We start from the raw sequence: 144,179 nt of genomic DNA on the forward strand, positions 1-144,179 counted from the left end.
TTTATTCACTAAATCTTTGCCAACTTCAACTTTTGAGAAGATGGTATACAAGATTGGAATGCGGAGACTCAAATATTTGAAACAAGGTTTTCATCAGGGGGAGTAAAATACGCGATGCACTCTTTTTCCCTTACTAAGGTTTTTTCCCATGGGGTTTTCCTTATAAGGTTTTTAATGAGGCACCTAGCAATGCGTCTTACTAAATATGTGTACTCTTTTTCCTTCACTGGGATTTTTTCCCACGTGGTTTTTCCTAGTAAGGTTTTAATGAGGCACATTATCTTTTAATGAACATCCAAGGGGGAGTGTTATAAATATATTATATTATGGATGTTCATTTAGTACTCCGTTGTAAATAAGCTTCCTGAAGAAGCTTATCCATATGGGACTCCACCGTAAATATGTTTATCTATTTAGTACTCTATTGGAAATAAGCTTCCTGAAGAAGCTTATCACTTCGGTACCCGGTTATGGATAAACATTACCCTAGGTAGAAGATTATCCATACCGGGTATAATAAGCTTATCCATTCAGTACTCCGTTATGGATAAACATTGCTCTCAGTAGAAGATTATCCATATCTGGTATAGTAGCAGCTTACACAGCAGCTTGCAGTAGCATTACTCTTAGTAGAAGATTATCCATATCTGGTATAATAGTAGCTTACACAACAACTTTTTTTCTTCTATAAATAGAAGAGATTTCACTTACTTATGTACATCATTTTGAATTCGAATAATATAACATTTTTCTCTATCCTTGTCTTTACTTTACGGTTTTATTTTATAACATAAGTCACCAAAATAAAAAGCGGAAGTTAATCCTCTTTCTTCCATCCTCTAAATTCTGGCGCCCAACCCATTTTACCACTACTATGGCGTCTATGCTCTCTCACTCTTCTTCTTCTTCCTTTCTGAACCGTAACTTTACCACTGATTTATCGCTCTCCTTTTCTGCTACCTTCTCCCCTCCTTTGCCACAATTCCAAAAAAGGTACCACTTTTAGCTTTATCTTCGAATATTCCACATTTGATAATTTTGATTTTAAAAAAAAGTGTAATATAAATGTTGCTTATTTAAAAGACTAAGACTTGGGCAGTGTAATCTTTTTCTTTCGTTTGTACTAAGTTAACAATTTATGCTTCAATTCTGTTAACATATGAGAATAATTTTACAGCTTTTATCTTTTGTAAAATTTAAGGATTTGCAGCTTTTGTATTCTTGGTGTAAGCGTGTAACTTCAAGCTGAATCATGATGTAAATAATACCTTTGAGAATTTTTAGAATTCCCTCCATATTTAAAAGGAAGCTTTAGTTCTTTTTTTACTGTACATATTAGCACCTTCTTTGTGCAACTGAATGAAATACTTGTCAAAAAAATAAAATTATGCTGAGATATGAATATTCTGTTTGACTATTGGCGATTATGGATTGACCATTTCATTGATTTGGTTGTTTCTGTCATTTGTTTTGGTTAGCTTGTGTTCTGATACTTTATTGTACATTTTTTTTGTGTTCTTGTTGGCTGTTGCTATAATGTATAATGGTCCTTTTTCTACAGTGCTTCTCGAAAATGGAACAGTAATGAAAATTATAGAAGCTATACTGTAAAGTGTGCACTTGCAAAAGCCAGAACACCTCCTTCGCCCACTTCTGATGCATTCATAAGAGAACCCCACAAATATTTCGATGAGGTGGTTATCACAGTTCGTGCTGGAGATGGAGGGCATGGTGCCGTTCTTAGTATGCCCAACATTAAGGCTCCATCTAAGTCACAAGGAAAATTTGACAGAGAAAAGACTAAGAGGAAACCCTCTTATAAAAGGGACTTTGATGGCTCATTAATCCTTCCAATGGGGGGACATGGTGGCGACGTTGTCATTTATGCAGATGAGGGCAAAGATACACTGTTAGAGTTTCATAACAAGAGCAAGCACAAGGCGAAGCGTGGGGGAAATGTTGATGCCATGGGTGTGTTAACATCTTACTTGCAAAACGGACTTGCTGCCCCAACATTGCGAATTCCTGTTCCACTAGGTTTGTTCTCTCTCTGGTTCTCTAGTGTAATGGCTCTAGCTTGCATGGGAAACTCCAGCGACAATTAAACTTATGGATGGTTACCCTGAGATTATGCGCCGGGATCTTCTGTTTTCTCTACTTAGACACAACATTTGAAGCTGTTTAAGAATGGTGATTTTTGTATTTTGAAAGGCATATAGCAGTGTGATGCCAACTGTTTTCATCTCATGCTTTTCCATATCTGCCAGGTACTGTTGTCAAACATAAAAGAGGAAAGTTTTTGGCAGATCTAGCTAATCCAGGTGATGAAGTTCTTGTTGCAAGGGGAGGACAAGGAGGGGTGAGAAATCATTGGGTCTTAAATATAATTACCATGCTTGGAATTTCATGCTTCTACCTATCTTTTTAAGTAGTCAGTATCTTACTTCTACACTGTCCGCAACCAAATATAGGAAAAAGAAAAAAAAAAGAAAAGAAAAAAGGAGCGAATTATTTCACTTTTTCTCGGATGTGCTCTTTGGTGCTTCAAGTATTTCATTGCGAGTAATAGATACTGTATCACTTATTTGGAACCGCATGCCTGATCTTTAATTCTGTACTACGTGATTGTGGCAGATTAGCTTGTTGGAAGTTCCAGAGCACAAAAAGAAACAAATGACGACTTTAACCACAAATATGATGAGAGATGACAGCGATAAGGTTTGTATAAGCCTAATCTTTAAGAGACATCTGAATTTGATATAATCCTTTCTTCGTGTCTGAACCTTATGATGCATGATGAGGAGCTTAGGGAAAATTAATTTGATGAACTCAGCTGATACTAGCTTTCTAGTGTTAGTTTCATGTAATCCGCTAGGGGAATCCTGTAGACTGTCATGCTATATGCTATGCTGCTGCTACTGGCAGCTTACTGCACTTAGTGTCAGTTTTGCTCGCAAAAGGTCTCCTTTCAAGTGACTGTATCTGGATGAGCTAACATGTTAAACTTGCTTGGTGAACAGAAAGAAGTGGGCTGAGAACCCAGTATGGATCTTGGTAGTAGTTTTTGTACTTAATACGCTTTAGCTTTCTTAAGCAAATAGCAGCCTTCCTGCATGTTCGCAGTTGGCATGTATTGATTTGTCTCACTTTCTCGCAGGTTTTAGCTATTGGCCAGCCTGGAGAGGAAGTTAGCCTGCAGTTGATACTGAGAGTTGTTGCTGATGTGGGTCTTGTTGTGAGTATCATTATTAAAATTGAAACTTTTTGTGATTTGCAGATATGTGCATAAGCTTTATTAGCATTCTGATATCCTTGATTCACTTGACATGTACTAATATATGCTGATATACTCTGATGCAGATTCAAATTGATATTTCATTTCAACCATTTGCACATTTAGCTAGGTCGTTTAGTCAATTAGTCTGCAAAATCGTTCTTCACATTGTAAAATGAAATTATGTACCTTCTGAATGTTGTATGGCAGAATTTGAACTGTTGTCAATCAAATTTGGCTTCTTTGTTGTAAGGAAGGGATTTTATGTTTGTGGCATATCTTTTAGAAACTTTTAAATACTTATTGAGAGCACCTAAGGTTGTAGCCCAGCTATCGATGAAGTGGAATGAAAACTATAAAAGGCCATGGTTCAAATCCCAGCACAGGTAGAAAATGCTAAATGATATCCGGTACCTATTCTGGTGGGAGGTAGCAGGTACCCAACGGCATAGTCGAGGTCCCGCAAGTTAGCTCGGACACCCATCACTATCGAAAAGAAATCTTGAGTAAAAAAGAGAGTAATTCTAGAACCTTTATCCCCTTTAATCAATTTAAGCATCGTTATTGCTATTTGTGAACCTATATTCATGGATAGTGAAATGATTTCTGAAACGGAGGCTATAAGAAAAACACCCATTTTGCGTTTTAGCTCTTACCCGTTTGACCTTCTTCATTTCTTCAATACACGTGTCTGTTTTACTTAAGTGCGAGGATGGCATGATGCTAGTTTTTTCGGCGTCTTTTTAGCTTTTAGATCCCCAACAACATGTAATATGTGGATTATGAAAGAAAGCCTTGGCGCAATGGTAAAAGTTGCCGCCGTATGACCGGGAGATCATGGGTTCAAGCGGTAGAAACAGCCTCTTGCAGAAATGCAAAGCAAGGCTGCATTCACAAGACCCAATGTGGTCTGGCTCTTTCCTAGATTAGTGCATAGCGGGAGCTTAGTGTACCGAGCTACCCTTTTATGTAATATGTGGATTATAATGATCGATCGTAGAATTTGTCTGTAGTGATAGATCTAGATGCTATAACCTGATTAGTTCATCACATTAAATGATCACGTACAGATGCAATTCTGTTTATTATTCTTCAGTTATCTTTAGGCTCTTTTAGTTTTATTTTGAGAATGGTAAAATTTTATAACATAAGCACACAGTTTGTTCCAAAATACACGCAAATCAGTTCCTTTAAATCATTGTAGGAAGCTGAGAAAGTCTAACATCCTATTAACATCATCTAGTCTACACCAAAAAGCCAAAAAGATATACATCTATATTTCAATGTATGTATACTTTCATATTTGCTTTCATAACATCGTTGATTCCTTTCCTTCCAAATCTCCCACCATGTGCAAGAAGGAATGGTCTCCCAGATTCTTCTTTCTCCTTCCGATGCCCTTCTTTGACTTTGCTCTTTCAATTTTCCTCAGGGACTTCCAAATGCTGGAAAATCGACCCTATTGGCTGCCATTACACATGCAAAGCCCGATATTGCTGATTATCCATTCACAACGTTGATGCCAAACCTTGGACGTCTTGATGGCGACCCAAGTTTAGGGGCAGACAAATATTCATCTGAAGCAACTCTAGCGGACCTGCCTGGTCTCATAGAAGGTGCACATTTGGGGAAGGTACTTGTACCATATTCAGTAGTCACTTTAATAATTTGAGGTCTCAAACCTTGTGGTTTTCTCTTTTACTTATTTTGCTCTCAAAAATGAAATTTAGCTATGCATGTTGTCCTAATTATCTTTCAGGGTCTAGGGCGTAATTTCTTGAGGCACTTGAGGAGAACAAGATTATTGGTCCATGTTGTTGATGCAGCTTCAGAGGACCCAGTCAGCGATTACAGAACTGTGAAGGAAGTAAGTCTAACTCCGATCACTGAACATATTTTTTTGCTCGAGATAGTTATATTATAACACCTTAATTGCTTCTTAACAGAAGAAATGAGTCTGGAATCACACAGTTGTAAGGTTCATCTTCATTGACCCGGTTTGGTCTGACAAGAAAATAATAACTTTTAAGGATCTCTTAATTTGACGGCTAAAGCAACTCTTGATTACTATTGTAGTATCATGGCTTATGAAGATCATAGGTGGGACGATTGAAAGATCAACTTACCTAATGCACAACTTTTTCGTACTTATTTCCTTAGAATTATTTCACCATGCAAGTTCCTTCATCTTCATTTTTGGATTGCAACATGATTTTTGTTAATCATTTTGGATTGGTTATGCGCTAAGGTGGACAAGGAATAAAGTCTGTGGAAATTACGTGTTACATGAATTCATATGTCCATCTTGGTATTGGTTACCGAGCTGCTATTTTATCTGTTTTTCCAACTAAGAAACATTTTACATTGCACGTGTAATAACCTTTTTCTTTGTTAAATTCCCTTTTTTACAGACAGATGCATATTAGCCTTACAAACGAGAAACATGATCCATGTGATGTGTTTGTTTTACTGGGTAATATTTAATGCCTCATCATAGAGAGATCCAATTTTTATGTTCTCTAACTCATGTCATTTCATTAATGTCTTGCCTAATTGCTTTGGGCTTAGCACTTGAGTAGTTTTAACCTTGGTCTGTTTACAACACCATAAGTTGCTTGTATCACGTGATCATTTTGTACTTTGCCTAGTTGTTATACTATAATTTTGCTGGAGAAATAGTTGTTTCAAAGCTACTTCTGCTGTAGCAAACATTGCTTACTATGCTAATCCAGTCTCTCTGTTTTATGGTTAACACTCCAAATGCCGGAGGTTTTTTTTTTGGAGGGGGGTGGTTCACCTTTCTGAATTAGTCGTCTGACCTATCTATACCCTGGTGTCTTCTTTCTTTAACATTCTGCTGAGGAAAATGACCTCTGATTTTGCAGGAACTGCGCATGTACAATCCTGAGTACCTTGACAGACCGTACCTTGTGGTGCTAAACAAGATTGACAAACCTGAGGTATGCGGCTCTTATCATCTCTGTTCTGCTAATCTGCTGTCAGGTTCCTTCTGAACAACTTGCTTTTTCACCTGCAAAAATGTTGTATCTTAATATGCATCTAGTTGAGGATCATCAAGTTGGTTACATATGAAGGATATGATTATGCTTTGACAGGCAGTAGACAGGCTTCCTACCTTGACTGAAGAAATATGGAGAATTGGGTGTGAAAGAATATCTTCCGAGCCCGACGCAAGCTCTGGAACTGTGGCTGAATCCTTTTCTGTTGACGGGAGCCAAAACAGTGAGATTTCTTCTGGGTTATCTGCTAAGGATCAGAAGGTTAAAGAACTTGAAGAGTATCCACGCCCTCTTGCTGTTGTGGGTGTTAGTGTACTGTAAGTTACTCTATTATCTCTCCTCTTCCAGGTTTACCGTACTCGATGACCTCAATGTTACAGTATTTCTATACAGCAGGCTTTCCTTGAGTAACAAATTATTTCAGTCAACTTCTATGCTGCATCTGTGAATTGCAATAGGTGGTATTGTTTCTCGTGATGTATGTTAAGCTGTTTTTAAGCGCCTTTTAGTCAGTAGGGGTTTTCAGAAATTCAAGCCTCAAAGATCATACATGCTCAGTATGATTTTTAGGCGGTGTGACTGGTGTCTTTTCTACTTGAGTTTTAACTTTAAAGGAAAGTTCGTAGAGAACTCACCTAAACCCGTCCACCAAATTTTGAGGTTTTCCTGTTTAAATGTATGAAGTAGTCTTTACAAACATATCCTAGTAAGAATTGTCTTTTCTGTTGATAAAGATCCTTGTAAAGAGTCCATATGATAACTTTAGTTTTCCTGTTTATTTTTACGAAGTAGTTTTTCTTACTAAGAGTTAAAATCTAGCATAGCAACCCGTTTGGAAACTGTTAAAGCTATTCTCAAAGTCCCTCATGTTTTTCCTTGAAATTTTATGAGAAAATACGTATTAGGAATATTACATCTAGAAACACAGATTTGTGCTGCTTATTTCTGGTGTTTCTTCTTAACACAGAGAAATATGTTTTTGATATGCCCTGTGGCTTTTCTCAATCCTGGTTGAGACGTGAATAAATGGTCTTCATGTTGCTAATTGAAAGATATTCTTTTTAGTTTTTACATTTGCAAAGGAAGAAAAAGAATTTCTGCAGTTCCTTAAAAGAGCTTGGTAGCTCAGTTGTCAAAGCTAGTAACACATAAAGAATTCATGGAGTAATGGTAAAGCTTTCGCTTCTTTCCTATTACTTATAAACCCCTTGCATAATATATAACTAGGAAGTGTATGAATCTTATATGCCTTACTATTAAACCCCTGGAATAAGGCGTAACTAGAAATTTAGACATGCGTGTGTGACTTTTGGCCGGTAAAATAAGTTTCTTCCTCCAAATTATTTGTCAGGCACTTAATTCCAAGATGTATCTGATGTTGCTGTCATAGGATATGTATTTAGGAAGACACTAATATGTCCCTCCAGTTTGAAACTTTAAATATCCCTACATACCTTTCTATGTTTAAGAGAAGTCTTGATTGTCCAAATATTATGTCAGGTTCATTATTTCCATTTATATGGTTGATGCTGTTATATATGTAATTATGTCATGTCACAACCAAGATTTCAGGAATTAAGCTACTCCATAACACAGAAGAAAAAGAAGGAAAAAGGAAAAAAAGACACTTCATTGTTACTTATATTTTATTTTGTGCTCATCACATGTACTTTGCATATTTTATGGATCCCATATTTGATAAATAAATTATGTTATTCTCCAAGATATAAGAACGGCGCTGGTTTCAGCCAAACCTCTTCAGCCTATATATAGTTATATGTTACTTTGGGTGGCAAATGGTGAAAGTTCTCTTATGTCGTTGCTTGTAGAAAAGGGATTAAAGTCAATGAGATGTTGAAGGAGATACGGACGGCGCTTCGCAAATCCCTATGATGCAGCCTTTGCTACTGTCAAAATATTTTGTCAGCATTGATGAAGTTTTAAACCGTTAAAATGATTGGCTGCCTTGACATATCATATGCTGTTGTTGCCTGGGATTTGGATGCATTAAGGACTATAGAGGCAAAGTTTGTCAGCCTACTCTTCAAGTTATCAAAGATTATATTACTTTACGTCCATACTGCAGTCTTTGGGATCTGTACCTCGGCCATCTCATGCTGGAAATTAGCGGTTCTGTGTGTGTGAATATTCTTGAGATCCACCTTGATCCTTGCCGCTCATTTGTTCAGTTTAATATTCAAACACCTCCAGCTCCTTAGGCAAGAAGTTGTCTGCTATGATATTTTTTCTCTAGTGTATTAAACAAAAGAAGGTACGTAAAATAAACGCATAGTTTGTGTTTTATATTCTCTCGCTACTAATGAAAGTGTATGTATGCATCTTTCATATTGTAAAATTAGGCGTATGAAAAGCCTCAAATTCAGGGAAAATTTTTGCATGATGTCACCTATTTTATATGCAAGAACATAACACATTACGTCTCAACTATTTAGTTTGGTCTCAGTTAATTGATGCCAAACTTTGTTTGGGATTGAAGCGTAAATGATCAGGACATGATGTGGTAAATTTCATTTTCTTTTCTCAAAAAGGAGAAAAGAAACTTATTTTATAGCTTGTGCTGTCGTGGGCATGACGCGTTAAACTTTTTATTATATTTAAATGACGCGTTACACAAGTCACATTTTTGTTTTTCCCTCTTTGGATGATCTTTATAGCCATTTAAGGCCCCCTTTTGTGAATAGTGTTTACATGCATTCTCTTACACGACGTGAATCCAAATTAGTTGTTCTAACTATTTTATATGCAAGAGCATAACACATTTATGTCTCAAAAATATAATTTGATGAAAGTTTGGTCTCAGTTAATTTATGCCAACTTTGTTAGGGATTGAAACGTAACTGATCAGAACATGATGCGTAGCTGTCGTAGGCATGACGCCTAAAACTTTTTTTTAAATGACACGCTACGCGAGCCATTTTTTTTGTCTTTTCTCTCTTCGGATGATCTTTATAGCCATTTAAGGCTCCTTTCTTGAATAGTGTTCACATCCATTGTTCTTACACGATGCGAATCCGAATTAATCGGTGAATATGAATACTTTATCAGATAGTATAAAGAGGGTTTTCCTAGTATGACTAGTGGCCAATCTCATACTACTCCATTTTCCACGATTCACACAGTGCTGTTATTTTGCTTATGGGGGGTTCTCTTTTATATTGGGAAGAGGAGCCTACCCCCCCCCCCCCCAAAACTTGCTAGTCCCTAGGGGTGGGGGGTGGACAGTAGTACGAGATTTTGTACTTAGCGACAGGAAGGTTCCGACAGGAGGACATATTTTCCTCGGACTCATAAGACTCGTGTGAATGAAAAGAAACTCTTTGGAAAACTGCATTTACTATACCCACAGACGTGAGTTTGTTAATTGTTCAAATCTATCTAATCTTCTCTATTTGGCTTATTCATTAGTTTTCCTCTTATGAATACCACAAATGAATCTAGACTAACTTCCAATTCTACACAACTGTTATCCATCACACTTTAAACAGCCACGTATATTAAAGCTACATCTTCTTAATTGTCTATATCTCCTCTGCTATGTTTTTGGAGTGATTCCGTACTTATCCACACTCAATTTTTTCCCGGGACTGACGTAAGGATTTACTTCATCCTATTTTTTAATTTGGTTTTCTACATGCCAGTTTCAAAACAAGGAAAAAAACTCACTTTTTCCAAAAAAACATGACAGTACATTTTTATAAACTCGCGCTCTATGCAGGGTCCGGGAAAGGACCGGACTACAAGGGTCTATTGTACGAAACAGTGGCGAAGCTAGGAATTTCGTTGATGGTGTTTAAACTTGAAATAAGTAAAAAAAATCCCCGATAAAGTGTGTTCAATATATGTTTTATACACCATTAAAATCTAATATTTCGCCTATATATAATGTAATTTTTCGACGAAGTGTGGTCAATTAATTCCACCCTTAGGGCTATGTACCTTCGCCCATAGTACACAACCTTATCCTGCCTTTCTGCAAGAGCTGTTTCCCTGAACTTCTTATTTTTACAACTACAAAAATGTCATGGCATGTCTAATACCATAAATTCTAATAGTAGTAATATTTTTGGTATGCAGCAAATTTTTTTTTTTTCCCTTTCTTATACTCTGTGTTCACTTAAACACAGTCTACTCATACACTCTTAATATGAAACGCAGGTTGAAATGGGAAAACTTTAAAAGGAAAAAGAATAATAAGAAGAAAACCTAAAACAGCATTCTGAGGTGTAACACTCTTGTCTTCGACACCTTTGCTTCAGAACAAAAAAACGCACAAGCATTTGTATTAACTAGAGACACAAAACATGATCTTCTTAAAAAAAAAAATATACAAACATGATCAAAAGTTTCACTTGACAAGTATCAACAAGCTAACCATGTAAACAGACACGTATCTTATACCAGTTTCCTCCATTAAAGCACAACCCATTTTCACCTTTCCTCAACTATAAATACTCTCATCTAAAACCAATCTCCATCTACACAAAAACTCATTTCTCTTCTGAAAAACTCAGTCCTCATTTTACCCAACAATGTCATCAACTTATTCTGTTGAAAGAAAAACCAAAAAAATAACTCAAGCTACTTCAAGAAAAGGCTGTATGAGAGGTAAAGGTGGCCCTGAAAATGCTAGCTGCACTTATAAAGGTGTGCGCCAGCGTACTTGGGGTAAATGGGTCGCGGAAATCCGCGAGCCCAATCGCGGAGCCCGCTTGTGGCTCGGCACTTTTGAGAATTCTTATGACGCGGCCGTGGCATACGATGCCGCGGCCCGTAAACTCTACGGAGCCGATGCGAAACTCAACTTACCTCATCTCTACAACAAACAGGCCCAGGCCCAATCCCAGGCCCAGAATTCTAGGCCCAATACCATGGGCCTAGACAATGCTGGAGGCCCAGTTTCAGCTCCTCCCACATGCAATCCAGCTGCTGTTTACAATGTGGCATCACCCTCAACTTGGAGTATGGGAAATGATCACACATCTTTCTATTTCAACAATGACTTTGGTAACAACAGTTTTTCTACTGCGGATCAAACTTCATTTCAGTTTCTGGACATTAATCAAACAGCTGAAGAGTTTGATGAAAACAATATTAATCAGAATGAAGGAATTGGTGGAGAAATGTGGAGAGATTTGAATATGAATTTGCCAGAAATTGATGATTCTTCAATATGGGAGGAAGCAAAAGCATCAACTTCATTTCAAGAAGCAGTGAGTGATCCAGGAATATATGCATGCAACTTGGATGATGGGATTAATTATCCTCCATGGTGTGGTTAATTAATTACTTAATTATTATTTTGTTGTTGTTTAATTAGCTCTTTTTATATGGTAAAGAAAGAAAAAACATGCATGCATGTAAACTTGTAAAGGTATAATTAGCATGTATAGAGCTAATGTGTACTCTGGTGTGTTGATAGAGTATATGGACTGCAAAATGTTCAGTTATTGTATTAAACAAAATTAACAAAAAAATAAATAAAAAATATAGCTCTATAAGAGTCTATAAACTTAGTAGTTTGCCATTATATCTTTTTCTTCATCCTTTTGCTCAAGTATGTGCTAATTAAGCACATTTTTTCATAAAATATTAATCTTAAAAAAACCTTTATGAAAGTATTAACATCCACAAAGCTAATATGTGGAATGTTATTACCAAATATATATATGTGTGTTACGTCTATGTTGAAAAACAAATTGATATGTGCTTAGTTACTTGATATTTTTTTTAAGTCTAACTTTTGGTTGAGATTAAAAGTCTAGAATATTGACATGCATGCACTAGCTAGCTGTGTTTTATAAAAGCCTCCATGTCAGAATGACACTATTTAAGGTTTTGACTGTTTCTTTTTCTCTTTCTCTTTTCCTTTTTTCTTCTTCTTATGGGGTGGGTTCGGGAACATATGAATAATCACATTGATTATTTACGTACTATGCAGTAAAGGTACTACTTAGTTACGTAAAAATGGTATAAATATCGAGACTAATGCAAATCGCTTCTTATTTGTTATGTAATTTATACAATTTGTTTCCTATTTTAGATTCAGCCACAACAACCATCACCGCCATTTCCTTCTCCAAAGTCGCCTATTACTAGCACCTCCTCCTCATTTTTATTCTTCAGATTCGTCCGTCACCACATCATCTTTATTCTTCTTGATATCCGACCGCCAACATTAGTACATCCTCCTCATTCACTACTAAAAACAAGACAAAAATCGACCGATGTTGGTCGATAATTAGTAAAAATCGATAAAAACCGATCGATTTCGGTCGGTCAATTAAATTCCATAATCGATCAAAAAATAATCGATCAAAAAAATATAACCGACCGACTTTGGCCGATCAATTAAATTCCATAATCGACCAAAAAAATATAACCGACCGACTTGGCCGATTTTTTAAAATTATATAATTAAAAATGCACCATTTGAAAATTAAACCGGGATTTATATCGTGGCAAGTACTATTATACCACTAGACTATTAGTGTCTTTTGGTTTAAGACTTTATATATTTTTTTATATTATTTAATTATATTTTTGCGCGAAATAACTGACTCATTTCGGTCTTTTTTTTTTTTTTAAATATCGACCGAAATCGGTAGGTTTTTTAAAATGACCGACCAAAATAAATGGACGATTTTGGTCGATATTTTGAATATTAATTTTAATCTATTTTAAATAAAAAATAACCAACGTTGATCGGTTTCTTAAAAAATATATTTCACGTGACACAAAAATAATTTTTTGCATTTGGCGCCCAAGAAACCCGACCGAATTCCCCGGGTTTCGTAAAATAGCCTATAAAAGAAAATATATTTAAAACCGACCGACGTATGTCAGTTTTTCGGTCGAGTGACTATGGTCAGTTTTAGCCGAATTTCTAGTCGTGCTTCTTCTTTTGACACAGACACCACCACCAACTTTCTCCTTCATTAATTTAGGTTTGATCGATACAAATCATACTTTTGCTCCTTTTTTCATTCATCAACCGTTTACTCATTTAGTACGTCATTTATACCATTTGTTTTTCTTGCTTCTAATATAAGTGTTTCCTATAATTTTTAATTTTCTACACTTTTCACTCTTTATTCAGGATTCAAGGGATGCTAATAAGGAAAACTAGTCAATATAAACTCATAATGACTTCTTTATTTATTTATATATTTTTATTATTTTTAATATGAACTTGATAACGACCGACCAGAATGTAATATACGTGCAACTTACGTGTTCAATGAGTCGAAGATAAATTTAGAAACTAATTTGCTTCCTTTTCCTTTATTACATATCATCAATTTACTTTCCAAAAAGGGTTAAAAAATACATTTTACATGCATTAATCTTTGGTTCGTAAAATTTATTGTATAACATTACACTGTTTAATGTACGTGCAACATACGTGCGATATACGTGTCAACCATTATAACATAATTTAGGGCATCATTTGTGTTGGCATCTTTTTTATTGCTTGCTGATGATAGACTATAATTACGTATTTTAGTCGATTATTACACTCTAATTTACTGCACTTTAGTTGAGTTTGCGCTTTAATCGCTATTGTTTTGCACTAATTGTGTGTTTTATGCCTTGTAGGTATGATTCCGAGCTATATAGATGTTATGGAATAAATATAAGTGGTTTGGAGCTTTGAAGTCTGAGTAAGAGCTCAAGGAATTAAGCCGGGATCGCGTTCAGGGATCAACGGATGATAAAACAACAAAACGAAAACTCCAAGAGGCATATTGCGCACTGTCTAGTAAAATAGACATAACTCTTTTCTCAGAACTCCATTTTGGATCCATAATATATGGTTGAAAATATAACTCAAAGGGCTACAACTTTAATGTTTTACGTTTTTTCAAATTCCAAACGGTAAATGGTGAAAAACTGCGGTTACGGTAGGACCGCGGCAGAAGGCAGTCGCGGACAAATGAAGAACCTGAGAGGGTGTTCGGCCGCGGTTACGGCGTAACCGCAGCAGGATGCATAAATTTCAGGGACCAAAGTGCAAAACACGGGATTTTAAGCTTTAAACTTTATATTAAACCAAGGAAGCCGACCAAGAAAAGGATTGGACATATTTTTGACATAGATTTGACCTAAGGAGGCAGAGACACAATAGGAGCAAGGCTTGGGAATTCTTCTACAAGTTTTTTCTTTCCTCTTCCTATTTTTCATTGTTGGTTATGACTTTTAGTATTGTAGTTTTACATACTATTATGAATAGCTAAATTGTTATCTAGAGTTTTGATAGAACCTTTTGTAGGATAAATTCTTGTTATGTTTTTATATAATTGAGCCATAGTATAATCTCTATTTATTCAACTACGTTCTTATTGTATTTAATTGAAGAGCTCTCAATTAGCTGTGCCTATTTAGTATGCATAACTCGGGAGAGAGTGCATATTTAGGTAATTGTTGAACAACACCACTCTCAGAGTATATGAGGGATCAATAACCGAGGGTTTAAAGGCGGGATTAGGGATAACGAAGCCTTGGGTGCGATCTGAAGTGAGCTGTATCAAAAGCCAGCTAGCGTAGCTCGGGAGAGTGCGTCTAGTAAATTGTCGTGATTACTCGGGAGAGATTTACGGTAATAAGAGTGCTCATGATCGGTAGAGAATACTTAGGCGAAATTATAGAAGACATAGCGGGAAGGATTCCGACAATTGGGGAAATCATAACTCTAGACCTCCTTAATCTTGTCTCTAACTCTTAGTATCTTTAGTTGTTAATTTATTATTTTAATTTGTTAATCAATTAGTTAAACACAAGAATCTAAATATCTATAAGTTAGGAACTGTTCAAGTTTGTCTTCTTGGTGATAGTGAACAGCTGTAGCTAAGCCTTAGTTCTATGTGATATTCGACTCCGGACTTGTAAACCGGATTATATTTGCTACGACCGCATTGTCCTTTTTATAAGGCATAGTTGGGCGTGATCAAATTTTGGCGCCGTTGCCGGGGAACGAACAGTGTAGCTGTGGGTGTACATATTGCTAGGTTTCAAGTTTGAACTTTTATTTTTATTTTTTGTATTTGATTTTTTTTCTTTTATTTTTTGTTTTACTTGTTGATTTAAAAAAAACATGGCATCATGGAATTATGAAAGTTTTGATGTTGGTAATTCTACTTTTAATCCTCCTTATGCATATTGTGATGAAAACCACCCTTGACAAAATTATCAAAATATTTCCGAGAGCGAATTTTGTGCACCAACTCAATCTTATGTGTGGAATGTGTGTGATATGTGTGGTGGTCAAGATGGTCACTTTCACGGTTGTGCATATATTTCTTACCTTCCCCCAACCCCTTACTTTTATGGTTCTTCTTTTTCTGGTGAAGTTAATAGGAACAAAGAACCCAGGTATGAGGACCTGAAAGAGATCGAGGATATGCTAAAGTGCCTTACGAAACAATATGATGAGATACAACTGCGGGTACAAAGGCAAGGGGCAACTATTCACAACTTGGAGGTTCAAGCGAATAAATTAATTGAATTTGGTAAAGCGCAACAAGTTGACATTGTGGATAGTAGCCAATATGAGCAAGAATGGGCTGTAGAAATTACCATATTATTGGAGGATTTAAAAAAATACGAGGATGAGCTAGAGGAGGAGGCTAGAGTAGAACACCAACAATCAATCGAACTAGATTTTGAGGATGCCGATGTCGTAGAGGAGATACTAGAGTCAACCAAGGATATTGAGGATACATATTTAGTTGACTCTATTGTCATTAGTGTTGAGAATGTAGACTGTCCCAATGTTCATGTAGTTGAGCGCATTGGTCCTCACTCCAAGCATTTTTCCACATTGTGTTTAGATGATGATATGAAAATAGAGTCTTCCGAGCCACTTGAGGAGTCATGGAATGAGGAACAAAAATGCTTACATTCTGAAATTCTTCTTTCCAAAAAGTCGGGATTACGCACCCCATCTAAAGGCCAAGAAGTGCAGAATACTACATTATTTTATTAGGCCAGTCAGATTTGTTCCACCGCCCCATGACCATAATCATAAGCTTGAATCAAAACTTGGGGTTCAATTCATAAGCTCGAGGTGGAGGCAAAAAGTGATCCGCGTCGTGCCGCGACGTTAAATCAAGCGCTTGTTGGGAGACAACCTAACTTTATTGCTTTCTTTTATTTATTTTTTATTTTTTTAATTGTATTCTTTTTGTAGTGTCAATTTTTTATTTTCTAGGAGCATGGAAAGCAAAGGTATTAGAAGGATGCAATAATAAACCAAATGGATGGAACTAAGTGTGAGGTACCCGCACAAGGGACCAAGCTTGGGAGAAGTCTGAGTACCCCATGAGTTGTTAATGCTTCGGCCTTTGGCCTACCAGGGAGTTTCTTTTACCCTCTTATTAGTATGGTGTGCATTGGGGACAATGCACAATTTTAAGTGTGGGGTGAGGAGATTGTCTGGGTGATTTTCTATGCTATTTTAGTTGTGTTAGTTTAATTGAATAATTTTTTTTAAATAGAAAAGATTGGACTTTTCCCGACGATGGATCTATTAGACAATTTTCTTGAGGGATTTAAGTCTAAAGAAAAAGTACAAAAAGATTTTCTTTTGTTAGGTAGTGTAATAATTACCCCTTGGTTTTTCTTTAAACCACGGTTCTTTTCCAAGGGTTTTATTTGAACTGGGTGTAGTTAGTTTTTTTTTGGGAGTAGGAGCCATTGTGTTGTGTTTTGAATTGAAGCAATATCTCTTGGCTTTGTTATGCCTTGAGAATAGTGAGTACTTTGGTTGTGACGCTTAAGCTCAGTTTTTGACTCTTGTAGAAGTAACTTAAATTGTATGATCTTAACTTTGCTTAACTGCTTTGAATAGAGTGTCTTGATGATCCAATCTTGAGTGAGTCATGTGCCATATGTGTGTAAGAATTTGTTATATTCTGTGCATTGCATTTGATGCCTAGAACTTGTCCCGTGTGTTTGCAAAGTGAAATAGTAGTTTTATTCAGTTTAGGAAGTGATATAGGTATTTCTTTGTTGATCCAAATATGTATATTTTACCCGCCTAATTGTTATGTATCGTAGTTAACCCCTTTGAGCCTGTAATCATGTTTTTTTGGTAACCACATTACAAGCATTACCCATTTGTTTGAATTAACTATCTATTTGAACCATTGTAACCTCTTATGAGCACTTGAATTGTTATGAACTTTGTAAAAGTTAAAGTGAGGGGTGGTTGGTTGGGCTTTTGAGTGGAACCAATGAAATAAGGAGAAAGATGCACTGATTTGAAAGAGCAAGAGCCACTCGAATTGACAAAGAAAAAAAAATAGTTGCATTGCTGTGAAAAAAAATATATTCTTTGATAGTGGTGACTCTTGATATAATTGGGCTTAAATAATGTGGGAGTTGATGTATATTGATGTTAAGGTGGAGTTTGGCTTGACATAAGTATGGGGTTTGAATGTTAAAGTATATGTATTAAAGTGCTTAGGGAGGTGTAGTTACTCTTATATCTAAATGTATCATACCAGTCCCGTAGCCTACATTACAACCAAATAAAGTCCTAATTGATCCTAGATTGAATGAGCTCCATTAGTAGAGTAGTACACTACGAGCAAGCTTATGGTGCATCTTTTGTGGCATATGAATATTATTTATGAGAGTGAGTGAATTCTTTCTATCTTGAGTTCCTAAGTGTTCTTAAATTTTATTGTGTGGAACTACTCTCTTCTGTTGTGTGAGGGCACTTGATTCATGAAGGAAAGGTAATGTCAGTGACCTCTATGTTAGAGTAAGTAGGTGAATTGTGAATAATGCGTGGCACTTATGAGTCAAATCTTGAGGTGAAGATGTTACGCTTTTGTGCTTAGTCTATTTTAAATACTCTTGGTGTGATGAGTTAGGAGAATTATTTAAAAAGGTCGTGTCTATAAAAAAAGTGTAGTTTGATTGCTCGAGGACGAGCAATGGTTTAAGTGTGGGGTGTTGATGATAGGCTATAATTACGTATTTTAGTCGATTATTACACTCTAATTTACTGCACTTTAGTTGAGTTTGCGCTTTAATCGCTAGTGTTTTGCACTAATTGTGTGTTTTATGCCTTGTCGGTGTGATTCTGAGCTATATAGATGTTATGGAATGAATTTAAGTGGTTTGGAGCTTTGAAGTCTGAGTAAGAGCTCAAGGAATTAAGCCAGGATCGCGTTCGGGGATCAACAGATGGTAAAACAACAAAACGAAAACTCGAAGAAGCATATTGCACACTTGCTAGTAAAATAGATATAACACTTTTCTCATAACTCCATTTGGGCTTCATACTATATGGTTGGAAAGATAACTCAAAGGGCTACAACTTTCATGTTTTAGGTTTTTTCAAATTCAAACAGAACAGGGTTAAAAACTGCGGTTACGGTAGGACCGCGGCAGAAGGCAGTCGCGGACAAATGAAGAACCTGAGAGGGTGTTTGGCCGCGGTTACGGCGCAACCACGGCGGAACCGCGGCAAGATGCGTAAATTTCAGGGACCAAAGTGCAAAACACAGGATTTTAAGCCCTAAACCCTATATTAAACCAAGGAAGCCGGCCAAGAAAAGGATTGGACATATTTTTGACATAGATTTGACCTAAGGAGGCAGAGACACAATAGGAGCAAGGCTTGTGAATTCTTCTACAAGTTTTTTCTTTCCTCTTCCTATTTTTCATTATTGGTTATGACTTTTAGTATTGTAGTTTTACATACTATTATGAATAACTAAATTGTTATCTAGAGTTTTGATAGAACCTTTTGTAGGATAAATTCTTGTTATGTTTTTATATAATTGAGCCGTAGTATAATCTCTATTTGTTCAACTACGTTCTTATTGTAGTTAATTGAAGAGCTCTCAATTAGCTGTGCCTATTTAGTATGCATAACTCGGGAGAGAGTGCATATTTAGGTAATTGTTGAACAACACCACTCCCAGAGTATATGAGGGATCAATAACCGAGGGTTTAAAGGCGGGATTAGGGATAACGAAGCCTTGGGTGCGATCTGAAGTGAGCTGTATCAAAAGCCAGCTAGCGTAGCTCGGGAGTTTCTTTTACCCTTTTATTAGTATGGTGTGCATTGGGGACAATGCACAATTTTAAGTGTGGGGTGAAGAGATTGTCTGGGTGACTTTCTATGCTATTTTAGTTATGTTAGTTTAATTGAATTTTTTTTTAAATAGATAAGATTGGACTTTTCCCGATAATGGATCTATTAGACAATTTTCTTGAGGGATTTAAGTCTAAAGAAAAAGTACAAAAAGATTTTCTTTTGTTAGGTAGTGTAATAATTCCCCCTTGGTTTTTCTTTAAACCACGGTTCTTTTCCAAGGGTTTTATTTGAACCGGGTGTAGTTAGTTTTTTTGGGAGTAGGAGCCATTGTGTTGTATTTTGAATTGAAGCAATATCTCTTGACTTTTGTATGCCTTGAGAATAGTGAGTACTTTGGTTGTGACGCTTAAGCTCAATTTTTGACTCTTGTAGAAGTACCTTAAATTGTATAATCTTAAAATTGCTTAACTGCTTTGACTAGAGTGTCCATGAATCCAATCCTGAGTGAGTTATGTGCCATGTGTGTGTGAGGTTTGTTGTATTCTGTGCATTACATTTAATGCCTTGAACTTGCCCCGTATGTTTGCAAAGCGAAATAGTAGCTTTATTCAGTCTAGGAAGTGATATAGGCATTTCTTTGTTGAGCCAGATATGTATACTTTACCCGCCTAATTGTTATGTATCGTAGTTAACCCCTTTGAGCCTGTAATCCTATTTTTTTGGTAACCATATTACAAGCCTTACCCATTTATTTGAATTAACCATCTATTTGAACCATTGTAACCTCTCATGAGCACTTGAATTGTTATGAACTTTGTAAAAGTTAAAGTGAGGGGTGGTTGGTTGGGCTTTTGAGTGAAATCAATGAAATAAAGAGAAAGATGCACTGATTTGAAAGAGCAAGAGCCACTCGAATTGACAAAGAAAAGCAAAAAAAATAGTTGCATTGCTTTGAAAAAAATATATTCTTTGATAGTGGTGACTCTTGATATAATTGGGCTTAAATAATTTGGGAGTTGATGTATATTGATGTGAAGGTGGAGTTTGTCTTGACATAAGTATGAGGTTTGAATGTTAAAGTATATGTATTAAAGTACTTAGGGAGGTATAGTTACTCTTATATCTAAATGTATCATACCCGTCCCGTACCCTACATTACAACCAAATAAAGTCCTAATTGATCCTAGATTGAATGAGCTCCATTAGTAGAGTAGTACACTACGGGCAAGCTTATGGTGCATCTTTTGTGGCATATGAATGTTATTTCTGAGAGTGAGTGAATTCTTTCTATCTTGAGTTCCTAAGTGTTCTTAAATTTTATTGTGTGGAACTACTCTCTTTTGTTGTGTGAGGGCACTTGATTCATGAAGGTAATGTCAGTAACCTCTATGTTAGAGTAAATAGGTGAGTTGTGAATAATGCGTGGTACTTGTAAGTCAAATCTTGAGGTGAAGATGTTACGCTTTTGTGCTTAGTCTATTTTAAATACTCTTGGTGTGATGAGTTAGGAGAATTGTTTAAAAAGGTCGTGTCTATAAAAAAAAGTGTAGTTTGATTGCTCGAGGACGAGCAATGGTTTAAGTGTGGGGTGTTGATGATAGACTATAATTACGTATTTTAGTCGATTATTACACTCTAATTTACTGCACTTTAGTTGAGTTTACGCTTTAATCGCTAGTGTTTTGCACTAACGGTGTGTTTTATGCCTTGTAGGAGTGATTTTGAGCTATGTAGATATTATGGAATGAATTTAAGTGATTTGGAGCTTTGAAGTCTGAGTAAGAGCTCAAAGAATTAAGCCGGGATCGCGTTCGAGGATCAACGGATGATAAAACAACAAAACAAAAACTCGAAGAGGCACATTGCGCACTGTCTAGTAAAATAGACATAACTCTTTTCTCAGAACTCCATTTGGGTTCCATAATATATGGTTGGAAAGATAACTGAAAGGACCACAACTTTTTGGTATTATGTGTTTCCAAATATCAAAAGTAACAGGGTGAAAAACCGCTGTTACTGTTACGGTAGGACTGCGGCAGAATCGTGGCATAAGACAGTCGCGGACAAATGAAGAACCTGAGAGGGTGTTTGGCCGCGGTTCCGGCGTAACCACGGTGGAACCGCGGTAGGATGCTTAATATTCAGGGACCAAAGTGCAAAACACGGGATTTTAAGCCTTAAACCCTATATTAAACCAAGGAAGCCGGCCAAGAAAAGGAATTGGACATATTTTTGACATAGATTTGACCTAAGGAGGCAGAGACACAATAGGAGCAAGGCTTGGGAATTCTTCTACAAATTTTTTCTTTCCTCTTCCTATTTTTCATTGTTGGTTATGACTTTTAGTATTGTAGTTTTACATACTATTATGAATAGCTAGTTTGTTATCTAGAGTTTTGATAGAACCTTTTGTAGGATAAATTCTTATAATGTTTTTATATAATTGAGCCGTAGTATAATCTCTATTTGTTCAACTACATTCTTATTATAGTTAATTGAAGAGCTCTCAATTAGCTGTGCCTATTTAGTATGCATAACTCGGGAGAGAGAGTGTATATTTAGGTAAGTGTTGAACAACATCACTCCCAAAGTATAAGAGGGATCTATAACTGCGGGTTTAAAGGAGGGATTAGGGATAACGAAGCCTTGGGTGCGATCTGAAGTGAGCTGTATCAAAAGCCAGCTAGCATAGCTCGGGAGAGTACGTATAGTAAATTGTCGTGATTACTCGGGAGAGATTTACGGTAATAAGAGTGTTCATGATCGGTAGAGAATACTTAGGCGAAATTATAGAAGACATAGCGGGAAGAATTCCTACAATTGGGAAAATCATAACTCTAGACCTCCTTAATCTTGTCTCTAACTCTTAGTATCTTTAGTTGTTAATTTATTATTTTAATTTGTTAATCAATTAGTTAAACAACAAGAATCTAAATATCTATAAGTTAGGAACTGTTCAAGCTTGTCTTCTTGGTGATAGTGAACAGCTGTAGCTAAGCCTTAGTTCTCTGTGGGATTCGACTTCGGACTTGTAAACCAGATTATATTTGCAACGACCGCATTGTCCTTTTTATAAGGCATAGTTGGGCGTGATCACTAGCTCTAGTGTTTATTGTATAATTATTTCTTCTGACAAACATATTTTCTTGCTCAATAGCAGTTGGAATGCGTTCTCGATACAAAATATTCTCGATCTTTATAACGTCATTCAGAATAGATATTCAATTTTCTCCTATTAAATATAAATGCTAACTTACGACTTAGGTAAATTTAGAAGCTCTATTAATCTCGTATTCTTGAAATACAGTAAGTTTTCAAAATGACAAGTTCATTATCAATGATAGCTTATATGAGTCCACCAAACTATAGAGTACATAATTCTTTATGCGTTTCTACTGAGAAGACTTATGAAGCAGTAAGTAAAAGAGACAAGGGATATTTACGTGGAAAAATCGCACACAAAGGGACAAAAATCACGACCTATACTTGTAGGCTTTCAACTTCACTAACTTGTAATCTCACTATTACAAGCCACTTTGTAATACCTCTATTACAAAGACTTCAACTAAACTAACTTGTGATACTCTTACCACAAGCCACTTTGTGACTCTCTAGTTACAAAGACTTTAAACTTATGACAAAACTTAGTCACAACATAAACTCAGAAAGTTTACGGATTTTGGGTTTTCTAAAACATAGCTTATAAGAAAGCAATATAGGAGTTACAATGAAGAACAAATAACAAGATTACAACTCAATTATGGATACACGTAGACTCATTGTGAAACTGATCCTTTAGTGGAGTTATCTTTTTGTTCTTGACACACCAGTGACTTTAATGACGGATGAACACTTTAATGCTTGAGAGAATATTTCTGAATGCACAAGTGAATATCTTGTGCCTTGCACCAGGTTGTTATACTACAAAAGACATCACAATGATGGTGTCAATTCTTGGTACACACTTCTTCCCAATGAGAAGTGACTGCTGCACTGTCGCGTGTACAGTTGTCAGTGGCGGATCCAGTATTTTAAAGTTATGGGTGCTCGCCGATAAAAACTTCAAAAGAAGAGGAAAAATAAATTTACTTGTGGGTGCTCACTCAATATTTATCTAAATATTTGTATTGTTGCCTATATAAATTAATTAATATGGTCAAAGTTAATGGGTGCTTAAGCACCCACAACTCTCTATGTGCATCCGCCAATGACAGTTGCGGACAGTCACTTTCTGCTGTTGCGTTCTAGCTGTATGGTGGACTTGTACTTCTGTCAGAGAACCCTAAGGGACCAGGTCCCTGTTGTGTTCCTCTTTATAACAGTTGCGGGCAGTCACTTTCTGCTGTTACGTTCCAGCTGTACAGTTGACTTGTACTTCTGTCGGGGAACCTTAAGGGACCAGGTCCCTGTTGTGTTCTTCCTTTGTGGTTGTTCACTTATTTGTTGGAGATCAGACTGGACATTGTTTATTTGAAATGTATACCAGGTGGGTCAGGTTCTCTATCTGGTTCTTGAAAATAAGTTTGTTAGATCATTAAAACATAAGAAGCATAAGGCAAAGACATTGAAAAACCCATCAATTTTCCCCTTTTGATGATGACAAACTTAGATTGATAGTACTTGTTTAGAGCAGAAATAACCAGATAAGGTACTAGAAACTGCACAAGTTCCACCTGACCTTTTGCTTTTGATTCCTCCTTAAACAGATCCCCTATATTTGCATCAAGTTTCTACACAAGTTCCCTTCCATCAAGTTTCTACACAAGTTTCCCCTGATCCCCTGACCTTTTCCCCCTTTTGGCATCATTAAAAAAGATACACAAGAAGACAATCAGCATAAAGAAGTCTAACACAGCCAACTCATGCCACATATGTGCACACAACATAATAAAAAAGAGAAGCTAGAGGAAAACAATATTGTACATGCACAAATAGGAGCTGTTTCATTTATATTAATAATGGACTGAGCAAAACAGGAGCAGTAATGGTGAAATCCAGCATGTCATCACAAAAAGACAAACAAAAAGAAAACAACAGCCACAAACCATTAGAGCAAAAGATAGCTGGCCACTAAAGGGATCCTAGGGGCACTAGGAGAGAGAGGCTTGGAAGAGGAGGCAACAATGGTTTTGAGAACCAGGTCCAGTCGGGCATTTGCAGGCAGTTGTTTTTCAAGCAGTTTTGTGCGAAACTTATCATTTTCCTTTATCAGGCGGGCAACTTCTGCATTAATGGAATCGGGTCCTTTAACTGCTTGACTAAGCTGAGTTTCTAGTATGGAATTTCGTGCCCTCAACCGTTTGATCTCTTCAGAAGCTGCATTTTGAGTATTGATCAGATGTGAAATGGTCGAGATGTTTCCACCAACTCTTTCTACGCACTCACATTCTTCTAGAGTGGTTTTAAGAAGGTTTGCTTGCGTGTGCCCACTCTGGGATTACCCAAGGGGATCGTGTAAAATCTGAACACTTGAGTGAGGAGAAAGCCATATGGCAGCCCATGATTCCCACCTTTAAAGTTTACCACCTTTTGCATATGATCTATCATGATTGGGACAAACTCATCAAGCACCTTCATTAAGACCATATCCGATTTTGTAGCGATAGACCACCTCTCAGAACGAGGTAAGAGTACCTTATTGACCAGTTCAAAAAGAAGTTGATACTCAAGAAGTAATACCTTCTTATGCACCTGTTCCCCCTGTTGAATAGCTTGCTCTTTCATGATAGCTCTCCTAAAGTTGACACTACAGATACCTTTAACTGAGGACATTCCTTCACATGGAATTTTGAGAACCTTTCCCAATGCTGAAGTGTCAAGTACAATGTCTACTCCATTTACTAGAGAACAAATGTGATCCCCATCAACAATGAAGAGAGATGCGTAGAAATTTTGTACCGCATCTTCATACACCAGAGGCATGCTCCCTTGAAACAAGTGCTCTTATTGCTGAAATTCCACTATCTCCATAATTTGTCTCATACCGACCATCTCTGAAATTGCTGGGTCAAACGTACGACCCCACAAGACTTTCTGAGTTCTTAATCTTTCCTGCCAAAGACCACTGGCACTAGGCATGGTCCTAAAAGGAGGTTACCTTATAGTTTCCCGTTTTCGTTTTCTAGATCCTTCAGCTGACTTTCCTTTCCAACTTACTAGCCCCAGAGTATCATCTTCAGATATGGCTTGCTCAACTGGACTCCTCTTAGACTTGTTGCTGCCCTTTACGGATGCACCATTTCATTTCTCAATAGCTTCATCGGAAGCTTTATCCACAGACTTTTGAGCTTTTAAAGATTGTTTCACTAACGAACCAGGTTCCTTTAGAACATTTTTGTCAACCCCACCTACTGGAACGCTCTTGTCAGTAACACATTCCCTTGATTCATCAACCTCTTTTTCCTTGTCTTGACACTCCTCCTACTTTTTTGCAATATAGGCTCAAAGCCCTCTTTCTGCTGCGACCTGATAGTTGGTGACTTGGAGGAGGATTCTAAGAGCTTAGGATGATCATGAGGTGCATGAGTGGGTTTGCCAGGAAGAGAATCAGGTTCTTCAGTAGGTTTTTCTGGGAACGTCTCATGAGCTAAAGACTCGAGGAGTACTATGGTTCTTACATCGCCTAGGAATGGAGTTTCTTCCCCCTGATACTCAGACAAGAGATATGATCCTTCATTCATCAGACTCTCTGCAGTGATAGCCATGATGTTATGCGTTGCTTCCTTTTCTGGTGACTCTGTGAGAGTTACTAAGTCCAAAATAGAGGAGTTCAGATACTGATCAGGATCATCCTCAGATACCTCTAACACTTGAGAGGTGAAACCTCCTGAGTATTCTTTGATGAGATTAGAGGGATGACGAGACATAGGGTTTTCAATACATGGAAGGGAAACAAAGTTTGTTAGAAAAGGAAAAACTATAGAAAAAGAGGAAGGACCAGGTGTGGATACAGTAGTATTGGAAGGAGTGTAATAGTGAATTCCTGGGGATGATTTTAAGGATGATAGGGAAGTGGGAGTGGTGTTAATGGTGGGAGAAGGAAGTGATCGTTCGATTGCCATTATAGGAGTATTTGGTAGGTAAGTAGAGTGAGAAAGAGAGAGAGAGATGAAGAGAGGAACACAGATACAAAAGAGATGAAGGTTCATGACTTGCTGTGAGGGAGAAGGAAAGTCTTATTGGAAGAAGGGCTAATGATGAGAGGAGAGAGAAACGAGTTCTGAATAGTTCTGAAAATAACGGTAGGTTTGTAGGGAAGCGTTATCATGTAGAGGGGATGAAAGGATTTGAAAGACAAGACATGACATGCAGGTTTTGAAAAGTCAGATGATGTGGTAGTTGAGTTAATTTTGTTAATATTTTTTTGAGAAGGCATGCAGAACAAACACATTACTACTAACCTGTGGTACATGAACCTGATGCCCGAATAAATTTTGAAAAGATTTTAGTAGCTCTTCTTTCGCAGTTCATAACTGTACCTTTAGCTTCTATGATTGTCATGCGTGTTTACCTATAACGGTATCGATGTGAGTTAGGCTTGACCAGAAAACACTTTAGCTAATTTTACCTGAAGGTGTTTTACATAGCCAACTAATGGAGAATCAGGTTCTCCATTAGATTTTAATAACCCCAACTTCACCTTATTTCTTCCAAAATGTTCCCTACTCAAGGCTTTGGTGAAGATATCTGGAATTTGGTCTTCTATGCTGCAGGACTTTCCACATATCAACCCTTTCTCCATATTGACCCTCAAAAAATAATGCTACACCTCAATATGCTTGGTCCTCTTATTTTGAACTGGATAGAGAAGGTATACCATCAGAGAATACCCCAAAATCTTCCAGTTGCTTAATTCATAGGGTTTGAGCACAACAAAATGTTGCAGCTACATATTCTGCTTCAGTTGTTGACAAAGCCATTGAGTTTTTCTTCCTTGTGCTCCAAGAGATGAGACATGATCATGGCAAGTAAACCATTCTAGAAGTGCTTCTCCTGTCCATAAGATAACCTGCATAGTTAATATCAGGATACCCAATAAGGTTAAAACTGTCACCTGAGGGGTAATACATGACCATGTCCTGTGTTCCCTTAAGGTGTCTCACACTTTTTCTGGTGGCCTTCAAGCAGGGTTCCTTGGGACTTGATTTTGGATTCTATTCTGCAGTGGAAATACAAAAGAGACAAAAAAAATTTGATTTTTTTATTCTTGTCTAAATCCAGAATGAAAGGGGAGTGATTATGTTATCAGGTAGATGGGAGCTTTTGTGTTTCCAGTTTGGAACTGAGGTTTGATTGGTAGAGGAACTTGGTAGGTTAATTAGATTTCCCTGCGCTTCTTGTTCTGTTACTTGTGGAGTGCCTTGCACTGCATCTACACCCTTTCTTCAACTTCAGAGGTAGTAATTGAAGTACCAGGTTCCTTGTGAGAAGTGGAAGAGGATGTTGCATTGTTTTTCACCTGTCTCCTTCATCTTACTTATCATATCAACCTTCCTATTTGAAACCTTAGATATTTCCCAGGGACCAAAGATGGTTCATTAAATTGATCATCAATGTTTCCTCCTTTGTTAGAAGAAGGTGTCTTGTTGAATAGCACATGAACACTTCCTTCCACCCAGTGTGCCCTTTTGTTGTAGGATTTGTGGCCTTTGCTTTGTAGGGAGTATCCCAGAAGGATTCCTTCATCGCATTTTGCATTAAACTTCCCAAGTTGGCCATTCCCGTTGTTGAGAACATGACATTTCATTTAAAAGGTTCTCAGATGAGTTGTCTTTGGTTTTCTTCCATTTGGCAGCTCATAGTGGGTTTTGTTTAGGAGGGACCTGATCATACACATGTTCACCAAGTAGCAAGCAGAGTTTATTGCTTTTGCCCAAAATGTTTTTTGGCGATTCCATTGTCGATGAGCATTGTCCATTCCATATCTTCCAGAGTTCTGTTCTTTCCTTTAGCAACAATATTTTGTTGTGGAGTCCTTGGTGTTGAGAAGTTGTGTATGATTCCATTTTTGTTACAAGCTCGTCAAATTTGGCGTTGTCAAATTCTGTCCCGTGGTCAGATCTGAGGCATACTACCTTCAATTTTATCTTCACTTGGATCTTCTTGACAAAGGCCAGAAATACCTCGAAAGCCTCATCCTTTTTACTAAGAACCAGTGTCCAGGTGAATCTTGAATGTGGCAGACCACAAACCAGGTACTTCTGAATTGATTTATTCAGAAGTGAGAAGCTTGCATGCCCCAATCTTCCATGCCAAAGTTCTGCATCATCATCAACTGACTTCAAGCATCTCATATCACCAGCTTGTAGAAATTCAAAGTCAGCACATAGATGTTATTGTTTTTTTTGGCCTCTAAGACCACTTTGCCCGTTACCAGATTGGTGACAACACACACTTTTGATAAGAACTCTACTTTGTTCCCTTTATCATACATTTTGGGAAACACTCAGGAGACTGCACTTCAGGCTATCCACATAGTACACGTTCTAAATTGAGTGATAAAGAGATTTTCCAACCTTTCCAGTACTGAGAATGTACCCATACATTCCCTTCATGCAGGGCTTTCAGTGAGAAAAAATCCATGGTGCTTCCAGTCACGTGCTTTGAGCATCCATTGTCCATGGTCCATTGCAGTCCACTTTCTCTCACTGTTCCCTGCACATGCAAATTATGGGTTAGATTTAGGAACCCTAACTAGTTTGGGTCCCTTGTTATGATAAAAGGGATGGATAAGAGTTTTTCTAGTCCATCAGGCAACATTCGTTTCTTGTGAGCGGTACCTGGTCTCTTGTTAGTAGTCACTTTGCCAGTGAACACTTTGTTTTTCTGAAAAGATTGAACCCTGGCCTGGCAATTTTCTTTAAAGTGCCCATTGTTCCCGTAGTGGGTACACAGTCGGATATCAGGAACAATGACGTACTTGCTGTGAGGGTTGTAAGGAGTTTTCTCCCTTTGGAACCCGATTCCCTGCCTGTTTACACTATTGTTGAGATACTTGACAATGACAACATCTGTGGACCAGGTCCACTTTAGAGATTTCTCAAGATCAATTTTTACTTTCTCCAATTCAGCTTGAAGTTGCCGATTTTTCTCAAGTTCACCACATAGACTAGTTTTCACATAAGTTAATTCCTTTTCAAGCTTGATGTGTATCTCACTAGCTACTTCCTTCCCTTTCCCAAGACTCGCAGTCCTATGTTCTCTATTAAGTCCCTCAATGGTTTCCTCTAGGTTAGTGATTATCACTAAAAATCATCCCTCTCTTGCTCAGTAGCTACAATTGTTTCTTCTAGAGTGTGTTTCTCATTACCAAGACCTTCTATTGTTTCTTTCAAGTCAACAACCACTACCATCAGGTCATCTCTCTCATTTTCTACACTAGTTATTTTTTCATTCAGAACTTCTTTTTCTTTTTCAAGATTTGTTATGGTCTCATTTAGGTCCGCTACACAGACCACCAGATCATCTCTAGATTGTTCAGCTTCTCCTAGTTCTGTGGTCAGGATCTCCTTATCATTATCAAGGCTATAATAAGCATCAATTAGAACATTTGCTAATGACCTTAACTTCTTAGAAGAGTAGGATTTTAGATTTCTCTGAACATCCCTGAAATTTACCTCATCATCTTCATCTTCTTCATCATCATCAGACTGAGCCATCAACGCGAACAGTGAGTCATACTTCATTGCTTCAGTTTCCCCTACCATCATGGATCTATTTTCTGCATCTGGTTCCCTTTCTGATTCACTGGAGGAGTCTTCCTAAGCAGCAAGAGCTCCTTGTGACTGGTATAATACTGTGTGGGCTCTCTTTTAACTAAAGGAAGAATCTCAAACGGGATAGTTTGGACTTTTATTAGGATGAGTCGTACTTGTTCAAGATTTGCATGGATGGGTGATCTGAAGGTGTATCCCGGAGGAGGAGCAATTAAGTATCTTAGAGTCTTGTCATTCCTCCCCCTTATGGTGGTCATCATGGTGGGGTGAGGACTGCTTCGAAGATTCTCAGTTGTGGGTTTTACTGGCCAACTTTGTACAAGGATGCGGGTGATCTTGTGAAGAGATGCGATGAATGTGAAAGAGCGGGTGGAATTTCGAAGAAAGATGAGATGCCTATTAAGACTATTCTCGAAGTTGATATTTTTGATGTGTGAGGCATTGATTTCATGAGCCCGTTTGTTAGTTTGTGTGGGAACACATATATTCTCATGGCGGTTGACTATGTTTCAAAGTGGGTTGAAGCCATGGCTTTACCCAACAATGAGGCACGGAGTGTTGTTGCATTTCTCAAAAAGAGCATTTTTACTAGGTTTGGCACTCCTCGAGCAATCATAAGTGATGGGGGGTCTCATTTTTGTAATCGAGCTTTTGACACTTTGCTTGCAAAGTATGGTGTCAATCACAAAGTTTCTACTCCTTATCATTCTCAAGCGAGTGGCCAAGTTGAAGTCTCAAACAGGGAAATCAAGAGTATATTGTAAAAGACGGTCAATGCAAATTAAACCGATTGGTCAAAGAAATTGGATGATGCTCTATGGGCTTATAGGACTACTTACAAGACTCCGATTGGTATGTCTTCGTACCGGTTGGTTTTTGGGAAAGCTTGCAAATCTACTGGTCGAGTTAGAGCACAAGTCTATTTGGGCTTTGAGGAAGCTGAATCTTGAATGCGATGTGGCAGCAAATCTTCGTGTGGAGCAGCTTAATGAACTTGATGAATTCAAATTTCATGCCTACTCCAGTTTGTCCTTGTATAAGTATAAGATGAAGTACCTTCATGATAAATATGCTCGTGGCAAGGAGTTCAAAGTGGGTGATTTGGTTCTCTTGTTCAATTCCCGGTTACGTCTGTTTCTGGGAAAGCTTAAGTCGAAATGGAGTGGACCTTTTGAAGTGGTGCTTATGACTCCTTTTGGTGCACTTGATTTGAAAAACAAAAATGGAGAGGTCTTCAGAGTTAATGGGCACCAAGTCAAGCACTATCTCGGAAGATTGATGACAGCCACGTGGTGGCATTGATCCATCTAAAGTGATTTGATGGTAAGCTGCGCCGTGCCGCGACGTTAAATCAGGCACTTCTTGGGAGTCAACCCATGTGTCTTTCTTTTTGTTTTTATTTGATTTTCTTTTTAGTGTAGGATTTGCTTTTGGACTAACTGGTTGTGAGATATATGTAGGTTTGTTTTGATGCAGTGCAGGACCAAAGTGGAAAAATATGCACTCTCTGAAGTTTACACTACTGCCGCAATGTATTTTTCGCGGTCGCAATGGCCTTGTTGCGGGGGCAAAATTTTATTGTGGTCCGCAGTGTTGATTGGTAAAAAGTGGAGGGTCTCTAAAGATTGTTACCGCGGCGGCAATGCATTTTTTGCAGTCCGAGGTGCCCTACCGTGGCCGGTATGCATTTCTTGCAGTCCGTAGTGGCTACCTACCCAGTGCTCCTTGTGTCTAAGTACCGCGGACCGCGGTGCATTTTGTGCGGTCTGCGGTGGGTAGGTATAGTGGGTCCCAGGTTCTTTTTCTATAAATAGGACCTCAGGCCCCCATTTACCCTTTTCGCATTTTTGCTTCCTAAAGAGTAAAAAAATTATTGTTCATCGCGTCTAGCTGCACGAATTCAATTGCTGAGTCTCATTCATCTATATTGCATCTCATTACTGGTATTTTTAATCTTTCCCTAATCTTTAATTGTGTTTTATATTCTTTTAATTTGTTAGTTCTACGTCCTCTTCTTCCCTTTTTCTTTAAATTTTTAGCTTAGGGTTTCATAAGTTGTTTAGATTAGGACTAATTAGTGAAAAATAGTAATTGAACACCTAGGGGATCAAAAATATGTGAAGGTTAGACTAAAAATGTGGAGAAAATTGAAACCCTAGGTTGGTGTTGCTGGGTTAAGCTTACCGCGACCGCAATGGATTTTTTGCGATCCGCGGTGCCTCTTTACGGTCCACGATGCTATTTTATGCGGACAGCAGTGGTAAAACTTCAGAGAGGTAAGGTTTGGGGACCGTGACTGCGGTGGATTTTCTGCAGTCCGCGGTGCCTTACTACAGCCGCACTAGAAATCTTGCGGTCCGCGGTGCCCTTTATCAGAGAGTGGGTATTCTGACACCCACCTCGATGCGGACCACTGTGCCATTTTGTGCGGTCCTCGGTGCTCCCTTTGCGGCCGCATTGCATTTTTTGTGGACCACGATCTGCAGTTCTGCTTTACATTGTCAATTGTCTGCAATTATAATTTTCACTGCTTCTCTTAGTACTGTGATATTAACAAGTTTTAATTGAATTCCCCTTGAAGAAAATAGTTCAATCACGAGGCGGTGGTAGAAAACAATAGGAAAAAGGAGAGTCCTCCCGGGGTAGGGGAAAAGGAATGATCAAATTGACCCCCCAAGTCCGGCAGGCAATCAAGGACACCAAAAAGTCAATCAAGGCTGCGAATAGAGCTGCTTCCCATTCAGAGGGAAGTGAGTATGTACCCTCCCGAGAGGCATCTGATTTTGGTTCAGTACCATAGTATGTTCCTGACTACCCGGAGAGGCACAGATTGAGAGATACACATCGGGCACTCCTATTGCTCAAGCTTTAGTACACATTTCTTCTAAGTCTTCTAAGGGCTCAACTGAGGGTAGTGACAGTGAAACATCTACCTCACCTACTGGTTCATCACCTGGAGAGGATCCCGTCAACGATGAGGTTCAGGATAAAGAGGGAGGGGGTGTGCCACAACCCGGGGGTGTGAAGAGAACAAGAAACCCCGAGGTGTGGAAAAGAAGATTTGTCAGTGAGATTGCTTACCACAAATTCCGAGAGTGGTGGCCCGAGAGGAAGTTGATACTTGAACGAAGATTTATTGACAAGGATCTTCTGCCTCACAATCCTAATATGCAGAGGCAATTCAGAGAGAGGCCGAGATGGGAGTATTTTACAGGAAATGTTGAGGATGCAAATGAGAACCTAGTCAAGGAGTTCTATGCTAATGTTTCTCATATCAAAAAGGGCACGAAAGTGACTAAGGTGCAAAATTTGACAGAAAAAAAAATCAATGACTACCTGGACTTTCCGGATGAAGATGAAACATTATACCTAGAAAAAGTAGCTTTGGGTAAGGATGCTCGTCCATGATTAGCAGAGTACTTGGCAATCCCAGGTACCACCCCAGCATAGTTGACTGCAGGAGTCCAAATTTTGAGGAGGACCCTGAACTTCGAGGCAAAAGGGTAGGAGACCTTTGTATGCAACAAGATAGACCCCACCACTCATGATAACTCTCTTCCTATCTCCCGGGCTATACGAGTGGCTTCTATTATGGCGGGGTATACATCGGGAATGTTATGTCCAAGGTGATTACAAGGGTAGTGAATGAAGGCGATAGATCCTACCCTTTCCCACATTTCCTGACAATGTACTTTGAGGATCAGGATGTGGAGAAAAGGAAGTTCGATATGAAGGTAAAACCAAAGGCCCCCTTTTCATGGTACAACCTCAAGGGTGATGACAACCCCAAAGACCCTAAAGGCAAAGCCGTCGCTTCTACTAGCCAGTCTGAAGAGCCAGTAGTAGTGATAATCCCTCCTTCTCAGCCACCCACAACCATACTAGATACTGCCCCAAGACCCTCTACTTCCACAGTTCCAGATATTCCCTTATCCACAATGTACGCTTTGACTGCCCACCGTTTGAGCCAAACCCTTACCAGTATTAACAACTAGATGCAGGCAGCTACTTCTAAGCTGTATGTGCTTTCGAGCTCGGTGGAGGCCCAGTCCGTACCCCCACAGCCACAGGTCCCAGCCTCAGTGGAGGAGACTCTCAAGGAGCTTCTGGACAACCAGAAGAACTCCTAGAGAACTAGAAGTTGATCTTGGATGCTGTTGGTACTCATAGAAAGGCATTGAAGGAGATTACAAAGGAGATAAAGAAGCTGACAAAGACTCGAGCTTCCAAGGAGTCGACGAAGGAGTTAAGGGTAGAAGTGGAGAAGATGAAGGTCGCTGACCATCTACCATTGAACCTTTTATTGCATGACCCGATTCCAACATCTCAGCCTGAGTCGGAGCAGGAGATGGAGAGGCCAACAAAGAGGAAGAGGGTGATTCCCCGAGTTGATGATGCAGTGATAGAGTTGGAGGACCCCCATGGAGGTCCCTATAGACAGCCTCAGTCCCTAGGGTAGCCTCAGGTCCCAGTGCAGACACATGATACCGGGAGCCAGTCATAGGTTCCCGAGCAATCACAGGACCCAAGGACCCAGGCCATGATACCATGCAGACGGAGGGCTAATAGGGAGTTTTCTTTACCCTCTATATATCTTATTTTGAGCTATTTTTGGTTAGTTAGCATTGAGGACAATGCTAGCTTTCATTTCATGGGGTAGCCCTATTTTGATGGCATTGGGTTGTAAATATGATACTACTTTCTTTTTATTATGCTTTCTTTTTACTTTTGGTATGTATATAATTTTACTGATTTATTGCACTTTTTGTATTTTTCAACTTTGGTCTGTATATAAAGTTACTTTCTGATGTATATATGCATCCCTTCTTACGTATATTCATTTAAACCCCCCTTATTGTACATGTTCATTTTACTTTCCGCATTTTCTTTTATAACTTCTTACTTTATTTTCGTAGCTTCTTATTTTGATTTTGAGTTTTGCGTTCAATAAGCCTTTGGTTTTCTTAATGTCATGGTTCTTTCCAAAGGTGGAATTTGTGTGAACCGGATGGCTCTTCTCGATGATGGATTGACAACCTTCTTAAAGGTTTGAGTCTGTTTTCTTTTTGTTTTTGTGTAGTTAGTAGCTAATGAGTAATAGTGCCTCAAGCAAAGCTTCACTTGGGCCTAACACATTTGTCTTTGATCTTATGGTCAAAAACAAATTGTTGTGTATAGGATGGCGAAAATTGTGGCCTTGATACTCTTGTGTTGGCCGATAATCATCAAATGGTTTTTTGGGACCATTCATGTTGCTCAAATCTTAGTTAAGGTTGTTGTGGGCCCCCGACTCTGTCTCTTTAGCAATCCTATAGCTTGTGTGGTGAGAATTTAAATTGCAAGTCCAATTCCCGTGCCATTAGTCTAGAACATGCCCCGAATGTTTGTCCAGGTGAAATCCTAAATGTAGTTTGACTTGAGAAGTGATTATAGTCTCTCTTTGATCTGAATGATATCTTGAAAACTTCCATAGCCTACTAATGATAATATCCCTATTCAACCCTTTTGAGCCAAAGCCTTTTTCTTTCAAAGACCATGCTACAAGTCTTTACCTGTTCTAAAAAGACCCTCTCTTGGCACCCGATCTTTCCTTAGCACAAGACAAAAGCATAAGTTTGGGGGGAGAGACGAGGAATCCAACAAATTAGTAAAAGGTACAAAATGAAGAAAAACGAAAGGCAATGAAAAAGAAAGAAAATCAAAAAGTCAAAAAGAATAAACAATGTTGAAGAAATGAAGGTATTCAATAATAGTAAAGAGATGAAAGGTATGGAAAGTTTAGAAAGAAGAAAAGGGTTTGAAAACAAGAAAGAGTAATAGTATGTCTCTCTAACCTCTAATAAAGAAGTATATGACTCAAATAGTCAAGAGAATGCGTGCCAAAATGAAGAAAGGAAGTGCTTAAGGGAAGATGAGACCTACTTAGACCAAATATTTCCTACCCTGAACCAAAAGCCTTCACTACATCTCCACAAAAGCCTTATATGACCTTGAGTTGAATGAAGCTTACATTAGTGGTGACTCACATAAGGGGCAAGCTTATGGTATTTAGAGCCGGACTTGTGACCGTTCTTTGAGAGAGATGAGTGTATTTCCGCAATCCTCGTTTTAAGTGCTACAATATAAAAGTGAGGTTTTCTTGTGGAGAGTTGAGGAGTATGAGTTTGGATTCCACAATGGCCAAAGTAGTAGAAAGAGTTTCCTTGATGTGTTGAGTCAATTCTTGATGCTCTTGTGTTGCACTAAAACCATGGTGCTTAAAAGGTTTAAAGTTGTTAATGATTCATTTGATTTGAGGGCAATTGTTAGTCCCAATTGATGCTAGATGAGGTCACTTTAGGTCAGCTGAATTTTCTTGGTTTTACTCTTAAGGATGTAGGATTTATTTTAGTTGTTTGAGGACAAACAAAAGCTTAATTTTGGAGGAGTTGATAACTGGGGATTCTAGTTCATTTTACACTCCTCTTTGCTTGAGTTTTGGATTAAAAATATATACAAATAGTCTCAAAGGCTTACATGTTGTACTTGTTTGCAGGGTTTGGTCAAAAAAGTGACAAGTAGTCAATACCAGCTCAAATAGGAGTGAAACATGAAGAAGTATCAAGAACCAGTCAAGGCATTGCTGCAGCATAAAAGCCACTGCAACCGCAACAGACCCGCCGTAGCCGCAAATCATTTAGTGCGGTCCACGATGTAAAAGTTTAGAGATTTTGGGGGCTTCAAGCAGTGCGGTCCTCGGAGGATTTCTCACGACCGCAATAGCCTCTTCACGGCTGCAAACCATTTTATGCGGTCCACGGAGAGGGGATTCAAAGAGTTGAGAGTTTGGACAAATCAAGCCAACGCGGTCCGTGGTCTCATTTTGTGTGGACCGCAGTGAAACCACCATGGTCGTGGTGCATTTTATGCGGTCCGCGGTGGCCAGATTCAGAGACTGAGCAATTGAAGCTAAAAGCTCCACTGCGGCCGCAACCATTTCTTGCGGACCGTAGTACCTCCGTCGGGGGTATTTTTGTCCAAAAAATTTGGCCTAGTATAAATACTTTATTTTCACATTTTTAGGTCATCTTTTGTAATCTGTTAAAGACCAGAGCACGTGAACGGTGTTTTAGTTCCATTTTGAGTAATCTGTAGCTAGATTAACACTGAATCTTCATTATCTTAGTTCGTAATCAAATCATATGGGTTATTCTTCATTTATTTTTCTGTTTTCTTCCACTATTATGAGTAGCTAGACCCATTAGCTAGGGTTGTGGCTCAACCCTAGTATGGGTATTTGATGGATCTTTTGTTTTAAGGCTTAGATGTTTATGGGTGGTTAATATTTGGACTGATTTGTGTTTTCCATGTTGAATTAGTTGTTGCAAACACTAATTTGTGCCTATTTGACTTGGGTTCTTCTTGAGAAAGAGAGTTTGAGTCTAGGAAAATCAGTCCAACAAGGAATTGGGGCGTAATCAAGAGATTGATAGCCTCAATTAAAGGGTTAAACCTAGAGATAGTAATACCCAACTTGAGTCTATATTGCTTGCACAATTTTGACACCCAATTGGTCTTGAGAAAGTCAATTAGGGCAAAGTCACTCAAACTACCGAGATGTATAGATTGAGTAATTCCATGCATTGGCTATATCGCAATCCCCGGCATAACATTTTTGCCTTAGGCTTGAGATCCCGTCAAATATTCACCTAGGAGAAAGTTACTTCCCTAGTGCCTCTTTAACCATTTAGAAAACCTTACAAGTATTCATACTTAGTTTAATTTAGCATATCATTAGCATAAATATTAGAAATAACAAACAACCAAAAGATGATTGGAAGTGTAATTAAGAGCACTGCGCATCTCTAGTTTAGATAGGAATCCAATTCCCAATTCTAGCTCCCTGTGGATTCGATCCCGACCATCTCAAGTAAAAGCTACTTCGACCTCTCTTGCCACTTTGTAGTGATGTAGGGTTGGCATCGATCAGCCACCACGTCCTCTGTCTCCTCTTTCTTCAAATCTGGCCAAAATCACCATCACTACTACCTTCTTAGAGGCTGAGCTAGGATTTAGAGTGTATGTGTTCTAAAATTTAAAATAGGGCTATGACCTAAAACTAATATACAATATCAAACTGACTAAAGAATACAACAACAACAACAACAACAAGGACCCAGTAAAATCCCACAAGTGGGGTCTGGGGAGGGTAATATGTACGCAGACCTTACCTCTACCCCGAAGGGTAGAGAGGCTGTTTCCAGGAGACCCTCGGCTCAAAAAAGCAATAGGAGATGATATATTAGTACCATAAAAATGCGTAATAAAAATAACAACAATATATAAGAGATATGAAATATGAAATACAGAATACGAAATACGAAATACGAAATAGATGGCTGGTATAGTACAACTAGAAGGTAAAGCCCTGCATCAATAGACGACCAATGACATTCCTAGTCTAACTCCTAACTGGATAGTCTCACTCTATTGTGCTGTAGAAATATTCACACTCTCCCCTAACCTACAACCTTAATGCTCGACCTCCATAATTCCCTATCAAGGGCCATGTCCTCAGTAATCCTAAGTCGCGCCATGTCCTGTCTGATCACCTCTCCCCAATACTTCTTAGGTCTTCCTCTACCTCTCCGCGTGCCCACTACAGCCAGTCGCTCACACCTCCTCACCGGTGCATCAGTGCTCCTCCTCTGAATGTGCCCGAACCATCTGAGTGAGTATCGATATTTAATATATATTTAAAAAGCAACGAAAGACAAACACAATATATGGCCCCGAAAAGGAATTCCTCTTATAGTAGAAGTTACACTCTCATCATGGCCCCGAAAAAGAATTCCTTCTTTCAAAAGATACCTTATCACTTCATTGAAGCATTCAAACGAACTCGATGTTCCCTTTTAATTTTCTCAGATTGCTTGTCCAAAAAAGTTAGAATGGATTATGCTTGGTTCATTAAATTAAATCTAGCATCATCTTGAAACATCGATTATGAACACTACTCATGTCACCCACATGTGATTTAATCCTTTCTAAACCTTTATTCCAACCTCTAAAACCATTCGTTGTGAAAGCATCACCTGCTTTTTTTCCATATCCTCCAACCTCATTTTTAAACAAGTATCAACATAAACAAAATGTTGCATCTTGTTTAATACTATATTCTAACCAATGAGAATATGAAGTTTTAAACCATTTAGGACTAAAGTAACGCATTATTCCTCCAAAATCTCTTTTTGGGAAGACAAAACTACGAGGTTGACAAGGTCCATTTTGTATATAATTTCTCCTTATGCAGTCACGTAAAGTAGGAGGATATTATGAACTTATTTTTCTTTTAGCAGGATCGGACTCATAATCCCACACTTTAGGAGGATATCACAACGATTTTTGCTAGAAAACCCTAAAAATCAGGAAAACAAACTCACTTGAAGTTTTATGTTTCAAATGCTATAACAAACTATTCTTTATCTCCTTTGACATAATTCAATTTGTAAACTATAATATAATTTGTTCCCAAAATTTAAAAACTTTGTGTAGCCAGTTAGTTCTCATAAATTGACAAAGAGAATAGAGGTCAAATTATGGGACAACCCTAGAATCAAATAGTAAAAATTAAATTTTGCATAAATTATCAAATATAAAATATAAGATAAAAACATGAAGCAAAAAATCAGAAAATAAGAATTGAAGAAGGAAGAACTAAGAAGGGTCTAACTTCTAATGGATAAAGAGCATACACTGATGCACAATGGAAAGTTGGAGGGTGTCCGACAGATTGTGGTATCAGTGATTGTCAATCAATCTGAGACAGAGGCGCAAAACAGCTAAACAGAACCCTAGCTTTTTTTTTTATTTGGGAATTAGAGGAAAACGTTTGTGTTTAAATTTGGGAGATGAAAGTCAGAAAAAACGTTAAAGTTGAAAAGCTTATGATTTTTGTTTATTAAGAAGAAAACAAGTTGTTATATTTTATTTATTAAATAATGTTACTTTAGTGTTTGTTGAGTGGGAAAGTAGTTATTAAATAATGTTAGTTTAGAGGAAAGTAAAAGAAACGTCGTCGCTCACATTTTGATTTGTTAAAAAACGTAAAAAACAACAACAAAATAAAGCAGTGCTTTATATGGGAATCGAACCCACATCTTTTCCAAAGAACCCACAACCCTTAACATTGAACCCAAACCTTTTTTGTTACGGGGTTCATCATGATATATTTATATAGATGTGATAAGTTTTTTAATACAAATACAGGGTTTCGGAAAAAGTCACTGGATTCCGCCGAACCCGCACCCACTACTGTACCTCCGCCCCTGTTCTGCTTCTCTAGATCCGACCATTAAGGGTGTCAATGGATATTCGAAAACTGACCGAACTTACCTGCCGCTTACTCATTTATTACGCTATTTATATCATTAAGTTTTTTTGTTTCTAATGTAAGTGTTTCATATATATACGCCTCCTATAATTACCGCCTCTTCTATATTTTTAACTCTTAATTCAAAATTCACAGGATGCTAATAAGCCAATAAGAACTTCATAATGACTTTATTGTTTATTCATATACTCATTATTATTTTAAATATGAATTTCATAACGACTGACCTGAATGTAATATTCGTACAACTTATCGTGTCCAATGTTCTCGACTCAGACAAATAGAGAGACTAATTAGTTAGATTTTTTATTCTTATTGGCAAATCTTAAAGTGATAAGTTGATAATTGTGTCCCTATCTCAAGAGTCACTTTAATTTTTTATAGTTTGCTCTTTTTTTATCATCGATTTACTTTCCATTAAAAGGGTTAATAAAATATTTTCTATGCATTAATCTTTGGTTCGTAGTTTATTATGTAGAATTTACAATGTTAACCATTTTATGCGCAAGACCGTAACAGATTAAGTTGCAGAAAATTTAATTTGATGGAAGTTTGGTCTCAGTTAATTGATGCTAACTTGATTTGGAATTGAAACATAAATGGTCATGATTAATGATATGAAGCGGTAACTTTCATTTTCTTTTCTAAAAAAGAAACTCATTTATAGCTTGTGACACCATCTCTTGTAAGAATGACGCGTTACTTCCTTTTTTACAAGACGCGTTACACAAGTCACGTTTTTTGGTTTCTTTCTTTTCAAATTATCTCTAAAGTGTTATAAATATATTATATTATGGATGTTTATTTAGTACTCCGTTGTAAATAAGCTTCCTGAAGAAGATTATCCATATGGGACTCCACCGTAAATATGTTTATCTATTTAGTACTTTATTGGAAATAAGCTTCCTGAAGAAGCTTATCACTTCGATACCCGGTTATGGATAAACATTACCCTATGTAGAAGATTATCCATATCTGGTATAGTAACAACTTACACAGCAGCTTGCAGTAGCAGCTTACACAACAACTTGCAGTAGCAGCTTACACAACAACTTGCAGTAGCATCTTACACAGCAGCTTGCGTAGCAGCTTACACAACAGCTTGTAATAGTAGCTTACACAACAGCTTGTAGTAGCAGCTTACACAACAACTTGTAGTAGCAGCTTACATAGCAGCTTACACAGCAGCTTCCTTTCTTATATAAATAGAAGAGATTTCAGTTCATTATGTACATGAGTTTGAATTCGAATAATATATCAGTTTCTCTCTATACTTGTCTTTATTTTATAGTCTTTATTTTATAACACGTTATCAGCACGAGACTCTGCCATCTCGAGCAAATACTTTGAAAGTATCAAAGGTACGAACTTTCTTTTTGTAAGTAATGTCAAATCTTTCTAAACGTGAATTTGTAGTATTGGATATATCGGGCAAAAGCTACGTGTCTTGGGTGCTTGATGCTGGAATTCATCTTGATATGATGGGTCTAGCAGACACCATCAAAGATAAGTTATGCGTTTTACTTGCTATGTGTGCTACTGCCATTAAAATAAAATAAAAAAGGTACTTAGGAACCTAGAAAGTGAGCCATAATCATTGGACGAGATTCTGGAGCATTTTATAAATTTTAAAACACTATAATTTGTATATCTTTATGTTTCGTTTTTCACTTACTCGTTTTCGAATTAAGATTTTAATTTTACTCCAAAAGAGTAATATTGCATAGGAAACTATAAAGTGGATGACATTGTTAGATCCACTTATACTCCAGCAGAGTTTGCAAGAAATATACAACCACCAGAAGTGGTTATATTTCGTATATCTCATTGTAATTATATTTTGTTAACTACCAGAAGTGGTATATGCTTATGATCACCAGAAGTGATAATTTAGGCTTTCTATGGTTACAATTGAATATAAACTAGAGAAATATTCTCTATAGTACATGCATGCCTCGATTTGCTCCTGAAGTAGCATTATCGTAAAAGAGCTTCTAAGACATCACACGATTTGGTGTAATTAATGCACGTTCAAATAATTATGTTCTGTTCCCTGAAGGATGAGAACTTTTGATAAATATTAGCCCATTCCTGAAGTAAATGTGACAATATTAATAAAGAACGTAAATAGGAACACGTTTTTGATGTGAATATATTACAATTCACCTCCAGAAGAGGTAATATGATTGAAGGAATATATACTCAATATTTCGTATTTTAAATTTGCTCCTAAAGAAGTAACACAATTGAAATTTTCTCCTGAAGCAGAAAAATATTATGAAACTGTGTCTTTCTGTGCTTAAACAAAATAATAAGCTATTCAAAGTTATTTTTGAAGCACATTTTCATTCCCTGGAGTGAATGAAGAAATACCACAACTCACCTCCTGAAGAGGTAGAATAACAAAGGATATAAATTTTGTTTTTGTGGCATAAAGATCATTACCGCACGTACCCGTTGTACGTAAAATATCTTGAATAATTTTATTAAATATCATTCTAAGGCAAAAAGCATTCTTGTAGAATGCTTTGTACTACAACCACATTAATATTTTATGGTTAGTTATCGAGTTCCCCGAAGGAAATAACAACTCATGTATCTTTCCCTGAAGGATGTAATGATTATGTGGTTGCCGCTTTGATATAAAATATTCAGATGTTAATGGCGTTTCTCCCTGAAGGAGATATTTGTCACAAAGTTGGTGGTAAAAATACTGAAATTTTTAATTTCTTACATTTATAAATTTATAATGTCTTTATAATGTTCATTTTATTAAGAATTTCTCTCATGATACCAGAAGTGTCTGAGCAATATTTGATAGTACAAAATATATCAACAACTCCTGAAGAGCTAACTGTTTGTCTAGAAGACATATGACACCAGTAGTATCTGATAAATATTAAATTGTGGATAATAAATGAAGGCTCTCGAAGAGTTTATATACAAATATCTCATTCATATTATATGATTATGGTCAAAACATATGTTGTAGTAAACCTGAAGTTTACTAATACAAATGGCTATCATATTGAGACTACAAATGATTGGAAGATTGATAATCTTCATGTTTCCACAATCATAGGGGGTAAAATAATATGTATGTGAGAAGTTACCCGCCTTATTCTTTAATTTGTACTATATCATGTATCACAGTAAACCAGAAGTTTACTAAAGCAAAAGTTTATGCCATAGTAAACCAGAAGTTTACTAAGAGATAGCACATGACATGATAAACTTGAAGTTTTCATTTGCCATTTTTAAATGAGCTATTTGAGAATTCAGATAAGCATATACTAAAGAACTAGAAGATTCTTCAGGAATTCTCATGTGTTGCTTGTTCTCATAATGAATTGATTATACCAGCTAAAGTTGGGACTAAGACCCCTGATTCTGAAATATATAAAAGGTGAATATGGGCCCGTTCACCTATCATGTGAACCACTTATAGGTGCATATATGAGATGGTTACATGTGTAATTATTGTCAACCTGCAGTTTGGCATTTGGAATTGCTTTTCTCGATTAAGAGCATAATTTTCAGATTATGAAATCAAGACAGTTCATCTTGATAATGCTGGTTTATATCCAAGCTGGTTTAGCATTGAATACCTCCTATTAATGGCTAAACCATTGCTTATGAGAACAAAGCTTCATGTGTTGGTCTAAGATTTTCTAAATTGCATATAGCAGCACTTGTATGCATCAGATCAACAATATATGATAAGTCCTCCCTTCACAATTGGTTTAGGATCAGAAACCAAATATTTTTACTATCTTTTGTTGCGTGGTATATGATTAATTTCTCTACCATAATACACAAAGATATGTTTCCCAAAGATGATTGGGGATATATGTTAGTTTTTCTAACATTTGGGGGATGGAATAAACAGTTGAAAAATATGCTATATGAATCGAATTATCATGATCCTCACTTAGAAGATAATTCAAGTCGAATGCCAGAAGCATTTGCTGATCCAAAATTAAATATCATATTTCAGCTGCAAATGCTCCTATTAAAATTAAAGTCCCTGAAGGATAGAGTTTACTGTACGCATGAAGCGTGGTAGACCAATCGGTTCCAAAGGTAACAATCCTTGAAAAATAGTAGGAGCTAATGATCAAAATGTGGAGGAAATAAGCTCTAGAAGAGCCCACGACATAACATTTCATGAAACTCCTGAAAAAGTTCAGGTACCTGAAAATAAAGAAAGTTACGAGATCTCCACAAGTTATGTCGCTTCGGAACTGACACAAAATGATCGTCGACGATATATTTAATACAATATAGTGCACAATATTGTAAACGATTGTGAGGATCGGACTAGTAGTCCAGACACTTGAAGATGTCATACTATTTAGATACAAGTCTTAACCTATATGACTTATTTGGCTAAATCTATATGAAGATCCTTGAAGGATTGAAAATGCCCGAAGCATATAATTCAAAGTCTTGAAAAATGTACTCGATCAAATTATAAAGATCTTTGTACGGTTTAAAGCAATCTGTGCGCGTGTGGTATAATCGCCTCAGTAAATATTTGCTGAAAGAAAGTTACATAAATTATGTTATTTGTCCATGTATTTTTATAAAGAAAATGTCATCAAAATTTGTTACACTTGCTATTTATGTTGGTGACATAAATCTTATTGGAACTCCGGAAGAGCTCCAAGAGGGTCTTAAAAATACTTTTACATGGACAAAGTGTACCCATTAAGTACACCAATGAATATTCAATCACTTGAAGTGAATAAGGATCCGTTCCAACCTCTAGAAGAGGATGAGGAGCTCCTTGGTCCTGAAATACTCTATCTCGGTGTAGATGGTGCACTTATTTATCTTGCTAATGCTAACAAAAGTGGTGCAGATCGTATTGGTAATGCAGATGCAGGTTATTTATCTGATCCCCATAAAGCTCGATCTCAAACTGGCTACATATTTACATATGGAGGTACTATCATATCATGGCGCTCCACAAAGCAATCTATTGTTGCTACTTCTTCAAATCACGCTGAGATAATAGCTATTCATGAAGCAAGTAGGGAATGCGTATGGTTGAGATCAATAATTCATTTTATTCGAGAAAAATGTGGTTTGGAATGTGAGAAAAGACCCACAATTTTATACGAAGACAATGCTGCATGCATAGCCCAATTGAAGGGAGGATTTATAAAAGGAGATAGAACGAAGCACATTTCACCAAAATTATTCTACACACACGATCTTCAGAAAAGTGGTGACATTGATGTGCAACAAATCCGTTCAAGTGATAATCCAGCAGATTTATTCACTAAATCTTTGCCAACTTCAACTTTTGAGAAGATGGTATACAAGATTGGAATGCGGAGACTCAAATATTTGAAACAAGGTTTTCATCAGGGGGAGTAAAATACGCGATGCACTCTTTTTCCCTTACTAAGGTTTTTTCCCATGGGGTTTTCCTTATAAGGTTTTTAATGAGGCACCTAACAATGCGTATTACTAAATATGTGTACTCTTTTTCCTTTACTAGGATTTTTTTCCCACGTGATTTTTCCTAGTAAGGTTTTAATGAGACACATTATCTTTTAATGAACATCCAAGGGGGAGTGTTATAAATATATTATATTATGGATGTTCATTTAGTACTCTGTTGTAAATAAGCTTCCTGAAGAAGCTTATCCATATGGGACTCCACCGTAAATATGTTTATCTATTTAGTACTCTATTGGAAATAAGCTTCCTGAAGAAGCTTATCACTTCGATACCCGGTTATGGATAAACATTACCCTAGGTAGAAGATTATCCATATCTGGTATAGTAGCAGCTTACACAGTAGCTTGTAGTAGCAGCTTACACAACAACTTGCAGTAGCATCTTACACAACAGCTCGCGTAGCAGCTTACACAGCAGCTTGTAATAGCAGCTTACACAGCAGCTTACACAGCAGCTTGCGTAGCAGCTTACACAGCAGCTTACACAGCAGCTTCCTTTCTTCTATAAATAGAAGAGATTTCAGTTCATTATGTACATGAGTTTGAATTCGAATAATATATCAGTTTCTTTCTATACTTGTCTTTACTTTATAGTCTTTATTTTATAACATAAAGACTATTGTGATGTGTTCATCAATTTATTTTCCAAACATGTTTAACTTTTTTTTAGGGAAAATGCATAAGTATCTTCTGACCTATACCCGAATTTTTAACTACATATTTTTTTTTTGGAAATCCTATTAACTCCCTAAACTTATTTTATATGTAATTATTTGCACCATTAACGATGACGATCAAACTCTTGGCAAGTGGTGAGCTACACGCGCCCCCACATGTATTTTTAGTACTTTTTTATTCTTTCTTCTTTTTCTTACACAACAGCTTACACAGCTTACACAGAGCTTACTCGCGTAGCAGCTTACACAGCAGCTTGTAATAGCAGCTTACACAGCAGCTTACACAGCAGCTTCCTTTCTTCTATAAATAGAAGAGATTTCAGTTCATTATGTACATGAGTTTGAATTCGAATAATATATCAGTTTCTTTCTATACTTGTCTTTACTTTATAGTCTTTATTTTATAACATAAAGACTATTGTGATGTGTTCATCAATTTATTTTCCAAACATGTTTAACTTTTTTTTAGGGAAAATGCATAAGTATCTTCTGACCTATACCCGAATTTTTAACTACATACTTTTTTTTTTTGGAAATCCTATTAACTCCCTAAACTTATTTTATATGTAATTATTTGCACCATTAACGATGACGATCAAACTCTTGGCAAGTGGTGAGCTACACGCGCCCCCACATGTATTTTTAGTACTTTTTTATTCTTTCTTCTTTTTCTTATTTCTTATTATTATCATTTTTTTGTTATTTCATTTATTATTCTCAGTTTTTTGGTTATTTTATTCTCTTTCTTTTTGTTTTGGTCACCGACGGCATAAAATGGTGGTTGTCGGAATTTCACAAACACCATTTTTTTTCGGCGACAGATTTTTATCCCGATCTAAGTGTAATTTATGTGTGGGAGGAAGAGTAAAAGAAATAAAAACGAATATAAGCTGAGAAAACTTTTTCCAGTTAAAATTTTTTTCCGGCGTGGGAAGGTTTTCTGATGATGAATTTTTCCCCCCAAATCTGAGTGTATTTTGCTTTGCTTATGAATAGATCTTTTTGAGAGTTTAATTTGTGTGTGAAAAGAAAAAATAGAAGAAAAACGGTTAGACAAAGTCGCCGGTGAATGAATATCCGCCGGAATTAGAGAAGAAACGAAAAAAAAAGTAAAAGAAAAAAGACAAAGAAAAAGGAAAAGGAAAAGGAAAAAAAATAAGAAAAAATGGTAAAAAAGAATAAAAAATAATCTGAAAATAGTTTTTTCTTGTGAAATACACACACTCTGCCACGTCAACATTAAGGGTGCGAATAATTCCATTTAAAATAAATTTAGGGGGTAATAAGATTCCCGCAAAAAAAAGTGTGTAGTTGAAAATCCAAATATAGGTTAGGGGGTATTTATGCATTTTCCCTTTTTTTACGTGCATTCATCTTTGGTCCGTGAAGTCTGTTGTATAGCATGCACACTGTTTAATGTACGTGCAACATATGTGCAACAACGTGCGACATGCGTGTCAACCATTATAACATTATTTAGGGCATCATTTGTATTGGCATCTTCTTTGTTTTATGCTCTAGTGTTTATGACTGGTTCTTCTAAAAAACATATTTTCTTGCTCAATAGCAGTTGATTAATAATAAGATAGAACATGCTTTCTTTCCTTGCTTTCTCGATATAAATATTCTCTCTCTCTATACTGTCAACCAGAATAGATATTGAATTTTCTCTCCTAGCAAGTGTTAATAGTAACTTGCGACTTGAATAAATTGAGAAGCTCAATTAATTTCATATTCTTGATATATAGTAAGTTTACTTAATTATCAATTTTCTTATGGACAAATTTTTAAATAAGAATAAGTGACTTTATAAAATTTTCTAAGATATTCCACACAACAGTTATTATCGCGAAACAAAATATCGGAAAATTGCGTTATGTTAACATCTAAATTATATATTTTATTTACTAAAAACTGTAAATTTCTTGCCCAAAATTAGAAACTTCTTCTTCTTCTCTAGCCACCATCTCCTCCTTCTCCTATTCTTCATACTAGTATTTACACCCGCGCATTGCGTGCACGGAAAATATTTGTAGTATCTTGATATTTGACTTAATCTTACAACAACAACAACAACAACAACGACCCAGTATAATCTCACAAGTGGGGTCTGGGGAGGGTAATATGTACGCAGACCTTACCCCTACCCCGAAGAGTAGAGAGGCTGTTTCCAGGAGACCCTCGGCTCAAAAAAGCAATAGGAGATGATATATTAGTATCATAAAAATGCGTAATAAAAATAACAACAATATATAAGAGATATGAAATATGAAATACAGAATATGAAATACGAAATACGAAATAGATGGCTAGTATAGTACAACTAGAAGATAAAACCCTGCATCAATAGACGACCAATGACATTCCTAGTCTAACTCCTAACTGGATAGTCTCACTCTATTGTGCTGTAGAAATATTCACACTCTCCCCTAACCTACAACCTTAATGCTCGACCTCCATAATTCCCTATCAAGGGCCATGTCCTCAGTAATCCTAAGTCGCGTCATGTCCTGTCTGATCACCTCTCCCCAATACTTCTTAGGTCGTCCTCTACCTCTCCGCGTGCCCACTATAGCCAGTCGCTCACACCTCCTCACCGGTGCATCAGTGCTCATCCTCTGAATGTGCCCGAACCATCTGAGTCTTACTTCCCGCATCTTGTCCTCCATGGGGGCCACACCCACCTTCTCTCGAATATCTTCATTCTTAATCTTATCCATCCTTGTATGCCCGCACATCCACCTCAACATCCTCATCTCTTCTACTTTCATCTTCTGGATGTGTGAGTTCTTTACCGGCCAACATTCAGTTCCATATAACATGGCAGGCCTAACCACTGCTCTATAAAACTTACCTTTTAGTAACGGTGGCACTTTCTTGTCACACAAGACTCCCGACGCTAACCTCCACTTCATCCACCCCACCCCTATACGGTGTGTGACATCCTCGTCAATCTCCCCGATCCCCTGAATAACCGATCCAAGGTACTTGAAACTACCTCTCTTGGGAATGACTTGAGAGTCAAGCCTCACTTCAACTCCCGCTTCCGTCGGCTCAACTCCAAATTTGCACTCGAGGTATTCCGTCTTCGTCCTACTCAACTTGAAACCTTTAGACTCAAGAGCATGTCTCCAAATCTCTAGCCTCTCGTTGACGCCGCCTCTTGTCTCGTCAATTAGAATAATGTCATCAGCAAATAGCATGCACCATGGAACCTCCCCTTGAATATGATGAGTCAGTGCATCCATCACCAGGGCAAATAGGAATGGGCTGAGCGCAGACCCTTGGTGCAACCCCGTAATAACTGGAAAGTGTTCAGAGTCGCCTCCTACTGTCCTAACCCGAGTCTTAGCTCCATCATACATGTCTTTAATCACCCTAATATAGTTACTCGGGACCCCTTTATCCTCTAAGCAGCTCCATAAGACCTTCCTAGGAACCTTATCGTACGCTTTCTCCAGATCAATAAACACCATGTGGAGATCCTTCTTCTTATCTCTGTACTGTTCCACCATCCTCCTAATAAGGTGGATAGCTTCTGTGGTAGATCGTCCCGGCATGAACCCGAACTGGTTGTCTGAAATAGACACCGTCCTTCGCACTCTCATTTCTACCACTCTCTCCCAAACTTTCATGGTATGACTTAGTAATTTAATACCCCTATAGTTGTTACAGATCTGGATATCGCCTTTGTTCTTATACAACGGGACCATACAATTAGACTTTTCTTCTATTTTATTTTCGATATAAAGTTTTGATTTTTACATTTTTACTTCGTCCAAAATATATGTTAGTTTATTATTTTATATAAAATGTATACTTTTAGAATTTCTTTTTACATTATATAGAATACACAATTAAACTTTTCTTCTATTTTGTTGTCGATATAAAGTTTTTATTTTTATAATTTTTACTATGTTGCGTGTAATTATTTCAAATTCAAATTAATCTTTTCTTCTTAGATTCAAATTCAAAAAAAAGTAACTAATTATAAATGATAAATAATGAATAATTTAATTTTATTAAAATTTAAATTTGAAAATAAACTAACTATTACCTAACCTAACTAACTTTGTCCTAAAATTACCAAGTGCCTTTTTATTATATTGCCACTTGTCTTTCTATGGTGTCTTTGCCTCTCCTATTATATATAAATAGAAGATTACCAAGTGCCTTTTTATTATATTGCCACTTGCCTTTCTATGGTGTCTTTGCCTGTCCTATTATATATAAATAGAAGATTACCAAGTGCCTTTTTATTATATTGCCACTTGGCTTTCTATGGTGTCTTTGCCTCTCCTATTATATATAAATAGAAGATTACCAAGTGCCTTTTTATTATATTGCCACTTGCCTTTCTATGGTGCCTTTGCCTCTCCTATTATATATAAATAGAAGATTACCAAGTGCCTTTTTATTATATTGCCACTTGGCTTTCTATGGTGTCTTTGCCTCTCCTATTATATATAAATAGAAGATTACCAAGTGCCGTTTTATTATATTGCCACTTGGCTTTCTATGGTGTCTTTGCCTCTCCTATTATATATAAATAGAAGATTACCAAGTGCCTTTTTATTATATTGCCACTTGCCTTTCTATGGTGTCTTTGCCTCTCCTATTATATATAAATAGAAGATTACCAAGTGCCTTTTTTGTGATGACCACCATAGTTCTTCTTTGTTCCGCACTTTCGAGGCCTTGCAAACCTCGCTTTTAGTTGCCTCGTTTGGCGTGCTTAGTTCGGGCGCGTAGCCGGAAAGTTTTTTTATGTTAAAATATGTGAATTATGTGAAACATTTGATGAATTTTGGTATTAATATGCATAATGTTGACTTCGGTCAACATTTTGGGTAAACGGACCCGGACCTGTGATTCGACGGTCCCGGAGGGTCCGTAGAAAAATATGGGACTTGGGCGTGTGCCCGGAATCAAATTCTGAGGTCCCAAGCCCGAGAAATGAATTTTTGAAAGAAATTGTTTTTCTGAAATTTGATATGAAAATTTGAAATGAAAAGGAGTTAGAAAATATAGGTATCGGGCTCGTATTTTGGTTCTGACGCCCGGTACAAGTCTTAAATATGTGTTAAGCACTATCTGTAAAGTTTGTCTAAAAACGGACGTCATATGACGTGTTTCGGACTAAAAATGGAGAATTTGAGTTATGAAAGTTGAAGAAAAGAAAATCATGTGTTTGAGGCTTGATCTTATGTATATGATGTTATTTTGGTGACTTGATCGCACGAGTAAGTCCGTAAGATGTTTTTAAGGTTGTGTGCATGTTTGGTTTGGAGCCCCGAGGGCTCGGGTGAGTTTTGAATGGGGCCCGGGAAGTCTTGGACTTAAGAAAATGCAGGTTCAGGTGTTTCAGACACCAGCGCGGCCGCGGTCATTTCCGCGCGGTCCGCACTGGATACGCGCGGCTGCGATGCCTTTCCATGCGGTCCGCGTGGCTGAGTCTGTGGGCTAGGGTTTCAGGTCAACCAGCGCGGCTGCGCACCAAAACAGTGCGGTCCGCGCTGGAAGGGTTCAGAGAAGCCCCAATTTTTCTCCCACTCGGCGCGGCCGCAACACATTTTTGTGCGGTCCGCACCAGGTCCTCAGAAAGGTATACAAGCTCGGAAATCTCAGTCATTTTTCACTTTTCAAAAACCCAAAACCTAAGAGGCGATTTTCCAAACAACTTTTCTTCTCCAAAACGATTGGTAAGTGATTTCTAACTTAATTTCTTTATCCCTTAACATCTTTTAATATAATTTCAACTTCAAATCAAAGATTTTCATGGGGAAAATTGGGTGTTTTGGGTAGAACCTAGGTTTTCTACAAATTGAGAAGTTGGACCTCAATTTGGGGTCCGATTTAAAAACAAATCATATATTTGGATTCATGGGGGAATGGGTAACCGGGTTTTGGTCCGAACCTCGAGTTTCGACCACGTGGGTCCGGGGGTATTTTTGACCTTTTTGGGAAAAACCTTGAAAAATCTATTTTCATGCATTGGGGATGATTCATTTAGTAATTATTAATGTGATTAAGTAACTTATGACTAGATCCGAGCGGATTGGTGGTGGAATCAAGAGGTAAAGCTATACTAGAAGCGTGAGTTGAGTTTGGAGCATTCGAGGTAAGTGTTTGTTCTAACTTTGGCTTGAGGGAATAGGATTAGGATGATATTTGCTACTTGCTAATGTGGAGTACGGTGTATAGGCATGGTGACGGTTATCTATGCACCGGAGTCTAGCATGACCGTGAGTCTTGATTGCTTTTAATTCGAATAATGTGACACAAGCTCCTTGTTTATTTGATAAGTTTCATATAATGTGAACGGTTGAGGAAGAATGATTTAAAAGGAGAATGTGTTGTGAATACTGTTCCCTTGTTGGGATGGTTGTTTTGATAGTATTGTTCCCTTGCCGGGAAAGTTAATGAAGTAATTGTGGTTCTTCAACTTCGAGGAGCAATGACTCAAGTTATAATACGAATTGTGAAAGTTTATGAGATAATTGCATACTTTGGAGCATTGGCTCAAGTGTTAGAGTGAGTTATGAAATGAAAGTGAAAGAAAGAGAAAGAGGCATCAATTGTTCTATTGCCGGGAAATTTATATTATTAATGTTGTCCCCTTGCCGGGATCTAAATTGTTTACTTATTGTTCCCTTGCCGGGATTCCTATTTTAGCCTTGTATATTCCCTCGCCCCATTGTTTGTGATTGTTGCTTGGGTGAGGAAGAGTGATAAAAGCACGAAGGGTGATGCCGTGTATTGTTGTTTGTGAGGAAAGAGTGTAAAGCACGAAGGGTCATTTCGTGCCATGATATAAATGTTAATGCACGAAGGGTCATTCCGTGCCATGATATAAATGTTAATGCACGAAGGATCATTCCGTGCCATGATATAAATGTTAATGCACGAAGGATCATTCCGTGCCATTGTTATGTGAGGTAAAGCACGAAGGAAAATGCCGTGTACTTTATATGATTGATTTGGTGAGAACGAGAGTAAAAACACGAAGGATGATGCCGTGCAACTGTTGTTTTCCTACTCACTGTTGATGTATTTACTTGTTATTAACAATTCAAGTGTATTAACTAGTTAGGTCCCTTTACTGTTGTGACCCATTGTGTTCGAATCCATAGTGTTTACGATACCTCGCCTTATTTATTTGTTTGTGTTCAAAACTCCAAATTTCAAAAAAATTGTCACATTTTTAACTCAATTGATTTCTCGTATTAAAGGTACTAATTCATTCGATATTGTACAGTAATTGAAAGGGTATTTTCTTTATCAAATGATTTCAGAAATAAATAAATAATAACGTCATCTTTTCTTGTTGATTTCCTAATTGCGTTGGGAGATGTACTCTACTTTATGTTAAGTGAATGAGGCTCCTTGAACATTCTTAATTGTATTGGGTTATGGAACCTATGAGCTGAGTAACATGAGAATATTGTTGTGCAATGTGAGACAGAAATATGTGGGCACAAGGTGCCGGGGAAAATATTATGGTTTTATTTAATGGCACGTGAGTTGTCCGTGCGGTTGTGACGTAAATGTGGGCACGAGGTGCTGTGAAATTTCGAAAGTGGGTTGAGACCTATATTATTTATGATTATGATATAAGGTGTCACAAGGTGACCTTTACTCGAAAGAATTATATTCGAAAGATGCTTATATGAAAGATATCTATTTGAAGAAAATATATTCAAGATATATTTATTGAAAAACATATTATCTTAGAGATTATTACTTGAAGGATTTATAAGCGAAAGATTTATATTTGAAGGACTTGATTAATTGATTGCACTTGTATTTGTTATTTGTTGAGAAGCAATTTTGGTGTTCTTGTTGCCAGCTATTTATATCATTGGTTGATCATCGTTGCCATTATTATTATTTGCTTCATATTATTTTGTACGCTATAAACTGCACAGGTTTATGTGAGTGTCTGGTCCTAGCCTTGTCACTACTTCGCCGGGGTAGGCTAGACACTTACCAGCACATGGGGTCGGTTGTGCTGATACTACACTTCTGTACATTTTTGTGTACAGATCCATATCTTTGATCGACGGTAGCTATTCGTTGCAGTGGAGACTCAAGGTAAACCTGCTATAGCATTTGCAGTCCTCAGAGTCACCTTCAATTGTACTTATTTCCATTTGTTCCCTTTGCTTCGGAACAGTGATGTAATCATATTGTATAACTACTCTTAGAAAGGCTTGTGACTTGTACTACTGGTTTTGGAAATTGTATTTTGTTCAGAGTAATTTAATTTAAAGTTAGTGAATACCCATATTATTACAGTAAATGTTAGGCTTACCTAGTTTAGAAACTAGGTGCCATCACGACTTCTTTGGAGGGATTTTTGGGTCGTGACATTTTTATTATATTGCCACTTGGCTTTCTATGGTGTCTTTGCCTCTCCTATTATATATAAATAGAAGATTACCAAATGCCTTTTTATTATATTGCCACTTGGCTTTCTATGGTGTCTTTGCCTCTCCTATTATATATAAATAGAAGATTATCAAGTGCCTTTTTATTATATTGTCACTTGCCTTTCTATGATGTCTTTGCCTCTCCTATTATATATAAATAGATGTGGCCAAAATCACTATCACCTCCTCATTTTCAGATTTAGCCATAACCACCATCACTACCACTTTCTTCTTCGAATTCGCCCACTACCACCAGCACCTCCTCCTCATTTTTGTTCTTTAGATTCCGGCCACCATCATTACTACCACCATGTCATCTTTCTTCTTCTTCTTCGGATCTGACTACGACTATCAATATATTTTTCTCCTTTTTCTTCAGATTTGAAAACCAGCACCTTCCCCCTCTATGAGTGTATTTATTTTGATCGATATAAATTATACTTTGCCCCTTTTTCCATTTACCTACAGCTTATTCATTTATTACGTCATTTCTACCATTAATTTCTTTTGTTTCTAATGCAAGTGTTTCCTATATAGACGCCTCTTCTAATTGCTGCTTTTTCTATATTTTTAACTCTTTATTCAAAATTTAAGAGATGGTAATAAGCCAATATAAATGTCATAATAACTTCATTGTTTATTATATACTCTTTGTTATTTTTAATATAAACGATTGACTTGAATGTAAAATACGTGCAAAATGTGTCCAATGAATCTCGACTAAGATAAATCGAGAAACTCATTAGTTAGATTTTTTATTCTTGTTTATTTTTTTTGCCAAAATTAAAATTTTTATTTCAACCAAGTATTTCTATTTACATCCACTAGTTATATTTGGACTCTGTAACTAGTCTCCAAATTCTTCCTATCTATGTAAAGGTATATAAAAAAAAAACTCCTTCCAATACCTCTCTACCTCTACTTAGGATAGTTATTCAAAGATTCTAGGACTCTCCTTCCATTTGCTAAATTATTGTCGACTCTTTTTCTTTTTGTCTTGAAATCTTCTTATGTTTCTTTCACTCCACAAATGGTAAACAGTAGTACCATATAAGAATTGTAGAATCTGTGCTCGTGGTCTGTTGTTCCTTGTTTTTCTGCTAATCCATTCTGTTTCTTCTTCCCAGTTACTGACCTTCCTCTTTTCTCCTAGCCATTGAAGTATTGAATTCCAGATGTAGGCAGAGTAGTTGCACTGGAAGAACAAATGCTGCAAAGTCTCCTCAGCTCCTGTATTACACAAAACACAATCTGATTGTACTTTGACACCCCATTTCTGTATTCGATCCACAGTAGCTAACCTTCCCATAAGTGCAAGCCATAAAATAAACTTGTGTTTTGGAATAGTCTTTGATCCCAATACAAGTCCTCTCCATTTCATCTTCTGATATTGTGGTAGAAAGGCTTGGTATGCTTTTTTGATTCTGAACTTATCTATGGTGCAGCAGTCTTGTAATGCCTCATTTAAATCCTTGTTCAAGTATCATTTCTTTGCGTCCAATATTTTCCGTACTATCCAACAAGCTCTAACTGGAGTTGTCATTTGTTGTATGTCTTTCCCTTTGATATAGAATGTGTGGATCCATTTTATCCGAAGAGAATCTTTCTTCATTGCTATGACCCATAACAACTTGCTAAGTGCTGCTTTGTTCCAAGTATGAAACTCTATAAATTTAGACCCCCTGCTGAATATAGCTTACACAATGTCTCCCATGCAACCAGTGCTCTCCTTGAGCTCTCATGACTGTCTGTCCATAAGAAGATTCTGCATATTCTTGTCATAAGCTGAATGACCTTCTTTGGGATTAAGAACACCGGGGCCCAATAGGTTTGCATCTCAAATAAAACACTCTTTATGAGTTGGGCCCTTCCACTATATGCTAAGTACTCTGTAGACCAACATCTTATTCTTGCAGTCATTCTTTCAACTAGTGGTAGATATTGTTGAACTGTGATCTTTTTTGATGATAGAGGAACTCCCAAATATCTTAATGATATCTCCCCCTCTGAAAACTGCATCTCTTCTAATATTTGATTCTTCAACCTTGAGTTAACCTCTGCCACATATAAAGAACTTTTTTCTAAATTGGCCTTTAATCCAGATACTTCTGAGAAATGATTAAACTGCTTCATCATCAACTTTACTAAAATTACATCAGCTCTACAACACATGATTAAGTCATCCGCAAAACATATATGAACTATCTCCATCTTGTTGCATCTTGGATGATAGTTAAAATCTGGATTATGTCTCAACTGTTTAAGTGATCTGTTCAAATACTCCATCACTAAGACAAACAAGTATGGAGACATTGGATCTCCCTGTCTTAAACCTCTCTTGACTTGGAATCTGGGTGTAAGTCCTCCATTGAATAGCAATGAATAGCTCACTGTACTTACACATTCCATAATCAGATTGACAAATTTCATAGGCATCCCAAATTCTAGCAATATCATTCTGAGAAAACCCCAGTTCACTGTATCATATGCTTTCCTAATGTCTACCTTCACTAGACATCTAGGAGACACTCCCTTTTGTTTGTATCCCTTTAACAATTCATGAGCCACAATTACATTATCTAGAATATTCCTCCCCTCAATAAAAGTTGATTGTGAATGTCCTACTAGATGATCAACTACTAGTTTTAACCTAGTAGTAATAACTTTGGCAATCAGTTTATACAGAGTTGTGCAGCAGGCTATAGGTCTGAATTCCTTCACAAAAGAGGGATTTTTAACCTTGGAAACTAGTGTTACAGTAGTACAGTTCACATCCTTTAGCAACTTTCCAGTTTGAAAGAATTGTGTTGTTGTCTTTGTCATATCCTTACCTATCAAGTGCTAGTATTTCTTAAAAAATTCTGCTGGAAACCCATCGATACCAGGAGCTTTTTCAGCTGGCAGGCCCTTCAAGGCTTGAACTACCTCAGTTTCTGTCACTTCTTTAATGAGAAGTAACTTTTGCTCTACAGTAATACAAGGTTCATCTCTTGAAATTGTTGGATCTAAACATGGAATTTCTCATTCGCTTGTGCCCAACAACTTCTGAAAAAAACTTGTAAATTCTTTTTGGATCAGAACAGGGTCATGTAGTTGAATGCCACCTTTTGTGCAGATTGATGAAATTCTGTTTCTTGCTTGTCTTGCTTTCAATGCTGCATGGAAAAATCTCGTATTTAAATCACTATATGCTAGCCATGTTGCTCTCGACTTCTGTCATATCACTTGTTCATGTATTCTTGCCCATTTCTCTAGTTGCATTAGGGTCTCTTTTTCAGTTGTTATAAGTTGTTCATTGAACAAGTCTGCACTTAGGTCTAGCTGTACTTGTTTCAGTTCTTCTTCCAGTATACTGATCTTCCTCTCCAACATTGACATTTCTTTGTTCATCTGGGATGTCTCTATTTCTATAAACTTCAGTTTCCTCCAGATTGAGTACATGGTATGTCCATGCACCTGCTGTTCCCATACTTTATGTACTGCTTCATTGAAACTCTCTTGGGATAATAGCACATTGACTAATCTGAATGGCCTTGGCAGTTTCTGCTTGGCCACTTCTGTTAGGATTATAATTGGAGAGTGATCTGAACATTCCGGGATATGATAGTATGCTTCCAATTTTTCATACTTCATAAACCATAAGTCATTTCCAAATGCCCAATCAATCAAGCTGTAGATTCTTTCATTTGCTTCTCGTTTATTACACCATGAGTAGGTGCACCCTTTTCTATTTAGTTGGCCCAATCCAATTTCTTGAATGCAATTTTGGAAATCTTCCATTTCTGATTATTTTATTGGCATCCCATTAACTCTATCATGCACAAAAAGAATAGCATTAAAATCTTCAATCACCATCCAAGGTTCTGTGATAGAACTGTTAATTTGCTTTAACATTCTCCATAGCTCTTGTCTTTCCTGTTGAATATTCATCCCATATACAAATGTTATCTCACAAGCAAATTGTGACTCCTTGTCCTCTACCTTGCAATGTACCAGTTGCATATGAGATACTACGATATTCACTAAAACCTTATTAGGTTTCCAACAAATCCACACCCTGTCTCTATTACTGACTAGGTAATTATCATGAATTTTCCATTCTGCTCCAAACTTTCTTTTTATTTTTTCTGTTCTTTTCTGCTTTACTTTAGTTTCTAGACATCCCAGCTGTATCGCTTTATTCTTAAGCAAAAAGGACTTCAATTCCTTTTGCTTATAGGGCTTATTCACCCTCTTATATTCCAAGAGCATATGATCATGGTGGGTCTTTGTTCCTTATATCCCCTTTCGCCATGTTGGCATTAGCTTTTATAGGTTTTATCTTCAATACACTGAATCTGTTCTTTTGCAGGAACTGCTCCACATTTTCAGTTTCTATCAAGGTTCTTGACCTGTTACCCTTTGTAAATGCCTAATTTTTGCCTTGTATATATATATATATATATATATATATATATATATATATATATATATATATATATATGTATGTGTGTGTATGTGTTTGTTCTTATTTGTATATGTATAGATTTTAAGAATTGAGTAATGGTTTGATAAACGGGGTACGGATTGGGCTAGTATAATTTAATTAAAATTGGCCCAAAATTTGAGCCCAAAGAGCCCAAATCCGGTCCAAAAGGGGGCTGCCAAGAAGAGCTTAAAACAACGTAGTTTTGTCTTGAAACTACGTCGTTTTAGTTAAGTGACAAGATTCAATCTCATTCACCCATCTTGATTTAATCCAACGGTCCTAGTTTGATCTTCATCCTAGGTATTTAAAGCCTAAAATCCCCCAAAATTTGCCCAATTTCCCCCTTATTTCCTCTCTCTTCTTTCCCTCTCCTTCTTCTCTCTTCTCTCTCTCTTCACTCTCTCTACGCCGCCCCAGCTCCGCCCACCGCCGCCTGACGGAAATTGCCGCCGCCGGCAGACCACCTCCAAACACCTTCAAATTCACGCCATGTAATCTCCACAACTTCCTCTTTCCATATCTCCAAACCAAATCCTAAAAAAAAATCCCTCAAACTCCTTGAATCTTAGATCTAGGAAACTTTCCCGTCACTTTTTTGCCCAAATTCTTGAAGCTCCAACCACTACCACCCCAAAATACCTACATCAATGGATAGAGCTCCTCAAGACCTAGCTATTGATGTCAATTCTACCCCAAAAATCCGGCGACCAAAATCCGGCCTAATTCCGGCGACCTCCCGGAACACCCTCTTTGGCATACCACTATTTTTTCGGCCTTTTGATGTGTAAAATAGTAAAATACTATTCTTTTTCATGGTTGATTTTTTAATTTTTATTTTTAATTTTCAGATTTTATTTTTGTCTATTATTAATTATTTTAGCATTAGTTTTTGAAGTTTGAAATGTTAAATTTTCTGTTTTTGCACTTGTTGAAGTAGTAAAATAGTTTTGTATTGATAAAAGTAAGGTAATGAAAAATACTTAAGAGTATATGGTACTTGTTTGGTTGTTTGTTTACTGCTTCAAGACTCTTTGAGTACAACACTCAAAAGTCAAATTGTTTGGTAAGAAAATGTAGTCCTTTGGATATTATTTGAATAAAGTCTATCTTTGAGTAGTGGAGAGCAGATTTTGTTTGAAATACTTGACAAGATTTGAACTAGAAAGTCTTGCTTTTTGAATTTAAGAACAGATTTTATAGAAAAATCTGTCAAAAAGATTGATTTTTAATTTTTTGAAATAGCTGGTTGTTTTGATATATAGAGGGGACTCAATCACATTTTGGAGGGGATCATTTTCTGCTTTTGAACATACAACAAAAAAAAAATTAGCAGCTGAAGCATCCTTTAGTAAGCTGAAATTGTAAGTCTTAATAGTGAATCTTAAAGTGCAAACCTTTTTTTTAGAAAAGTATAAGTCCTCTTTAGAGTTTGCTTCTGGGTTTCTTCTATGATTTTTCAAGCTGTTTTAATACAGATTTGATGTTGGTTTTGCTGCTGTTGTGCTACTATTTTTATGCTGCTTTAGTTGCTGAGCTTCCATTCTTTGTTGCTGTATTTATTATTCTGCGACTCAGGTAACTCTTTAATCTTATGTTGCATATGTTTTCACATTAACAAGAAGATTTGAACTCATCTTGATTGTTGGGAGCATGTCCATTTAAATAAATGAGTGCTTAGCTAAATTTCTTTATTGTTTAAATATATCTTGTTGTAGTTCATATGTAAAATAAATCCTTGGTTGATCAAACACTTTTTTATTCATGTGTTATTTGTCTTTACTATCTATTATAGTATTGATGCATATAAAACTGAGATGTTCCAAGTAGGTTGCAATGTGCTTAAAGACTCCTTTTGCACCTTTGCAGTTCTGGCCAGTTTATGAAAAATAACAAAAGAGACATGCTTGAAACCTTTATTTATTTTTACAGATTTTATATGTGACCATTTCTGCTAGGATTTTAGATTATTTTTTTTTTGGTAGAAAGTGGCTAGATCCTAAATAGGTTTTGAAATTGCTAGTTAAAAATAAGGGTTAATGGCTTAGAGCAAAAGAGGCCAGACTCGCAATTTAGCCCAGGTGGACTGTCGTAGTAAACCAACATTTGAAATCTATTAGGCTTTCAGCTTGTGCCTATTTCGGAGCCCAATAATTGGCCAAGGCAGATTCTGTCTAATAGGCCCAATGCTTTTAAGAAGTCTATAAATATTTTGTCCATTTATTTCATAGATGTTGGCCCAATGCCATAACTAAGTAAGCAAATTGGCCCACTTTCTCAATAAATAATATGATCTATCTTCAAAATAATACTTACTAGATTAGTTGAATAGACTTATTAAGAATTAGTTAATTTTCATGATGTGTAATAATAATCCAATAAATTAAGTACCTTTAATTAATTTAAACGCTAGGCAACCAGTAGGTCCGTTTTAACTTTTTATTATTATTATTTCACGGACTCGCTTGTGTAGCGTGATATTAACTCTTAATATTTTAATTCAGTAATCTCATACTATTTCTACTAGCTTTAATTATTTTCTGATTTAATAAACTCTTTGCTAAACTCGCGGATTCACTTGCGTAGCGCGATAGTAACTCTTAATAAATAATTTTTTCAATGCACAAATATAGTAATTTTTCTGAAAGTAATAACGTATTAATAATTTTTTGTCATGACTGTGGATTCGCTTGCGTAGTGCTGTTATGACTAAGCCAATAAATTTTGTCTAGATTACACATTCGTTAGCGTAGTGTGATTATGACATTTTATTATTATTATTTTTTTATCAAAAAGTAAAAGCGGACATAAGAAAAGCATAAAAATCAAATAAATCACCGTTTATCCAAGTTTAATTCAAGCCAAATGTAGTCAATAAAGCGATCGTGCTAGAACCACGGGACTCGGGGAATGCCTTACACCTTCTCCCCGGTCAACAGAATTCCTTATCCGGACTTTGTTTTCGCGGACCAATAGTAAAAGAGTCAAACCTTCCTTTGAATTGGGATTCAAATAAAAGGTGACTTGGAACACCGACAAAAATCAATTCCAAGTGGCGACTCTGTAAATAAAATAATCCCTATTTCAAAATTGTCACTTTAATTGGAAAAACTCTTTAACCCACAATCGATTACCCATATTATCTTTTGGAGGGGTAAAAAGAGGTGTGACACCCTTTACTTCTACCATTTTCTGCTTGCCTCTATTTTTACTCTTTTGAACTATCTGACTCTCCTTTGTTGTATTTACTTCTTGATTCTCCTTCTCGAGTTCTTCATTTGGCTTGCCAGCAACTTCAATCACAACTTCAGTAACTGAATCTATATTAGGTTTAGCCTTCCATTGCTGCTTAATCTTTTTCTTCTGCCTCCTTGGTAATTGCTGGACATTACTGCCTTTACTTACTCTGATTTGTTCCTTGCAACTTGCTTTATGCCTTGCAATTTGTAAGCATTCCTGACAGTACTCTGGTTTCCACTCATATCAATTAATTATTCATAGTACCTACCATCAGGCTCCTCTAGTGTGACTGAATCTGGGAGGGGTTGGGCCACATCCATTTCAATAAGTACCCTGGCATAAGATATCCTTTTTTCATTTGTTGTAAGCTTATCAGTACAAATTGGTTTACCCAAACAACTAGATATTCGCCCCAAATTTTCTGTGTCCCAATACTGGATAGGTAAATTAGGAAACACTACCCATATTGGCTCTGCATTTAGGGGTTCTTCAGCTAGTTTGAAGTTTAGCTCCCATTGTTTCAGAATCATAGGCATGTTATTATAGGTATAAGTTCCATTTTGTAATATCTTCAATTAGTCCTTTTCATCTTCAAATCTGAATATGAAGTACCCTTCATCATGTAGATATACATGTGGAGTTTTTACAGTATTCCATACCCCATAAACAAATCTCAGCATCTCTTTAAAAGTAGGATTACCCCATATTACATAGCCAATTAGGGCTGACCTCCACTTCTGATTCTGCTTTTCTATAGCATTTGCACTTAGTTTAACAATTTTATTTCCATCTTTCAATGTCGGAGGAAAGTAATTAAGCTCTTGCCCTAATTGTTGAGCTCGATTTCCTTTAACTACATCCGCTATTGTTGGTTTGACCGCACTCGAGCTTGGAGAGAATGTTAGTTTCCTTGCCGCATTGTGTGCTTCAGGTTGCTGGTGCGCTTCCTGCATCGGTTGCTTCTCTGGTATCTCTGACTATACTCGGTTCAGTGCTTGCAGTATTGTTGGAGCGCTTCCCATACCCATCATCCATTGCCCTATTTGAATTGGGACTAAACTTTGTGGGACTCCTGTTTCTGGTGTAACAACTCTCAGTGGTTCTTCTTTGGTTGAGGACAGAGTGGTGTCCACCACCGACGCCGGAATTTGTTTCTTCTTCTGGCGTGCCATGGAAGGTGTACGTTAGTTAGTTTCTCTTAAAATACGCCTCTCCTTTTCGACACCATGCTTGGCTTAACCTCCATGCAAACTACTCAAATTGCATTCCAATTCTTTTATTCTTGTTAGCAAAACTTAAAAGTGTCTAAGTTGGCAATGGTGTCCCTATCTCGAGAGTCACTCTATTTATTTTTCTTAATTACATATTATCGATTTACTTGCCATTAAAAAGGTTAAAATTTTATTTTACATGCATAATCTTTGATTTGTGTAGTTTATCGTACAGCATTTACACCATCAAATGTACGTGCAACATAAGTGTCAATTATTATGACATAATATTTTTGGACGAATTTTCTTCTAATAGACACATTTTCCTGTTCATTAGCAGTTAATTAATAATAAGATAGATTTTTTAAAAAATATTTTTTGCTTTCTCAATATAAATATTCTCGATCTGTATAACATCAATTAGAATAGATATTCAACCTATTATAATTGTAAGCGGTAAGCGGTAATTTGCGACTGAGATAAGCTGAGAAACTCAATTAGTTTAAGATTCTTGATATATAGTAAGTCTCCAAAATGAAAAGTTAATTACCAATTTATTTGACCAATTCTTCCATAAGAACAAGAGAAGTCTATCACGCAATCAATATACAATCTTCTATGATATTCCACGTGGTAGTTATTACTATAAAAAATATCAAAAATGGCTTAAATGTAAAGCCTAAATTATATAATCCACTTACTAAAAAATATATAAATTTCTTGCCAAACTGAGTTATTTCTCAATCAGTTTCTTCTTCTCCTCCTTTAGTCACCTCCTCCCCCTTCTTTCTTCAAAGTAAAATTCAATTCTTTTCTCAAATTAATCAGTTCCATTTTCTAAAATGTCCACTGTTCTGTAGAAAGAAGGTCAAATGGCAAGAAAATCGCCCAAGGAAGCATTTGAATTAATTTTAAGTTGTGCTCAATATATGTAATTATGTCATGATGCATGTTTTATGTTTTCATATTTGATTAGTAGAAAATATGGATTCGTTCTACGACAAGTGATTGCTTTGGTTGGGTATATACCATTAACTAGTTAATCAATCCGCACTTCGCGCGGTGAAACATCTCTTTTTATAAATTTAGGTGTAAAAAACAGTTCATAAAATGAAATAAATTACATAATATAAGTCAAATAGCAATTATGTCCATTTCAAGCAAGTCGAAAAAAGATACAAACAAAAACTACAAATCAAATGCCTGAGCAAAAAAATAAATAATGCAAACTCTTGCCTTTCCTTCCTAGTTAAATGTTGTTCATAAATAACATTCATTATTGTGAATAATAAGATTTAATACTATAGTAATTAGAAGTAAATGTTGGCCATAATTAAAGACTTTTAATATTTATTATTTAAATATTACATTATTACTCCTATGTATTTATTAGTAATAGTAAGTAAACAAAAAAAGAGCAAAAAAAGGGAAATAAATAAATAGAATAATTAAGTGTCATGCCACATTCTATTCCATCATCCTTTTACCCCCTTGAGTCTTCTTAGTGATTACTAATTACATCCTTAGTTAGGTATTTCATTAGTCATTTCTTTTTATTAACTGAATAGAAGCTTGCATAAAACTTCATCGGAATGCTTTGCCTTCTAAAACACCTCAATAAGTCCATGTTGCTTTTTATTAGTTAACACAACCTTTTTAAAATTTTTGATAAAATATTTTCTAACGTTGTTTCTATTCTCAAGTGCTTTCCAGACACAACTCCTAATTTAATCTTTTTCTCTAATTTTTCCTTTATCTAATTAAAAGAATTCCAAAAGATATTTTTTTGCAATTTGTGGTACCGTTTGCATTCATAGCAAATGTCATTTTCACCTCTTTTCTTAAGCAGAGAATTACCACAGTTAAGCTTCTAATTCAGCATGTACTAACAACCATAGCTTTTCGAGAATTACAACACACATATACACACCATGGTGGCACAATCTTCTTATCACAAGATTTGTATCATGACCATTAAAGCTTAAAGTAATAATATACAAACTAATATATATTACCTATTCAAGTTGAATCAATGGATTATCATAATCTTTTAATCGGTCCTTTTCTGGATCAGTTTCAGAGATATGTGAGAACTTTATTCAAAAATAAAAAAACAATTCAGACATGTAAAAATAACATTCTCTTTTCTTATTCACAACAAACTCCATCATAAACCCCAACTTCTTTACAATAACTTGCAGCTTTACTTCAGCATTATAACCACAAAAACTTTCATCTGTAGCAACATTCGTATTGCTTCCATAGGGAATGTAGGAGAAGAAGGGAGAGATAGTGAATAGCTATTTCTTTTGCACCAATGAGACTTGTCTTGACTAATTCTTAATAAATGGCATGACCTAAAGAAACCATATATAATATTACAATACTTATCATGTAAATAAAACAATATCAAATAAAAGCTCACAAAAAACAGAAATAACCTGCATTGTTGGAATTTTCTGTAGATGTAGAAAAAATAGCCATTAATATAGGAAAAAATAATTCCAACTAAAGCATGATTTGGTTGGTAACTAAATTAACCAAGAATAAGATTGTATCCTTAAAGATTAATTTTCTTTGTGTTACGATGCCCCGTTTTAGTTTATCACTTTATTTTCGAAAAAACACAAATACAACAACAACAACAACAACAACAACAACAACAACAACAACAACAACAACAACAACCCAGTATAATCCCACTTAGTGGGGTCTGGGGAGGGTAGTGTGTACACAGACCTTACCCCTAGTGGGGTCTGGGGAGGGTAGTGTGTACGCAGACCTTACCCCTAGTGGGGTCTGGGGAGGGTAGTGTGTACGCAGACCTTACCCCTACCCTGGGATAGAGAGGTTGTTTCCAAATAGAAACCCGGCATCTTTCCCTCCAAGAACTTCCCACATTGCTCTTGGGGAGACTCGAACTCACAACCTCTTGGTTGGAAGTGGAGGTTGATTACCATCAGAGCAACCCCTCTTGTCCGAAAAAACACAAATGATTTTATGAAAATATTTTTTTTTTAAAAATATTGGTCTGAAGAAAATGAAGAATCGTGAGAATAGTAAATTGCATTCTCAACAAATAAACCATGAAATTTAAGTTATAGTTTTTAATTTTCCTTCCGTCTTTTATTTCCAGTTTCTCTCCTCTATACACGGACTCTTTTATTCCCTTTTCTTCTCTTCTTTCATTATTGATAATTTCTTCTAATTTATTGCTTCTTTACTTCTTTCTCCACCCCGTAAATGTTATTAGACTCTAGAAATTTAAGATTTATTTTTTTAGAAAACTTATGATACCAATTAAACTTCTTCCACCATGTAGCTCAAAAAATGCATGGCAAAACATACTTTAAATTCTTCATATTTGATTCATCAGTAATCACCACCTGCTTTTAATAACAAAAGAGAAAGAACATGATTTTTTTCTCCAAAATCACAACAAATTGATTAGAGATCACTGCATGAATTCATCAAGATTTTTGCTATAAGCTATGTATTACTTAAATTTCATTTATAGAGACAGAAACTCACTCACTGCTTGAAAATTAAGGAAGAAAAGAAAAGGGAAAGGAAGAAAATGGAGGAAAAGAATAAACTATTTGAGTTTTTTCTTCTTCTTTTTTTTTCCCCGTGAAATTAGACTTGTAAGCAAAATTTGTATTTAGTTCCTCGCAAGGAACTTAAAATCAACCAAAACTCCCATCAAAAAGCAAGGATGTACCAATCATCATTCCTCATAACATAGTTGAGAAAATCTCTAAAACACAACAGCTTTAAAATAACTTTAACAATATTTTCAAAAACAAAACAATCCAAATCCAGCAAAATCAACCTGCAAAGAAACAACGAAACCAAATATTAATGAAGCTTGAAAAATTACTATTGCAAAAATAAAAAAGAAAAAACAACAAAAACTAACACGCTAAGCACAATTGATATTCCAATTTTCAAAAATTCTAGAAAAAAAAGGGCTCAAGTACACAAAGCACATAACTTACAACTAACATCAACGAAAATAAAGCAAAAAAGGTAAAAGGCGGAGAAGAGGGCAAAAGAACCGGTGGCAGTGATAGAAACAACATCATTAGGATGTGCCTTTAGAGTCTTCAACTTCTTCTAGACTGATAGGCCGTTTGGCCAAGCTGCAAAAATCAGCTTATTTTGAGAAGTGTTTTTTTTCAAAAGTGCTTTTTTCAAAAGTAATTTTGGTGAGAAGCAGTTTTGTCACGACCCAATCCCCGAACCCGGTCGTGATGGCGCCTCTCGTGAAGACAAGGCCAGCCAGACCAAAACGGAATACCTCTTTTAAACAGTTAATCATCATAAACGGTAATAACAAATAATATAATACTCATAAATTGCAGAATTTAACAATAATAACCGCAAGAACCATCCCGACACATGCCCAATCCGGGGTGCCGCAAGTCATGAGCTACTACAGAATCTGCTATAGGTCTACAAAGTACGGAATCCGATACAACAGTCTGAAGAAAACATAAATGATAGAGGATAAGAGAGACAAGGGGATGCGGACGTCAACAGCTACCTCGTAACTCCAAATCACTGCCTAGCCTAGAAGGAATCAGCGCTCAGGTGCGGACTTTGCTATGCCTGAATCTGCACACACGGTGCATGGAGTAGTGTGAGTACTCCGACTCAGTGAGTAATAATTATAAATAATGGTTGAAAGTATGAAAACACGTAAAGGCACAAAGCAATTCCATACCAAGCAGTAAAATCACTTAAAGCAGTAAATCAGTGAAGAAATCAAATGATATTCCTTTTAAAACAAGTAAAATCGGTAATTTAACAAGTAAATAACAAGTAGAAATCCGCCTCTCGGGCACCGTATCAATCGCTCAGCATAGTATCAGCCCCTCGGGCTCACTCTCAGTACAGTATCAGCCCCTCGGGCTCAGTATCAATCACTCAGAACACTATCAGCCCCTCGGGCTCACTCTCAGAACAATATCAGCCCCTCGGGCTACCTCACAATCACTCATATCAGCCCCTCGGGCATAGTATCAATCACTCAGAACAATGGGTACTCGTGCTCACTGTGGGTGTGCAGACTCCGGAGGGGCCCCTTACGGCCAAAGCGCTATATCAAGCCACCTCGTGGCACCATCACTCAGCATATCCTCACATCACTCAAGCCACCGCGTGGCATATAAAGTATCTCAGGCCCTCGGCCTCATATCACTCGGCCTCACATCACTCAAGCCACCGCGTGGCATAAATAGTAACTCAGGCCCTCGGCCTCATATCACTCAGCATATCCTCACATATGGCCCTCGGCCTCACTCAGTCCAAAAATCATCACAAACCCCTTGGGCATTAGTAAAACAGTAGTTCTCAGCCCAAAACATGATGTAAAAATATCATTTAAGTTTCAAATCTGAGTAAAAGTGGCTGAGTTTGTAAAACAGTAGATATCAATAGGACTGAGTTCAAATAATAAGTCAAGCAGTGAGGGAAACAATGATAAAAATACCCGAAGGATTCAAATAGTTGGCGCGAAGCCCAAATATGGCAATCAGCCCAAATCATGGTGATAACAAATGAATTTTAGTCAAATATGTGGTAAAATCACCAATTAGGACGGACCAAGTTACAATCCCCAGTAGTAAACTCATCATCCAGCGCGTGTCTCACCTCAATATAGCATTACGATGTGCAAATCCGGGGTTTCAAACCCTCAGGACATCATTTACAACCATTACTCACCTCGCGCTGGCTAATTCTCTAGCTCGCGACACTTTTGCCCCTCGAATTGGCCTCCACGCGCGTCGAATCTATCCAAAATCAGAAGGAATATGTCACAATATGCTAAGGGAACAAAGCCCAAGCGAAAACATTCGAAAAATATCAAAAATCCCGAAATTAGCAAATCCCGAACCCCGGGCCCAAATCTCCGAATCGGGTAAAATTTACATTTTCAGAATCCTCATAACCTCACGAGTCTAACCATACCAAAATTATCCAATTCTGATACCATTTGGTCCTTCAAATCATTATTTTACATTTTTGAAAGGTTTCACAATTTTCTTCCCAAATTCCATCCCAAATCACGAATTAAATGATGAATTCAGTGATAGATTCATGTATTATAGCCAAATCTGAGTTAAAATCACTTACCCCGATGAATTTCTTGAAAAACCTTCGAACAATCGCTAAAATCCGAGCTCTTTAGGTCAAAATATTAAATAAACCCCCCAAAACCTCGTATTTATAGGGTACCCCATAGGTTCCAGCCTCCGGAGTCCGCGCAAGCCAGTGCGGTCCGCGCAAACACAATCGCGGCCGCACAGGCCTTCTTCTGCAGTGACAGGCTTTAGTATTTTGGCCATAACTTTTGCTACAGATGTTCAAATTGTGATATCTTTACCTCTCTGAAAACTAGACACAAAGGGCTACAACTTTCGTTTTTAAATCATCTCAAAATTCCTTGTGGATCAAAAGATATGAGCTTCCGAAGTTGGACCAACGATCTGCAGATCTTCATGACCGCGGCCGCGCACACTTTTACACGCCCAGCACTAAGCCAGCGTGCCCAGCGCTAATTCTACCGCGGCCAGCACTAACAATTCTGCCCCCATCCATTTTCTAAGTTCCGAAATGTCCGTACTCGCTCAAAACTCACCCGAAACACACCCGGAGCCATCAGACCTCAACCCAAACATACCAACACCTCCCATAACATCATTAACACCTAGTCGAGTTTTCGAATTACTCCGAACAACATCAAAACACAAAATCAACTTCGGATTCAAGCCTAAGAACTCCAAGAACTCTTAAATTATGCTTTCGATCAAAAAGTCTATCAAATCTCGTCCGAATGACCTGAAATTTTGCACGCACATCCCAAATGACACAACGAAACTACTGGAACTCTCGAAATTCCATTCCGACCCCTATATCAAAATCTCACCTATCGACCGGAAAGCGCCGAAATCTCAATTTCGTCAATCCAAGCCTAAACCTTCCACGGACTTCTAAAATGCATTCCGATCACGCTCCTAAGTCCCAAATCACCTAACGGAGCTAACCAAATCATAAAAATTCTCATCCGAGATCAAATACACATAAGTCAAATTTTGGTCAACCCTTTCAAATTTTAAGCTTTCAACTAAGACTGTTCTTCCAAATTCATTCTGATTAACCTGAACCCCAACACAAACGATTTGCATAAGTCATAATACACCACACGGGGCAAGTTGCCCGAGAACTGGCGGGCGAAATGCAAAAGCTCAAAGCGATCGATCGGGTCGTTAGATCCTCCCCCACTTAAACATACGTTCGTCCTCGAACGTGCCAAGAGTTGTTCCAAAAGCCAATCAATTGCTGAATAACTTCACCATGCACATGCCCGGGGGTGATCCCACGTCACCTTATCTCGCATAGGTTCGATAACACAATATAACGGAAATTTCACAATCCATCCTAGTCCATGAACTATGGAACCACATTTCCTCTTCTAAAATCATCGACACGATCAAAATTTCACATTTATACTGTGAATAAGTTCGAACAAGCGGTAACAAACCATATATGCTATCTCCGGTGCAATCACATGATATACCACATAACTCAACACTTGTAGTGATAACTTCTAACCACAGCAGCTGCACACAACATCCGCATACCGATAGAAAAAACTCTTATCAACTAAAGTCTCATCCCAACACTTTCATATACTGCCAATGATCACTAAGACACGCGGTAAGCCATAACCATTTTCCAGATCAACCATTCATGAAGCCACTTCTTCCTTGGCAAATACCACAGCAAATTTCCGAACCGAAGCTCGATACTATCCTTCCAACATGCTGAAATCACATCCGTTCGTATTTATTAATGATCCCCAACGATCTCCTCTAATCCAACACATTACTCTGGTGAAATGACACATCCGTACAGGCCTAAGCCATAACTTGCACAATACACGCATCAATACGCAACAGTCCGAACATACTCAAATCATGAAAATGACTCAAATGAAAGAGTTGTACCTCAAGCTCACCGGTACCACCACAACACAAGGCTGAGAACCCGTCTCACATCATAGGAACAAAACACACGAGTCTAACCTGCAAGGTCATACCTCCACATAACTTCGCTACGATGTGCGATCCTATCCAATACTGCCCCACATGAACTACCTTAAGTCACTAGCTCGAAATCGACAACCACGCACAATTTGATATCTGGAACCAAAACAATTTGTCATACTCATGGTGAAGTAAATAACATACACCATGCAAACCCGAAAGGACATAACCGATACGCCATTCACCGAGCAACACCCAATTACTCTTCCCGCTCTACTTCCACTATGAGACCCCAATAAAACCGCACCACATGTACCTATAGCCAACAAATCATAACATCTCGCAACACAGAAAGGTAACTCATGGATCTCCCCAGATTACTAATAAGCTCAATAACAATCGAATCAATACACCCCTCAACAGTACAATTCAGAGCCAACCAAGCCGACTCAAATTAAGACACGCATCCACATTGACCTGCAACGAGCTCCTTATCACAAAAATCCTGGAGTTGCTCTTCAACTCCTTTAACTCTGCCGGTGCCATACGATATAGTGCCCGGCATCAAATCAATACCGAAATCAACAACCTTGCCCAACGACATGCCCGGCCACAAGAAACATATCCGAAAAGTCCCTCACCACCGGAACTAAATCAATGGTAGGAGCCTCTACACTAACATCTATCACGAAAGCCCAAATAAGGAAGACAATCCTTCCCAATCGTCCGATGGGCCTTCGAAATATAAAACCACTCCACTAGGGCATAATCCTACGGACCTCGCCACTCAATCCGTGGCATTTCCGGCATAGCCAACAATGTCTCCTTAGTGCAATAGTCCAGAATGACACAATACGGAGACAACCAGTCTGAACCCAATATCACATCCAAAATCTAACCTACCAAGCAACAAAAGATTCGCTCGGGTCTTCAAATCCCGATAGTCACTAAACAATGTCGATACACACAACTCACAACCTCCACATAGCCTGAATATGAGAACTTCCCGTCTCCAACTCCATATGGCCCATGAATCCACATATCTGGTTCCAATTCCGCCGTCTGAATGCATACCACACCTCGAATACTCAATCATTCCACGAGAGATAATCTAGAATTCTTCTGTGCCACCAAGCAAACACGAGTATCAGCAGTCGTTCTAACTAGAAAATGTCGCAATACTACCAAAGTATCACCAACTTAATCACATTGCCCTTTCTGAAACATATGCCCTCGTCCAATCACCCCAAATTAGCAATACCATTTCCTTAATCATCCGAAGACCCTTCCTCTAATTATCTGAAGCTCGTTCCTCTAATTATCTGAAACTCATTCCTCTAATTATCTGAAACTGCCCGTGCTGCCTAAGAATTATATGACTTTTCGTTCAAAATTGAACCGCAACCTCACGCACACAATTCCCAATCATTTACAACATACTGCATAACCCATATCATTCTAGGATAACCATGAGAACTTATATCCCTTCCGAACCGCAAGACACTATGCATTCCACTAGCCAAGAACTTTCCATTGATCCCATCTAGCAAAGAACCACTATACATCTCATGCTCCTCATGCCCATAGAAAATATACATCTCCAACCAAGGTAGAAACCATCAAGGACTCTCCGAGTTCCCCTTGCACAAACCAGACCTGCCAGGACTGAATCTTCTAACTCGACCAAGCTACGCAAGCCATCAAAACCTAAGAGCATTGCTGCGAAATACCTGTAGGAACTCATTACCCCGTACACACCGAAGGAACTAATCATATCCTTGCCATACTGATCCAGTCTACTATCAAGCTACCCCATCTATCTAAATTTCCTTCTGATTCATTTTCAACTTGATATTCTCTCTTAAATATTCCCAAAAGCACTACATTCGAAATACTTCGCTCTGAAGAACTTCCTGCGGATCTAAATCTGTTACCTCCTAATATTAGTACATAGAATCCCAAAATTAATATAGAAAACATCACAAGTCTTGACGTCTTCCAAGGAAAACTCAGTTCCTAATCACACATACAACTTGAAAATATCCAATTGTTACACTTTGAACACAATAGGACCATTCTCTAGAGGCATCCATTCTACTTAAACCGTAGTTAGATTGATTAAACGAACCGAACAACCTGTGCTTCATTTGCGCTCCGACACTGTAGAATGTGACCTCATTTCGATATAACCAAGCAACTTCCTGCCCTATGCACCGAGCATTCCTTACCAACCACAACTCAAGTCATTCCCTGATTCTCGTACACCCATAAGGTATAACATAACATTTATTGAAATTTTCTTTACTCGAGCCATAACTGATTCACAAATACACCTCAAACTGGAACCATTAGAGCACATAACTGTGCAATCAACTATTCAATAGCGGACTCCCCCACTTGGCTCAAAGCCATAGATCAAAACACATACCATAACTTATAACGCGTATACTTTATTGCTTCCATAATACCATAGTAAGATTAGACTCAGTCCTTCATAAGTTCTTGAAATACCGACCATCGGGTACTTTAACTCTATGTAAATCTCGCATTCACTCTCGTAATAGTTAATTATCAAGTGACCCAAATTTGAATTCCAACACATATGTTTCACTTGTGAATGAGATCTTCTAACAGACAGCATAAGGATCACACAATCTCAGAACACCGTAGGAGACAACCTGCCTGCTTCGCCTCAATATAACATTTCTGTATACCTTCCACCGTCATACACATTACACAGTCACTTAATTTTTCCTGAGTCTGAACTCATACCGCAACATGAAATTTACTTCACTCCAACTAGGAGACATGAAAAGATTCTTCACACGCCCATAACTCGGGGCTACACATCCAACCACAATGGAAATCAAACACTTAATAGTTCATCTATCATCCACCAGACCTTCCTCGTCACTTCCAAGTCATATAGATACCTCTCGCAGTACCAACATACTCATCACATAGTTGTCAGCCATTACTTATACTAATAGGGACAATACCGCACATATAAGTTCAAAACACTTGCTCACACAATCAGCACCTCGGTGCTCAAGCCATAGGCAAAGATCCGGCCTCAAGTCCTCTAGACTGGCCCAACATCAAACTCATAGAGATCATATCTCGCCCCTCGATCAGGGAATCACAAGCCATTAAGGCATATCTGATACTGAGCGCTCATGCGCACATACGAACGCGTGGAAGGAATTTCAAGAGTTACTTTTCAAGCTGAATCAAGGACGCACGATAAGAATTCAAGAATGCAAAGTTTTCCTAAAGGTTCTGCAACCTCTCGAGGATAAATATAGACGTCTCCGTACCGATCCGCGAGACTCTACTAAACCTGCTCATGACTTGTGAGACCTATGTAACCTAGGCTCTGATACCAACTTGTCACGACCCAATCCCCGAACCCGGTCGTGATGGCGCCTCTCGTGAAGACAAGGCCAGCCAGACCAAAACGGAACACATCTTTTAAACAGTTAATCATCATAAACGGTAATAACAAATAATATAATATTCATAAATTGCAGAATTTAACGATAATAACCGCAAGAACCATCCCGACACATGCCCAATCTGGGGTGCCACAAGTCATGAGCTACTACAGAATCTGCTATAGGTTTACAAAGTACGGAATCCGATACAACAGTTTGAAGAAAACATAAATGATAGAGGATAAAAGAGACAAGAGGCTGCGGACGTCAACAACTACTTCGTAACTCCAAATCACTGCCTAGCCTGCAAGGAATCAGCGCTCAGGTGCGGACTCTGCTATGCCTGAATCTGCACACACGGTGCAGGGAGTAGTGTGAGTACTCCGACTCAGTGAGTAATAATTATAAATAATGGCTGAAAGTATGAAAACACATAAAGGCACAAAGCAATTCCATACCAAGTAGTAAGATCACTTAAATCAGTAAATCAGTGAAGAAATCAAATGATATTCCTTTTAAAATAGGTAAAACCGGTAATTTAGCAGGTAAATAACAAGTAGAAATCCGCCTCTCGGGTACAGTATCAATCTCCAAGCATAGTATCAGCCCCTCGGGCTCACTATCAGTACAGTATCAGCCCCTCGGGCTCAGTATCAATCACTCAGAACAGTATCAGCCCCTCGGGATCAATCTCAGAACAGTATCAGCCCCTCAGGCTACCTCACAATCACTCATATCAGCCTCTCGGGCATAACATCAATCACTCAGAACAATGGGTACCCGCGCTCACTGTGGGTGTGCAGACTCCGGAAGGGCCCCTTACGGCCCAAGCGCTATATCAAGCCACCTCGTGGCATCATCATTCAGCATATCCTCACATCACTCAAGCCACCGCGTGGCATATAAAGTATCTCAGGCCATCGGCCTCATATCACTCGGTCTCACATCACTCAAGCCACCGCGTGGCATAAATAGTAACTCAGGCCCTCGGCCTCATATCACTCAACATATCCTCACATATGGCCATCGGCCTCACTCACTCCAAAAATCATCACAAGCCCCTTGGGCATTAGTAAAACAGTAGTTCTCAGCCCAAAACATGATGTAGAAATATCATTTAAGTTTCAAATCGGAGTAAAAGTGGCTGAGTTTGTAAAACAATAGATATCAACAGGGCTGAGTTCAAATAATAAGTCAAGCAGTGAAGGAAACAGTGATAAAAATCCCCGAAGGGTTCAAATAGTTGGCACGAAGCCCAAATATGGCAATCAGCCCAAATCATGATGATAACAAATGAATTTCAGTCAAATATGCGGTAAAACCACCAATCAGGATGGACCAAGTCACAATCCCCAGTAGTAAAAGACCTCACGCTCATCATCCAGCGCGTGTCTCACCTTAATATAGCACTACGATGTGCAAATCCGGGGTTTCAAACCCTCATGACATCATTTAAAACCATTACTCACCTCGAACTGGCTAATTCTCTAGCTCGCGACGCCTTTGCCCCTCGAATTGGCCTCCACGCGCGTCGAATCTATCCAAAATCAGAACGAATACGTCACAATATGCTAAGGGAACAAAGCCCAAGCGAAAACATTCGAAAAATATCAAAAATCCCAAAATTAGCAAATCCCGAGACCCGGGCCTAAGTCTCAAAATCGGGTAAAATTTACATTTTCAGAATCCTCATACCCTCACGAGTCTAACCATACCAAAATTATCCAATTCCGATACCATTTGGTCCTTCAAATCATCATTTTACATTTTTGAAAGGTTTCACAATTTTCTTCCCAAATTTCATCCCAAATCACGAATTAAATGATGAATTTAGTGATAGATTCATGTATTCTAGCCAAATCTGAGTTAAAATCACTTACCCCGATGAATTTCTTGAAAAACCTTCGAAAAATTGCTAAAATCCGAGCTCTCTAGGTCAAAATATTAAATAAAACCCAAAACCTCGTATTTATAGGGTACCCCTCAGGTTCCAGCCTCTGCGGTCCGCGCAAGCCAGTGTGGTCCGCGCAAACACAACCACGACCGCACAGGCCTTCCTCTACAGTGACAGACTTTAGTATTTTGGCCATAACTTTTGCTACAGATGTCCAAATTGTGATATCTTTACCTTTCTGGAAACTAGACACGAAGGGCTACAACTTTCGTTTTTGAATCATCTCAAAATGCCTTGTGAATCAAAAGATATGAGCTTCCGAAGTTGGACCGACGATCTGCAGATCTTCATGACCGCGGCCGCGGTCACTTTTACGCGCCCAGCACTAAGCCAGCGTGCCTAGCGCTAATTCTACCACGGCCAGCGCTAACAATTCTGCCCCCATCCATTTTCTAAGTTCCGAAATGTCCGTACTCGCTCAAAACTTACCCGAAACACACCCGGAGCCATCAGACCTCAACCCAAACATACCAACACCTCCCATAACATCATTAACACCTAGTCGAGTTTTCGAATCACTCCGAACAACATCAAAACACAAAATCAACTTCGGATTCAAGCCTAAGAACTTCAAAAACTCTTAAATTATGCTTTCAATCAAAAAGTCTATCAAATCTCGTCCGAATGACCTGAAATTTTGCATGCACATCCCAAATGACACAACGAAACTACTGGAACTTTCGGAATTCCATTCCGACCCCTATATCAAAATCTCACCTATCGACCCGAAAGCGCCGAAATCTCAATTTCGCCAATCCAAGCCTAAACCATCCACGAGCTTCTAAAAGGCATTCCGATCACGCTCCTAAGTCCCAAATCACCTAACGAAGCTAACCAAATCATAAAAATTTTCATCCGAGATCAAATACACATAAGTCAAATTTTGGTCAACCATTTCAAATTTTAAGCTTTCAACTGAGACTGTTCTTCCAAATTCATTCTGATTAACCTGAAACCCAACACAAACGATTTACATAAGTCATAATACACCACACGGGGCAAGTCATGCACGAGAACTGGCGGGCGAAATGCAACAGCTCAAAGCGACCGATCGGGTCGTTACAAGTTTGTGTTTGGCTAATTAGTTTGAAAAGTACTTCTGAGCATCAATTAGTGTTTGATCAAGCTTTAAAAAACTACTTTTAAGTGTATTTTTCTCAAAAGTGCTTCTCAAAAAAGTGCTTTTGGAGATAAGCTACTTTTTTCTACTTTTCCAAAACTGTTTTTGCTTTTCCTCAAAAGTACTTTTTTCATTCCAAAAGCTTGGCCAAACACCTCAATTTTTGGTCAAAAGTACTTTTGAAAAAAAAAATACTTTTGACCAAAAAGAAGCTTGGCCAAACAAGCTATGATTTTTCTTTGCCTTTAGGGCGTTGGATTTTATAGAGAGATAAAAGGACATACAATTTAAGAAAATGGAAGAAAGAGAAGGAAGTTAGAGGGATTTGAGGAAAAGAAGAAATGGAGCAATAATGAGGATTTAAAAAACGGAAGAAAGAGAAGGGAGAAAAACGGATTTGACGAAAAGAAATAAATAGGGATAATGGGGTTAGAGATTTATTTATTTTTTGCATTTTTTTGGGGATAGAAAATAAGGAAAAAGTTTAAAATTATGAGAAAAAGTATAAATTGACATACCGCCTAAAGAGACATGCCACATCATCAAGTTATTGCCCAGCTTTATATATTTATATAGATATAGATTAGTTTAAAACATCACATCAAAGCTTGAAATATGAATATCTAATTAAATTACTCTGAAGTCCTCGAAGTTGTAAAGATCTATAAAATGATACTGTTATTACCATACCAACAACAACAACAACCTCAATTTAGCCTGTTTGCCCAAGCTTCTTTTTGGCCAAAAATTAAGGTGTTTGGCTAAGCTTTTGGAAGGAAAAAAAGTACTTTTGAGGAGAAGCAAAAGCAATTTTGGAAAAGCAAAAAAAAGTAGCTTCTCTTTTTGAGAAACACTTTTGAGAAAAATGCACTTAGAAGCAGCTTTTTAAAGCTTGGCCAAACACTAATTGCTGCTCAGAAGTGTTTTTCAAACTAACTAGCCAAACACAAACTGCTTCTCACCAAAAGTACTTTTGAGAAAAGCACTTTTGAAAAAAAGCACTTCTCAAAATAAGCTGATTTTTGCAGCTTGGCCAAACATGCTATTAATCTCACAAGTGAGGTCTAAGGAGGATAGTATGTCGCAAACCTTACCCTACCTGTTCTTTACCATATTTGCCTTGATTTGACAGGGCCGATCGTATGTTAATTTAGTATGACATCAAACTTTGATACTGTTCAAAATATATGACACAATCTGCTAATAATCAGTGTAAATATAATGAAAGAGAATTAAGAAAATTAAAAGATACAGCTAGTAACTTGAGACTCCACTTAGATTTCAAAAGCAGCAGTTTCACATTAAAGCAATACAGACTTCCAATTCTTACCAAGTCAAAGTGAGAGATAAATTCTATTTACCAAAAAACAGACCAGCAGAAACTTAAAGTGGCAGGTTCCAAATCAAAGGTAAGTTCCATTTTGGAACATAGATAAAATCTCTTACTTTTGATGAGCTATATATATTTGGCAGTCTTTTTCCAACTACTGATGCATTTACTTGACTATTTTCCCATAGTGTCAATGCAGGGGGCGTCAAAATACAAACTTTGTGCTGGAGATCAACCTGTAAGATTTCAAAAAACTTGATATCATATCAGACCAAACAAACTTGCAGCAGTAAGTAAGTATAGATGCTATAAAAAATTGGAACCCTTAATCATACACATGCTTTAAACCTGGTAATCACCTACAGTAAATTGAACAATTTGTTTAATTTTTTAACTTCTTAATATCTTGCTTGCTCCATTAGACAAACTAGCAGCATATCCCTTGGTCTGAATTACACACTCATAATGTAAACTACTTCGTCCTTTTCAATTTATGTGAACTTAGGGTGTGTTTGGTAGGAAGGAAAACATTTTTCGGAAAATGTTTTCCAATTTTCCCATGTTTTGTTGGCTTAAATGTTTTGGAAAACATTTTACTTATGAACTCATTTTGTTTTACTTATCAAGAGAAGAGAAAACATTTTCCAAAACTCCTTCTCAACCTTCCCCACCCTCACCAACCCGCCACACCCCCTCTCTCCAAATTTTTTTTTTAAATTTCAGTTTTTCCGTTACCACCCACCCTACAACCCCTCCACCCCACCCCCTCCCGCAAAAAAAATATTTTTTTTTACCTTATTTTTTATTGCAATTTTTGTTTTTTCGTTTTTCTGCACCACCCATCCCCACCCCCCGTCATCTACCCCCCTCCCCCTCCCCCTCCCCCCAAAAAAAATATTTTTTTTAATATATTTTTCAATTTTAGTTTTTTTTATTTATCGGTTTAAAGGTTCAAAATTTTACAAGTTTCAAAGTTATGAGTTAAGAGGTTTATGTGTTTGGAAGTTTACGGGTTTAGAAATTATAAAGTTTACGGGTTCGAAATTCCGCGGTTTCGAAAGTTTATGAAAAATGTGGGTTCGGAAGGTTGTTGGTTTGAAAGTTTATGGCTTCATGTTTATTATATCTAAATTATTTATGAATACTCTTGAGAAGTCATTTTCCTTAATTTGAGTACCAAACACCGGAAAATGAATAAGATTACTACTTGTTTTCCAAGAAAATATTTTCTTGGAAAACATTTTCTGTTATACCAAACACACCTTTTTTCCTTTGAAATTTTCCATTTTACTTTTAATGGAATGATTTATAGACGCACAAATACCTATGGGTTATTTAGACCACAAATTTCAAAAGTTTTCCACTATTTCTTAACCTCAATGCCCAAGTCAGATAGGTTCACATAAATTGAAACGGAGGGAGTACTATTCAGCAAGAAAGAAGCAGAGAAGGAAGACATCTATCAGTTGGTAGATCAATGAACTCATAAAATGAAAAAGAAGACCTGAAGCTTCAGGTAACAACGAATCCATTACTTGAACACTAGAAAATCATTTTTTTGCTAATAAAGAATACTTAAAAATATGTTAGCTTAATAAATTGGTCCTCTTGTGCAATGCAGGTGGAGAGCTACAGCAGAATCACCATCAAAGATAAGATTTGTGTATTTGGGGTACCTTTTTGCAATGATACATGATTTATTTTTTGCTAAAAAACCAGTGCATTTTATAGTAAATCAGAAAATTAGTTTAACTTAATAATGGTGTTTACTGACACGGCAAGATTTACTCATGGCAGCTTTAAATAAATCTTGAATCAAACCAAGAATCTATAACTGAGATCATGGGCAATGTTAGTCAAGCTCTACTAGTTTGCTACATATTGTAAAGCCATAACCTTAAACATAGTGGTGACATAGCAAAGGAAGACAAACCTCTACATAAAAATGTAAATAGATTCAATTTCGTTACAACAATTTTGGATCTTTGGCTATAATCGAAGCAAAACATGAATGAGTAAACTTGTACTGGGGAAGACTTCAAGCAAACAACTTAAAAAATTTTGCATAACCAATGTGGGCAAATAAATTTTTTTTTACAGTTTCCTGGATATATGACCATATTTTAGGAAAGAAAAGGGTCCAAAAACATTACCCTAACTGTTGGCTGGAACTTAAGATTGGTATGGAGAATAAAAAATCTCAGCCTCCGGAGATGCACGCGGGAAACTCGTCAACTTTGTGGTGATATTACATTCTCCGCAGACAAAGTCTCTCAATGGCTTAACTATCATCCTTACCAAAGATGGAGTGCGAGCAAGCAATAACTTTATAAAAAGAAATTCAGTTTTTGAACCCATGAACCTATGTATGACCACACGTTTGAGCTTGTTGAGCGATCGGTCCAAGCAGGATGGTGTGCTCAAATATTTTGAAACTGCTTCAGCATTGTCTCTGGTAGAACAGACCTAATGGTGCAAAATAAATACAGAGTTATTTGAGCTTTTGAGGTTCACATATATGAAGTTGCAAAAATGAACCAAACTCATACATGTATCTAGTGTATGACCACATAATTTTTCATTACTAACCCTAATCTCAAGTTCACCCAAATTGGGGAGACTCTTAATTAACTGTAGAGCGCCAGAAGTTGGACTGAATTTGTCAAAGTCCACAAGTAATGATAGACGCCACAAGCAGTTGAGCGCGAGAGAAAGCATCTTAGGAACCGTATCTGCACCACAAAGTATTCAGAGCATCAAGTGTCTTTTTCTTCTGCTATCTGCCTTTCGACCTCAATTAGGAGAACCAGATGCTAATCTAAACTTGCCCTAATCTGTACAACAAAGACCCCCCAATTCACCATCCGCTAGCTACTGTTCACAAAGGGGAATGATACATTTTTAAAAAAAGGAAAAGAAAAAACGGCTAGTATTCTACATGGGATCAAGCTTCAACTCCGTTCCTTTGACATTAACCAAACAGCTAAAGACAATAATCAAAGTTAAAGACTTACTGAGGAAATGTGGAGAGATTTGAGTTTGAAATTTACCAGAGATTGATGATTCCAGGAGGCAAGCAAGCAACGCAGACAACGAGAGCATAGTTCGGACAAGTTTGAAGTGTGCGTATGAAAGAGTTCCTAAGAATTTCCAGAAGTTGGGCCGGTGGGCTACATTCATAATTTGGGCTACAGACAAATTATTCTTTGTTGGGTCTGTAGGCCCAGGTTTGACTGTTTCTATTTAGGGATTTTTACCTATCTATACCATATATCAAATCTTATTATCAAAAATGTTCATAATTTGTTATTTACCCGTGTAGTCCACACTTTTACTACAAATTATATACCAATCCAAAAATAGGTAGATTTTGCCATTAAAAAAGCCCTAAAATGAAGGCACCAGATCTGATGTGATTCTGTCAACGATTTTATTCGAATTTTGAAACTGAAGGAGATCTCTCTTCCTGATGAAGGCACCAGATCTGATGAAGGCACCAGTTGCGTAATTCTCTCCTTCCTCAACAGAAAGAGATCTCTCTTCTCTCACGGGACTACAATTCTCAAAAATCGCAAGCTACTGAAGCTCAATACAAATTGTAGAATACAAAATTGCTCTTCGTCGATATCAGTACTCAAATTGTAGAAACTATATCTGTTCTTCGTCTTTTTTCCTATCAACTACACGAAATCATGTCAAAAATCCCAATAATGCTGAAATCGAATGGTAATTGGGATAACTATGGCAGATTTAGAGATTTTGAAGTTGATGCCATTGTGGTAGATGATAATGCAAGCTACGGAATTCTCAGTTCTATAATTGCAGAACAATTATTGATTGATACATCGGATAAAATTATAGAAATCAAATACATTGTGAACGAGAATTGTCCTCCAATGGAGATTAGGAATGATATGGGGGTTCGTGTGTACATGGAAACCAAAAAGGAGAATAAAAACTTAGGTTCGTATCCTTTATGTATAAGCGTAAGAGATTTCAATATGGAATTGGCAATCAACAATGAAAGCACCAGTGCAGGTATGTTTGATTCGACATTGCAGAGAGTTATGGTGTTACTATGTTATCTACAATATTACTACAATTACCTACAATTAAACTACAAAGCTCACATAGTACTGAAAAGGATAAAGCAATGTTGCTTTCAAAATTATCTACATAGAAACTACATTTATGAATTTATTGTTTGCAGGTTCGTCTGGATCCCTAAACTTACTTGAATTTCCATCCTCACCAGCTATAGAGGAATATCAAAGTGAAATAATAACTGAATCTACGCAAACATATATTGAAGAAGGACAAGTTTATCAGGACAAGCAAACAGTAGCTGCTGCAATGAAGAATTATTCAGTGATGCACAAGTTCCAGTTCAGAGTAAAAAGATCTAGTCATAGAAGGTATGTAGTTATTTGTGGATAATATATCAGCAAAATCAGTGTATGATTGAAGATAGGTGGGTTTTATAAATTGTAGATAAATTGTAGTCAGTTTGTAGTTAATTGTAGTTTTTCATAAATTTGTGTAAATATTATATTTCTTTTGTAGCTACTGGCTTATATGTGTTGCTGAAAGCTGTAAATGACATTTCAAGGCAACGTCAATTAATGATTCGGCAATGTTCAAGATAAGAAGTTTCAGCCGTCAACACACATGCTGCCTAATGGACGAAACATTCATACAGCGCAAACGTACTGCAGCAGTACTTGGTAGCATGGTCGTTCCAAAGTATTGTGATCCTAAGACTGTTTACACACCAAAGGACATACAAACTGACATGTTATCCGAACATGGACTGAACCTAAGCTACATGCAAGCATGGAGAGCAAAGGAAAAAGCTTTACAGTTTTTGAGAGGGAATCCGTGTGACTCCTACAACAAATTACCCAAATATTTTTATATTCTTGAGAAGAATTATCCTTGTTCTGTTGTTAAATTGAAGAAGGCAGCAGATGATTGCTTCTTATACGTATTTGTTGCTCTTTGTACATCAATAAATGGTTGGCAACATTGTAGGCCGGTAGTAGTGGTTGATGGGACATTCTTAAAGTCAGCCTACAGGGGATTATGCTGACAGCAAGCACCATGGATGCAGCAGGTAAATAATGGAATAATTTTGTACTTATTTTGTAGATAGTCTTTAAAATGCAGTTAAATTGTAGTTATGTTGTAGTTATTTTGTAGTTATATAAAAGAATGTAGTTAACTTGTCTATATTCTCAATATATATTGTAGTTGTTATTTAATCATATTTTATGTCTTAAAAATGTAGGTACTATTTTTCCCTTGGCATATGCTGTGGTTGATTCTGAAAACGACGCGTCTTGGAAGTGGTTCTTTGAGCAATTCAAGGAGGCATATGGTGAAAGACCTTCAATGTGTGTTGTTTCAGATAGGCATGAGAGTATACTGAAGGCAACATCAGTTGTCTATCCGGGCATGGCACACTACTCTTGCATGTGGCATATATGGACAAATATAAGGTCAAAATTCAAGAAGGGACATCTACAATTACATGAATTGTACTTTGCTACAGCACGGTCATACACTCTGGATGAATTTAATGAAAGGATGTTGAAGATTGAAGAGGTAGACCTGCGTGTAAAGTCTTACCTATATGATATTGGCTATCATAGATGGTCAAGAGTACATGCAACGGTGAATAGAACTTTTACTATGACGTCAAACATTGCCGAGTCGTTGAATGCTGTAACAAAAGATGCAAGAGAGCTGCCAATATTTGATATATTTGAGTATATGAGGACTCTTCTTGAACGTTGGACAAAAGAAAAGTTATCGAAGGCAAAGGGTACTTTCACATACCTTGGTCACAAATACAACAAAGAATTGGAAGACAACAGTACATTATCTCAGAAACTAAGGGTAAGATATTTTTTTTTGGTGCAGTAGAATCAAAAAAGTACTAGCTGCAGTTTTTCCAGATTGTAGTTAAACTGTAGTCAAATTGTCGGTAATAATAGTTTGTAGATGAGCTGTAATATATTTGTTGTTGATTTGTAGGTAAATTGTTGATAATCCATTTTAATGATTGATGTATTATTATTTCTGTTTGGTCTTCAATTGTAGGTGAGGGCTTCAACAGATCATATACATACTGTGTTAGATGGTGTGAAGCGGTACATTGTGTGTCTAGAAAACAAGAAATGTAGCTGTGGACAATTCCAACTTGATGAACTTCCATGTGCGCATGCTTTGGCAGCATTAAGGCATAGGAATGAAACATACGAAAACTATTGCTCTCCGTATTACACAAGGAAGAGCCTTCTGCTTACCTATGAAATGCCAGTAAATCCTCTTCCTGATGAAGGCAAATGGGATGTGCCACAACATATTTTGGATGAGGTAGTAAAGCCACCGGCGGGAGATAAAAGGCAGCCAGGGAGACCTCACAAGGAAAGATATAAAACATTTGATGAAATAAAGTCAAAGAAATACAAGGTGTCATGTGGCAATTGTGGAGGTGAAGGGCATAACAAAAGAACTTGCAAGAATGCGCCGAAAAAGAAATGAATATCATGTAGTTAGAATAGTTATTCAAAATAAATGTTAGTGAGCTCAAATTATCGGATTTTCTTGTGTAATTGTTTAAGTTTTTGAAGATGAATAAGAAGTATAAACATCAATTTGTGTATCTGCACTATTTATGTTTTTATGTATTCTGTCAAGCATCTAAAGTTGTCTTTTTTTATAGAATAGTTAAACTTTAATATTTACTGTATACAAAAAAACTGATATTAATAAAGAATGCATTCAACGTAAATTGTATCCAGATTGTAGTGAATATGTAGTTTAACTGTGTTAGAACTGTAGTCCTGTTATTCATATGTAGAGGAGTTGTAGTTAAAATGTAGTTTAACGTAGTTTAAATGTAGATAAATTGAATTTTTTTGATAAACCTTGTTGATAAAAGATGGCTAAATTATTTATATGATTCCTGTATTTATTTTATCTTTATGCTGTGTAACAAATGACAGTTATATACAGATATTACTTGGCACTTGAAGGTATTTATAAAAATAACTTGAAGATTAAAGTCAAATTGTAAGACAAAGTTGTTGCTGTAAAAATGTAATCAGAGTACTCGAGTATAATGTAATCAACAAAAAGTGTTGTAGAAAACCAAAACGACATATTTCCTACATTGTTTTCCAATTCAACTACCAAATTTCACAGACCAAACTAGGAACACAATAGTCTATTTCTTCTTTCGTTGCACTCTAGTCCTCTCGTTTTTTGCCGGAGCACCCTTCCTCCTTGCTAGCCTGCCAGTAACCTCACTCTCACTGATTGACCCATCTTCTTGCTTCTTTGTTGCATAGTCCCACAGTAGAGCTCCATAGCGTCTACGGTGTTGGTCAATATCAGAAAGATCTTCCTTTGGGATTGCCAAATCTCCAAGGCTAACATACTCCGCAAATGCAGCCACAAATACACCACAATCGCTGCATAAGATGAGAATTTTTCATTATATAACAAATGATTAAAATAAAAAAATTAAACATATAGAAAGGGAGATTATTTTTTTACACTGAGCCTTCCTTTTGTTGTGGAATCTCAGCAACCATCCATTGTATGTCGAGAGGGTCCGTAACTGGTTTCTCGATGTATGCCTTTGTGGTCTTGAAGTCAATGTCTTTACGTTTACCATAGAAACCAGTGCATGACAAATACAGAGGGATAATGATTGAAAACTTGTCAACCAATGTCTCAACTGTTTTATGACGGTTTGCTCTCACCATGGAATCATAAACATAAAGTTGTCTGTCCTTTATGTCAAAAACTAGCAACAACCAATGGAAGTTCTCTACAAGGTTCACAGGTATGAGCACATAGTCAACAAGATCCCAGGCAACATTAGCAAGAATTCTGTACCCAAGAATATATTCTCCAACATCATCCTCGGGTTTAACAACCGAATACCTTTGTTCCGGTGGAGAACTTATGAACTTGTCATAGATTCTTTCAATCTTTGTCTTGAACAAGCAATCCGTGGTTGTGAACCTAGTATTATTGTTGGGGCCATATTTGCCTCTTTTTCGCAGATAATACATAATAACATCAATGTGCTGCCAAAATAGAATAAACATATACAATAAGGTACGGTGTAACCACACTTGTCTACAAGACAGCTACAGATTAACTACAATTTGAATTTATTAAAAACTCTAACAGATTGCTGCAAATTAGCTACACTATAACTACAGAAATATAACAGTTAGTCCAAGTACCTCACAAAATGTAATTTAATTGTAGTTTGTATGAACCATAGTGAACAAGTACTATATGTACAATTGACCCATCAGACTACAAAACAACTACACATTAACTATATTTATGCACTGTCTACATTTATTCACTATACAGAGGAACAAATGAAACATACCACCTAACTTAAGGTCCCAATAATCAGCAAGTTCAACCTACAGTTAATATTAATAGGCACAATCACAAGCTCTACAATATTACTACAAGGTAACTACAGTTGTGGTACACAGAGATTCCAAGTCAGTCAAAAGTACCAAAATTCCAGTTTGTACATACAATCATCATCACATATGATACATAAGGTCCATAAAAAGCAAAATTTCACAGCTGAGACATAAATATAGTAACATATATATGTTGTCTACAATATTACTACAATTACACATCATAGCTGAAAAATAAACTACAATTACACTACACAGCTGAAGACAAAACAGATATTGTGAATGATTATGTTCTTTATACTTACTGTGTTATTGATGACTTGTCCGGGGTGAGCAAGGTCATAAAACCAGTCCTTCTTATCAATCTTTTCACAACCAAAATCCAACCAAGGCTTGATTTGGTTATCCTTCTTGGAAAAGTAATATTTCCTCCTGTAATAACAAAAAAAAGATGATCAAATACAAAAAATTTACAAAATGAATTACAATTTTAAAGTATAAAAATGGTGAACAGACAGTGTAAAATGAAGCATTCATACCTCCTAGATACTTTATCACTACGAATGTATAACCAGTTGGTGAACCTTTCTGTCAATTCAGGATCTACATTTTCACCTATGACATTTGTGAAGGGGTGCTTGAGGTAAAAAAATTTAGGTCCAACAGATGTGATGCCTCCAGAACTATACAAAGATGTGAAAGGTGATCGTGCATGTTTTCCCGGTTGCCTGGTTCTACCGGGATGAACAAGGGTTGATTCATCTGGTATGGGCTCGCCATACATGACCAACTGTGATAAGTTTTCTGGCAGCTCAAAGTCATCCAATGTCAAACCTTTGTTTTCAATGCCTTCAGGAACAACTTCAGTCACAGTCACACCGTGAATTGGCGACTGTGGAACTTCACCTTCTGTAAATAAGTGTAGATCTATGTAGTTATGAACAGTATTATGGAGTTATAGAGAATATAGAGAATATATTACCTGCTTGTTGTGCCTCAGCTACTTCATCAATTACTGGTTCTTCCTCAATATTTCCTTGTAGATGTTCTGCTGAAACTTCAGCTTGAATGAATAATTGGAAATGAGAATTGTAGATATATGTAGGAATATGTAGTTAAGGTGTAAATTATTAAAAATTTTCATAAAAACCTTATTGTAATGAAGGAATGGTTCTGTACCTGCTTTATATGCCTCAGCTGCTTCTTGGAAGTCAAGATATAAGTTAACATGTGGTTGAAAATGTTCTGGAGAAATTGTAGCTGCAACACATAGTGAAAAAGTGATTAGTATAATTAAATAATGTTGTCTTGAAATTTGTAGATATGTATGTAGGAATTTTTTAGATACCTGTATTGCTTGTGCTTCCATGCAGTTGATCACCAACATTGAACTGGAATTGCTGGTTGTTCTCTCCTTGATGTTGGTAATTATTTTTTGTTGAACTACCAGCAAACTACAATTTTGGGGAATATTTGAGACTACTTTATTCATGTCTTAATTAGTCTTAGTACAAAATTATATGTAAATTCTTACCTATGACTCGTCCAAATCAAACCTCTTGTTTATCACATTCATAACACTCTTCAAATATTGATCTATGAGCTCTCGAAGGCTTGAGAGTTCCTCAAAAACAGCCTTCCTAAAGGCATCTAACTTTCCATCAACCTAAAAATTAAATATATAATTAGTTGGTAATCTTATTCTAATTGCTACAGTTACACTACAATTCAACAAACTATAATTGTTATAGATTTATACCACAAATTAACTACAATGTATAACATACTATAATTGTTATGTAATGAAGTCAAAATGTAGCAAATTATGTCAATATATTGTAGTTATTCATAATACCTGCACAATCCCCTTTTCCAACTTCCTGAGCTTGCTACTGACAGATTCAATGTCCTCTTGACAATCTGTATATTTGGGTTCAAATGATGGAGAAGCAGCAGTTGGAACATGTGATGGTTGAGCACCATGTTCATCTTCATATTGAATCTTGTCTGGCAGATTAAGCACTCCAAGCTCTTCTCCAGATTCAATCATGTTTGTGAACTGAATGATGAAAATAACAGTTAATTCAAGTGACAAAAAAATGTAGATTCAATGTAGTTATTATGAATGTAATTGTAGCATCATACAAAAGTGGAAAAAAATACCTTGATCCACTCAGGCTTGATCATCTTCTCTTCAATTGCAGTTAACCAAATCTGCCCCTTTGTAGCTGACCATCTTAAAATGCGAGGTATAGATTCAGAACATCTCGTAGCAAGCTCGGTGCTGACGGACGAGCAACACTCATATAGCCACACTTGCAAGGCTAATGAGCATCCCCGTATCAGATAAGAATGTACATGGGGATTAAGACGATGTCGGACAGATTCAATAACCTGCTTGAAGGATTTGATACCCCATGGGTATGACTCAAAATTACCAGACTCTATTAGAAAGAACATAAACTTGTCTATGAAAGTCACATGGTCTTTATCAGAAGGACAAACAAAAAATTCCAACATATAAAGAATGCACAACTTCACCGCATCCACATCGTTTGCCCATGCTTTATTAGTCACTACATTTTTCAAATGCCATTTCTCAACCCTTTCTTTGTTCGGAAAATATGTATTCATTAAAGGGCTAACATAGGTGGAAGTGTAACCATAGTCTGAAAACTTATTCACACAATTAAGACCAGTTATCAACCCAAATTCTCTCAAGGAAAAATTCAATTTTTCACCCTTAAATAGTACTGAAAAATATGAGTCAGTAGACTTTGTCAATTCATACTTCATCAGAAGATGAAGTGATTGGTTTTGCATACAGATTGTGGGGAGACCTAATAAGTAACCAAAACAAGTTTTTTTGAAAACCCTTAAAGCATTCGGAGAGAGTAAAACTTGTATCTGGCTAGGTATGCTAGGATCACACAAACTGTGGAATCTAAGCACACCATAATCAATATTTTGTTGTGCAAAGTAAGGTCCATTCTGTAGAAAATATAAAATTAATGAACATTAGTAGTTTGCATAAAAAGGAAGCAGTAATCTACATATAACTACATGACAAATACAAAATATAACTAGAAGAAGAATAGCCTACCCACACCTATAACTACAAAACAATAACAGAAGAACAATGCACGTGTAAACATTATCTACAGGATGTAACAGTTACTTCAAGTATCTCACATAAATGTAGATTAACTGTAGTTAGAATGAAGTTAAATATATGAGCTATACAGGCTACAATAAAAAATATCATATCTACAATTTAACCATCAGACTACACATCAACTACAAACTAACTACATTTATACACTGTCTAAGAGTCACAGTTCCAATTAAACTACAAAATTGAGACAAAGAATCTACAAAACAGTTACTTCAAGTATCTCACATAAATGTAGATTAACTGTAGTTAGAATGAAGTTAAATATATGAGCTATACAGGCTTGCAATGAAAAATATCATCTCTACAATTTAACGATCAGACTACAAATCAACTACAAACTAACTACAGTTATAGACTGTCTAATAATCACAGTTCCATTAAACCTACAAAATTGCGACAAATAATCTACAAAATTAGGACAATACCACATTTGGCCAAAATACACTTGAACAATCAAAGAAGAACAATGCACGTGTAAACATTATCTACAGAATGTAACAGTTACTTCAAGTAACTCACAAAATGTAGATTAATTGTATTTAGAATGAAGTTAAATGTAGCAGCAATACAGGTTGCAATGAAAAATACCATCTCTACAATTTAACGATCAGACTACAAATCAACTACAAACTAACTACAGTTATAGACTGTCTAATAATCACAGTTCCATTAAACCTACAAAATTGCGACAAATAATCTACAAAATTAGGACAATACCACATTTGGCCAAAAAACACTTGAACACTAAATTAACACTTGAACAACAGATTTTTACAACCAAAATCAAACTACAAAACAGTGAGGAAACATAAATAGTGTTTACCTTTATTGAAATTTTTTGGTGAACCAATTTTAGTACTTTTTTTGAGGGTTTCTTCTTTTTTGGTTTTGATGAAGAAAGAGAGACCTTGTGTTTTTTCACAGATGGAACTTTGGGGGAATCATCTACAAAATCATCATCTACACTCAACTCTTTCCCCTTGTGTTTGAGTTGTTTCTCGACTAGTTTATCAACTCCACCAACATCAACATCGTGCAAATGCTTGCTTCTCATTTCCGCACAAATTTGTCTAGGAGATGAAATACCAGTAGTTTGTTCACTTGCATGCGTCGATTGTGGGTTTTTGGGTGGTGATTTTGGTGTTAAAACACCCAAATCAAAGGTTGGAATATCAGCTAATATAGCTTTTGATGATTTTTTTGGGGAGTGTTGGTTTTTTTCATGATTTAGGAGTTGAAGACAAAGATGGAAGTGAATTCAAATCGTGGGGGATACAACTGAAGGTAATTAAGTGGAGAAGAAAGTGATGGTAATTGTGGGTGAGAAGAGATTATACGAGAATGGGGAAAAAACTGAACGTAAATCGTGGGGGTGGGGGAATTAACTGAAGGTAAATCGTAGGGGGTGTGGGGGTGGGAAGAGAGAGAGGCGGGTAAACGAAATAACGTGAAAATACGGTCCTAAAATCACGCCTACAATAAATAAAGGAATAATTATACCCTTAATTTGAATTATGGTATATAAATGGTAATTTGGTATGCTTAAATGTAATTAACACAATCCTTAAACAATGAAGGTAATAAGGTTTGATATATAGTATAGATAGGTAAAAATACCTTCTATTTATCACTTTCTTTTTCTTTTTTCTTATGGAGTGGGTTCGGGAACTTACGAATTATCAGGTTGATTACGTATACGTAGATAAAGTAAAAATTGCACGGGGCGCCCTATTTGGTCGCCCCTATTTAACCTATACCCATTTTTTTAAAACTTTTAATTTGTACTCACTTTTTAAACAACTTCAGCTCCTTTTTTCCTCCCCTTCTCCTCCTTCATTTTCTTTTTTCTTCTTCTACAACGATGACTTCAACGTTGCTCTCTTTGATTAATGAAGCTAAAGCAAATATACTGAGGATATTACTCTCGTTGGCATGGAGGATGACTTCAACGACATAAGATATTAAGTCTTGTACCAGCCAAGAAAATCCATACAACATACCCACCAGTTTTTGAACAGAGCCAGATCGATAAACAATTTGATGAGATAAATAACTTGATGCATAGAAATTTGTGAAGAATCTTGTCACTGTTCCACTGTATGATTCTTCTCGTGATCATGGGATGGGACGAAACAAGAACTGTGAAGTAACTTGGGTTGGAAACAATGAAGTAAAGTAAGCCAGCCTCATCCTTGAAATACTTTTGTACTCCTACAAGCAAGTGAAGACCTTTTATGAAAAAGAACCGACATACATATATACATGCTATCGCATAGTTATGGAAGTTACAAAGACAAAAACTTCAGCTCTAGAGCTGAACTTCAGGCCCGACTACTAGAATGCTGAAGTTTTGCGTGATTGCCTTTGCTACTTCAACCCTGTGTGCTGAAGTTATGCGAAAAAGCGGGTACGCTTGCAATTTTTTTTTGCAAAGCGGATACAAGTTAAAATGTGACACAAAAAGCGGGTATAGATGCAAATGCCTGTAGATAAATATGGACCAAAAAAAAGGGCAGCCCGGTACACAAGAAGTTGGACACTAATACAAATTACGGAAAAGGTTAAATAATATCCGTAAACTATTGGATATAGCTCAATTTTGTCCTCCGTTAGCAAACTAGGCCATTAATATCCCTCATGTTAGCAAACTGGACCAATAATGCCTTCATTTTAGCGGCAGTCCACATAAGCCTTCTCAAAGGGATTAATTAGCTGAGATGACATCCATGTGACATCCACATAAGCGGATCTCTCTTAAGCCTGCTCCAATAATCCATTAGCCCATAAAACAAATACCTAGTTATCAATCAAATTTTTTTGGACCTTTTCCAATTATTAAATAGGTTTCTAAATTTAGCACAATATTCTCCCCATTTTCTTTTTCGAACCCAGTCTTTACCTTACCTTGAAAGTTTTCAAGAACAGTGAGCTTTGGCTTCTTTTTTTTTATGGTCTCTTATCTTGTTCCTCTTCTGAATATGATGCTACTGTAACATCCGGGTCTGAAATTTTTATTCTTATTTTTCTCTGGATTTTGATTGATTGTTCTTTTTCTTGTTGTTGTTTTTCATTTTTTTTCCTGCAATTTTGGTTTGCGATTTCATGATCAGGCTTATTTGTTAAATTTGATCTTATATTTCATGATGGAAAAATGGGAAAAGGTCCAATAATATTTGATTGATAACTGGGTATTTATTTTATGGGCTAGTGGGTTATTGGAGCAGGCTTAAGTGAGATCCGTTTATGTGGATGTCACGTGGATGCCATGTCAGCTAATTATGCCTTTGAGAAGGCTTATGTGGACTGCCGTTAAAATGAACGCATTATTGGTCCAGTTTGCTAACGTGAGGGATATTAATGGCCCAATTTGCTAACGAAGGACAAAATAGAGGTATATCCAATAGTTTAAGGATATTATTGGACCTTATTACGTCATTTATGCCATCATTAGTTCTTATTTCAAGTATAGGCGTCTCCTGTATAAATAGCATTTTCTATTCGACATGTCTTTTTTTCAATTAGCGTTTACAACAAATAATAACAACAAGTTTAGTATTTTTTCACAAGTGGGGGCTGGGGAGGGTGAGGTGTACGCAACCTTACCCCTATCCTAGAAGAACCAAGGATGTTTCCGATAGACTCTCGGTTGTAGAACGGATGACAAAAGTAATTCAATTAGCTCTTACAAATAAGATAATTTTTTTGTTGCTCATACGTTAAATTCTAGCTTGAAGACTAATAAGTTGCAATATCACCATTGCATGTATAGTCAATTAGTTAATCAGAAAAGTTCATGTTTCACCTACCATGTCAATCAGAAAATATCTTCAATTTGATTAGACTATAAATTAATGAGAAAATTTTATTATAATTACCATTGCATGTACAGTTAAATATCTCTATAACAGCATCCCTATATAACAATCATTCATTATAAAAGTCAAGTTTTGTTTTGAACCGATTATTATGCTACAATATATGTCTTCTATAAAAGCACTTCACTATAGCAGCCGAAAAATGTCGGAACAGCCGAAAAATGTCGGAGCAAACGAAAATGTCATAGAGAGGTTTGATTGTATAGTCAATTAGTCACCTCCCGTCCTACTAACTACTATTTATTCCACTCTTAACAAAGTACATCTTGTTGCGGAAGCCAAATGTATATAGTGTGAATGAGTCACAACTACTATACCAAAAATTATAACAGCCACCAAATAATAAATAAGACAATAAAGAAACAATAAAAGGAACACCAGAATTTACGAGGTTCGGCCAATTTTGCCTACTTCCTCGGACACAACTAATATTTTATTCCACTCCAAAAATACAAGTGAAATAATACTAAAGAGAGAAGATACAAATGTCTTAAGAAGATAAGAAGGCAAATGAGAGATGTGTTTAAATCCTAAACATTAGGTCTCCTTTTATAGGGTGAAATTCCCACCCAATTTTCTCTCCAATCGATGTGGGATGTTTTGACATATTCAACAAATCTCCACCTTGTCAAAATTCCACATCTTAAATTTTCTCTCAGTAACAAATTTTGGTTGTGTCTTCATCTTCAATCTTCAGTGTTCAACAATGTTGATCAAATCCAAACAATGTTGAAACTTTACCGCAGTCACCACTTTTGTCAGCATATCAACAGGATTCTCTGTAGTATGAATTTTCTTCACCGTGACTCCACCTTCTTCTATGATTTCTCGTACGAAATAATACCGAACATCAATGTGCTTCGTCCTTGCATGATAAAGTTGGTTCTTCGCTAATAGACTTTGACTATCACAAAAAATTGTGATACTTTTTTGTCCAATACCAAGCTCTTTTAGCAATCCCTGAAGCCAAATTGCTTCCTTCACAGCCTCTGTAATAGCCATGTACTCTGCCTCTGTTGTAGACAAAGCAACTGTTGACTGCAAAGTAGACTTCCAACTAACTGGTACCTTTGTAAAAGTAAACACATAACCAGTAGTTGATCTTCGTTTGTCCAGATCACCCGCAAAATCTGAGTCACAATATCCAAATATAGACTGATTGCCTTCCTGCTCAAAAACTAACCAAACATCTACAGTATTATGAATATACCGTAGAATCCACTTCACAGCTTGTCAATGCTCCTTTCCTGGATTATACATATATCTGATAATAACTCCAACAACTTGTGAAATGTCAAGTCTCGTACAGATCATTGCATACATCAAGCTACCAACAACATTTGCGTATGGTACATTTGACATATACTCTCGTTCAGCTTCATCTTTTGGCGACATAGTAGTACTTAGCTTAAAATGGGGAGCAAGTGGAGTACTAACTGGCTTAGTATTTTCATCTATGCCAAAATGTTATAGTACTCTTTTCAAATATTCCTTTTGAGATAAACATAGTTTCTTTGAACGCCTATCTCTTATTATCTCCATGCCAAGAATTTTCTTTGCCTCACCCAAATCCTTCATCTCGAACTCCTTCTTCAGTTGAATCTTCAACTTATCAATTTCTTCCGAATTCTTGGAAGCTATCAACATATCATCAACATATAGGAGAAGATATACAAAAGAACCATCTTTAAGCTTGTGCAAATACACACAATGATCGTATTTGCTTCTCTTGTACCCTTGCCGCAACATAAACTCGTCAAATCGCTTGTACCATTGTCTAGAAGATTGTTTCAATCCGTACAACGATTTTTCAAGTTTGCACACCATATTTTCTTTTCCAGCAACTTTGAATCCTTCTGGCTGAGTCATGTAGATTTCCTCCTCCAAGTTTCCATGTAAAAACGCAGTTTTTACATCCATCTGAACTAGTTCCAAATCCAATTGTGCTACCAAAGCCAACATAATTCTAATGGAGGAATATTTTACAACTGGAGAAAACACTTCATTGTAATCAATTCCCTCCTTTTGAGCCTATCCTTTGGCCATCAATCTTGCTTTGTAGCGAACATCTTCTTAGTTAGGAAATCCTTCTTTCTTTGCAAATACTCATTTGCACCCAATTGATTTCTTTCCCTTCGGGAGATTGGCCAATCTCCATGTATGATTCTGATGAAGGGATTGTAGTTCATCATTCATGGCAATCCTCCACTTATCTTCTTTTAAACTTTGGACTGTGTCTTTATAAGTGGTAGGAACATCATCAGCTACAATTGAGGCGGCACAAGCAACCGTCTCTATAAGACGAACAGGCTTTGTTATTGTCATTTTTGGCCTGTTGGTTGCTATTGATTCAAGTTGTTGTTGAGGTTCCTGAGTTGGAATCTCCCTTTCTACTGGCTCTTCTTCAGAGGATAATCTTCATTTGTTTCCTCCTCTGCTTCTTGTGTAGGAAAAATAAATTTTCCCTCAAACTCCACCTGCTTAGAAGCACCCTCATTTTGTTTGGTATCTTCTGTTACCTTATTTACCATAGCAGATTCATCAAAGGTAACATCCCTGCTGAATATTACTTTCTTTGTCATAGGACACCATAAGCGATATCCTTTAACTCCAGAAGTAATCCCCATAAAAATAGCCTTCTTTGCCCTTGGATCCAATTTTGACTCTGTCACATGATAATATGCATTTGAGCCAAATACGTGTAAAGAGTCATAATCTACAACAAGCTTTCATGCCATTTTTCAAATGGTGTCTTGCCATCAATAGCAGCAGATGGTAAGCGATTAATGAGGTGACATGCATATGTAATTGCCTCAGCCCAAAATTCTTTGTCCAAGCCAACATTGGACAACATACACCGTACCTTCTCCAGCAAAGTCCGGTTCATACGTTCTGCCACTCCATTCTGTTGTGGTGTACGTCTGACAATGAAGTGTCGGACGATGCCATCATTTTCACAAACCTTATTGAAATGATCATTTTTGTATTCGCCTTCATTGTCTGTGCGAATACACTTGATCCTCCTGCCTGTTTGATTCTCCACCATCGTCTTCCATTTGAGAAAAATTCTCAACACTTCATCTTTGCTCTTCATTGTATACACCCACACTTTTCGAGAAAAATCATCAACAAAGGTTACAAAATAGTGCTTCCCACCCAATGAAGGTGTTTTGGAAGGACCCCAAACATCAGAGTGTACATAATCCAAAATGCCTTTAGTATTATAGATCGTTGTACCAAATTTAACCCTTATTTGTTTTCCTTTGACACAATGCTCCCAAAACTCCAAGTTGCAAGCCTTTACTCCTTTTAACAATCCTTGATCTCGATAGAGTTTTCAAGGATCTTCCTCCAGCATGTCCCAAGTGCATGTGCCATAGCCTGGTTGCTTCTGCCTCTTTTTCGTCACTGGATGTAACTGTCGCTGTCCCAATAACTGTACTACCGCGATAACGGTACATGTTATTATTTTTCCGATTGGCCTTCATTACCACTAGTGCACCAGAACATACTCTCATCACACCATTTTCTGCAATGATTTTGAACCCTTTTGATTCTAGGGCTCCCATAGAGATGAGATTCTTTTTTAAATCCGGTATATATCGAACATCTGTTAATGTTCTGATCATTCCATCATGGTTCCTTAATCGTATTGAACCAATTCCATATGAGGTAAGAGGGCTGTTGTCCGCTGTGTGGATGACTCCATATTCTCCTTCTTGAAAATCCACGAACCAGTCCCTGTTGGGACACATATGATAGCTACAAGCCGAGTCCATCAACCACATGTCTGATGATGTTGATGACTCTGTTGTAACTAATGAGAAGTCTGAATCATCACAATCAGCTACCTTTGAATCCATAATGGCTTTTCCATTGTTATGTTTGGCCTTATTCTTCAACTTCGGACAGCCTTTCTTCCAGTGCCCTTTTTCTCGACAAAAGGCACATTCATCTTTGCTGGGTCTAGATCTTGACTTGGATCTTCCCTTCCTTATCCTCGTTTGATTTGGAGGACGACCCTTCATAACCAGTCTCCGCCCTTTTGTTTTTCTCCCTTTCTTTGTTCATAGCTGTACAAAGCCAAACAAACTTCTCTAAGAGAAATTTCGTCATTTCCATGGAATAGAGTAGTTTCAAGGTGCTCGTACTCATCAGGAAGTAACCCCAACAACATCAAGGCCAAGTCACCATACTCAAAAGTTGCATCCATATTTTGCAAATAATGCGACCAACTTATTGAAACTGATGATATGTTCATTCATCGTGGTACCAGGAACATAGGTGAAGCGAAACAGTCTCTTCTTCATGTACAATTTATTTTGACTGTTTTTCTTCAAAAATTTATCCTCCAGTGCTTTCCATAATTTACTTGCAGAAGTTTCCTTTGTATATGGATATTTCTGCTCTCTAGCAAGGTAGAATCGAATGGTACCGCAAGCAACACGGTTGATAATTCTCCAATCTTGTTCTCCAATAACATCTGGTCTTTTTTCTTTAATGGCAAGATCTAGCCCTTGTTGAAAAAGGACATCTAGAACCTTGCCTTGCCACATCCCAAAATGTCCTGACCCGTCAAAAATTCTACCGCAAATTTCGCATTTGACACAATTCTTGTCACAAGGGAAGATGCCAATGATGGCGTATTGTTGACGTTTGATGTAAATTCTTCTTGTTTGTTGTCTCCCATTTTTGACACAAATATTATTTAATAGCTGACGACACAAATCAAGATTATTTCATTTCTGGTGTGGAAAATCAGACTAAGCTGCAACCACAGAGCATGCTCAGACAGAACCTTGACTCAGTTACCAAGATAAATCTTTTCTGATGTGGAAGACCAGACTATGCTGCAACCACAAAGCATACTTAGACAGTACCTTGGCTCTGATACCAATTGTTGCGGAAGCCAAATGTATATAGTGTGAATGAGTCACAACTACTATACCAAAAATTATGGCAGCCACCAAATAATAAATAAGACAATAAAGCAACAATAAAAGGAACACCAGGATTTACGAGGTTCGGCCAATTTTGCCTACTTCCTCGGACACAACCAATATTTTATTCCACTCCAAAAATACAAGTGAAATAATACTAAAGAGAGAACATATAAATGCCTTAAGAAGATAAGAAATCAAATGAGAGGTGTCTTTAAATCCTAAACATTTAGCCTTCTTTTATAGGGTGAAGTACCAACCAAAATTGGTATTTCACCGATGTGGGAGTTCTGCCACTCAACACATTTGTGCTCCCCAAATCCAAATATTCAGGTTCTAGACCACCGGAAAATGAAAACCTGGTAGTAGCACAAAATACAGTATATTTTTACAAGTCTAGATATGCACATATGATCACTGCCAAAGTGTAAATGACACGCTGATAGTGCATCTTTTGCATACTTTCTAAGAATAAATTAACGTTGACAACTTTCTGGGAAAGACCTGTTAAATATAGAACTGCTCACAAGTACTCTCTCATCATTCACAACCTTCTAGTTCGTCGACATGGTTTGAGTAATGCTATGAAGAGGCAATCTCATTTCATGACATAGATACGGAGGGTCCGTCCAACTTCCAGTATCTGTTGAAAAGCCATAACGAGTCTGCTTCAACAGCATATCCATCGTTGTTACGATGCCAACCAAAATAGGCATGAGTTCTGTTCTTAATATCCAATATCCCGTGACCGAAGCTTGCTTCCCGATAGGCAGAATACCTTGGCTGTGGTTGTGTCATCCTGCAGCAAATGAAGGTATTAACCAAAAAATAGGATCATAAGTATCAGTGGTTATCTATCTTAAACTATTCATATTTGACTAGCTAAATAATTTTCCTTTATTTGGAGCATACTCTGTAGCTAATCCCTCTTGATTTCCTCCATCTCCAATGGTAATATACACAGGGGCAGACTCGTCCCTGACAGGACTGCACTTCCTATTTATGATGTTGTAAGCAACATTTGATATCCGCTCCTGAGACCGGATATACCAACGACATTAGTTAATCAGAGACTTAGGGAAGCTGTTAAATTTTAGACCATGATTACATGTATGGCATGCCGAGACTTACTGATCGTTCATAGGCATGAACATGACCAGCGAAGACAACATCCACCTTGTAATTCACAAACCATGGTTCATACATGACTCGCATTGTTTCCCCTTCCATATAATGATGAACATAACTACTATACATTGGACAATGCATGAGTACAATGAGCCATGGTGTCTCACTCCTGTTAACTTTAGGCAACTCATTCTTTAACCATTTCCATTGAGGAGTGTATGTACCTAAAAAGAAAGAAACCAGGAGAAATGAAAATTCACCACTGTCCGCAAAAGTAAGCTGATACTATTAGAATTTAGCCGCAAGTTCTTTAACACGGTAGTGTCCCTTGAATACTTCGTTTGAAGATCTGCTCGAATATCCAGCTTACTTGCTTATCCAACTGGTGATTAACCCTGAATAACATAGGTATCTGAAATCATATTTTCCTTAATCCCATAAATCTTGGACAGTACAGTCACATAATCTTCTTTTCTCTTGTTACCATCAATCAGAAGATCTCAGTAATCGAGTATTAAGCATTTACTTTCCTAAATATTGTTTAGTTGAGATTATCTTCTCTATAGCTTCATCAAATTATCAAGTAATGCATGGGAAGTACATTCTATGCGTTTATCATGTTAAAAACTACATCGTTTTTATACCATGCTAAATTCTTACCAAAAGCTGAATAAGAAGACATGACAATAATATAGGCTGAAGCTCTCTTTATAGAGTACCAAAGCGGAGAAGTACTGTCTGATACTCTGTAAGGCGTAGAAAATCGGTGCTTGTAAGGTAAGAAAGGTTTAGATTCTCCCTGCAAGAAAATGACTATAGCATTACAAAGTTATCACTAAGAACAACAAGTGTGAAGAAGATAAGCCAGTTATCTGTGTTCCTATAAAGTAAGATATTTTACATAATGTATCTTCTCCTCTAAGCAATTTTAGTCCTCTAAGCTAAACCATTTTGGCAAAAGATTTTGAAAGACATGTTTAGAAACTGTCATCATCCAGAATAGTTATGAATAAGATGCTTACAATTTCAGGAACAAAATCAAGTTCATGATTTCCGGCAGTCCAAATCCAAGGTTGATATGCTGCACTTCTCTCGATAAATCTCCCCCATGTGTCCCATCGTATGTTGTTGTGAAACGGATAATTATCAGCATAAGAGAGGTCACCGACAAAGAGCATCGTCTGGCCCTTTAGAGGGTTCAGCTCATAATGAGTCAGTGTGCTATTGGAGTCGTAGGTCTGACCAAGATCCCCTGTTCAATAAACAAAACAAGTCTAAAGACTAAATTAATGTAAGTCCAAGATACATGCTCTTAAATGAAAGATATATAACATCGCCATCTCGAGGGACTTGAGAACACTTAACAATTCACCCACCAGAATTAAGAGAAAAAAAATGTAAGCAGTCATTGGGACATTACCGATGAGACCAAATGTATAAGGAACATCAGGTCCAGGTTTTGGAGGAGTTACAAACCAAAACTTTCTAGTTGTATTTTCTAACCCCACTTCATAATAGTACTTTGTATCAAACTGCAACAAGAACAAAATATAGTTTTCTTAAGCATATATGATTATCTAGCAGGAAAGAGGGTGAGCCAAAAACATGCACTTTAAGCTGTATTTGAGATCAACATGACCATATAGAATTGTACCGTACCTCCAGATCCTTGATGGTGCAGTGATGTATATATCCGGAAGTGTAATTGTAATACCTGTAGCTAACAACAAAGCCCTCAGCAGAGCTTTTAACATTGCTATTTTCAGCCCAATAGAGGACTGAATTTGAGCCAGGTTCATCAGGTGTGGTCCAAGACACAATTACACCCTTTCCTTCGTGATCCCCTTGTGTTATGTAAACCTTCAAGATTAACATTCATTTCACCGGATGAGCAAAACTAAAGTACACAAGGTGGCACCATAGTAAAGCAACGTCAATAATATCCGATATAAATGACAACAGAAAAGTACTACCCTTCCGTTTCAAAAAGATTGTCTAAGTTTGACTTGGCACGAACTTTAATAAAGAAGGGAACACTTTTGAGATATGTGGTCTTAGATACGTCATAACATTTGTGTGGCTGTACAATTTTTGAAACCTGTGGTCTTAAACCAACCATAGCATGTATGTGACTATAAATGCTTTATATTAAGGAAATATTAAAATGTGTCAATCTTTTTGAAATGGACCGATAAGGAAATAGTGCCAATCGGAGGGAGTAAATTGGAATGACATTCAAGAAACAGTGAGATTCATCAAAGTTGTGTGGATGCTAAACACAACAAAGCTGTGGAGACACTAAACAGAAACAGATTAGGAGCTAATTGACTTTCGAAGAAGATTTAGGTTTATCTAGAAGGAACGAATTTGTGATATTTACAGAAAGTATAGTCCTAGAGGTCTATTTTCCAACAAACTAAGCGAACTTGTTGCAGTTTAGACATTCATATGAATTTTGCTTGCGCGGCTTTTATTCGAATTCAGCAAAACTTCTTCGAAACAACAATTATTTCACTATTACGATTGAAAAAACATAGTAGTAATTAATAATTAAGAGGTTCAAAATATTCCTCCACAAAATAAAGAATTTTGTTATAAGTTAGGAACTAAAAAGACAGAAACTTGGAAATAGGAATGAACAATTTAATCAAATTATTACAATCATTAATTTAATCTTTATCGGAGCAGGATTATACTTTGCTAATCCAGCTCATATAGAGGGAATTAAACTTGAATTAAGAATAAAGAAGTTAAAAAGACGAGGAAGAACCTGCTGGGGAGCATTATAACCAGGTGGAACTCGAAACACATCACTGTTCAATGGCATATCAACATTAGAATTATACTTTCTCACATAGTTACTGGTTATTCCACCATCACTTAACTGAACTCTGCTACTCAAAATCAAGACTGTAAGTAAACACAGAAACCCAGTATAAACCCGCTTCATACCCATTTCTTTGATTTGAATTGAAGCTCAAGATCTTCTTGCTTTTTAATTTTTTTTTTTTTTTTTTGGGTTGGTTATGTTTATGGTTTTAATTGAAATGGAGCTCCACGTATAGGCTAAAGTACCCACGGCTTTTATTTTACGTGGCGATAGTCTGATAATAATGTAAGCAGGTGGAAGGAATATTCAGTATTCGGTAGGAATATCTGGTCAGTTAACTATTTACTTGCCGCCATTGAATCTAAAATCTCAGACAGCTTCCATAAAATAAAGATAGTTATTTGAGGTGAGTTAAACAATTCATTTATTTGATTATGTCTTTTTAATATTCGAATTGTATAATGTAATGTGTTTGTAATTTCTTTTTTATTGTCATGTAGATTTTAAGGAAAACAAATCATTCATACTTAAGTTGAAAATTACATGCGTTGATCAGCACACTCTTAATTGTGCTTTTTGTATAACTTGAACCGGAAGGTAGAGGCAGAGCCACAATTTGAATTTTATAAATTTGTGATTCCAGACTTTTTAAATTATTAAAATTTTAATTAATAATTAGTTCGTAGTCAACAGGTTTCTTAAGAACTATTGGATTCCACCAAATCTGTAATTACGCCTTAGTTGCATTCGTTGTGAGAACATATTGTTTCCTTGGTATACACCCTTTGTATACAATCGATACAAGTTGTATCCTTTGTATACATCCTTGTATTTTGCCTTGGTTACAGTTAATACATATTGTATTCGTTGCACGAATAAATACAATTACGCAAACATGATACATGTTGTATTCCTTGCGCGATCGAATACAGTTGACACATACTGTATTCGTTACGCGTTTGAATACAAGTTAATAATAATTGAATAGTAATTACAAATGGTAATTAGGCAAACTATAATGAAATTTTTACATCCTGTAGCAAAGGTTGATACCTCATTTAATTTAAATAAATACCCTTTTAAAAAATTATATTTCATAGCTACCTTTTGATTTTTATAGCCAAATATCTATTATGGTCACCTCCTACCGTTAAGCCATAAAATACGCTTTGTATTATTTATTTTTTCTCTATCCCTTCAGATTTTTCTCCACCCTCTCTCTCTCAACGCCAATTTTTCTCCAACCTTTCTCTCTCAACGCCAATAATTTTTCTCCATGAATGCAACTGACAATTTCCTTTTCGTAATCATCATCGTGTAAAAAATTAGAAGCTAACTTTGAAATCTCTGAAACAGCTTTGTTCGAAAAGAACAAAGAATTTTCCAAGGCAACCCCAATGTTGTGCCATTAATAACAGCCCAACTTCACAAATTCTTCCTCTTTATTCCAAGATTGCTCAAACCCAGTTGTTTATCCCTTCAAATACAGTGACCCATCAAAGCATTCGTTCTCTTCCGTGGCAAAAACGAACTGGGGTTTGCATTTTTACCCTCAAGGATGAAGACGAAACTTGCTCCGATGACTGAGTTGGAGATGGCGGAGAGAGAAAAGAAGCGACACCGCGGAGGTGGTGGGAGAAAGTTTGGGAAATTGCTGAAAAATCTTCTTTTATTCTAGAGGTTCGAAATCTGCTATTGACGAGAGGACATTAGGGTTATTCTTGAACAAAGACGACAGAGTTTGGGGCTGAGCAACCTAAAGATCTGTTACCTTTTTTTCCATTGTATTTCAATGTATCTCGTTGTATTACATGTATTTCATTGTATTCACTATCTCGTTATATTCCATCAATGTATTCATATTTTTTTAATTAATATAATTTATGTATTTTATGTATTCAGATTTATAATTGTGTTTGTTGAGTTATATTAGGGGTCTATTGTATTATTTGATTCATTTTCCATTTAAAAACAGCTGAATAGACCATGGATTGCGTTATTTACGCTACTATATTCACAAATACATATCGTGAATACAGTCGAATACAATAATCTGTCTAACTGTAATCCCCTATTTCACGCCGAGAAATGTTATTGTATTCATGAATACATCAGCTTAAATACATCGAATACACTCTAAAAAACCTGAAAATATAGCTATAGGAAGTAATATAGTAAATGGTAGCTACAACTAGCTAATAACCATTAAAATATAGTGGTTTATGAAAGTTTCTCAGCTATAATTACTAGGTTCTAAACTATAGTGGTTCACGAAAATTCCTCTAATCGAAAACGATAGCTCCGCCTTGCAAACACCAAAATGAGTTTAGCCCAATTTTCCTTTTACCCGTAATCTCTAAACATCGCAATGCCTTGGATCTATTCAGTTTTTGGGCCAATTATACCCCAAATTATGGGTCTAGCCCAAGCTGTTTCCTTAACATGTGGGCTCCGCAATATACAGAGAAAGAATGGGCCTTTGCAGAACCCTGGTCCATATAATTGACTAAAAGATCGTACGCTAAAAGATGAGAGGAGGCTTTCGATACTGTGGATGTAACATGACATTTAACTCATTTTTATAAGAGAAATTTAAACAAAAACAATTTTAGATCGAAAACGTTTTTCTTGCATCAGCCAATTCTTCATTTTAAAAACAATTTTCTTGCATTTCCAGCTAGATCGAGTTTGAATCACTTATCAAATTCAAGGTCAATTTGAAACAACTTTAAGAGTTTTTATTCGAACTATATATATATGAACTTATAATTTTTGCTCTGAATAGATATAACAATGGAACATATCCCGAAAAAATGTGAATAATGTGGGACAGAGCAGTGGATGAATTTTGCAATATGTAACGGCGGGGCTGCGCGCAGACATTTATGAAAAAAAAAATCATTTGAATTGATAAAACTCCACTGAAATAAAGTCCTAGAATTATCCCTTAATTTTTCGAAACTCAGACAGTGGTATACTTTAATCCTTGACATGTTTTCTTTGTACTCCTTTAAATTGTCCTCACTTTATTTTGACATAAAAACGAGAGGAAAGTCTTTGTGGCGAATAAGCAACTGTAATACTATATAGAATTGCCTAGCTAGGAGGTCAAATTTTGAATCGTCCGATTAAAAAAAGTACCATATATGCTCTTTCTATTTTATTTTATTTTATTTTTTCGAAAAGATTTGCTTAGTTGTGGTAGATATAAATTGTAAAATGCGAGGAAAAGCCACTTTTGATCACTTCTGTTTCATAGCGGTCATTACTTTTTCTTTCACTTTTTTCTTACTTCATTAAATTAAAATAAATCACCAAACGTGACACATTCACATATCAATGTTGCCTACTCTTTCCCCTAAAGGATGTTTAATTAAGCAAGCCTACAAATTTTCTCAATACAAAAATCTTTTTAGCTGGTCCTAGTTTATTTCCCGTAGTGGGAAAATGCCTTTCTTTTTTTTTCTTTTTTTTTTGTTGAGAAAAAGAGTGCTCAACTTTGGAGAATAATAAGTACAATAAGATCATGTTCGGCATGATTCTTTAATATCAAGTAGGGTATCCACTTACTGGAATTAAGCCTATGACTTAAATAAAACATCGCAATATGCTTTTGCTTTACTAGTTACTAGTTAGTCGTTTTCACTTTATTTGGAGTGTAGTGCTTTGTGATTTGCTAAAAGTATTCCGTGAAGAAGACAAGAGTGTTTTTCTGAAGCTTTAAATAAATTAAAACCATCGTAAATGGGAGACATAATCAAATCAAAGGAGCCAAAAAGAAATTACTAGAAAAGAAAAGCACAAGGAAATTATATCAATGGAGCAAATTGAAGCTGGATGCCATTCAAATCATTAATAAAGGGAAAAGCATGCAATTTGATACTACTATATACTTTTGAAAAATGTTGTACCACTGCAAACTATATGATTAAATTTCACACTCTTTAATCATATCATCATCTTGGGATCTGCTAATTAATTTTACTTTAGCCCTTTGTTACTTACTTTTGGTGATTGCACGTGTCTGTATTTTATTAAACATTTTACCTTTTTTTGCGAAAATAATACTTCAGTGGACTTACGAATTAAATCAACGAATTAAACATCTGTATGACAAGATGAATGAATCTTATGCTAAGTGATGTAACCGAAAATCAACTAATTAAATTAGAACTCCAATCTTGTATCTACATTTTATAAAATAGTAGTTTGATTTTCTATATTCTATTTTTCTTTCAAAAATATAATATTAAATAGTAGTTAAATTGTCATTCTCCCCCATTTCCGAAAAGAAAATATCCACACAAAAAAACAGAGAACAACCATACTTGCTAGGTCTTTTTTGTCACGTAGTATATGGACTTTATATAATTAATTCCAATCATAATTTCTCTTGATGTAACAAAGATTATTTGGGAGTTGACACCATCATCAACAGAAGATTTGATGCAGTGATCATTTGGTACATTACCAATTAATTATTATTCCATGCCACTCACATTACAACAAAAGTGTTTGGTTGTAATGTTATGTGAAAAATCAACTGGCTTGCTGACACCTTATACTTCTTTAACAGCATGTAATTATCATTTTTCAATAAAAGGGGTCCACTAATTGCAATGATAAAAGCAAAAGCATACTCGTCATAATTTTTTTTTTCATTCATAGATTAAACCATAGAATTAATTAACATATAAAAACCAACTAGGGATTTGCATGCTGATCAGACCCAACTCCAAAAATAGTAATCATCACATCCCTTTAATTGCACTTCTCCTAATGAGAGGAAAGCTACTAAAAAAGGAAAAAGGAAAAACAACACCTAAACTAAACCCAAAAAAAATTGCATAGACACACCAAAGCTTTTTTTTTTCTTTTTTCTTTTTCTCCTTAATATTTAGGATAGCAGATATTTTTTTTTCTGGTTTCCAGCAAACTCTTTTTGTTAAGCATTTTCAGTTGAAGAAGCAAGCAGTGGCTGAGCCAAAGAGGACTTGATGTGGCTAGTTGGCCTGTTGTTGTTACAATGATCCACTGGGGACTGAATTGCAGCAGCTGCTGCCTTTGCAAATTTGGATTCTTCGTTTTTGCCCCATAGCACAAAGTACAATCCTGTTATAATCAACACTGCTCCAATGATCCTGCAAAATAACCCCAATTTACATTTCTTAAGTTACATGCAACCTTTAAAAGAACAAGTATACTTTTATTAAAAAAAAGGCAGCCTGGTCCACTAAACTCCCCGTGCGGAAGTCCGAGAAAGGGCTGGATCATAAGAGGCTGTGACCCGTGACCTTCTGGTCACATTAAAAGAACAAATATGCTAACGATTGAATTTAATTTACATACCCTTGACAATATAAAAATTATTATGCTATAATTTGTAGTATATTTTAGCATATTAGTCTAAAAGATTGATGGACCCAAAATGATTTGTTGGGAAGTTCTTTGGTGATTCTTGAGTACAAAATAAAGGTCAATACATATATATCCATGATCAATCTACCTAACTACATGCAATGGGGTGAAGGAATGTGCATTGTGGGGTCTTTTCACAATTGCATGATTGAGGAAAGTGTGTATAATTTCGGTCCAACTAAGAAGATTCAAAAGTAACATACATATAAAAAACAAAACTAATATTTTAATTTATATAAGCTGACAGTATAAACAGAGAAAACGAGCATTAACATACCCTCCCAAGTAGAATTCTTCGCCCAAAGCAACGGAAGCCATAATAGCAACTACAAGAGTTTGAACAGGTTGATAAACAGCAACGAAAACTGGGCCACCTCTGTCAATGCACCATATCTGTACAGCGAATGCTATCCCTGAGGCCACCACTCCCTGCATTCAATCAATTCGACTCTTCATTTTCATAGAATAAATAATTTAAATGGAAAAATGAATACACAAGTTTTGCTGTCATTTCACTATCTATAACTAACCATATGTCCATCTGCTTATTTTGTTGTCGTATGGAATAACTATAAGAGAATGATTGAAGGGAAAAGATTGCAAAAATCCAATTGTTTACGTTGACTAATTACCTTATCATGTCAGATAAGATTTTCAATTGGAATTTTAGTCCGGTGATCCTTTGGTCAGCTGTTGCTTTAACCACATTAATGTTGCAGATATAGCTAGACCGACTTGTGGAAATACACTAGGTCGTTGTTGTTGTAATGTTGCAGATATAGCCTTCAATAGACTACTTACAAGTTTTTTAATCGTTTCATCTTTTATTTGGTTTGCTGAACATTTAACATCTTTCAATATATATAAACTCAATTCTTAGGGCTCGTTTGGTATGAGAGACAAGGAATAATTAGACACGAGACAAAATTTAAGAAGAATTTATTCCATGTTTGGTTGAGAAAAAATTACAGTATTATTAATTCCGGGATTAATTATCGGAAGATTGTAGTATTTTTGGTGGAATAACTAATCCTGGGATAACATCTTTCCAACCAAACGACCCCTTAAGCTTCATTTTTTACTCTTAATGACATACTCTTACAATCATAGAACATTCATTGACATGCTTAAAATAATATTTTTCAACAGTATTATGTGGTGCCAAAAGATATTTATTTTTTTTAATTTCATGCCTAGTTACGCTATGTCATGTAAACTGAAACGGAAGGATTTTAGTTTTTTTTCAAAAAAGAGATAAATTCTGACACAAAGAGACCGGTCAAAAGACTGAAAATACTTACAGCATAAAAGACACTGAAGAGTTCGCCACCAGAGTGAACAAGCCAAGCATTAGGGTCTCTCTCACAAAAAGCTGCAATTATAAGGAATTGTATGACTCCAAAGAAACACTGATACGATGTGACTGAAAGCCGGGCCGGGTATTTTTTAAGAACCGGTGCCTGTAAAACGAGCCACCCGGCCCATGACAAACAATGCCCGATTAAGTAAACGCAACCCAAACTCCAGTTTTTTCCATTAGCATCTCCTAAATTCATCAACATGGGTACTGAGGTCCTTTGTAATGGTGGAGTTGGACTGTAAATTGTTGGACCTTTGTATAGAGTAATTACTGAAGCTCCAGCTACACACAATAATGTTCCACACACTTTTGATATACCATCTTTTCTGTTCAGTCTCACAGTTTCAATCCTGAAATAAATTCATCATAAAGGCCTTTAGATTTACAGATTAATCAATCTACGCGCAGTTATTTGCAAATAGTAGTGTTTGCCTTTGCTTCATGCACGATCATTGGCGAAGCCAGAAATTTCCTTAAAGATGTTCAAACTTGAAAGAAGGGAAAATTCTCCCTCAAAGAGTGTTCAGTATATGTTAAATACCTCTGAAATAATATTTTACCTATATCTTTTAAGACATGTAGCTTTGCCACTGTGCATGACTGATATATTCATGCTTACGACTTGTTGTAACAGATAGTATGCCGTATTTTTCTGGTTACTAATTCCACCTTTTAAGGACGATCACTTGTAGTTATTCATTAAGTGATCTGATAGTATAAATATTTTTTACACTGCAGGTGAACGAAAGTTAAACTCTTTACAAAGTCCGTGGTTAGGAAAATATTATGAAGAGCGAACTTGCCTGAGTAGTGCAGCCATGAGAAAGGTAATGGCAGGGACAGAATTTTGTATGGCAGAAGCAAAGGTAGGGGAAGTATTGTCCAATCCCAACAAGTAGAATCCCTGGTTTGCAGTAATACTATAAATAAGGGGAAAAAAGAAAAAATATGTCAATTATCTTAGTAGTTAATACTAATTCTTAACACTCAACAAGAGTATCATGAGATTAGAATTTTTATAAGATCATAGTAACCTACCCAACAACTGCTAGGAGGAAGAATTGAAGGACAAAATTCCAAGTAAGAGCTGGCCTGTCTTTCCTGATCAATAAAAAAAAACGATTTATTACTTTCAAGTCGTGATCCTAATCAGTGGAGTAGTCAGAAATAAGAACATAGAAAACTAGGATTTCAAGTGACATACTTTTCAAGAAAATAGGCAAAGGGAAGAAGTAGAAGCAAAGCAAGAATGTTTCTATAAACAGGGAAAACAATCTTGCTAATGCCCATATTAAGGGCAGCTCTAGAAACAACATGAAAACCAGCATAGCCAAACTGCAAGGCCAACATGGCCAAGTGCAGTTGCATTTTCTCAGGCATAACAAACCCCATTCTCTTACTAGTGGCTGAACCACTCGTATCTGCCATTAGAAAAGCAGAAGCTTAAAAAAAATAGGGCTAATTAGTTAAGAGAAATGGTATTGTGATGATCGATGCTTAGGTGCTTGAAGTTAGGGAGGTATAAATATAGCTAAAAGAAGAGTGAGTTTTTTCAATATGACCCCACTGTGGGGTCTTTAAAAGATGTTATGTCAACTGTTTTTAACCTTCTAATGTTTTGGGTTGTCTCCCACATTCTCCTTTCTCCCAAATGAAAAAAGAAAATAAAAAAAAAGGAAGAAAACTCTTTCCTTGAGATGGCAAAGTTAAGTCATTTTTCACAGTAATCTACTCCCTCCCTCCGTTCACTTTTACTTAACACGTTTTGACTTTTTATGCCCCTTAAAAAATAATAAATGAAATGCATAATTCACCATGATACCTATATTAACTGATGCATATTTTATTGGATTTGAGAAAATAATTTGAAATAAGTAATAAATACTGTGGGTATAACAGGAAAACTTTTTCTGTCTTCTCTTGATATGCATAAAGTGACAAGTAAAATAATTTTTTTTTTTAATATACATGCTAAGTAAAAATGAATTATTTAAGTTGAAACGATTGAATTATGATAGTAATTGTTATCTTGATTCAAGGGATAAATTTTGAAATGACCCATCAAACAATTGGATTAAAATGTGTCCATTAGTGTGACGTAACGGGTTAAATGCAACCCAAATATTACAAAAATCAAACGTGGAGTTTAGGAATTATGTAAGCTTGAAAGAATTTAAACTAACAATTTAAGAAAAATGCATTAGTTAATACTTTATTTTGTCAAAAAGAAAAATTAAAAAGGATCGGATTGGATTATAATCTATTTTGATCCAAACAAATTTTGAAGGGATTTTTACATAAATAGTCAGCCATATTTACAGTTTATTTTTTGTGATCATATACATAGATTATATTTTGATTATACACATATATTATGCTCCTATAAATTATGCATCTATTATACCTCCGCTAGCTATTTTTAGTTTAAACGATTAAGTGTGAGACTATTTGAGTTAATTCTTAAATTTTAAATGAGTTCGATCATAACCTAGTTATTTGATTTAATCTGTTTCGACCCATTAAATTATCACTTGTACATGATATTTTGAACGCATTGGTTTAGGTTTTTCTACATTTTGCTTCTCTCTCTCTCTCTCTCTCTCTCTCTCTTTTTTTTTTTTTTTTGTATTTAAGATTTACACAAGAAAAACAATCGATTTAAGAGGATTTTATCATTACAAACTTGCTTACATTGCCATAAACCAAAAACAAGATAACTCAATAATATAAAAGCTTAAGAACTTAGCGAGACAAATATGTCCTCAAAGCATGCTCGTGAAACCAAATATACCTTATATATGTGGCCGTTAAAATAAGAATATATTTGGAACAAGTATTGGACGGCACGGGTACGTTTGTGCCAAAATATTAACGACCGACAAATTCGCCTAATTTTACATAGTTTAAGGGCATATTTAAACATTTTTCGAAAAAAAAAAAGTCTTCCCTGGGGATGACAAGACAACCCAATCTATGGGACTCCCACTAATGAAAAAAGGAGATCCAGAATACAGTGTGTCTTAGAGGTTCTGTTTTGGAAGCATGCCATTAATGATGATGATAATTGATAGAGTTCCGGGGGGGGGGGGGGTGGAGGTGGAGATGGGAATGGGGATGTGAGGGGGGTGGTGGGGTTGTGCAGGGAAGGTGGTGAGCCGCCATCAATGGATAGAGCGCACGAGGGGCACCCATGCATAACCCCATGAATGCTCTTCAACCCCACACATCAACCCCTCCACACAACTTATCCTGCTAAGCTCTACGTTGGGTTTTATTTGTTGTTTATTTTTTGTCTTCCTCTGTTCCAACTCAGTGGCTGGCGGGGCTAAAATTTTTATTAAGGGGTGATAAAATATTAAAAAGATAATCACACAAAGAAAATAAGAAAAATTTATATATAATATAATACAAAAATAATAATTTGTTAACCTAGTTAAACATTATAATTTTCAGTGAAGGGACACTCATTAACATAAGGTGGCTCCGTCCTTGCTCCAACCTTACCCGAGTTCACGGGTTCAATTATAGAAATAATTTCTTGCACAAATTAATGTAAGATTGTGTACATTAAATTTAAGGTGATTCGACCTAGTGAAGATTTTTAGCACTAAATTTGGCTTATTCTTAAAATTATTAGTTCAAATTAAAATATGATATTTGCGAAATTCAAAAAGTAATTTTTATACATTTATATATTTATGATGATCCGCATAAAAGATATTGAGTTTAATTGGACAAATTATCACAAGGCTTCATCTGTCACCGGGCCCTTGCATTTAGCGAGAGTTTAATGATGCTACTATCTGTACGACCCAATGTATCTCCAATATTTTTAAAATCTCTAGTCTAGTGTACTCTTTAATTTTTTATTATTTAGAAAAACTTTATACTGATTATACATGCTGGTATGTATGTTTCATTTTGTTCAGGAAATTTATGAAATTCAAGTTGCAAATAATTCAAACTTCAATATCCACCCTGTCCGTACAAGAACAACCACATGTTTTTAGGGGTATGGACCATTTATATGACAAAAACTAGTAGACAATAAATCATTCAACATCTTAATCAGTTTCATATGACTCTGCTCGTGAGACCACTCGTGTGACCGAATATTTGACCACATCAATTTAAAAAATAAGAAGGAATATCTTTTTCTTTTTTAAAAAACGATGTTAACTAACCATACTCGTGAACTTCGAAAATTATCGTCTGGTAAGCTCACGGAAATAAAAAGAAAAGTTGGCTACTAAATCTATTTTGTAATAAACTAATAAAGTTACCTATATATGTCCACTAATTGCAGTTTTCAAATACAGTTGTTGATTGTTAGAATTTGTGTTCTAAAATCAGCAAACCAGAATATACGAGATAAATCGGAAAATTGTATACGGTAGAAATCGGGGCTACCCGATTTATAGGCTCGAGGTCGAGGTCGAGTTCGAGGCCGATGGACCGGACTCGAGCTCGAAGGCAGAATGCGATGCCCGAAGATAGGAGTACGAGGAATATCGAAGCCGAGTATCCTCGACTCCGAAATAGTACCATTGCAGATTTGTAACAGAATGAGCTAGATTCCTGTTACGTCCCCAAGAACATGGCGCAAATCCCGGAACAGGATCGTACGATTCCGTACTAGGTGGTTAGACAGTTGTATCAAGAATATTCCTTACTATAAATAGAAATATACCTTATTTAAGAGTTCTCCTATTATATAAAGGGACCTCAATAATTTGTAATATCATCTAATCATTGAGCAAAGAATATACTCTCTACCTTTTCGCCTATTGTTCATCAACATTGTCCTTTAGCTCTACTGTTCTTACTTAATTGTTCTTATTGCTCTAAGCCCACCTCGAGGTCACCAAGCTCGAGGTCACTACTGTTGAGTAACACTGGTTTGATTTACTTGTCTCTTTCATTTCTACTTCATATTCTTGATTATTAATTGATATTGAACTAAATCACATATCTTTAAAACCACAAATCAAATCTAATTGTTACTCGTATTTTTGAGGTAAATAGTTTGGCGCCCACCGTGGGGCTAAAGATAATAGTGATTATTTCAGTACTGATTCTGATAACACACGTTATTTTACACTTGTTCTTGTCAGAGATTCATTGTTTTCAGGTTAAAACATGTCAGATCACAAAATGCTCCCCTACACGGCGATGACGGTCTTGGATTTCATGGGGAAAACAACAATGTAGGGGTCGATGTACCACCAATAAACCCTGGAGGAAGTGTATGCAGGGAAGTCAGATCTGGTGGCCAAGGAACACAAGGAATAGGAGATGGGGAAGTCAACCTCCAAGTAATATTCGAGATACTGCAAGCTCAACAGATTGCTATTGCTCAACTTTAAAGTCAGAATAAAACTCCGAGTATAGCTGAACCGGGGAACACTCGACGTGCTGAACCAGCACCAGAGAGATCAAACGGAGATGGCTCAGGGACTGACCCTACAATTATGAGGATGCTCGAGGAACTCACCAAGAAAATCGAGTCCGGGCATAAAAAGATCGAGGATAATGACAAAAAAATGGAGACTTATAACTCCCATGTTGATCAAATACCGGGGGCACCCCCAATCTTAGAAGGACTAGATTCTAAAAAGTTCGTGCAAAGACCCTTCCCCCCTAGTGCAGCTCCGAAGCCAATTCCCAAGAAGTTCCGTATACCCGAGATTCCCAAGTATAATGGGAGGACCGATCCGAATGAATACGTCATCTCGTATACGTGCCTCATCGAAGGAAACGACTTGAAACATGACGAAATTGAATCCGTATTGGTGGAGAAGTTCGGGGAGACTCTATCCAAGGGTCCCTTGATATGGTATCATAACTTACCTCCTAATTCTATTGATTCGTTTGCTATGCTTGCAGATTCTTTTGTAAAAGCACACACTAGAACCATTAAAATTGCAACGAGAAAGTCGAACCTTTTCAAGGTAAGACAGAAAGAAAACGAGATACTTAGGGAATTCGTATATCGGTTCCAAGCGGAGAGAATGGATTTGCCTCCGGTCATCGATGACTGGGTCGTTCAAGCTTTCACTCAAGGTCTCAACACTCGGAGTTCTATAGCTTCACATCAGTTGAAGCAAAGTATACTCGATACCCGACTATTGCTTGGGCCGACGTACATAATCGGTACCGGTCGAATATTAGAGTCGAAGATGATCAACTAGGGACTCATTCGGTGTCCGTTTATCCTAGCAGGCCCATAGGTAGGGTCAAAGGGGACGTCAATCGAGATCCGAGATCGAATAGAGATTGATATCAACCGTACAACGAAGACCATAGAGGCAGCGGGTTTGGGCTTCGAACAAAGTGAGAGGAGGAATGGTCGAGGTCAAAATTCATAAGGGCCTGGTTACATCAAAAATCCAAAATCCGAATAAAGGTACGACCCCATTTCGATTCTCTCTATTTTTTCGACTAACACTTGCAGGCTATCAACAAAGATCAGTACGAAGCTTTGAATCTTAAAGCGCACGTTGCACTCTTTTTCTCTTGGACGGTTATTGTCCCAAACGGGTTTTTCTGACTATGTTTTTAATGAGGCAACCATTGTTCATGCTGGCTTAGGGTAGTTCAAAGGTATTCGAGGTTTCCTGAGATAAGCCTCGAGATTTGGGAGGCATTACCCTCGAATGTCCACTTTGTTGCAAGGAAATTACTCCATGACAACGGGGCCTCGATAGGAAAATATTGTAAGGGTCAAACGGTGAGATGAACCGTGCCCATATAGGTTACTCGAGCCCTAACGTCAAACATGTGCGCATGTATAATCGTCCATTAAGAGAAATATTTTTCCTTGTCGATATCTCATGCTTCTAGAAAAATTTTCTATTTCATACTCTTGATTTATTGTGTAAACAAGCTTAAGGGCCGATCACAACAGAAGTTCAAACTGCCAACATTTCGAGACCATAAGACCTCAAAGGCGATCCTCGATTTTACGGGCCACGGCCACCCCACTCGGGGACTGACTCTTCAGTCAAGCTTGAAGTGAAATGGAAGATAAACTAAAAAGGTCCAAGTTAACGCGGATCGGGGGCGTCCGAAATCCGTAACGAATACAAGAGCCCAAGGGCTATCTTAACTCGAGTTCGAGCAACTCTCATTCGGGGACTATCTATGAAGCCTAAGGGCTAACTTTATTTCGAGTTCGAGTAAATTCTCACTCGATCATAAAAGCCCAAGGGCTATCTTAACCAGAGTTCGAGCAACTCTCATTTGGGGACTATCTACGACGCCTAAGGGCTAACTTTAATTCGAGTTCGAGCAAATCCTCACTCGATCATAAAAACCCACGGGCTATCTTAATCCAAATGCGAGCATACCTCGAGCACTCAGGGACTACCTACTCGAGCTATCCAAGTTTGAAATCATAAGACCTCAAAGAGGCACCCCCCGATATACAAGCCAAGGTCATCATACTCGGGGACTAACCTTTCGGATGAGTTTGAGAGGCTATCTAAAAACAAGTCCAAGAGACATACCCGAAGGCTACGACCATATTAAAAGGCTACGACCATATTAAAAACTACAATCATGTAAACTACAGCCGAAATAATGCGGCTCAGAGACGTCCGACTTCCGCCATAAATTAAAGGCCTTGAAATACTTCAAAAAACTGGTTAAACTCGGCTACCCTCGGAAAAAGCAAAAAGGGCTTCGATAAAATCAACCCTCGAATAATTTAAAGGCTTCAATAACATCAGCTTTCGAAAAAGACTTAAGAGGCATTAACACGAACGGGTTCTGGTTGATTGAACCTTCGAAAAACCCAACGGGTACAAAAAATACATGCTAAGGCATAAAACAATTTTCACTAAGTCTTTTAGCTAAAAGAGGGAAAAATTATAGCCGTCTTAGAGGCCGAATTAGCCCGATCTAAAAGAACCTAATGGCCAATGTAAAAAAGCTTAAGGGCTAACTTTACTTCGAGTTTGAACAAATCCTCACTCGACTATAAAGTCTGAGGGCTATCTCGAGTTCGAGCAAGTACTCACTCGACTACTAAGCCCAAGGGCTACCCGAGTTTGAGAAATTCTCACTCGGGGACTATCTATGAAGCCTAAGGGCTAACTCTATTTCAAGTTTGAGCAAGTCCTCGCTCGATCATAAATGTCCGAGGGCTATCTTAATCCGAGTTCGAGCAAACCCTCACTCGGGGGCTATCCATAAGGCCTAAGGGCTATTTTTATTTCAAGTTCGAGCGTGCACTCGCTCAACTATCAAGCCCAAGGGCTACCTTACCTCATCGACTGTTGAGCCCAATAGCTAATTAATTTCAAGTTCGAAAGGTCACTCGGGGACCGTTGATCAGAAACGTTCGAGGGCAGAACTTATTGTCAGTCATTACTATCTCAAACTTTGGACATTCAAAGGGAGCTTTATGCTAAGGCGCTTTGACCCTCTCAAAAGGGTAACAGATTCAGAAACCATGGAAGGAAAAAAGGGGCTTTGTATAAACCTCTTTACAAGAAATTATAGGTCAGGATCGAGAGTTCCTCGCAAGGGCCGATCAACCTCAAAAGCAAAAAATTACTAAGAACACGAAAACTAAGCAGCATGGTCCTTATTGGAAGAAGTGTCTTCGCCCTCAGAATCTTCCCCGCCGCCAGACTCGCTAAAGGTTCTCAAAATTTTCCTCGAGAAAAGCCGGATTCCAAGCTTTCGTTTCCTCAGTCGCTTGCATCACGATGATGATGATGTCGTGACAAATCTGGGTAAAAATCAAGGACTCAATTCATTTCTTGTCGTTACACTCTGAGAAACGCGGGGACTATTTGTATAGGGTAGAAATCGGGGCTACCCGATTTATAGGCTCGAGGGCGAGGTTGAGTTCGAGCCCGATGGACCGGACTCGAGGTCGAAGACAGAATGTGATGCCCGGAGATAGGAGTACGAGGAATATCGAAGCCGAGTATCCTCGACCCCGAAATAGTACCGTTGTGGATTTGTAACAGAGTGAGCTAGATTCCTGCCACGTCCCCAAGATCATGGCGCAAATCCCAGAATAGGATTGTACGATTCCATACTAGGCGGTTAGACAGCTGTATCAAGAATATTCCTTACTGTAAATAAAAATATACCTTATTTAAGGGTTCCCCTATTATATAAAAGGGACCCCAATCATTTGTAACATCATCTAATCATTGAGCAAAGAATATACTCTCTACCATTTCGCCTATTGTTTATCAACATTTATCTTTAGCTCTACTGTTCTTACTTAATTGTTCCTATTGCTCTAAGCCCACCTCGAGGTCACCAAGCTCGAAGTCACTGCTGTTGAGTAACACTGGTTTGATTTACTTGTCTCTTTCATTTTTACTTCATATTTCTTGATTATTAATTGGTATTGAACTAAATCACATATCTTTAAAACCACAAATCAAATCTAATTGTTACTCGTATTTTCGAGGTAAACAAAAATAAATAAACGAAAACATTAAATAATTTGAGTCCACAGAACTCACTTTGTCGTTAAAGAATTTAATCCCTCAATGTTGCCCAAAATTTATATCGATACCTCTCAAGATAGAACAAAAAAGTTATTTTGTAATAGTGGCAGTTCAAAGTATAGAACTTCGGTGAAATCAAATGAAGAAGCAGATTACATTTGACACTTATATTTGTTATGGAAAAATAATAATTCAGTGAAGAGAAAAATTTCAAAATTTTCAGTATATGAAAAGTAAGGCCAAGCTTTGAAATTATATGCAATCAAAGCATGGGATGATGATGTGCAATCCAAAATATGCTTTTTCTCATTCACGAACTAAAAACCCAACAATTGATTAATAGCAAATATCTTTTTATTTCATCCGAGAAGCAAAATGTTGTGTAAATAAGTCATTATCGATATATAGTCAAACGTCCCTATAACATCATCTTTATATAACAACACTTCTCTATAAAAGTAAAATTTTTTCGGAACCAAATCTCATGTTTTATTATAATATATATTTTCTATAACAGCAATTCGCTATAACATCCAAATATTATCCGGAACAAACGAGTCTGTTATAGAGAGGTTTGATTGTATAAACTAAGTTATATAATTTGATGGTCACTTATATTCTCTTCTCCATTTTCTCGATATCTAAGATTTTTTAATATAATTTTTCTTCCTTCCATTCAGGGGCACTTTAAGGCTTTCGTTACTCTCTCTTTCTAATTTCTATCCTTTAATCTATTGTCAAGAAATTAAGTGAACCATTGTCCACAATAGATCAAAAGGGAAACGGAAAGAAAAGAAAGAAAAATGTTTAGCACTTGTATATGTCGAGAAACATTAATTTCAAAAGTAACAGCCAAGAGAAGAAATTCTGTTTTTTTTTTTTTGGCTGGACAATTTGACATAAAAAATCTTTTAAAGGTAACTAATAGTACGATTGAGTCAATTATGATGTCTGGTTAAGACAGTGTTTTAATTTAATCACTCTCTTGATTAATTAGGTTAATTGGGAGGGATAAAAAAAAAAGATTAATTAGGTTAACTAATGAAGTATTTCCAGTGAGGTTTCCACTCCCAAAATTCTCTCAAGTGTGGCCTGGCTTTGTTATCATATCCTTTGCTTTAAGAGACATTGTGTCCCCCCTCAATTGAGACCATCATCATTCCAAAATTCTTTAAATATTTTAAAGTGAAAACTAAAAAGGAAAAAGATTGAGAATATATAAAAACCTTTTTTTTAGCCTTTTTAATCCTTAAAAGATGGCTTCTTTCTGACAGCCATTCTATGTCATGAAAAAAGAACTATAACCAGATTTTCTTTGGATCCATTACCTGCTATACCCCTATTATTTTATTAGTAATAACAATAGTGTTTTTAGTTTAAAAGTTATTTCCCAATTTTTACTTTCTTTATAAATTAAATCTTCTTATTTCAACGGGGAGGGGGAAAGGAATACTACGCTACTAATGAGAGTTGAACTCTCCACCTCAACTAGAAAACAAACAAGAGCTCACCCAGTCACAATTAGTCTTACAACTTTTGCTTTTAGTATAGTATAATTAGCCTAATTATCAAGGTGAGAATAAGATGGTAAATATGATTTTGGAAGTTGAGCTCAACCTAGTCTCTTCCTATTAATAGCATGTTTGGTTTGACCTTTTTAAGTTGAGTCAACCAAATTTATTATAATAATTAGTCGTTTAATAGATTGGTGTTTTAATCATTTATGTATATATATAAAATTAATCACTTGTAAAATAATCCCAGTAGTTTCATAATCCGGGCTAAACAAATCACCAAATATATTTCTTATTTATAGTTTCTAGATATACTGTAAGATCTGTACAAGAAATTTGTGAGTCAAGCAGCATTTGAGACGTATGACATATAACACATAAGATATATACTTAATTATTCGGATCCGATTCACGAATAAATTTGAATGGGAAGAAGAAGGAATGTAGAAAAGATGAGGAAAGACCGCTAATAGTTGTGGTGGATGGATATGATCTTTCCATCATTAATTAAAGGTTTCGAGTTTGAGCATGTGAAAAAAAAAAGGGTACAGAGCTTTCCCTTTAATGAGTTTTAGGCCGCGCAAATTCAAACTAGTCGGAAGTCTAATATAAATATTAGATCTCGAGTGAGAAACCAAAAAAAAAAAAAAGACGAGGAAAGTGATCAGTAAGGATTAAGGAGGGAGCTGACCCGGTCGGGCTGGCACTAATTAAATCGGTCGGAAACCATACAGACCAAGCCAGGTTGTAACAATATGAATGGTTTTCATTACCATAGGCATATATGGTCTTCTTTTAGGGTTACAAATTCTCACTATATACAAAGTACATATATCGCTGACAGCTACACTAAAATTTTCAGATTTTGTTCGCACGAGAGAATCTTCCTGCACCCCTTCGAGCTTTCTCTGCACTTGCAATAGTTTCTTAAAAGGATCGTTTGGTATAAGGAATAAGAATAATAATACTGGAATAAAATTTCGGATTGAGAATAAAGGTGAAGGGTTAAGTAGTCGAGTGTTGTTCTTGTTTGTAACAACAGCTTTGATACTCCACTTAGTGTTTTTTGTGTTTTTCTATATCCCTAGACTTCTATTACTACTTGTTGTTGTCTTTGTTTCGGTTTTCTGATTGCATTACTTAATGCTAGTTTTGTATTTTTGTTTTGTCAGATTGATTTGCTCGTTATTGCCCCTTTCCTTTTTCCTTCCTGAACCGAGGGTCTACCGGAAACAACTTCTCTGCCTTCTTTTTAAATGCAGGAGTAAGGTCTGCGTACACTCTACCCCCAGATGCCATTTGTGGGACTACATTGAGTATGTTGTTATTGTATTTATCATATGTTTGGTTGTAAATATTAACTAATCACATGATAATTTTAAACTAACATTATATAGGATTAGCTATCCTATATAGAAGATAGGATAACTATCCCATGGGATATCCCACCCTATTAGATATTCTTGAGATATTCCACCATTGTACCAAATGACCCCTTTGGTGTTGTTGCGTGTTGCATTAATTACAAAGGTTGTTTGTGAAATATACGTGTCATATATTTAATGTTGTGTAGGTCGAAATCTGTCTCAGTACTAGGGGCAAAGTAACATCGAGAAAAGAGTCAACCGAGGTCGACCAGAAAATAGTGAGGCTCGTGGTCGAGATGCTAACGATGGCCGAGGTCGAGCAATGCAAAAAGAGCTATAACGACTAGTTTATTAGAATAAGATATTAAAGAGAATATTCTATTGGATATTAGGGTTTATTGGGGGTATTCCCATAAAAATAGAAAAAAGAGAATGACTAGAGGCAGGTGATATTTATTGTGATAAGAGCAGACTTTACTAAAATATTCTCTCTCTTGCACAGATACAAAGATTACCTTTTTACAAAGGTTCTTGCTCATATTATTCAACACTTTTCATCAGATCCGAGGATATTTTGAATGTTCTAAGATCTATCTGTCACTCATCATTGTCAGGAGGAACAATCACGTAGTTCATTATTTATTGGGTGAACCACTTCTCCTATTTACTTAAATGTCATTTATTGTTAGTTACTCCTCCATTATTACTCATACCTTTTGAAATACTCATTAAATGCCACTGTCAATTTTCTGCTAAATTTGTTTAAACGCTAGCCACATTTTCAGAATTTATATTTAGAGATATTATTATTATTAACTAGATTTAACCAAAAGCCATACTTCTTGATCAAACAAATGCCTCGATATATATCTGGTAGAGTTTCCCTTCAAGATAGCGGTATTATCCGACACTCCTTCCCGAAAAACGACAAATTTAATTATGTATCTCTGCAAGTGTGCGAGTTTTGTGTTGAGATTTCTTCATAAAGAGGATCGACTAATTAAGAAAAGTTAATGTATAATTCACCTGTTCGGATTTTAGATCGAATGTGCCTAAAATAAAGTGATATTATGAATGATAAGTTGACTCATCGGACTCTAACCGAAAGATGAACATCATCATGGATTTTCACAATAGACAAAAGTTGTTTGGTAAGTAAACAGCAATTAATTATAATTAAAGCCAGTGAAAGTTGTTTGGTAAGTAAACATCAATTAATTATAATTAAATCCAGTAAACGCATGCTTGTCTATCTTATTCGTACAATTGAAGGGAATAAAGGGCACAAGAAAAGGAGCAAAGGAAGAATTAAGAAGAAAAAGCATGCTGCAAGTTTTATAATTTGTAGCAATCTCAAAGAAAAATTAAAGTTGTCATAGCTCTTCAGGATTTTTTAAATTCAAATCAAGAAAAGCAAAAAGAATATCCCTTTAGAAAAATGCTTCCCCCTTTCTCTCTTTATAATTTTGAAGTTTTAAATTAAAGGGAAAAAATATTCCTCATAGATGTTTAAGGCCTGTTAATGTATGAGTCAAAATTCGCCTTTTGAATATTCATGTCAAAATGATATTATGATCCAAGAAGCCTTATAGGCCGTGGTCGAGAAATCGAGGAGAGCCGGGGTCAAACCTTCAATAAGGATCAAGGTCGAGGAGTCGAGGAGAGCCGTGGTCAAATCGTCAGCGAGGATCATGGTCTAGAAGTCGAGGAGAGTCACAGTTAACGTGATGAATGAGGTCACTGTTGAATAACGATAATAGAGTAGTAACAGCTAGTTTTCAAAATAGAATATTCTAATGAATATTCCTTGCATTTGTACTGTTAGAATTTTTCTTGGGAATGTATCCCATATAAAGGGAAAAAGGAGAGAGAAGAGGGGCACATGAGATTGGCTTTGTAAGAACAACACTTTGAACAATTTTTATTTCTTCACTCAATACAAGATTCAGTCTTTCACTAATATTCTGGCTAGATTCGAGGAATATTCAATTGTGTGAGTACCTATCATTCAATCATTGTCATGTGAAAGGTTCTTCTTTTCCACCTCTTATTGATTGGATTATTCCTCTTAATTACACAAATGCACATTGTTATTCCTTGCTATTAAATGCTACAATATTATTCATACTTTTAGGAATAGTTATTGCACATTGTCTTCATCTTTCTACTGTATCAATACGGGGTACATCACGCCATCAAAAATCACATCTAGAGATATTATTATTAATTAAGTTTAACCAATTATCGTATAAATTTAATTATTTGAAACTGAAGTTATATTTCTTGGTCAAACAATTTGGCGCCGTCTGTGAGGATTTCTTAGTTAAATCTTTAGTTTCTTCTAGATCTATAGTTAACATCGATCAGTAGCATAGCAAAACCCAATGTCTCCCATCTTTCCTTGTGCAATATCTAACATGGGAGGTAACCGAGAAGAAAGGACGAGGATAATAAGTGATTTACCTACCAAACTCATAACCGTCATCAGCGAAAGTTGCGAAATAATTGGTGAGGATGCGACATCGAGCACGTCCCGAAGGCGAGACAGGTCGCCACCCCCACACTGCAGCATAACAAAATCTCATGGTAAATGGGCCTCTACGTCTGCGGAGGAAGGAGCACCTCCAACTGTCAAAAAGCTTCTTGAGGCGTGGTTGACCGACACACTGATGAGCATCCTCAATAAACCCGCTCCCTGCCCAACAACGGAGACTGCAGGGACTGCCAGAATACAATAGACAAACGAGCAGTGCAATCAGCCGCCTAGTCCAACGACATGTATAACTCACGATGTCATTGATAATATAGGTGACAACCCCTTACAGCCATCCTAAAAAGAATGGAAGAAATGGAGAATGAAAATAAGGCGCTCCGAGATCAGATGAGAGAATATCAAGAGCAAGTCGATAAAATACCAGGAGCCCCTAAATTGTTAACAAAAAGGGACGCCGACTGGTTCATAGAGTAGCTGTACAACGATGATGTAGCTCCTCATGCCATAACCAAAACCTTCAAAATGTCGCCCTATCTCAGAATATACGATGGCACGACCGACCCAGAAGATCATGTGACTCATTACATCATCGTCGTGAAAGGCAACGACCTCGTCAAAGATCAAGTGTCCTCTATTTTACTGAAAATTTGGTGAAACCCTCACGGGAGGAGTATTAACATGGTATTGCATCAACCTGCACGCTCCATAGAAACTTTCGAGGAGATGGCCGACAAGTTTGTAACGGCCCATGTCGGGGCCAAGAAGGTCGAGGCAAGAGTGAACGGCATATTTGCCATTAAACAAACCCTAGAGGAAGGGATGAGGGACTGCCTTGCCCGGTTCAACCGAGTGAGGATGACCTTTGTCGAACGTATCTGAGGGAATGTTGTTCCAGCCTTTCAGGACGGGTTGAGCAGGGATAGTTTAAGGGCGACTAGAAATTTACTAAGTCGACTAATGAAGTACCCCCAACCACTTGGGATGAAATACACAACGCATATTGTGCAAAGATCTGAGCAGAAGAAGACGACCTCAATGGACCAACTCGTCGACTAATCTCGGTACAGGCCGAATCCAGAAAAGATCTCACGGCTCCGTGATCTAACAGAGAACAACATCAACTATGCGTCAGAACAGCTGTTCCACCCTCCTCCCACTACAAAAAAAGGCCCACCTAGATCAAGGATAGGGACTCATCGGAATGCAAAAGGTATGCCCCTTTTATTATCCACTCACAACTTTTGTGTATCACATACAGAGATAATCTATGCCTCGGAGAAGCTCAGACCAAAGGTGAAATGTCCGTAAAAGATGAATTCAGATCCGAGTACTTGAAAGTCAAATGCCCTCTGCGAGTTCCATCAAGAATGAGGGCACAAAATCGAAGATTGCATCGACCTAAGGCAGGAGGTCGTAAACATGTTACGACAAGGACACCACCAACTTTTCCAGAGGACGCGAACAATACCAAGGACCGTAGAAGTGCCCTCACAAGTTCGTACCATCCATATGATCACCGGTGGTGGCGATGTTGCTTCCATCAACAGCGTGAAGTTCACCACCACCCATAAGCTCAAACGGTCAATCACCCGCGAATGGTATGACGAACTCAAAGAGAGTATCATCTTTGATAAGTCAGATACCAACGGTTTAGCATTTCCTCATTATGATGCCCTTGTTATTAATTTACGAATTTTAGATACCGAAGTGAGATGCATTATGATAGACGATGGGAGCAACGCGTGCATTATCCATCCTGGAGTACTCGCACAAATGAAACCGAAGATAAAATAGTGTCGCGTTACATCACACTAACTGGTTTTAACAATGCAGTCGAGCGAACATCTGGCAAAATCACACTCTATGTTCTGGCCGGTGGCGTCACTCTAAAAACCACGTTCCACATCATGGACCAGACACAATTTACAATGCCATAGTAGGGCGACTGTGGATACACACCATGAGAGATGTCCCTTCCAACTTATACCACGTTATCAAGTTCCCAACTCCGTGGGGAATATTTAGCATACGAGGGGAACAACGCTCATCCTGGGAATGCTACCGCATCGCCTTAGACAACATGTTCACTCAACAAAAGAGGGACCAAGAGGAAGAGACATAGCAATCAACAGGGTCGAGGTAGATATGTAACGATAGCGAGGGCATCATCAGAGATCCCGATATGGTCGGGGATGCAGGATCGACCATAGAAGACCTCAACCCCGTTCAATTAGAGCTTGACGACCGCATCAAGAAAGCTTACATCAGTTGCAAACTTCATGAACCAGGTAAATTTCGTCAATTCTTAACAACTAACGCAGATTTCTTTGCTTTCAGCCATGTAGATATGCCAGGTATCCCAAAGGAAATTGCCACGCACAAACTAAACGTCGACCTATTCCACCCCTAGTAAGACAAGTTAGACATAAATTTGACTCTGCAATTAACGATGCGGTAAGTGAAAAAGTAGAAAACTATTGGAGAATGGATCTATCAGGGAGTCAAAGTACTCCCAATGGGTTGCTAACATGGTCATGGTGAAAAAGAAGAATGGAAAATGGCGGATGTGCGTGGATTTCACAGATTTTAACAAAGCATGCCCTAAGGATTCATTCTCATTACCCAATATCGACCAACTCATCGACGCAACAGCCGGGCACAAACTATTGAGCTTCTTGGACATATATTCAGGTTATAATCAAATCCTCATGGAAGAAGAGGATCAGAAATAAACCACATTCATCACCCATCAAGGCACGTACTGTTGCAGGGTTATGCCCTTCGGGCTGAAGAACACGGGGGAGACTTACAAAAGGTTGGTGACGAGGATGTCCAAGGACCAGCTCGGCAAAACAATAGAGTTCTATATGGACGATATGATGGTCAAGTCCAAAAGGAAAGAAGATCACATCGACCATCTGAGAGAAACTTTCGACATACTCAGACGATATGGAATGAAGCTGAACCTCGAAAAGTGTGAGTTTGGTGTGGCCTCAGTGTCACGCCCTGACTTTGGGGAGCGCGACTGGCGCTCAACCGAGATAACCCGGCCAAGCAAGCCTGCTAGATTGCCTTATACCCAACTCACCCATATATAACAAGAAGATAAATTTCATTAATTAACACCAAGAGGATTCATGAACAACACTAATTCCATCACCATTAGTTACCTCATTTTTAAAGTCTCAAAATACATACATTTTCATAATTGAAGTGAAACCAGTAATTCAAATATAATAAGACTAGGTTGACTTTCCCAATATCCATATACAACCCATACTGTATCTATGGAGCCTTTAATGGATACAAGAGAATACTATAATAATGTCGGCAACAAATCCCAAGCTATACCTTAAAACATAATACACAGGGAACAAAAGATAAAAGACCCCGAAGTGAAATGAGGCTTACCAAATCTGCTGGGAAGAGAGTGTGCTGCTATCAATGATCAATGCCACCTGCTGCGGAAATACATGCATTCATTAAAGATGCAGCGCCCCGGCAAAAGGGACGTTAGTACATATGAAATAGTACTAGTATGTATGACTAAACACCCTCTCATTAGAACAGGTAGCAATACAAGAAAGAGAAGTCATAGAATCAATGGAAGCTTCAAACAATACTAAACATTAAGTTAGGAGCAAGATAAGTTTTTAAGCAAATTTCCATTATTTTAGGTTAGGAGATCTTAACATCGATATACCACCGTGATTTTAGTATGGAGTCCGATCATGGCCCGATCGGCTAGGCCGTCTCATCCAAAGACATCAACCACAATCACAATCATTATCTCAATCTCAATCATTGATTCAATCATAATCTCAAGCACAATCACCACCATTTGTGTGGCATGGCGTCAACATCACCTATTTCTAACAATTATCTCATTCCATTAAAGGAAAACAATCTCATCACATCAATTTCATCTCTAATGAGGGGAATAATTACAACTCACTCCTACACCGGTACATGTAGTTTCAGGATTAGGTTATTTTAACCTACCCTTCCTCAGTGGCTAACGATACTCCCAAATTGTTTATTTATTTTAATGGATTTACAACTCATTACAAATATCTCTTACACGTATCTTAATTTCATTGGCTCTAATGACTCCAAAGGTAATATCATTCTTGGCACTTTGGTCGTATTTCATACTTCATGCTCACTTTTTCACTTAAAAAAACATCATCATGGATCATCAATAACAAACAATTTCCATTCATGACTTTAAGTACACATGTGAGAAAATAAGAGTCTTAAGTATATTGAGATTCCTTACACAATATGGTATAATAGCTTTCATTTGAAACACAACTTGAAGTTATAACATTTAGATATGCAACTCATACTTTGAACACATTCTCAAGTAATAACATAACATAACATAACAAGAACACTTGGAATACATGTTGAACATATATCTTTTAACACAAGGCTTACTCGGAATAATCAATTTATAACGAACAACTCGGGACTTACAAGGACATTGTAGGTTTCAATTCTAAGAGAAGAGTTTAGCCAACATACCACGCCTTGAGTTCCTTAAATTACTACAATGTTTCAAAAATCTTTGCCACTTTGATCTATTTAGAAATATAGCAATATTGAACACAAATTAGGAAGGAATTCATATTTCTAGCTCATTTGAGCATTTTATCAAACACTAGGTGTGCATTAAGATTTCAAGGTCCTCCTATGGTGGATTCCTTCATTTCTAACCCAATATTTACCCATTTAAGCTCAACCACCTTCCCACAATTCATGATTGTATATGCTTGCATAGATACACTCTGATACCCAAGAATCACCCCCTCCTTCTTAACCATATTTTACCCCAAATTCAAAATTGAAGCTAGGACATGGAACCTTACCTCTTGGATGAAGAACTTGTGAGTTTCTTCTTGTGAATTCTCCAACTTTGAGCAGGAATTGATGGAAAATAATCTTAGGAACTTCCCCTCTCACTCTAGACCACTTCTCTCTCTCTCTCTAAATATCAGTTAGGACCCGTTAGAATAACCCACAAGTTGTTTTTATAAAAATAAGATCGGGTAAAATTTTCCAAATTTAAACTCTATGGAGCCGGGTCTGTGGTTGCAGACCAGACCACAAAACAGGTTTGCGGGACGCAAAAAAGGGTCCTAAAACTGGGCTATTTGGGTTGGTTCTGTGCCAGGTATGCGGTTCACAAACTAGTTCTACGGTCACATAATGCGCCGTATAACTCCCATCCGAAAATCTTTATGTTGGATCTGTGATGGATGTGCGACCCACTAAACGATTATGCGGTCGCATAATTGATTGCAAAATATTATCCAAAATTTGCCCAATTCTCTGCTTCACTCTGCGGAAGATTTGCGGTCAGCAGATTAGTTCTGCAACCACATAATGGACCGCAGAAAATGCCCTGCTCTGCCAAAATTTCCTTCAACTCCCTAATGCACTGTTCAACCCAAAACGTCTGATCTACAATCATCAACACATAAGTCTACCTTGGCACCACAAAACTCCGGGTTTTAGGTAAAAATTTACGGGGCCTTACACTCAGGAAAGTTTTTAGGTTTCCTGGTAACAAGAGAGGGATCGAGGTTAATCCTGAACAAATTAAAGCCATCGAGGGGATACCGGAACACTTAATCACTAAAAAGCACGTTTAAAGGTTGACTGGCCTAATCGCGACCCTATCAAGGTTCATTTCACGATCGTCAGATAGATGTCACAAATTTTTTGCTGTACTTAAGAAGGATAACAGCCTCGAATGGACTTCTGAGTGCGTCCAAGCCCTGAAGGAATTAAAAGCATATCTGTCGTCGCCACCACTACTTTCAAAACCATAGCCAGGGGAACTCTCCTCGTATTGATCTCGTCCAAGTCATACCCTCTATTTGAGAATAGTGAAATCATCGATGCAATAGTAATACCCAACTTTGAGTCTGGGTCGAATTCCATAGGGAGCTATGAGATTGGGATTAGTGGTATATATTTGGACTAAGCACGTGAGGTATCTAAATTGTACTTCCACAAATATGGTTGAGTTTTACTTCTAAAATTATGCTAAAGATTGCAATTCTAAAAATATTAAACTAGGAAATATTGTTTTTGGTTGGTTTTCAAATTATAAAAGACCTAGGGCTATGACCTTCACCTAGGTGTTTCCCTAACGGGTTGTGAACTTTAAGCCTTGTTTCGTTGGTTGAGGTGTATTATAGCTATCAACTCTCAATTACTCACTCAATACTTCTCGGTAAGAGAGTGATTTTGCCCAATTTGGCTTTTGTTTACCGTGAAAATGGTAATAATAATTAAATTTGTTGACGGAACTCTAAAAATACGTGATCTATTTTTATGCTAGTTTGTTAAGCAGTTGATGCTAAGTATATGAGATTTAGAGATGAAATAAAGTTAGGGAGAGAGCTATAATCAAACCGTTAGGTCAACTATTCGGGGCCCCGAACTTGTCGATTTGGGGCCTCGAGGTCGATTTTAGGGCTCGGGCTCGAGGTATCTTTGGGTGATCGGGGTAGGGCTAACAGTTATGAAATAATCAATGAGAGATATTTATGGCCAATGATAGGTAATAAATGATGAACAAATATGAATACAATAAATGAAAGCAATAATATTAAGAGAGCAAAGAGTATGTTCTTCTATATTTCTTATGGAGCAGCTGGAGCAACAGAGAGTTTACAAAATGTCAAAGACCCCCTTTATATAGGAGGGGAATTCCAACATAGTACAAAAATATTAATTACAAAAATAGAGGATGGGATAACTAGATGGCACCAGGCTCTGCGAGTACTAGCTGCATGCCTAGGGGGCTCTCCAGTCCCATCATGACCGCGACCAACATTGCCATTAGACCACGCGTCAACGAACCTCGTGGGAGGGAGATCAACCATAGCCTCGCATCCTCGAGGTCTTGAGATGATCCCCTGAAATGCCTTAATGACGGGAAATTGGACCCTACGATTTCGCCGTATACAGATAGTCTCCGTATTTCCTAGAATGAAGTGATATGAAGTGATTTTGAGCCTCCATTCCAAGGACATCATTTCCGTGACTTTAACCTATCAGAGCATTAAATTCCACGTCCCAAAAACCGTGTAAGGGTCGTCGTCAAATGCGACTATCGAGAGATTCACGAACTGCTATTGGCTCGTCCTTCCGTTGCCCATGTGGTTCCTATAAATACATCAATCTTTTGATAATCCTTATTTTCCCAACATCTTCAAATTCACGAATCCAGATCCATCTCCCTTTACGTTCTTCCTTTTCACTTTCTTAGAGAGAATTTTACCATCGCAATGGCTAGAACTTCCAGGACGGTTCTTCGGTGGAACGAAGTCGCCTCTTTATCTCGATCGTCTAAGGAGAAAACAAAAGTGATACCCACTCTAGGACAATGTACTCCCCCGGATCTTGACATGTCAAGATTATACCATCGATAAACCCTCTCCTACACCAAGCTGGTGCGAACACGTGTCCCGGTACATCAGTGTCTTGACCGATGCAGAGACGGTAAAAAATGACTGCCGATGGAAGAAGACAGTGGAGGTGGAGATTCTCGTCCTTGATAAGAACATAACAGATTACAAAGACGGTTTCCTCTACGTATATACTTATCCCTTTACTTTGAGTCCGGCTGAGCTTTCTGGATCCCCTCCCCCGGAGATAGACCCGGTCATCCTCGACTTTTGTGATAAATATCAGGTGATGCTCGGTCAAATCTATCCCTCATTTTGGAGGATAGTCTTGATGCTCCATTATTTCACTGACCAGGTTGGGGACGTGACCTTTACCTTGAATCACTTGATCAGGATGTACAGCCCCCGGTTCTATCAAGGCTTGATTAGGCTTCGTCATCGATCCAAGAAGTCATTTTTCTCGAGCACCGACGAGGAGAAAGATCGGGGATGGATGAGTAGGTTTATCCGGGTTAAAACCTCGAACATCTTTCCAGCCAGGATGATGCCTTTTCTGGAGAGGTGGAACATGCAGTGTAAGCATTTTTCCCTTCGGACATGTTTTGTGATCTTCTTTCCTTTCATCCAAAAAGATAACCTCCTTTTGCATTCTGCAGCTGCCGCTTGGTATCCTGAAGAGATCTCGAATCTGCCGCGGTGGATTGAGCTATTGGACAAAAAGTTTCCGTATCGTGCCCGATCTTGGACCGACCTGGCCAAGATGCGGTGGATGGCCAAGAATCATGGTAAAGTTTCTCTTGCTGCCTACATCTTAACTCTATGTTCTTTCCTATACTTTCTTGTGCTAACAAGTTGTAGCCGCTATGATCATGTAGGCCTTGGCGAGAACGTGCTGATGAGACCACCCCCTGGAGGTGGGGTGGAGGTTTCAGAGCCTGTCGAGGGAAATAAAAGGAAAGGCAAAGAGGCTGCCGACCCTTCTATGGCGAAGAAACCTAAACCGAATAGGCCTAAAACCACCATTGGGACCTCAGCTTCTACTTTCAAGGAAAGCCTCAGTACTGATGACAAAAATGATGATGAGAGCGGGTACCACTTGGAGGAGAGGTCGAGGTCGGACGCGAGAGCCCTGCAGATACTCTAACCGAAAGCTTTCAAATCGGGGACGACTAACTCAGGTCGGCCCCGTAGATCGAAGGTCCTCGAGGAGGGCGTTAGTGTGGCCTCGAATCCCATGACCGGGTTTGGCGTAGTTTCTGTAGGGGGGATCGTTGCCGCTGGCCCTGAAGGGTCAGGACCCAGAGGTTTTCAAGAGTAGGAATTGCACCTCGGGGACATTGGTGACATAGGTGATTTCATTTTTGACTCCTATTTTTCGTCAGGGGAGCTAAGAGATGCTCAATATGCGAACGCTGCCAAAGTCGGGGGTCCTCTCAAAGGGGGAGGCACGCTTGGCAATATTCTTGACGATGCTAGTGGGAGCGTCGATATTGATGCTCCCGGCTCTGTCAAGGCGGCTGAGAGGTTCATGCAGCAGGTGATAGCTGCATTAAGTATATTCCTTTTAGTCTCCGAAATCTTTCTTCATTCTTTTAACTCTTCTATTTTGCTGTAGTGCAAGGAGATGTATGATCATGCCCTCTTCAGGCTTAACAAGGAGCTTTCGTGTCGTGAAAATGAGCTTGAGAAGCTGTCCTCGAGACTGCAATATTCGGAGGCTCGTTCTGTCCAGATAGAGAAAGAGTCAGGCGAGCTTCGGGCTACTTTGGAGGGAGCATTTTGAGAACAAGCTGCCCTTGTCGAGCAGGTATTTTGTTATGCATGAGTCACAGATTGGGCGACTGAATGTGGAGGTACTCGGGCTGAGGAAACAAAATGAGGCAGTGACCTCGGAGTTGACGTCGAACCGTGATCTTCTCAAGGATGCTCGAAAGGAGACAACTGAGATACTTGCGGCCAAGTCCAAGATTGAAAGAAATGTAGCCACTTATCTAAAGGACACGACCACAACACATAAAATATCCCGTGACGTATCGATAAAGGCTGAGCAGAAACTGACTCGGGCCATCGAACATGCTAGGGTGGAGGCGAGGAGAAAAACATTAGAGGAGATCGAGGCCGGAGGCGTTGATTTGTCGGTTGAAATTGAGGAGGCCCGGGAGCTGGAGAGAAAGTTGGCGCTTTTGATCATCCCAGACGAGGATCCCGAAGATGGTTCAGAGGATAGAGGCGATGAAGACTAGGCCTCATGTCGCTTTTGCTTTTTTCCCTTTTTCTTTCTGTGCATGTGTTCTCGGGGGAGTGATTCTTGTAAAGGTGCCCCTTGTAAATATATTTTTGGCAAATGCAAAAAAGGGGTTTTTTATTCTCTCTTGTGTTTTCGTTCTTTTTACCTTACTGCTCCCGCAGAGTTAACCTTTGACTTTTGACTTTAGCTCTTCGAAAACCGTATTTGGAGAGACCGGGCCCCCTAAATCGGGTCTTGGCCCGAAATTAGATCGGCAGCTTCTTTAGGGACTGTGCTAGTGATAGCGAGGAGCCCTCGAGGCCTCGCTGCTTCTCGAATTTCGCTGAATAGCAACATTCGTGCAATCTGGTAAGGGGCCCGGGGTGATCCTATCAGTACATTTCCCTAGATAAAGGGTGATGTCAACACGGATAAAATTAATTGGCTCTTTGGGTCCGCTGCCTTGCCCCTATACATTCATTCATTTGCCTCTCAATTGGAGATTCCGTTGCTTTGAGTAACCACAGGGCCTGGCGCTTTGTGCTGGTTCTCCCATTATTCCCACTCAAAATCTTTGCTCAAATTCATATTTCCCCCTCCTCATTTTATCATAGCCATGACTGATACATCAACATCCGCCCACCAAGGAGAAGGGAGTTCTACTTACGTTCTACATTCGGTCAGTGGTACACTACCGGTGCCCGGTGAGTGGGCCTCGAGGTGCCTTTCCTCGAGAAAAGACATTATGTTGGGGAAACCCTCCGTTTTTCCAGGACATCGGGAGCATGCATCGAGGTTTATCTCATCAGTGGGACAGAAAAACCTCATGATGATCAGAAAAGATTACGGATGGGGGAAATGCATGGTATTGCAAGTGCCTTCCTCCGAGGAGAGCATTATGACCTATGTCGAGGGTTTTTTGAGCGTGTACACACATACTTTTGCATCGGGTCCCCCCGACTGGGTCGTGTTTGAGTTCTGTAGGAGATATCGGGTTACCTTGGCGTAGGCTCACCCATTCCTTTGGAAGATAGTGCACACAATAAGATATTTTGCCGATAAGACCGGGATTGAGTTTACCCTCAATCATCTCGTGAGATTAGAATAGCCACTGTGCTATCGAGGTTTTATTGTTCTGCAATGTTGATCCACCTGGGCTCCTATCGTTAACAGCCTAGAGGACGAGGACCATAGATGGATGAACTGGTTCGTTCAAGCTCGAACGATCGATATCATTCCTGGAGAGTTTCTGCCCTTTCCTGAGAAATGGAACTTCACACATAAGTGTCACACTTATTTTTTCATCGTTTTGACTGGAGGTAGGCTCCGTAATGACATTTTTCCATTTTGTTTCTGTAGCGACTCCCTGGTTGCCGAACGAGGTCCCTAATTTTGCCAGGTGGTCTCCTAAGTTGGCAGCTTGCTTGACTTATGATAGGTGCAGGTGGCGAGACCCGTCCAAAGAGAGGTGGGAGGCAAAGCATCATGGTAAGCGCCTGGTGGCTTGTTTCCCCAAAATAGTACTTTTCTTTTCAACGTATTAACTTAGTCGCCGCAGGTGCCGAAGATTTTTATGAAATGAGACCATGCTCTCTGGGAGAGGAGGAGAGACTGCCGACCTCGGGGTCGAGGGTCGATGATAAACGAAAAGAGTCTCCAGGGTGTGAGGAGGCTCGCAGCGGGGCGACTCCTTCTCAACGAATCAAGAGAGGCAACCTGACCGATCATTCGATTTCAGAGACCTCCTTCTCAAAAGAACATTCCCCATTTCCGCTGATGGCGCTTCGGGGGATACTAAGCCATCGGACATTGGCTTGGCTTTTGGTGATGCTCAGCGGCTCGGCTTTATGGTAAGTTTGGTAGCCGACCTGGGACTATTTCGGCTTCACACTTTTCCTTTCTTATTGAATTTTCTTTCGCAAGGCTTCGATAGGCTCAAATCCGAGCTACTTTGTTACGAGGATCGGTTGCGGAGAACTTTGGATAGGGAGAAATCCTTTAAGCTTCTTTGTGTGAAAAAAGAAAGCGAGCTGGTACCTCTGTGGTGCGAGGCGGATTGAAGTCGAAGTCGCGAGAGCTGCCTCAAGAGAGAGGTATTTTGTATTTCATGTTGATGCATACCCCTTCTTTCATCTTCGTAGGTTAACATTTCGATATTTCAGTTGGAGAGCAAAATAAAGGAGCTGGAGTAACTTTGGGGTGAAGTTGGTAGGGTAAATCATGAGCTAGATGAGCTGCAAGCCCATGTAGATGCCCAAGTTGCGGCCAAAGAGAGTGTTTTGGCTAAAGTTTCCACCCTGGAGATGCAAATCCGAACTGCTCGTGAGAGTGATTCTGCGCGAGCGAACATGATTGCAAGGTTCAAGTCTGAGCTTTCGAAGGCAAAAGCCGAGGTGGTGAATGCCCGGGCCGAGGCTATGATGAGTAGCACTAGGACTGACCAGAGAGCGGCGACTTATTAGAAGAGTGGTGCCACTGCTAGAGCTGAGCTAAGGAGAACTCTTGGTTGAGCGAGCAGTAGTAAAGAGTATGCAAAGTGTAATTCTCGGAGGGAAACTCTCGAGGAAGTTCATGCCAGAGGTTTCGATCTTTCGGAAGTGATTGAGCAAGCCAAGGTGGAGGAGTATGATGCCAAGTTCCTTCTGTCATATGCCGAAGATGGCAAGGACGAGGCCGTCGGGCCATAGTCCCTAAGAGGGGACATTTGCTTTCTTCTTGTTCTTGTGTATCTAGCTTTCATAGTATGTTGTAAACATAGCTTGTATTCTATTGCCTGTATGTATAAGAGAGGAACCTCGCAGTTTTGTATCTTCTGGGTTTCTATTTGCTAAGATTTTAGCCAGATCAATCCGATCTCTTGAGTTAGTAGGAGTCTTTTAGATTTGATGATACGACCTTGAGGCTTATTAGGCTGGCCCGGGGGGCTCTTATGCGCTCAGTCGATGCGACCTTTAGTATAAGCTAGAATTTGAGCTCTTATGCTTTTGTTCAACCGTTTTGGGTTTAGTCTCTGAGTCAGGTTTTGATTCGAGCTCATGTGACCCTCAGGCCTTTACGTTTGCGCGAGCTGGCGACAATGGCTCTTACGCCTTAGGCTGAAGTGGCCTTTTAAAGTAAGCTGGCTACAATGGCTCTTACGCTTTGCCCTTAGGTGTATGTAGTTATCTATTTTGGGTTTAGTCTCCGAGTTGAGTTTCGGCTCGAGCTCAATCGACCCTCAAGTTTTCCAAATTGCGTGGGCTGGCGACAATGGCTCTTATGCCTTGGGCCGGAGTGGCCTTTTAATGTAAGCTGGTGATAATGGCTCTTACCTTTTCACTTAGGCATGTATGGTTAACTATTTTGGATCCAGTCTCCGAATCGGGTTATGACTCGAGCTCATTTTGACCCTCAAGTTTTTAGATTTCAGGCGGGCGATAGTGGCTCTTACGCTTTAGGTCGATGCAACCTTTTGTGTGTGTGGCCCTGAGGCTCATTAGGCTGGAGACAATGGCTCTTACGCGCTTGGTTGATGCAACCTTTTATGTAGGCTTTACTTTCCTCTCGCTAAGGACTTTTGAAGTAATTTTTGCATGACTCGTCGTCGGTTCGGGAAGAACCTCGATTTTGAGTAACTTACGGAAATGTTCGAGCACCTTGAGAGGTTTGGCTAGGAGGTTGAGTAGCTCGAAGCCTGTGATTTGGAGCCGACATGGTCTAAGCTCTTTTGCCTATGCCGAGGGTAGCCTGTTTAACCGGTTCTTTCTGAAGTAGATTCGGAGTAATTGAAGGCCTGTGTGGGTTGGTAACAATGGCTCTTACGCCTTGTAGCGATGGTCGGGCATCCCCGAGTCGCATTAGTTCGGTTGGTACAGCTGTATGACCGGAGTCATTTATGTTTGGCAGGAGCCTTTAAGTCCCGAGTGAAATAGTTTCGGCATCTATATCGAGGGTATGCCTTTTTAGGGGTCTTATAAATTCGATATATAGCTGAAATTTTGGGATCGGGTCTATACCTTTAGTGAGGTCTTACAAGTTTTACATGCAGTTGAGGTCTTATAGTTTTTACATGCCGTTGAGGTCTTACAGTTTTTACATGCCATTGAGGTTTTACAGTTTTTACATATCGTTGAGGTCTTATAGGTTTTACATGTCGTTGAGGTCTTACAGTTTTTACATGCCATTGAGGTCTTACAGATATTGTTGCTACCTTATGTAGGTCTTACGAGACCGAGTCTGCATGCTCTGGGTCTTATGGCCTCGGGTTTTGATGAATCGATGGAGGTGGCGCTTGACGACAGTCCTTGAGTTGTCGAGGTTTTCTTGATTCGGGAGCCATTATTCGCAAACTTTGTATTGCCTCGTCGAGGGCTTACGATTTTGGAGATCCTGACCCTGAGGTCATGCATTTTTGGAGATATCGACGCCAATCCCCGAGTGTTCGGGGCACCTTTGGCCTTGGAGATGTTTCGTGCTTTTCATGCTTCCTCATTGAGGGCTTATGAGTTTGGAGTTCCGACTCTGAGGTCATGCAGGTATCGAATTGTTGACGCTAGTCTCTGAGTATTCGGGACGTCTTTGATGAAGGAATCGTTTTAGCGAAAATGCTGAGTTTCCTTTGGTTTATGAGATGCTTTGACAAAAGATATCCTTTCGATTGCTGAACACAAGTATACATAGTTTCGTTGTCGGGGGACCGACTATATAGGCACGGTTCATTCGACCGTTTGTCCCGATACATCATTTTACTAATGGGACCATGGGGGGATGCCCTCCAGTATTCAGGGTTGATTACAAAAGAAGCCTGGAATACTTGTCGAGTCTTCCTTAGGTAGCATGTGGATGTTGTCTCGTTAAAAACCTTGCCGGTAAAAACCCTTGTCGGAATAAAAAAACTCGGTCGAAGGAAAAGAGTGTAATAGATGCTTTAAAACCTTAAGGTATTCGGGCTGGGTTAGTGCTTTGACTGCTTCAATCGGGTGCCTGCATGAGGGTTCGTGTGAAATTTAAAATGAAAAGGGAGATGGCTATACCTCAACGACGATGGAGCTTTCGAACATTGGAGATGGTCTCGCGGTTGCTACTTTTTTGTCGATTTATCTCTTAGTCCCTCTGCCGGAGGGGATTTCGGTGCTTCGGTTAGTGGTGGACATCTTAAAAGATTGTGTGGATGACATGTTGCGGCTCATCTGCCTTGTCCCTTTTGGTCATTTCCCTTTCTCTAGATCGAGTTTTGGCTCGATCGCTGAGGAATTCCTGAAGATGGCCATTGTCGGTAACCGGGTCACTTCCTCCCGGAGTTGCCGGCAATCTTCGGTCTTATGCCCATGCATGTTGTGAAATTCGCATACTAAATTGTAGTTTCTTTGCGAAGGATCCGATTGTACAGGTCTGGGCCATCTGGCATCTCCAATCTTGCTGATGGCGAACACAATGTCTGATACATCGACATTGAAGTTGTATTCTGATAAGTGAGGCACCTCTATTGGCCTTGTGTTTCTATAGAATCTGACTCTGTTGATGAGTCCCTAAGGATTCTGTCCTCGGTCTATCCTTCGATCATTGCGAGATGGGTTGCGCCTCGGAGTGTTCCTTCTGTCTTCGGTGTATGGTTGGTATCTTTATTTGTTTGGCTTTGGCTCATTTGCCAAGAGCCTTCTTGGATATACTGAGCCCGAGGGGGCTCCCAGCTGGTCATCCTCGACCCTAATTTTTAACTGGTATCAGTTATGGACATCCAACTAGGTCACAGCGGGATATTCGACGATTCTCTTTTAGCTGTCTCGAAACCACCGAGCTTCATTCATTCAAGACATGAGTGAAGGCCTGCACTGACCAGTCATCAGAGACTGGCGGTAGTTCCATTCGTTCCGTTTGGAAGTGAGACACAAACTCACGCAACATTTTGTTTTCCCTTTGCTTGATCTTGAACACGTCAGATTTCTTCATCGCTACTTTGATGGCACTGGCATGTGCCTTTATGAAGGAATCCACCAGCATAGCAATTGAGTCTATGGAGTTGGGAGCTAGGTTGTGATACCATATCATGGCCCCCTTTGAGAGTGTTTCCCTGAACTTCTTTAACAAAACGGACTCGATTTCGTCGTCCTTTATGTTGTTGCCTTTTACCGCACAAGTGTAGGTAGTAATGTGTTCGTTGGGGGTATGAGGTCCCATTGTACTTTGGGATTTCCAGCATTCTGAACTTCTTTGGGATGGGTTTCAGGGCCGCTTCCTCAGGGAACGACCTTTGTATGAACTTCTTCGAATCCACACCTTTCAGGACCGGGGGTGCACCCCGAATTTGGTCAACCCTGGAGTTGTAGGTTTTGACCTTTTTGTCATTGGTTTCTATCATCTTATCGCCCGACTCGATCCTCTTGGTGAGGTCATCGAGCATTTTTACGATGGCGGGATCGGTCATTGACCCGTTATTGCTTGATCTCTCCGGTACCTATTTAGCTGGGGGAGTTGTCCCTGGTGCTACCGTGCTGGGAGTTTTCTGGTGACTTTGCAGCTGAGCAATAGCTAGTTGTTGGGCATGCAACATTTCAAAAATAACGTGAAGGCTAACCTCACGTTCTTCCTTGGTTAGGGTTTTTTGAGCTTCTTGTGGATCTCCTTGACGCATGCTCATGTTGGTATGCGAGCTTATATTGATGCGTTGGGCGTTGCGCGAGACCGCATCCATGGGGATTGGTTCAAGCACGTTCCCAGGGTTTTGTGGTAGCACACCAACACTCGGAACATCCACATCATTCTCTCTGTGGTCCTCGATATTGTTTTTTTCGCCTCCATTCACTGAGTTAGACATATTGACTTGAAATTGAATATCTTGGACAAGAAAAAACGTGAAAGATAACTTGCGTTGAGTGACGAAACCAGCAAGAAAATAATCACTATTATTTTAGCCTCATTGTGGGCGCCAAACTGTTTACCGTGAAAATGGTAATAACAATTAAATTTGTTGATGTGACTATAAAAATACATGATCTATTTTTATGCTAGTTTGTTAAGCAGTTGATGCTAAGTATATGAGATTAAGAGACGAAATAAAGTTAGGGAGAGATCTATAATCAAACCTTTAGGTCAACTATTCAGGGCCCCGAGCCTGTCGATTTGGGGCCTCGAGGTTGATTCTAGGGCTCGGGCTCGAGCTATCGTGGGTGATCGGGGTAGGGCTAACAGTTATGAAATAATCAACGAGAGCTCTTTATGGCCAATGATAGGCAATAAATGATGAACAAATATGAAGATAGCAAATGAAAGCAATAATATTAAGAGAGTGTATAAGAGAGCAAAGAGAATGTTCTTCTATATTTCTTATGGAGCAGCTGGAACAACAGAGAGTTTACAAAATGTCAAAGACCCCCTTTATATAGGAGGGGAATCCCAACATAGTAAAAAATCATTAATTACAAAAATAGGGGAATGGGACAACTAGAATGGCACCAGGCTCGGCGAGTACTAGCTGCATGCCTAGGGGGCTCTCCAGTCCCATCATGACCACGGCCAACATTGCTGTTAGATCGGGCATCAACGAACCTCAAGGGAGGGAGCTCAACCACAACCTCGCATCCTCGAGGTCTCGAGATGATCCCCTGAAATGCCTTAATGACGAGAAATTGGACCCTCCGATTTCACCGTATACAACTTTTTCAAGTCCAAATGGGTAATGAACAAATCAGTTTATAAATTGCTCAAGTCGGGTTTTACTATCTCTAGGTTTAACCCTTTAATTGGGACTATCAATCTCTTGATTTCATCCCAAATTCTTGTTAGCCTAGTTTTCCTGGACTAAGTTTCACCTTTTCAAGTAGAGACTAAGAAATAGGCATGAACTAATATTTGCAACCATTAATTCTACAATAAAAAGCAAGAATAAGGCTAAATAATCAACACTCAACCATAACAAACAATAAATTAAACACACATTAGGTTTACACACTAGGGTTGGGTCACAACCCTAGTTAGAAATTTATCTACTCATGCTTGGAATAGAAGAAACAGAAGAAGAATTGATAATAAAACTCTAATGTTAAATCACTAAAGTAAGCTAAAATTGCCTAAAGGAGTAAAGAAAAATGGCTACAGATGTTTAGATATTCAAAACATGACCTAATTTTGGGAAAGAAGTCTATGTATTCATACCTCGAAATATCAGACAGAATTGCACTTTCGGAGGTTCTGCGGCCACACAATTCCATGTGCGCTCCGCACTTGTTCTTTATATTGGCAGGAGCTTGGTCTGCGACCACCTAATTTGGATTGCGTCTGTATGTGACTTATTCTGTGGTCCGAACAAAATTGAGTGCGGCTGCATAGGGCCTTTCTGCGGACCACACAAATCTGAGTGCGGCCACATGGCTGACTTTTGCGGTCGCGCAATAATTGTGTGGTCTGCATCTTGAGATGGAACTTCTATGAACTTGAACTCTTTTGTGGCTTTTGCGGTCGCACAATAATTGTGCGGTCCACACATTACATTAGACCTTTGACAGGCTTCACTTCGCCTTCTGCAGTAGCAGAGAGAATTCTGCGGTCCGCACATTATGCTTTTTGCTTGCTTTTTGTTCTTGAGTTCACTTTACTCCTTTATGAGTTGGATTTCATCTTTGTGGCTCATTTTCCAATAGTCATGCATTTAAGCATATTTCATTAGTTTCGAC

General features: G+C 37.6%; 8 protein-coding genes and 1 long non-coding RNA gene across 11 annotated transcripts; 3 read left to right on the plus strand and 6 right to left on the minus strand.

Moving 5' to 3' along the window:
* The first annotated feature begins 823 nt into the window (after positions 1-823).
* Positions 824-8,598, plus strand: LOC104218803 (probable GTP-binding protein OBGC2). 2 transcript variants are annotated; one of them, XM_009769387.2, is made up of 10 exons: positions 824-993; positions 1,562-2,037; positions 2,268-2,359; positions 2,635-2,718; positions 3,158-3,235; positions 4,707-4,907; positions 5,034-5,141; positions 6,160-6,234; positions 6,391-6,611; positions 8,124-8,598. In XM_009769387.2, the coding sequence occupies exons 1-10, from the start codon at positions 875-877 to the stop codon at positions 8,185-8,187; spliced, it is 1,518 nt and encodes a 505-aa protein (XP_009767689.1). In that variant the 5' UTR covers positions 824-874; the 3' UTR covers positions 8,188-8,598. The 2 variants fall into 2 exon arrangements, with proteins under 2 accessions (XP_009767689.1, XP_070028464.1); XM_070172363.1 differs by having other exon boundaries at positions 3,158-3,223.
* Positions 8,599-10,844: 2,246 nt separating this feature from the next.
* Positions 10,845-11,594, plus strand: LOC104218802 (dehydration-responsive element-binding protein 2D-like). The gene has a single exon (XM_009769385.2). The coding sequence runs from the start codon at positions 10,845-10,847 to the stop codon at positions 11,592-11,594; it is 750 nt and encodes a 249-aa protein (XP_009767687.1).
* A 44,409-nt stretch (positions 11,595-56,003) lies between these two features.
* LOC104222736 (uncharacterized) lies at positions 56,004-56,414 on the minus strand. The gene has a single exon (XM_009774018.2). The coding sequence runs from the start codon at positions 56,412-56,414 to the stop codon at positions 56,004-56,006; it is 411 nt and encodes a 136-aa protein (XP_009772320.2).
* A 3,490-nt stretch (positions 56,415-59,904) lies between these two features.
* LOC138890513 (uncharacterized) lies at positions 59,905-63,274 on the minus strand. Its single transcript, XM_070173906.1, has 3 exons — positions 63,007-63,274; positions 62,633-62,965; positions 59,905-60,035 (listed from the first exon to the last, which is right to left on the minus strand). Exons 1-3 carry the CDS (start codon positions 63,272-63,274, stop codon positions 59,905-59,907), a joined length of 732 nt encoding a protein of 243 aa, XP_070030007.1.
* A 16,471-nt stretch (positions 63,275-79,745) lies between these two features.
* LOC104230969 (uncharacterized) lies at positions 79,746-82,980 on the minus strand. 2 transcript variants are annotated; one of them, XR_011406651.1, is made up of 4 exons: positions 82,889-82,980; positions 82,428-82,570; positions 81,992-82,304; positions 79,746-80,074 (listed from the first exon to the last, which is right to left on the minus strand). It is a non-coding gene; the product is annotated as an uncharacterized lncRNA (long non-coding RNA). The 2 variants fall into 2 exon arrangements; XR_011406652.1 differs by having other exon boundaries at positions 82,428-82,672; positions 82,889-82,973.
* A 1,958-nt stretch (positions 82,981-84,938) lies between these two features.
* On the plus strand, positions 84,939-86,384 carry LOC138890514 (uncharacterized). The gene is made up of 3 exons (XM_070173907.1): positions 84,939-84,951; positions 85,126-85,736; positions 85,941-86,384. The coding sequence occupies exons 1-3, from the start codon at positions 84,939-84,941 to the stop codon at positions 86,382-86,384; spliced, it is 1,068 nt and encodes a 355-aa protein (XP_070030008.1).
* Positions 86,385-87,069: 685 nt separating this feature from the next.
* Positions 87,070-88,925, minus strand: LOC138890515 (uncharacterized). Its single transcript, XM_070173908.1, has 4 exons — positions 88,843-88,925; positions 88,605-88,735; positions 87,402-87,940; positions 87,070-87,316 (listed from the first exon to the last, which is right to left on the minus strand). The coding sequence occupies exons 3-4, from the start codon at positions 87,923-87,925 to the stop codon at positions 87,070-87,072; spliced, it is 771 nt and encodes a 256-aa protein (XP_070030009.1). The 5' UTR covers positions 87,926-87,940; positions 88,605-88,735; positions 88,843-88,925.
* An 11,570-nt stretch (positions 88,926-100,495) lies between these two features.
* On the minus strand, positions 100,496-104,478 carry LOC104235650 (purple acid phosphatase 2-like). Its single transcript, XM_009789459.2, has 8 exons — positions 104,192-104,478; positions 103,081-103,281; positions 102,842-102,953; positions 102,444-102,673; positions 102,082-102,220; positions 101,425-101,645; positions 101,206-101,327; positions 100,496-101,092 (listed from the first exon to the last, which is right to left on the minus strand). The coding sequence occupies exons 1-8, from the start codon at positions 104,375-104,377 to the stop codon at positions 100,897-100,899; spliced, it is 1,407 nt and encodes a 468-aa protein (XP_009787761.1). The 5' UTR covers positions 104,378-104,478; the 3' UTR covers positions 100,496-100,896.
* Positions 104,479-108,893: 4,415 nt separating this feature from the next.
* LOC104235649 (protein WALLS ARE THIN 1-like) lies at positions 108,894-112,531 on the minus strand. Its single transcript, XM_009789458.2, has 6 exons — positions 112,234-112,531; positions 112,068-112,130; positions 111,833-111,949; positions 110,971-111,379; positions 109,947-110,098; positions 108,894-109,392 (listed from the first exon to the last, which is right to left on the minus strand). Exons 1-6 carry the CDS (start codon positions 112,455-112,457, stop codon positions 109,197-109,199), a joined length of 1,161 nt encoding a protein of 386 aa, XP_009787760.1. The 5' UTR covers positions 112,458-112,531; the 3' UTR covers positions 108,894-109,196.
* Positions 112,532-144,179: the final 31,648 nt, after the last annotated feature.

Source organism: Nicotiana sylvestris, chromosome 4 (assembly GCF_000393655.2).
Source record: "Nicotiana sylvestris chromosome 4, ASM39365v2, whole genome shotgun sequence".
NCBI lineage: Eukaryota > Viridiplantae > Streptophyta > Magnoliopsida > Solanales > Solanaceae > Nicotiana > Nicotiana sylvestris.

Excerpts from the sequence above, each read along its gene's own strand:
- LOC104235649 (XM_009789458.2), bottom strand. The coding sequence starts at position 112,457 with ATGGCAGATACGAGTGGTTCAGCCACTAGTAAGAGAATGGGGTTTGTT. Across the intron at positions 112,131-112,233 it reads TTTGCCTATTTTCTTGAAAA|GAAAGACAGGCCAGCTCTTA; the intron begins GTATGTCACTTG and ends TTTATTGATCAG. Across the intron at positions 110,099-110,970 it reads TCTTCAGTGTCTTTTATGCT|GGAGTGGTGGCCTCAGGGAT; the intron begins GTAAGTATTTTC and ends GATTGAATGCAG.
- LOC104222736 (XM_009774018.2), bottom strand. The coding sequence starts at position 56,414 with ATGAAATGGAGAGGACTTGTATTGGGATCAAAGACTATTCCAAAACAC.
- LOC138890515 (XM_070173908.1), bottom strand. The coding sequence starts at position 87,925 with ATGTATTATCTGCGAAAAAGAGGCAAATATGGCCCCAACAATAATACT. Across the intron at positions 87,317-87,401 it reads CAACAAAAGGAAGGCTCAGT|CGATTGTGGTGTATTTGTGG; the intron begins GTAAAAAAATAA and ends CATCTTATGCAG.
- LOC138890513 (XM_070173906.1), bottom strand. The coding sequence starts at position 63,274 with ATGCCTATGATTCTGAAACAATGGGAGCTAAACTTCAAACTAGCTGAA. Across the intron at positions 62,966-63,006 it reads CACACTAGAGGAGCCTGATG|AGTACTGTCAGGAATGCTTA; the intron begins GTAGGTACTATG and ends AGTGGAAACCAG. Across the intron at positions 60,036-62,632 it reads CCCTCCAAAAGATAATATGG|GATTTGGTTTGGAGATATGG; the intron begins GTAATCGATTGT and ends ATTTTTTTTTAG.
- LOC104218802 (XM_009769385.2), top strand. The coding sequence starts at position 10,845 with ATGTCATCAACTTATTCTGTTGAAAGAAAAACCAAAAAAATAACTCAA.
- LOC138890514 (XM_070173907.1), top strand. Across the intron at positions 85,737-85,940 it reads CATTATCTCAGAAACTAAGG|GTGAGGGCTTCAACAGATCA; the intron begins GTAAGATATTTT and ends CTTCAATTGTAG.
- LOC104218803 (XM_009769387.2), top strand. The coding sequence starts at position 875 with ATGGCGTCTATGCTCTCTCACTCTTCTTCTTCTTCCTTTCTGAACCGT. Across the intron at positions 3,236-4,706 it reads TTGCTGATGTGGGTCTTGTT|GGACTTCCAAATGCTGGAAA; the intron begins GTGAGTATCATT and ends AATTTTCCTCAG. Across the intron at positions 6,612-8,123 it reads GTTGTGGGTGTTAGTGTACT|AAAAGGGATTAAAGTCAATG; the intron begins GTAAGTTACTCT and ends CGTTGCTTGTAG.
- LOC104235650 (XM_009789459.2), bottom strand. The coding sequence starts at position 104,377 with ATGGGTATGAAGCGGGTTTATACTGGGTTTCTGTGTTTACTTACAGTC. Across the intron at positions 102,674-102,841 it reads TTATACATTTGGTCTCATCG|GGGATCTTGGTCAGACCTAC; the intron begins GTAATGTCCCAA and ends TTTATTGAACAG. Across the intron at positions 101,328-101,424 it reads TTCATGCCTATGAACGATCA|GAGCGGATATCAAATGTTGC; the intron begins GTAAGTCTCGGC and ends ATCCGGTCTCAG.